Here is a 137240-nt window from a genome sequence, read left to right as displayed (position 1 = left end):
CATATATTTCTGAAACTAAAGATAATTGAAATTATAAAAGAGGTTCTTGTACCTATAAAGTTTTGAGCAGTAATACATTTTTCTGGATTGAGTTATATTACAAGTATATCAAAATATTATTTATCAAAACTATTACATCTATTACAATACCAATAATTTTAAACACAAGAAAAATTTTTGTTTGAAAATCATTTCTTTTTTTTTTAACATTTTTTATTGATTTATAATCACTTTACAATGTTGTGTCAAATTCCAGTGTTCAGCACAATTTTTCAGTCATTCATGGACATATACACACTCATTGTCACATTTTTTCCTCTGTGAGTTATCATAACATTTTGTGTATATTTCCCTGTGCTATACAGTGTAATCTTGTTTATCTATTCTACAATTTTGAAATCCCAGTCTATCCCTTCCCACCCTCCACCCCCCTGGCAACTACGGAATTAATTATGTACTCCACCCATCTGGTTCCCTCAATCAGATTGTGTGTCTTTGGATGAATATTACGTATTGTTAGATTGAGACAAGTTTCAACTATCCTCCAGCTGTTTTCTATTCTATTCCATTTCTGTTCTAGAATATTCCTATTCTATTTCCTAGTCTATAGATGTAAGCACCAAGAAATCTTGTTCACATAAAGAGAGAGATATAAATGTGAGAAGTTCTATTATAGCATTATCATTTAGTAAGTTAATCATCATTAAAAAAGAATTTTAATTATCTATCAGCTGATAAATCAAATATGACCTTAATTCTGTTGAAAGCAAAGCACCGGAAACTAAGTCAATTGCAAAAGGATTTGGAACTAAGTCATTAGAATCGTTCTCTTTCTCTGTTTCTAGAAAGAATATAAAAAGGCTTGCCAACACTTAAAAATGGTTACTAATTGTCACTGTCTTACTTAAAGACACCTGAGGTACTCAAGAAATTTGGGGAAATTAACATATAATTAATTTAAATACAATTCTGTCGATATAAACCTCATAAAATGCCTTTTATCATTATTATCAAAACTATGACTTGTACATTTAGCTGATTAAATTTCTAGAAAGTGTCTACCAATTACCTAATTCACAAAGCCAGGCCCCATTGTCAAGATAAGAGTCCAATTAGATTTATGACTGATAAGAAAACCATGATTTCATTTTTAATTCTGAGAAACTCACAAATTTACATTCCTGTGACAATTACCCCACTTCTGAACTCTAAGGTAAAGACGTTTGCTGGGTGTTTGTTACCTGGATTTACTATTTCTTTCCATGCTCTCTACTTTTTGCTTATGAAACTCTAAGGGGAAATACAAACATTGACAAGAGTTGAGGAAGGAAGAGGTGGAGTTTTAAAATAAAAATCATCATTATTTCTGCCACCCACCACTCCAGTATGAATGAGTATAGAAAATTCCAATGGGTCCAAAAGTATCCATTTTTAATGTCATACTTTTTTATACCAGAGATATGTTTAAGACAGATGTATGAGGCCTGCAATGGGCTTATGATTCTTTGAAAAGAATTTGTGCAAATATCAATATTTTGAATTATCTTTTTGTAAAAGACAAATAAGGTTTTCACTCCAAGATATATCTAAAATACATAAGTATTTGTGCATTAAAGTAAGTCCACAAGTCATGCCTTGATTGCATTATCAATATTGTGATAGTGATTTTATATAATTATTACCTACGAAGATCATAAGATTATTGCTCATGCACAATTCTGGGGATTCCAAAATGATACTGAAATAGGTTGAGGCCAAAGCTTAATCTTATTGACAGATTTTAGCTTAATGTCAAAGTCAAAGACCAATGTTACAGTATTCCAGCTTTCAATAGTAGGGAGTCACTTAACTCATATGAGTGAAAATAGAGTAACGGAATTCCATTCATCAGTTTGATAGGCACCCACGGAATATGTGTTGAGTGAAAGAATAAATAAAATAAGTTGGTACCATTTCTTGGCTAGAATAATGTTCATATATGCAGGAAAAACACCTGGACAGGAAGCCATCTGAAATACAGTATGGGACTATTTTAACTGACCTCAAAGCAGAACAACATGGTATTTAGGAGAGCAGACTCAATTGCCAGAATGCCTGGGAAGGAATCCCAGGTTCCTCACTCACTGTGCCATCTCGGGCAAATTACATAAGCTCTCAGTGCTCCAGCTCATCTGTAAAGTTGGCTTAATAGTGGCTCCTCTGGGATTAATGACCTTAGTGAATTTATGTAAAGCACTTAGAAAGTACCTGCCATGGTGTAAGAGTTATAGGTGTTAGTTATTGTTAATAAGGTTGCCTTTCCAGTTTTTTATCTTAGAAACTTGTGTGTGTGTGTGTGTGCAGGGGACATTTGTTGTGCATAACTTATGTAAGATTCATGGTTTTGAGCGCCAAGTGTAATTGACTCAGCCAAGAAATTCCCACACAAGGCTACAAGTGCACACACCGAATCATTCACTAAAGCAAAAATGACTGCTAATAAGATTTCAGATGAGCTGAAATGTTGAATAACAAGGCATCTGTTGTATGGTGCCTTGGTCGAATATGACCCATCTATCAAAAGTGATAAATATGAAGAATTGATCACAACATCAGAAGTTTTAATTATTTACTGCTAAGTGAAAAAGAACAAAAGCTAACTTTTGACTCTAATAATAGCATTAAATCTTGACACAGGCAAGAAAGAGAATAAGAAAATGTGAAAACAGTTGACTTTGTAATTGCTGATAATTCTAAGACAATGTTAATTGTATAAGAAATAGATCCTTAAAATTCTCAAAATAGACCTGTTTAAAAAGAGAGCTCTCTGAAAGACATCATTACCTTTGGACACGGTTCTAAACTGTTATTTCCAAAGAAAAGGATGTTTACAGAGCATTGAGCAACTGGGAGTGGGTGAGAATGAAGGTGTCCTTGCCATTTGGTGTACATTGGGGGAGGGACAGTTCAAATTTCCAGCAAGTTGTAGGATGAAATTGAAACTCACATTAGCAAAAATAGGACATTTCATAGCAATATTTCTACTGAAGAAAAGAAGCAGGAATCCTGGTTGATAGACCTCTATGATAATTTACTGATGAGCCCTGTACATTTTTCCAAGTGTTTTTATGACTACTTGGCCTGCCTGGTAGAGAGCAGGCTGAAAAATGCTGGGGCTCATTGGACGCATTTCCATCCGTCAAGGATTTCCCTGCACCGATTCTGAGAGGCAGGGCAAATGATAAAAAGGATATAAAGAATGTGCTATTTTTTGTCTTACTAGAAAGACTCATGGTTAGTGTCAGCATGCTGATTCAGGGATCAGGCCAGTGGGTTTGTCAGTGAGCTGATTCCTCCGGCCGGCTCTATTCACGACTGCAGTAGGAGTTTCTTCAATACACACTATTAAAAACATGAATGAAAGTCCAAGCTGCTGGCACTTGCTATCCTCATGTGATAGAACATATCCTTGGGGCAGGAAAAAAAAAACACACTAAATTGAGATTCTAGCTTTCCACCTCAGATAGCAAACTTTACTTCTTTACGCTTCTATTTCCCCATTGATAAAATGGTAATAATGACACACTTTGCAGGGGGTTTGATTAAGCTTAGAATTAATGTAAGTATCATGCCCCTAGCTGAGTGCTTTACATATAGCTGTTCTCAATAAATTGTAACAGCTCCCATTACTGTTGATAAGAGACTTAACCTCTCTTGAGTTTCCTCATCACAAAAAATAGGGCTAATACCTCAAAGGAATGTTGTGGGGGCTAAATGAAGTAATAGATGTTTTGAGCAAGTGTGAAGTACCGAGTAAATGTTAGTTCTCCTCTCCCCTGAATTTATCAGCAGGAGGAATGAGGAAAACGGTTTGTAATTCTGGATACAGGGCTGTTATTGCTAATTCAATTAAGAAATTTAAAAAATGAAATGTGAGGAAGCTTTATGATTGAGACAGTTGGCATTGTTTGAGTTCACTCTATAGACTTAAAACAAATAAACAAAAAACTGCCTGAGGGGCAAAACAATGTTCCATCCAGCCCAGTCTTCTTCCTCTGAGTCATCAGTGGAAGTTTTGTCCAGGAGAACGACTCTGTCTATGTCTGCACACCCTCCCCTGCCTGGGACCCCCAGTCTCCACACCCTCAACCCGCCGCCTCCCCTACCCTGTCTGTTCCAGTCCTACTGAACTCCTCGCTCTCCTCCCGCAAAGGGTGTGGGGGAGGGGCCTCACCTGGAAGGTCCTGCTCCACTCCCTCCACACACCAGGTTTCCATGTGGCTCCTAAGCAATGTATAGGAATTCCAGATTTTTCACAGATTCTTGTGGGGATTTATTGGACTCAAGATTCTGAGACAACAGAGTGTTGCCAAGATTTAAGCATTTAAAATAAAATTCAGAAGAGCCTCTTAAGCATTTTATCTCACATTGTTCCCTTAGTAAACAATCCAACATTTATTATTATTATTATTATTATTATTATTATTATTATTATTATTATTAGTCATCCTCATCAGATCAGAAGCAGAAAAAAGAAAGTCTATTTGTCAAAAAATATACAGCAACAGAAGTAGTTTCTTTTTCTTAATTAATCTGCTGGCAAACCAGTTGACAAATCTATTACAAGAGACAGAGGAGAGCAAGCCTCGAGAGGCTGTTGGAAACAAGCTGGTTATTATTTACAATTAAATCTGGGGTTTATATTTAAGGTTTTTATGTAAATTGTAATCTCTCTCTCCTGTTTTGCAGTAATACCTCTTCAGGATTTAATCGACACTGAGAGATTGCATGCATTAAGTACTATGTATTTTACACTTCATTTGTTCTCTTAGAAGAACTGGAGTATACATTATCGGGAAAAAAAAAACCCACTACAGTGGTAACTAAGGTGAGCTACTGAGGGATGGTGGTGATTTTGGATGGAAAGTCTTTAAAATTAATCATAAAATTTTTAGCATTGGAACTGGAAAGGAGAGGTTATAGATGAGATAACAGAGCGACTATTAAGTAAGTAAATTAGAACTTTTTTGAGGCTGAGAGGAAAGTTCAGGAACCAAAACAATTGTACCTTTAGAATAATGCTTCCTAATGCAAAACATAGATCATTTTATAAAAAAGGTAAAATAAATAAAAATACTTGGTTAGAATGGTGTAATAAACCATTCTAAAGCAAAACTGAAAAATAAAGAGAAACAACTGAATAAATTTAAGCTAAAGAAAAAAGTCAAATATGAAAAATGACATAAAGTAGTGAAAAGTAGAAAGAAGTTAAATAAACTGAAAAGATACAACACAACAGGAAAAAGGGGGATAAGCAGATAAAACGGATATAGTGATACAGAACATAGGCAAATGACAATTTAAAATAAAGTAGGTGCTTTCAGATGTCATCAGACTGGAAATGTTACTGGTGTTTCTCCATAAAATATCTTGAATGAAACATACAAGTTTGAAAATAACAGCTAAATAAAAGACAAAGCAAGTCAGTATCTCCTTCCACTGAATGCATGGCTGGTGGTGACAGGTTTCCAAACAGATACAGCATCTCCACCCATACGAAGAAAGGCTGAAATACACTTCATTCTTGCCTCTTCCTGCTCCATGCTTTCTAACGTCATCTTTGCTTTTAAATGGAAAGGTCATCTTTTGGATATAAAAGAGAAGAGACTTAGAAAAAGTTAGCAAACTGGGAAAAGGTGATTTGTTCAGGTCTCCAAACCGGTGGAGGGATTTGCTGGAGCCAAATGAAAATAGAATGGGATATTAAGATGCAAGTCCCAAAGTGAAGATACACTCTTCAAATTGCTAATTTTGTTGGAACATTGATAAGAATTATAATAGAGTACAATTTAAGAAAGGCAATTTTAGCAAGACTTCCTGAAACAAAATTGAGCTAGGGACTGTACTTACCCTGATCTTTATCTTTACCAATTTTTTAAAAGTTATCCATACATGTATTTTGATTCTGAAGTGATAGGAAAGACACAAACTACTTTAAGGAAATGTTGACATTTTCTTAAAATTATAGACCCATTAAAACCACGTTGATTGACTTAACCCTATGTTATAGGGGTGCCTGGATCTCTTTCAGTGTCAATCGCCCCTCCCCACTCCCATCAAATGCTAGGCATTGTTTACTTTGAGTTATAAAAGGAACCATGAATAACATCCACTTCCTAATTCTATGAAGTTTAGAGGTTTGTTTTAGGAGCTGAAAACATCTTTCAAATTTTTGAGGAAATTTTTCCTCTGCTCAGGTGTCCAATGTCTTTATAGATTTACTTGTGAGTATAATCTTGAGAGAAAGAAACTAAAATTTGTTAGTTTAAATAAAGAAAATGGTTTATTGTCTTAAATTTTGTGTTCCAACAGGGTTAAACATTTTACACAAATGCAGTGAAACTCCAGTGGTTCAATTACAGAAATCAAGGACTATTATTGGTGATTTATTTATGGAAGGGACCTTCTGCAACCTGAAATTATGTGAGGTAAAAATCCACTCCACATTTCTTAAGTGCTATGGCTTCCTGTAAAGTAGCAGACAAATACACTCATCACACTGGCCTTGTGTCTAATCTCGGAGTTAAATTTCATTGCTTTTTCTTCGATCTTGGCAAATCTGGACAGAAATGATGACAACATTCAAACTAGGTCAAACGAGGCCCTGGAATAACATGAATTACCAATGTAGGTTAGTTCTACGCATGAGGAATGCGAAGTGTGAAGCTGGAACACATAAAATCAAAAAACTGTATCTAGTTAATTTGTGGATCTTAAAACATTTTAAATGACTAACTTTGCAACAACTCAGCCATCAATAGCATCCTGTAAAATTTTTTAGCCTGGATTGATGTTGTATCTTTTGTAATTTCTCAGTGGGACGGAGAGAGATGAGGGTATGGACATCAAAATGCAGATGGTGGTCACATACGAAGCTACAGCGTCTAAATATGCTTTGTGATTTAGTATAAAGCAATAGTTAATATCACACTAGTCTTTGTTTTAAAAAGGAACATGACATTGGGTAAGTTATGAATATTTGAAGCATTCTATCTTAGGTACTAAGGGTCCATTTTTTTTGAAAACTGAATAGCCTCAATTGTGCAAGGCACGTTACTGACATTTTGTGCTACGTTTAAAACCATTTCCTAGCATCTTAGGCTCTTTACTGGAAAACAGATGGGATGAGGAAAGAGAAACTCATTGTATTTAAGTTCTTATGAGCTGTTTGAAGTAGCAGCATCCTTTTCAACATCTGCCTTCTTCAGCTAAGTCTTAGCAAGAATCCCAGAACCCTTCCAATTTTATCCTTAGCCCTAGTTCTTGAAATACTTCCTATCAGGAAAGAAAGCATATTGGCTAATGTTAGTTGCTAAGGATAATCTTCAGATTGTTTTCATCATGGTATAATCCCCCAATCTACAGAAAACAGCTCTTCGGCACCATATCCAAGGCTCTCTCGTAACTCTTTTATTCACCTGAACCTATTTTCCTCCCTTCTGTTTTTTTTTTTTTTTCCCCACTAAAAATAAGTCTGTCGAATTCTCATCTTAAGGCATGGTTTTTGAAATTAATTCTATCTCTGTGCTTTTTCGTGTGCCATTTGTCTCATTAGAAACATCTTTCTTTCGACTGTAGGAATCTCGAAGAACTCCTTCCAAACCAAGGAGAGAAGAGATTTCTCAATTTAATTCCATGCCACTCTGATCATTCCAACACCAGGCAATTCTCTGCTCACCAGGCTTCTCTTAACCTGTTCTTGAGACACTTTATTGCTGTTTTACCTGTAATTCAACTATCAGCTTAGAGATTTGCCTAACTGTCACGTAGTTATTCCAAAACTTGATTATTATTAGAATCATGTAAGGAATTCTTTAAAAATACAATTTCCCAGGCTCCCCACCCCAGATTTGGTGAAACTAAATCTTTAGCCTTTAGGCTACATACTCTATATCTTCAAATCCCTTGGTTGAGTATGATTGACATAGAGAATGCCAGGCATGTTTACTGTATAAAAGATAAGGGTATGTCTGTGGAAAAAAATTAGAAATATTTCCTGAATTTGCATCTTCTTCCTATGCAGGATCCTTGCTAATCTTCTTTGTACTGTTCCAATTTTAGTATCTGTGCTGCCCAAGTGAGCACTTCAATTTGTGTTTTTGTTTTGTATTTTAGGCAAACTCTCTAATGTATTTTAATGCAACCAATTTGCCAAGCATGTATTGTGTACCATCAATTTAGATGTCCCATCAACTAATGATATTGGTTGAGTGTAATGAAATTTAGGTACACTAGCCTTTCTGCCCAGGCTTGTAGATGGGTATACCTGTCTGCACAAAGATTACGGTTCCCCGGGACCTGATTGCTACCAGTCTTCTCTCTTCCAGGTTGAGAGTTGCCACTTTAGCAGAGAATGTAGTGAAAGCCTGTGGGTCAAGTCTGGCCCAAGGGATCTAAGGAGCCAATAAATATAAGAATGATGTTTTGGCTAGAAATCCCTACCACTGCCTGTGTGTCGGCATCGTAAAAGTTTCAATTCGTAAGTTGTCAGCTCTATTTTTTGAATAACCAGTCTGGTTTCTGTCTCTGGTTTTTTTACTTTCTTATCTCATCATTTAAATTAATTCTTCTTACTAAAATTTTCCTTCTCTGCATGGGGCTCTTCCCTTTTATCTGTATTACTCCCTTCAACAAATTTCTGTCCTAAAATCAAATGGTTTGGTTTGTCCCTTTGTCACCATTTATGACTATACTTACATCACCCCGAACTGAGGACTATGTGATTCTTTTAAAAAATAAAAGAACTCTACCTACACAGTGAAATAGTCTGATCTCCGTCCCTAGAAATTCAGTTGTATGGGTACCTTTTTGTGCACCTTCATTATTCTTCTCGCTACAAAACAGAATGATGCATTTGAGGAAATGCAGAATAGATGCATTTAAAGAAATCCTGTCCAGTAACATTCTCTTCAAATATTTCGGTCTGGACCTCGTCAGGGTTGAAGGAGACAGTCAAAACAGCAGATTCTGTAAGATTGAAAAGCTAAGTGTAAGCTTTACCTAAAGAGCTTTCTTGCACAACAGAAGGGACCAGTAGAACATACTGCCTGCAAAATTTAAGCAAGAGCGTTAAAATTGAAAGTGTGAAAGCAATGTTCAGCTACGTAGCCATTATTTTGTTCAACTGAAGGATTTTGGAGTGTAAGAAAGGTGCATTATTTTTTAATATTAGGAATACATTAACAGGCTAAATCTGAGGACTTGAAATTCACGAAGTAGAAGCATGGTGGCCTATGAATTGAATTTTGTAGACTCAACAAAGGAATCCCGATAATGGAGAAGCAACAAATTAAAGTCATTAGTTCTATAAAGGTAAACAATGTCAATGTCTTCATACCATATTTTTGCCTCCAAATCAATACTGCAAACTTCATGTTACTACGATGAGTCCAGCTTCCTTCCTCAACAGCCCACTGAGGCCTCTTTCTGAACGTAAACACAACAGTGTTAAAGCCCTTAATTACATTCCAGGTTATTTACTAGGCAGAAATGATGGTGCCACTCAAATTTGGAATGTATTGTACAGATTAATATATTTTGGATTATATTGTGAAATGGTAATCTTATCCCACATCAAATTACTGCAATGAAAATATAATGAAGCTCAACTTTTTAATACCGAGCTCTATTCGGCTTCCACATGTAGTAATAAAACCCTATGCGGTTGTTTACACTTTGGGGAAATGAGCAAGAGACAGATGAATGAGAGAAGTACCTAGAAGTATTCTCATCCACATCATGATCAAAATAGAAGTCAGCAGACTTTGCTCACTAAACCCAGGTGGATCCAGGTACAGACACTCTCACTGGCCGGGAAGGCCTGCTTTGGAGCTATTCAGACCCGCTCGGCAGCCTTTGTCTTTCTTGAAGTGCAACACTTGTAACCTGGTTGGATATTTACTTTTGATCATCTCCCAGTCCTTGTCTATTACATGTCATTAGATGTGACACTTGAAGGTCACCATCTCATTGATGACAAGATGTACAGCAGCATTTCCTAGACTTAAAATATGACACCTGTGGTGAATTTTTCAAGCACGAATTAAATCTCATTCCTGTAAATTCGATTTTTGCAAGTGAATTTGTATCTCACTACCCGGTTGTTTCTTAGTTGAAAGCTAAATCTGTGTTGAAAACTTAGTACCCTTTTCTGGTTGATAACGTTTTCATATAGTTATCACAATGGAAGCAATTTATAAATAATGATAGAAAGTGATCCAAGAATGCTTAGGTGGAAAAAACTGAATCATCATTTTTTTTGATTGGTAACTATTGATGTTGTATTTTCTGTACAGTGTATTTTTGCATATCACATACATTCTGACAATATTCTAAATTAAGAGAAAGTAACCCCAGGCCTCAAAATTTTAATATAATGAAGATAAGAAAGGTAAAGAGGATAACTAACAACATTTATTACGGTTGGAATTACCCTTTATTTCTGCAAATAGTTTACAAATGTAGGAAGGCCAGTTTCTTTTTTTTGGTATATCCCAGTGTTTTATTTATTTATTTACTTTTTTTTATTGAAGTATAGTCAGTTTACAATGTCTCAGTTCCTGGTGTACAGCATAATAGTTCAGTCATACATATACATACATATATTCATTTTCTTACTCCTTTTCACCATAGGTTACTACAAGATATTGAATACAGTTCCCTGTGCTGTACAGTAGAAACTTGTTGTTTATTTATTTTATATATAGCGGTTAATATCTGCAAATCTCGAACTCCTAATTTATCCCTTCCCACCCCTGCAAGGCCACTTATTCACTAGTTTATTCAGCCAAAGATGCCGTCTTGAAGATATTCTTAGGTGATTCCCTTGAAGTGGAGATAGACAGTCACTTACGTAAACATAAGGCAAGCTGGAACCCACTGCCCCTTGGAAAGAATGCAACAGAATATTTATTAGTCTTTTTTTCTTACTTCGTGTTCTCCCTTCATTACTTTTCTGAGGTTACAAATATTGGAAAATGATTACCACAGTAAGTGCAGTTAAACTCTATGATACGATATAGATACAAAAAAAAAAAAAAGAAAGAAAAACAGGTTTTTTAATTTGTGATGCAAACTCTCAGTATTTACTCTTAACTTTCAAACGTACCACACGGCAGTGTTAACAGAGTCGTCGTGTTGTACGTTACATCTCAGGTGCTTATTTCCCTTATGACTGGAAGTTTTTACCTTTTGACTGCTTTCATCCAATGTCCCTTCCCCAGTGGTAACTGCAAATCGGGTCCCTTTTCCTAAGACTTTGGCTTTTTTTTTTTTTTTTGATTCCAGAGATACGTGAGATCACACGATATTTGTCTTTCTCTGTCTGACTTTTTTCACTTAGTTGAATGTCCTCAAGGTCCATCCATGTTGTCACAGATGGCAGGATTTCCTTCTTTTTTGGCTGAATACGATTCCATTGTATGTATATTTATACCGCAATGAAGTAAGCACTCTGGATCCCCAGACTTTTAAAGCGGACACCCATTTCGTGGGGTGCTTTCTTTCTGTCCAAGAATCAGGCACTTTTCTTTTCTTTTCTTTTCTTTTTTTTTGATGCAGAAAGATGCATCTTTCCAACCAACAAAGCCTGCTGGCTTTGCACAGCTGCACATTCCAGACAATCAGCAAGGACTAAAGCCAGTCATCTGGTATTCAGGGTCTGGTGAACTTAATGAAGTGTTAGTTTATATTTTCTTTTTGTATTTTCACCCACCCCTTTCTAAAAAGACAGGCTGGTGCTGCGTGCTTCTGAACAAAATTGTCTCCGGTCGCTTGACTAAGACTATGTCTTCATGCCTTTAATCTCTACATCACAGATGGGAGACAGTTTCAGTCTGGTGAACATTTAGGTTATCCCTTCTCAAAAGCAACAACAAAGATCTATGTCTCTCCATGTCTGTCCATCACTGATTCCTTGGAATTTCTTTCCCCTTTGTCTTAACACTCACTCCAAGGTGTGACCCTAAAATAGTGACTTAATATTTGGAGAAATTTCAAACAGTCATGTGTTTACACTTAGAATATTTTTATTAATTAAAATGCAGTGCATAAATCATATTCGCCGTGCGTGTACAGGCATGTACCTCCTTCACACACCCTCAAAATTTGGTAAAAGTCATCTTACTTTTTAAATGTGAAATTTAAATGGGAAATAGTATGAACAACAGAAATATATCTGTACACAAGGACACGGACATACACAAGGTTTTGGGGTAAATCCTATGAATAAGAATGTTATTTCCATAGAGAATGTGGACCAGGTGTTTCCGAGTCTGTCCATTACATGAGGAAATCTCCTTCTAAGGTGGGAAAAGATTTCACCGTTTCCCAGTAAGGAAGGATTTCATTAGTAAAGTTAAGGATGTGGAGAAAGTTGAGAAAATGATGGCTTGGATTTTCCATCAGGCAAAACATGTGAAACGCTTCTAGCATATGGAAAATCCCCTTTCTTCTATTCACATACACTCCAGTGTACATCTCCTCATGTGATAAAGTAGAGATAATATTTCATCATGAACTGTAACAGTCTAATTTGGAATGAGGCCTCCTTACAGTTCCTACTAAGAAGAGGTCCAAAATAAAACCTAAATCAATATTCTTAATTTCAAAATCATTGCTCCAGTCAAAAATGCATTTTGGGGAGCCTTTTATGGAAAATATGTTCAAAATATCAGCATTATCCTTTATGAAATCAAGAAAATGTGTCCAGTAATTATCAAGATAAAATGTAAAGAAGCTGTAAGTCCAAGTCTGTATGTATACTGAATATATTGTAGTAACATTAACAGATAGTTTGTGCTTTTATCTCGTTATTCATACATTTACTATGCAAAGACACTTCATATCCAGATAACTTTGTCTATAATGAAAAATAATTGAAGATTATATAGGCAATATTTATTCTTAAAAAGTTAGTAGGTAATACATATCGGGGAAAAGTAAAAACAAAAAGGAGAAAAAGTAAATTGTTTCCAGTCTTAGTGAAGGTACATTCCAAGTTCCAAAGTCAAGTTCGGAGTATGTCTTCTCTTCTGTCTTATGTCTTTCTTACCTTTCAAGCTTCACTTTCTTCAAGATATAGTTCCTTGGGTAGTATTTATAATTTTTAATATTAGAAAAATTGGAAACTTCTGGAAGGAATTCTAATTATTTTGCAACTTCGATTATAATCACTTTGATGACAGTGGTATTACCTTGCATGACAGTCAATGTTATGGAACTGTTTCTTCTTAGATAAAGGCTAAAGGGCATAGGGAGAATGCGCCAGGCATTTACCACAAATTGTGTGACAAATGAAAACTTGCCCTTCCCTCCCAGAACCTGTTCGGGAGAATTCTGAACAACCTCAGCAGGCAGATACCTCATGCAGCTGAGGCTAAGCTATGCTCCTCTGTCTTCTCCCTTCAGACCCGGGGTGGGGCTGTGTCGGAGGGGAGCAAGCTCACCGTGTCCTTTTCGGAATTACCGGCACTGAAAATAATAAGGTTTCTGTAAACTTGTTTTGATTTTGGTGTCGAAGTTGTCATGGCAATTTATAAAAATTTCTGGAATCTTGTGGCCAGCAGATGCAGACCGAGTCTCACAGGCGGAGAGCAGTTGGGATATTATAATAAATATCACCCCCCCAAAGCTCTAGTCATGCAGAGCTTTACTGTGAGCGATGGGAGATTTGTGCAGGCCAGGCACCTGTACTGGCCGCTCTCCGAATGACTTCCCTGGGATTAGTAATCTAGAAGAACATTAAAAAGGAGGTGTCGAAGGTTCTATAAGAAGATAAGATTGGAAAACACAGGGAAGGAATTGGGCTGGTGCAAGCACTTTATCCATGACGACTCAATAAATGCACACTTATTTAGGGCCCCATTGTAACTTAGGCTGTATTGTCAGTATACAGTGGGCAGGGAAACCACAGAATAAATAAGCCTAACTATCGTCTATTAAAACTCTATTTTTTAAAAAAGTTAATTTTTGTTGCGTCTATCGCAGCTTAGGGCCGTGTCTGAGGACGGATGACGCAAGACTTAAGAAACAAAGAGACAAAGTAAAGAGCAAAGATGGGACCAGGACACTCAAGATCTCGTGGATCCACAGTCCCGAAAGCCTGGTCGACATCATATTTATTACGAGTATACAGCCCAGGAAAAACTGCGATCAAAGAGACGAGGCTTTACATATTCCATGCAGTAAGCACCAAGTTCTGCTTGCTGATGAACTGATTAATTCCAGGCCTCTCCCTTCCAGGAACAATCAGCCTCCTCGGGGTGTGCAGAATTTCTAAGTCAATCCTGTTATCACCTCCGGAACATCGGGAGATAGCAAATATTTCCCCTGGGCTTAACCGCATGCTTTCCTGCCAGAACAAAGTTCTGTTAATGGATGATCTGGCTTTCCAGGACCATCTGTTGTTTCTCCCTAAGGAAATACCTTAGGGTGCCCTTAGGGTCAGTCTCAGGATTGCTCACCACAAATTTTCTTTAGCATAAAACGCGTTATGGGTCATCTACTGCTTGAAACATTAGAACAAAGCAAGCATGTGTGTTTTAAGAAAGTAAGTGTGAACGTAATATTTTAAGCTCATGGAAATTTAGGTGCGGCTTGTTTTTCCCGTGGCTTGTTTTCCAGCAAATTTTTAAAACAATTTATTTTATTTTTTTTTGAGGGGAGGTAGTTAGTATTGTTTGTTTGTTTGTCTGTCTGTTTAACTTATTTAACTGCAGGTGCTGGGGATTGAACCCAGGACCTTGTGCATGCTAAGCATGCTCTCTACCACTGGGCCATCCCCTCCCCCTAAAACACTTTATTTTTAATTTTTTGAATACTGAGAGAGTCTAGAACACTGTTTCCTTTCTTTTTTTTTTTTAACATTTTTTATTGATTTATAATCATTTTACAATGTTGTGTCAAATTCCAGTGTAGAGCACAATTTTTCAGTTATACATGAACATGTATATATATTCATTGTCACATTCCTTTCTCTGTGAGCTCCCATAAGATCTTGTATATATTTCCCTGTGCTGTACAGTATAATCTTGTTTATCTATTCTACAATTCTGAAATCCCAGTCTATCTCTTCCCAACCCCCGCCCCCTTGGCAACCACAATTTTGTATTCTATGTCTGTGAGTCTATTTCTGTTTTGTATTTATGCTTTGTTTGTTTTTGTTTTTGTTTTTGTTCTTTTTTAGATTCCATGTATGAGCGATCTCATATGGTATTTTTCTTTCTCCTTCTGGCTTACTTCACTTAGAATGACATTCTCCAGGAGCATCCATGTTGCTGCAATCCTTTTTTTTTTTTTTTTTTTTAACTCCATAACTGGAGGATTTATCTCTAGCTTTTACGTGTCTGGAGCAGCAGTCTCAGCAGAGTCAGCAGCCTGTATTGAAGTTGGTGGAGACTTTCTAAGTATACTCTCCCTGTCCCCCAGTTTTGATGATATTTTATTGAGAAGGGTCTGCGTATTTTGTGTTAGGTAGATTTTTTTTTTTTTAATTTCATTGGGCTCACATTGAAGTCCTCTTCAACGCAATCCTCCCACCCTCGGCCACCCTGCCTTTCTTTCTCTCTTTCTCTGCATGCTGGAGGATTCCATATTCTGTACCCCATAATGTCTGAAAACTTGAATTCAGAATTGACAGTAATAAAGCAAATTATTAGAGTTGCTATCAAACAAAGTCCTGAGTTTTCTGGGATGAAAATTGTGAATGATGCACTGAAAAAAGAAAAGAAAAATCACAGACTCAGATGCAAAATCACAGCATTTAATGGAATAATAAACCAAGTCTGATTAGAGGTCATAGCAGATTGCAGACGGTTCAGGAAGTGAGGTGGTCCATGGTTTTCTTCCAGGTTTGATAAAGGAGAATGAGTTTGTTCAAAGTAAATAGTTTCCTACCTGAGATTTAAAAACATAGTTTAAACAGTAAATAAATGTGTTTGTATATGTAAATAAATATATAGATGTAGATAAATACAAACATGCACGAATACATTCACATCCACATGAACATTTACATGATGTATATAAAATATGTATGTACATATTTAATAGCCTATTAATTTATAAAACGAAAATGAGAGTTTTTTTAAAAGAAGCATTCCTAAGAGGCACATATATAGCTGAAAATTCTTTAAAGCTCCTTAAAAGACATTAATAAACATCTTAATGGCTGTCCTATCAGAGCACTTATCTAATGCACATAGTTTTACAGACTTTGTGGAGTGCCAGAGGCCTGTCTTTGCTTGTCTATTGTTTTATCTTCATTTTCTTACCAGATACGTTTTAACCATCTAGGATGTATGTAATTCCCTTACCTTCTCTCGCGCTTTGTTTTGTCTCACTGGGAAACTGAAACACTGTTGATGTTGTAAGAAGCAAGGGCATATTCATCTGGAAAATAAGAGGAAAGTTCATCCTTATTAAATCTCCACTTTTCCACAGCCAGATTATGTCAGATAATATAAATACACTAGATCTAATCTTTCCAATAATTTTGCAAGACAGTCAATCACTTCTATTTTCTAATTCCAGGAACATCCTATTAAAGTTTTAGGCGCTTGATGAAGTACATTCAGTTAGTAAATGACAGAATCAGAATTCAAAGGCTTCTTGATAAACTGTGCATGAGATTCAACAAGAAACTAATAGCACTGACTTTCCAGGGGAAATTTTTATAATCTTAACCACATTGTAGTCATTGTTTTGGAACCTAATCTATCAAGATTTTCCTATAATGTTTCAGAATATTGCTCACTCCCCTTCTCAAATTAAAGTCCATAGAGGTAGCATGAAATGATGTCTTGGCATCAACAACAAGAAGACCTGGAAGCTTAGCGGGTTGCATTTCAAATTAAAGGGAGCTCTTTTGCATTATATCTAAAGGATTCTAGATATTCTGTGCAAATTGTTTGGTCTGTACGTGTAGTTTTTGGTGTATTCATGGCAGAGGATGAGCTATGCGTCCTTCTACTCTGCCATCTTGGCACTCCCCTCCAAAAGAATTCTAGCTGTTGAAAAACACTGGTAAGTACAAAAATGGCCCAGTCAGCAGTTAGTTATATCATGGAGTGAAAAAAAATCAATGCATAAAGTAAAACCAGATTTTTTTTAGGCTTTTATACAGATATCTGAGGGCACGGCTGTTGTTTGCCTACCTTTTTCATAATAATCGTAGACCATGACTGGGGCTGACTGAATGTTGGATACACGGTTGATTTGCTCAACAGAGAAGGTGAAACTCATTGCTGTTCCAAAAACCTATAAAGACACAAATTATAAGTACATCAGAGCAGATCTTCCAAAAAGAAAACCACGGAGCAAATTATTTCCAGATGTTCATGATCTACCCAATTAAATAAATTCAGGGTACCATGATCTTATGCAATGTCAAAATGATGAGTTAGGTAACATTAAATTGTATAAAATTTAAAATTTTGCTGATTATATTGGTGTGCAAGAAATTTAGTTGAAAGCAGTAGAATACTGTGGGCATTTATGTGAATGTTAATGATGTACACATGAAAAAATGACCCTAAAACTCACGCCAGCTTCCATTGGGAGTTCAAATCAGACTCTAACAGAATTATACACCTACTCTTTAACCAGACTATGGTAGATGCCGTGAGGAATGAAAAACATGGAAATAATGTTTCTAAACTTCAGGGTGACATAGTCAGGTAGCCAAGGCATATGTGAAATAGCATAAGAATTAACACAGAGAAGATGATGAGTGGGACAGAAGAACACTGATCAACTTTAATGTCCCATTTTTTTTTGACAAACCTTATCATGTATTGCTATGAGACACAGAAGCATCCAATTACCCTCAGAAGAAAAAGAAAGCCATGGAGGAAAAAATTACTGTCAACTTACATTTTCCAAGTAGAAAAGAATGTGGTCATTCTTGACTTCACTTTTCATTACTTGGCCATTATTTTCAAGCTTTAAAGAAATTGGCAGAAAGGGAAAGATGTTAAAGAGTACCATTCCAGAACTGAATGTTTCATGCCTTTTATTTAACCAGTTGTTAGGAATTTATTTTATGGAATGTTCCCTTGTGCCAGGAGGTTTTCATAAGAACAAGTGGGAACTAAATTTAAAAAAATAGGTTATGAACTATGGGAAATAATTGCTCCAAGTTAAGAATCCATCCTTGGGGGGTGAGTATAGTTCAATGGTAGAGTGTGTGCTTAGCATGTATGAGGTCCTGGGTTCAACCCCCAGTACTTCCACTAAATTAAAAAAAAAACCTTTAAAAACATTATGCTGTACATCAGACATTGACACAACATTGTAAACTGACTAAACTGCAATAAAAAAAAAAAAGAAAAGAACCCATCCTTCCAGTGTTTCAGCAAAAATGTGAATGTGAACTTGGAATAAGTTTGTTTAAATGAAGAATTCCATGGCTTGGTTTTGCCAACCAATTGTTTCATCCACACATCACTGCTCTTTCTGCGCTGCAGGACTGGGCTCCTTCTCTTTACCTCCTCAATGGACGACATGACTGGAGTAAACCCTGATAGCATTTTTACATCAACAAGGACCATGTTGGAGTTATTGCGAATTCCAGTATACCTGAAATTTAAAAACAAAACACTAGCTTAGACATTTCAGAAGAGTGACTTAATCTTACGGCAAGGGTTGTGAGTACATAGATACTAATTGGTTACAAGTCTGGAGGAGACACAAAAGCTGGAGAGGAAACTCTGAAGACAGTCATTCTAACACACCTGGGATCAGGTACAACTAGGCTGATCGTGGATGAGATGATTCAGAGCAACATAAGTTGGGTAAAGAATGAATGATCTGGACCTAGAATCTCTCCAAATCCTGCTTTTAAGCTTACCTGAGGTGTCAGAGTCAGAACTTATAAACAAAACTTCTAAACTTATGTTACATGTACTTATTATGTTGGCCTTAGCTTTGTACAACACTTAAGAGATCTTTGTTTAGAAAGCAGGATGTTGGCAGAATCATACAGTAGACATGTCCCCAAGACATCTTCTGGGTTACACCCCGAACTCTGGATAAGATGGTTGGGGCATGAAGTTAAGAACTCCACGGTGCATTCAGTTCTTACCTTAGTGCTAGTGTTCAATGGGTTTGCATTTGGAAATCCCCAGGAAAATCCCCCAAACTAGTTTTATTCAGTGTTTTTCCACAGACGAACCGAGGTTAAAACTTTTTGGCATTTAAAAGTTATATTTTAACTCAAGAGAATTACTTAGGTTTTCTACTCTGAAAAACAAAAATCTAAAACTTTGCTCTGTACAGTTCTAATTAAATAAGTGTTTATATGTTTTCTCTTATTGGATCCACCTGTGTTTGTTTTTAGAAGGAAAAACCATACCTTCATTGTCCAAAACTGTCAGTACTTTCATACAAAAAGGTGGGAGCTATTGCTGGAGTATCAGTGTGGCAGAAGTTTTCAAATGATACTTGCATACAGTATGAATTATATTTGATTAATTCCACCTTTGATTTCATTTAAGATGTGCTAAACTGTGTGTGCACTGAGAGCAACAAAGTGATTATGCTGTAGACATTTCACCATCAACATGTGAACTCATGATTATCATCTTATGTATATATTTAAAAAATTTTTGAATTTTACAGCAGAGTGATTCAGTAATACATGTACATACATGTATCTATTTTCTTTTCCAATTCTTTTCCATTATATGTTATTATAAGAAATTGAATATAGTTCTCTGTGCTATACAGTAGGTTATCTATTTTATGTAGAGTAATATGCATCTGCTAATTTAATTAAAAAAATTTTATACAATTTTTAAGTTACTTTGCATTTACAGTTATTACAAAATATGGGCCATATTCCCCATGTGGTATAACACATCCTTGAGCCTCTCTCACACCCTATAGTTTGTACCTCCCACTGCCCCACCACCATATTGCCCTGCCTCTCACCTCCCCATTGGTAACCACTAGTTTGTTCTCTATGTCTGTGAGTCTGCTTCTCTTTTGTTATATTCACTAGTTTGTTGCTTTTAAATTTCTCATGTAAGTGATATCATATGGTATTTCTCTTTCTCTGTCTGGCTTATTTCACTTAGTATAATGTCCTCCAAGTTCATCCATGTTGCTACAAATGGCAAAATTTTATTCTTTTTTATGGCTGAGTGGTATTCCGTTGTGTGTGTGTGTGTATGTGTGTGTATATACCACATCTTCTTTATCCATTCATCTGCTGATGGCCGTTTAGGTTGCTTCCATATCTGCTCAATTGTAAATAATGCTGCTATGAACATTGTTGTGCATGTATCTTTTTGAATGAATGTTTTTGATATTTTGTTACTTTGCTACTGTTTCAAATAATTCTTTTTTGATATATTACTTTCTCTCTAACCTGAGAGTTGGTATCAAAATGGGACACTTACTTGAGAGTTACCGTCAGATCAAAATTACTCTGGAATACATCGGAAGAGTTCTTCTTTACCATTTCCAAGGAAAGGGAAAATCCTGATTCCTTCTTAGGCAGTAGCACATTATACCTCAGGGTAGCCTAGAAAGGATGGCAAAGAGTAAGGAAATCCATCCATTTACCCTGTAGTAAAAGCTGAACAACTTGTTTCTCTTATTTCCATTATTAATGACTTTATTTTACATCTTTACCATAGGGAATAAGGCTAACTGCAATCATTCAGTTTTCAGAAGATACAAGAATCTTTAACAATGTAATTTAATAAAAATATCAGAATACTTTCTATCACATTCCTTGAGAAAGTTCTCAGTCACCCTTAAGAGTAGTTCTTTACAAAATAACTTGTGTCTTCAGCTATTGAGTAGAAGATACCAACGAGAGAAAGAGGAACCATGGAAATATGCAAACTGGTAAGACAGTACTTCATATATAACTGAACAGACAGTCTGACCCTTTTTTTTTAAAAAAAAACTGGCAAACATCCATCTCCTTCACTGGAAGAGGTCTATTACCTGGATAAAGGTACAGCCTTGTCCTTCCACATCTACTGTGTGTTGTCCGTGTGCTTCTGTTAGTTCTGAACGTTGGACCAGTAAGCGGTTGTCACCGTTAACCTGGAAAATCTTACTGGATTCGTCACTGCTAAAGGTGATGGTGTTTTGCCCATTAGAAAAGGTTAACTTCATGTAGCGGGTTATGGCAAGAAGACAGACGGCAGTGTCCTGCACAGAACAGCACAGACATCAATCAAAGCTCTGTTATGGTGCAATGTTAGTCATCATTTGGCCATGAACTTCAAATCAGTCCACAGAAGTACTCCTATGACGGGTCAACAGAAAACCAAGAAGGAGCATCCTAAACAATAGGAAACAGATTTGCTTGTGCTGGGTGTTGCCATTTGGTTTTCTGCCACAAACCATAATTAGATTTTAGTTTTTAAAAAAAACTTATAATTTCTGTTGTTGAAAATAGTGCCAAATCTTTTCTAAAAATTAAGGTGTTATATTATTCAGGAATGATAAAGAATATATTATTCATATTATTATGCCTCAGATAATGCTTATGCCCAACTGTCTTCAAAGACAGGAAATCAGAATCCAGAAAGGATGTTGGGAGATCCAACTGACATATGGTTTTACTCAGAAACTAAGACTGAAAAAGGGAAAGCCAGAAAGGAAGTGAAGATTTTCCTCGTGGGCATAAAACTGCATTTCTTTGTATTAAATTTTTTTTCCTGTTAAGGAAAGACATAAATCATTGTGTTCAGTACTCATTTATTTGGTTATTCATTCATTTCATTTGCTTGTCTCAATGTGTAGACCACAGAAATAGAGAGAAATATTTTTTCTTAGTTGATATGTAGTTTGACCACAGGGTCTTCAATTACTTAACTATTCATCAGATCTCTGGTACTTACAACAACATTCTTTTCTAGACTTACATTCTATTTTTAACTGTGTAAATGGAGATATAAATGAGGCATCGATTCCCTGAAAAGGGGCCTTATCTTACTCATTGGTTTATAAAGAATTCCTGGTAGAGTTCCTGATGTCCAAGAACTGCCCAGTAAATAATTGTTGACAAAATAAAATAAGATTTGTAATAGCAAATATTCTTCATCTCAGAAGGCACTGTCCACGACTACCTTTGCTATCTAGATTATGGCAGAGTGGCACCTTTTGCACTGAGCATACTGTGTTAATACCGGGTCCATCCCAGTCACCTGGGGGTACGAGAAGCCTCCTTGAGGATTCATCTGTTGGGCGAGCCACTGCACGATCTTACTGGCGTAGGTCAGGTCAGGCGTTTTCTTGGAAATGACAGCCAACAGCACATAGCAAGTCTTCTCAGTCTCAGCAGAAGGTGCCCAGGGAATGAAGAACGGAGATACTTCTGTCTTGGGTCTCTTTGCTCTTTCCCAGTATATCATGTTATCTGAGAAAAAGGGAGAATTTTCACACAGTCCCTATAAAGAGAGCTGATTACACAGAAGAACGATGCCAATCTCATGCTTGGCCTCTGTGATGGGCTGAATTGTGCCCCTCAAAATTCACGTATTTAAACCCTAATCCTCAGAACCTCAGAATGTGACTGCATTTGGAGACGCCTTTAAAGAGGAGATTAAGTTAACAGGAGGCCATGTGACGGGCTCTGAGCCAATATGACTGATAGGTGTCCCCATCAGAAGAGGAAATTTGGTCACTTGAAAGGGACACCGGGAACGCATGCATGTGGAAAAGAACCCCTATGAAGACGGAGGGAGAAGACGGACATCTGCAAAGCAAGGAGACGGGCCTCGGAAGAAAGCATACCTGCTGACACCTAGATCTTGGAATTCTAGCCTCCAGAACCATGAAAGAAGAACTTTCTGTTATTTAAGCCACCCAGATCCCTAGTATTTTTTTACGGGAGCCCAAGACAACAAACACTGCTTCAAATAGCAACTTCCTAAGGTCAAAAGTAGAAAATGAAAATGAATATATGTATGTATATGCATGACTGGGACACTGTGCTGTACACCAGAAACTGACACATTGTAACTGACTGTACTTCAATTAAAAAAAAAACAGTGGGTGTGATTAAGTTTCACAAGCAACTTTTATTATCTCTGGTCACTACGCTGGATTTTCTTTGCTCCACTCATTTCACAAGGAGCTCGCAGAAAAGAGAGAGAGGGACATAGAAAAGATGTAGTGTTCTTTCAAAATAAAGGGCCACGCGGAGATTCCATCAGGGAAATAGAAACATACTAGGGGAGACAGGGTGCATATGGGATGGCTCAGTACGTTTCATCACTTTATTCTCAAGGTCATGTGAGCAAACGTGAATAATACGTACTTATTTTTGTAGCAGATTGATCCAGGGTCTGGAGTAAGGATTCTACCGGCTTCTCTCTTCCAGCTAATGCAAAAGCATAAGCTAGAACCGCATGGATATAGCCATTTGTGACCCCATTTTCCAAGGCCTCCTCGAGGCAAAAAAGCCCATTTCGTAGAGCAGGAAACTAGTTGTGAAGAAGAATAATGTATTTTAAAATACTATTTGAACACTTTATGAGCTTGCTGAATATTTAAATGAATATTCCTTATAATGTATATAATATACCCTTGAAATATATTTTACATACAAATCCGTTCATTTACATACCTATACATTATACTTTATAAACATCATCAAAATGAATTTTAATGGATTATTAGTATTTGAGAAATAACATTTAAGTCATATGAAAATGGAGGTCTCTACATCTGATCAGACATATTTGAGTTAATAGCAGAAATGTTTTCTATGTGGCAAAACATACCAATTTAGTTTTAGACGTAAGAGATTTTACTCTAATGCCTAAAAGAGAGGCTTATGTTTCTAAAGATGGTTTTTGAGACATAACAATGACCCTGAAAATTCCTAGTATCTTATTTCAAGCACAGATTTTGCGATCAGATCATTGGACCTCTGGATTGGGAGGCCACCCAGGTGAACCACACTTCAGCTGAACACCTTTACATACTGAATTGGTTAGACAGACAGAATACTAGGTTATGGTTATACTTGGAATGAGAGTTCTTCATCTGAAAATAGTGGCTGAACTTCAGAAGGCAGGTGACTATGAAATGGGATGAAATTGTGTATGTGTGCATGTGTGTACCTTCCCTAGGGAAAACTCAATCGTGTTCATCAAAGGTTTCCATGACTCAAAAACCTTTGAGGAGCACCGCTTTAAAGAATGGTAATGAACTCAATGTTCTCTTGATGTTTCACCCAGTCCAAAGAATTTCAAGTCACTCTGCATCCATGGTCTAATGACTGAAACTGAAAGACAATGGAAATCCATACGGTGGAACTGAGCCCAGCTTCAAGGAATGCACCCACGACATATGCGGTGAGGAAGACATCCTCTTTGTCTCCAACCTAAACACAAAGGAGCAGTGAGTCACACAGGACAGCAGGGTACAAAAGAACAGCCTCTCTTCTGCAATGAAACTAGACACGAAAGAAGCCTTGGAACAAATACCATTCTTCATAAAACCACCTGAACACGAGTAATTTTAAATTAAATGTTCAGTAACAATGCTATCCGAGCAAGAATCCATCAAGATCCAAAGTAATAATGAGAAAAAAAACATATAATTAATGTCAAGGATACTTAATGACGTACATAATCATACTTATGTGGCCTGGTATTCAGCATGGACCCCAAGCAATTCACAGGACTCTATTTTATACTATTTGGTATTAATTTGGAAAAGCAAGCAAAGAATTTCTGCTGGGATGGAGCAGAAGGTTGCTGTGAAGCCTCCTGAACATCCCTGGAAAAGTGTCCTAGGTGGTAGCAGTAGTGAAGTTTCCTGGATTCTTACCATGTAACATTCGAAAAACACTTACAAGTTGCGTTGTTTGCAGACTGACTGTGGGTAGAAATCCCTGGGAGGACTCACACGTGAAATAAACTGGTATTCACACAAGAACTTTTTCTAGTTGAAAAAATCAGGAATAAGACATAGGGAAATGAATTTTAATGGGTCCCCTCTGAAATGGATGCAAAAAGCATTCAGATGGCATCTGGGATCCACTGATCTAGTGTAAACCTCTCATTTTATCCTTTTAAGCAAAAGGCGATCGCTCTCTTTTTCAGAGAAGGAACATTTCTGAGGAGGTCAGCTTTCATGGTGCACGTAAGCGCAGATGGTGGACAGGAAAATAAGATGGGGGGACCCAAAGCCCACTTGGATAATAGCAAGTTGTATCCCCATGCCTCTGCAGTGTAAGGTTTTATTTTTCCCTACTTCTCACTCCCTCCCAATTCAAACCCACACACACAAAATTCTGGAAAAAGGATCGAGTAAGATCAGACAGGCAGGCAGTGATCAGTAGTGAATCCAATAAAGAGCAAGATGTGGAGAAGATGTTTTAGAAGCGAACATGAAGTATTCTCATCTCTTTCCATAAGAACAAGAGCTCTTCTCCATCCAGGTCCTGCCGTGGTGACGAAGAGGTGTGGAGTAAAGACATTTTCCCACATTGTGTAATAGCAAAGCCATTGGAAAACAATTTACATCAAAATTAAATACTCTCCAGGGTTGTTCTTGGTTCATATTTTGAAATGGATTAGCTTTACATCCCACATTCCGAGAAGGGGAGTGGTAAGTATGAAGGACGACACAGAGGAAAGAGCCAGGATACGTCAGGGGTATCAGGGCATGCCAGATACCATGATGGAGGAATACAAAGGTTGGGGGAATAAAGGACACAGGAAATGGGATGGAGGTAGACAGCTGTCTGCAGAGCAAGGAAATCAGAAGCAAGAGAGGATGGCAAGTGATTTACCCAAACATGGACAGGAAGAGGGAAGAGTGGATGCTGTCAAGGACCTGCTTTGTTTCATTTGCCTTTTGACCTGGGGCAAGCGAGACCTTGAGGAGGTATTGGATGAATGCTTTACTGAAATTATAGAAATGACCAGCCACCCTCCCTGAGCTTTCTTGCCGCCTTAAATAGGAATAAATATCCTACTCAAGCCCCTCCCCTGACATATTGTTTGGCTCCAAATTTATGAATGTTTTCTCTGTAGGTTCTTTGTCTCTGCCCTTCTCCCATTTCCAGCTTATCTACTGCAGGAGACTGGTTCTCTGAAAAGACTAAACACAGTGAGGCGAACAGTAGATTCCAGGAGAGCTGTACCTCGGCTGAGGGTAACATGCACGCAGCAAGAATGATGCCGCTGTCCTGCGCGTCCCAAGCCTATGACAACAGCAGACTCCGAAAGGGTGACATTCACCAGAAAGATACTCAGGTTCCCAGTTGTGCAGGCCAGAGGCAGGGAAAGCAGGCGGTGCAAAGGAGCAAGGACAGCAGACCTGTGTTCATCTCTCACCTCCCAGGCGTTGTGGAAAAGCCTGCCATCGCTCTGAAAGCAGCCGTCTATTTTCTGTTTGCTTGAAAGCCAGATCAGGGTCTCTTTTTGAACTTGTTCATCAATGAAAATGTATTTCTCCATCCCCTTTAATGTCTTAAAGGTCAGGGCACTGAGCCTGTAATGCAAATCCCCCATTGGAGGGAAGTTGGATAAGAAAGAAATGATGTCAGCAACCCAGCAGGTCCAGCACCCTGGCTGCCTCTGGGTGATGGACGTGGATGCAGCTACTGATACTGGCGGTAACCAATCTTTATCAATAGTGGGCTCTTTCCTTCGGTTCAGTAAAATGTGATGAACAGCAATATGTGAAAATAAGAGCATGTGATTTCCAGCATGTTTACATACAGATTTCTTGCTCTAGAGTCCATTGGATGATCCATGCATAAATAAAGAGTCGGTGTAATTAGATGCTTTGAGGCCTTCTGGGTTTACTCTCCTGCATCTACATGAGACTGAGAGGTGTGTTTTAAGATGTACCATTTTCCAGTAGCTGTGAGAGTGTGGGTGGGGTCAGTTATTAAATGACCAGACTCTACAGCGAACAGCTGTGAGACTGTAGGTACATTGTTGCGTCAAAATGGGAATAATCAAATATTTTAGTTTTCTCTGGCTCACTTCTATAAATTCACTTTGAAACCCACGTCCCTTTCAAATCCCCACCAACCTCAAGGCCCCTCACACTTCACAAGGCCTCCGCAGATCACTCCTGTATTATTATTATCCTGTATTAAAATAAAATTTCCGTCTCTCACCATAGGCTTCCTTCCTGATTCCTCCGCCAAAACACATTATAAGAACCATCAGGGTTTTTGAAAGACAGTTGCCTTTGATAACCTAAAATACAACGTTGCAGGAAATTATTTTTTAATCTAAGAAAATGAGAAGAGAAAGAGTGGTGTCGTGCAAGCCCTGTGTGTTGGTGTTAGACAAACAGAATTTACTAAGACAATCATTTCAGTTTTAATTTCTGAAACTCAGGTTCTCCATCCATTGGGAGAAAAAATAACTTCTACCTCATAGGGTGTGAGTGACAAATAAGGTATTACATGTGACTGTGTCTAGCGCAATAATCGTCTACTATTACTAACTGGTTAATCTTTTCCTTAAGGTTATTTTACCCTATCTTTCTGAAAAAAAAAAGATATTATACTACTGAACTTTTCCTGATACATCTCATTTACAAGGTTTATGCACTCTTTTTCTAAATACAGATCCAGTCACTTCATTGCAATGCAAGACAACTGAGCAAACAAATACAGAGTTGATAAATGAACCATTTATAGCTAATATTAGTAACAACAACAACAAATAAGGTAGGTCAGCAAAATATGAGGCAGTTAAAAAAAAAACTGAGCTCATAATTTGAAACATGAAAGGTCTAAATTGTGAAGCTAAATAACCACGCAGATACTGAATGCCAAAAACACCCAAACCCCCCAAACCCCACAACATAGCCAGGACTCAGAATACCTCAGTTCACATAGGTTTTCACCATGAAATAATAATAGCAGCTTTATGACATCTTGATATTAGTAACAATTTATTTCAGCTATTATGGGCAGAAATTACTTAAATCTTCTCACCATTAGATAAGAAAGAGACAGCTTTGGATTTAACTTCCTCTGTCAATTGTTCAGTAGATTGCAGATAGTCAAGGATGTAGGTGTCAGATGCCAGCATGGCAATGTTCTGCTCTCCGCCTCCAGAGGGCATTTGGAGAAGATTCTCCAGGTTCTGCACTGCAAGTCCTAGAATATCCCCTAAAAATACAAAAAGCAGCAAGTTACTACTGCTTACACGTGGCATCTCAGCACTGATAATGGTAGATAAAAAGAGGCACAGAGGAAGGAAGAAACATTGAAAACTGAGCCTAAAAAGTAGACACAAGGAAAGTTTTCATGACGTAATTCTAAAGAGGAGATAGGAAGGAAGAGTGAAGTTCAAGGTTTGTGGTATGAAAAACATTTCTAAAATCTTCTATTCCCCAAGGGAGGGAGTGTTAAGAAAGTGTGTTTGTTTGCTCGCTTGCCTGCTTGCTTGTTTTTTGAGAAAATGACCCTATAGACTATAAACTGTAATCCATTCCATCTCACAAAGTGTTAATAACAAAGAAGCCTGACATTTGCAAAACAGGCTTCTGCTCTTACTGAGGAAATTCGCAGCATCTTTAACAGCAAAGTGTATTCTGATTCTCCAAAGGGAAATTTAATATTTCAGATGAACGGGCTATAGCAGAACCTTTGTTTTCTAAATGCCAGCTGTCGTTCAGTAGAACAAGTGTTTCCTAGGGACACGGATTTGACAACGGTTCTGCAGCACCAAGCTGAAGAAATCATCCTCACCAATAATTCCCTCCCACTGATAGCATAAGAAAATCTTCTTATACTTTTGTTTGAAGGATTTTTTGTTTGTTTGTGACCACCTCCATCACAATACTCAAATCATTGTGAAATGAAAAATTAAACCAACTTACCCACAACGGTGAAAAAGGCCCTGGCTGATCCTTCCACGACATTGTTTGGCAAATCCAAATCTACTTGCCTAGAGGCTTTGGTGCCTAAAAAGAAAATATCAATAATGTTATGGCTTCCTTTTGTAAACTACAGCAGCAGATTTGTGGGACAAACATACTAGGAAATATATTCCAATATTTATTTTTATTTTACAAGGGGTAAACTTGAGATTTTGGTTGAGTTTGGAATAACAATACATTCAGAAAATGGTATATAAATCTGTGTATTACAGAATGACCTCTCCTCTTCATTAGTTTAGTGCCTAAACTATGTATGAAAAAAATGTAAAAAACTACTGATTCTGACATACAAAAGATAAAGCTTGGAGAATCCTATTAGGCATTAAAATTGAAGCATCATCTGACAGGATAAAGAAGATGTGGTACATATATACAATGGAATACTACTCAGCCCTGAGAAAGAATAAACTAACACCATTTGCAGCAACATGGTTGAATCTAAAGATTATCATTCTAAGTGAAATAAGCCCGAAAGAGAAAAATACCATATGAAATCACTTATATGTGGAATCTAAAAAAAGAGACAAAACAGAAACAGACTTACAGACATAGAAAACAAACTTATGGTTTCCATGTCGGGGAGAAGAGGGTGGGGAGGGATAAATTGGAAGTTTGAGATTTGCAGATACTAACTACTGCATATAAAATAGATAAACAATAAATTTATACTATATGGCACAGGGAGCTAAATTCAGTATCTTGTAGTAATGTGAAAATCTATGTAGAATATGAAAATGAATGTATGTATGTATATGTATGACTGAACTATTATGCTGTACACCAGAAATTGACACAGCATTGTAAACTGACTATACTTCAATACAAAAAAAATCAAAGCATCATCAACTAGATAAAGCAATACTTGTGATGGCCCATAAAACAGGCTATTTCAAGGGCAGTAATTAACCCATGGTTGTTTCACCAAAAGAGTACAGAAGCACAGGTTATATTACATGCTATTTGAGCATAATCTTGACTTTCTATTGTTCAAAATTGTGCCACATTCACATGATAAGAGGAGTCAAAAATATATAAGATGGGAGAAACAGGCTGAGGCAGATCAAAGTCATGGGTGAACTAAACAAAAAAATCTTGTAAATATCCTTTTTTTTGGCTGAAATTATACAATGAAGATAGGGTCTGAAGTCAAATAATTTCTCTACTAAATATCTGGAATGAAATCACTGAGGTCCTCAGTATGGCAAGTGGACTAAAGTGGAAGGAAAGGAAATAAACTAACCTGTGCATAAATTTTCTTTAGGACTAACTGGACCACTTAAAACATCCTCTTACCTTCAGTGCAGATAAGGAAACTTTGAGTCACTTCCTTTTCAACCCCTTCAGGCTGTCAAAGAGTAAACAAAAAGAATAGGCTAATGAGTCTGGGTCATCTTTCCCTGAAGGAAAAGCATTCAAACATCAGCTCACAAGGGCATGGCTGGCACATGGTTGTCCTTGGGAAAAGACCCATTCATTGTCCCCTTCTGTTGGTCTCTGGAAGTCACTGCATGTTACCAACACCCATGGTAAGCCCCGTGTTCCCACAGTGCTTTGCAGGACAGAGATAACTTTAGTGTCTTAGCGGGACACCCTCAACTTCTCCGATCCTGTCCAGCTTCTCCAGTGGACAAACAAAAGCATCGTGCGGAGCAGAAACATGCCAAGAGGTAAGGTGCAAATGCACCACTGACAAGGACTGACTCTTTTCACGGAGGATGAGAACGACACAGGCGTGTGGGACAAACAGATTTGTCTCTTGGATGTGATAGTCAGTTAAAGAGAGGCAAGAGGATTAGGTGTACAGGAAGCATCATGAGTCAGGAGCATAAAAAAAAATCATAGGCCTGTTTCAAGTGCTAAGTTTTTTCTATCCTGGGTCAGGTATTAATTAAAGAAAGGATGAATTTTATTTCTCCTTCATTTATTTAAAATGACATGTCTTGTGTCAATAGTAAGTATGGTCCATTCAGTAAGTCTCTTCAAGAAGGATGTCCTTTCATATTTAACCTAATAGATAATCTCTATTTTGTCCCCGGAAGAGCTTGATAGTTCTGCAGACACATACCTCTACCAACAAACTTCTGACCACAGTGTCTTTCCAGTTCAGAATCTGCTGCTCAGTTGTATCTTTTGGGCAAGCACTACTCTGTCTGGACTCAGCTACTACAGTGATATTCACTGTACCTGAAAAACATTGCCAAAGAGAAGTTAAATTGGCCATCAGTCCCTTCTGTAAAGAGACATGATTAGAGCCTGTGAATCACCTCTTGAATCAGATGAACTGAATTCTACCCTATTTTTGCCTGGATCAAAATAACTCACTCTTTCTCCTGCCTGGAGATAATATGTATGTTGTGTTTTACCTGTTTCAAGATTCCTTATATTAAATGAGTGATTCATTTACCTGATTAGAACTCAAGAAATTATAAGAGAAAAAAAAATAGCCTTCAAAGCCAGCTGAGCCAATCCCTTGATATTGTTTGTTTTTAAAGGCTACATATGACCAGTGTAGGGACATAACATCAGATAACTGGGCCACCTCAGTTTTTCCAAGACGAAACAAATAAGAATGGTAACATATGACATAGTAGAAAGGACACCAGATTAAAATCATGTGTGAGCAAGGAATCCATTGTTTTAAGTTCCCTGTAATATCATAGGCCATGCCATTAAAACTGATCTCCTATTTTCTTATAAAAATTAGAGAAGTGAAAAACATAGTTCTTTTGGTTTAATGTTACCTGTATGCCTATATACAACCAGTATTCCGTTCTTGTGTTTTGTGTCCTGGTGTGCTTTGTTTTGTTTCATTTGTTTAGAAAGCTTTGATACTCCACTCTTAGAACTGTGTTCTCCACTTAATACCATATAACCATACAAATTAGTGCAGTATTCTATCTCAGTTGCCAGGGTAAGATTTTTGAAGACCTTGTGTGGTTAGAAAAAATTGAGAAACTTAAAATCTAGTAGGAAAACTCATCTTAGGCAGACCAATGTCACAGGAGGATTAAAAAAGATCTCATAAATTACTCCTTATTGCTAAAATAATATAATGAATATGACATGAAATAAAAGTTTTTAATGATATTTGCTTTTGAAATTATTGGGAATGATTATCACGTGTCTAACACATCCAGCATTGTTACTAGACTCTTAATTTTCCCTTCCCTTATATTTTTAACAAGATACTCTCAGGTGCATTTTTCTGTATTGCAGGTAACATATGCACTGAGACAGAACCCTTCTCACTGATCTCCATCCAAGTGTTGAGGGTTTTTGGTGTCTCATAATATATCTAGAAAATTTGCAAATCCTGGCAATTATTGTGATTGAGGCGTGAATTTTGTATAGATGACATGGGCTCATAGCAAAGGAGCTGATGAGAAGTGAAGGAATTGGGCAGCATTAATGAAAATATGCCTTTCATTTGTGATATGATATATGGACTTGAAAGGTCATGAAAATTAGCATTTATATATTTTTTTGGTTTTTGTTTTTGTTTTTGTTTCTGGGGGGAGGTAATTAGATTTATTTATTTATTATTATTATTATTATTATAGTTGTTGATTTCAAAATTTATAGATACTGAGGCATATGTAGGATAGATAAACAAGATTATACTGTATAGCACAGGGAAATATATACAAGATCTTGTGGTAGCTCACAAAGAAAAAAATATGTGACAATGAATATATGTATGTTCATGTATAACTGAAAAATTGTGCTCTACGCTGGAATGTGACACAACGTTGTAAAATGACTATAACTCAATTAAAAAATGTAAAAACAAACAAAGAATATATTTATTATTATTTTTAATGGAGATACTAGGGATCGAACCCAGGACCTCGTGCATGCTAAGCAAGCACTCTACCTCTGAGCTATACCCTCCCCTCAAATTAGCATCTATATTGTATTTCAATCACATGCTTTTATACAGATGAATGGTGGGTTTGCTCCACACTAGCATGAGCAACGAGAAATTAGATGATACAGATAGGCTTTTTAACGGAGAGTCTAAAAAAATGAGAAATTTTTAAAATGGAGAAATTAAAAATGTGAGGGATAAAATGATTTTTGTATAGAGGATTTAAGGAAGATAAACAGAGGCAGGAAAAGTAGGCTGGTTTTCCAAGAGAGGCTGGCACAGACCCACAGCGGCTTGCTTACCCAGCTCCGCAGGTGTGAGAGTCCAGATGTATGTCTTCTTCTCCCCAGCTTGGATAATCTCACTGCCGTTGTCTTTAGGGGTGCTGAGATCTGCCTCAAAATCCTGAGACATTTCCAGTTGAACAAAAATCTAAAATAACAGTCATGGCATTAAGGGTGGTAACTACAGACTCCTCCTCCCATCTTGAGAAAGTTTCTGCTCTATCTATTTTGCTTCAGGTTATCAAAAATAGAAGATACCAAATGACTCTTCTCACTGGATGATAAATACGGTAGAACACACAGCGTGGAGCGACATTTCTTAAAGCAGTATTTAAGTCACTGCTGTGAATTAAAGCCACTGTTTTTGTTTGAGGAAACGGAAACCAGGCTTATCACTTGACAGCACCATTTTGCATTTGAGAATAGAAAGAGTATGGCAATATTTGAGGAATCTTTTGAGCTTGTAGATTTTTGACTCCAGATCAAACGGAATAACTTACCTCAACACATGTATTCAGGTAGTTGAAGACACTGACGAGTAAGTCAGATTGTTCGTTTCGAACAACTGAGAAGGGTAAGGTCATTTCAACAAAGAAAGGCTGAGAGACTTCCAGAGTAACCGCTGAGGCAATGCCAAACCCAGCCTCACCATTCACACAGAAGCCGCTGGCCTCCCACTGGGTAATGGTATCAGGGATGACGAATGAAAGATTTGCTGAGCCTGAGGAACTACAGAGAGAGATTATTGGAAAAATGCATTTTTTGGTCTAATCCAGGAACCTACATTTAGTCCAGAGCAAACAAAAAAAGTATGAACCGAAGGTTAAAAAATGAGCGATAGTGTTTGCACAGGGCATCAGAGAAATATCTTGAGAGCTGGATTTCTGTAAAATTGAATCTTAAAAAGGTCACATTTCTTGACACAACGTTGTAAAATGATTATAACTCAATAAAAAATGTTAAAAAAATAAAAATAAAAATCATCCAAAAAAGTTACATTTCTTTTTTTTCTATCAAAGTATAGTTGATTTACAATGTTGTGTTAATTTCTGGTGTACAGCATAGTGATTCAGTCATACCTATTATTTTTCATTATAGGCTATTACAAGCTATTGAATATAGTTCCCTGTGCTATACAGTAGGACCTTGTTGTTTATCTATTTTGTTTTATTTCATTTTTTGGGGGGGAGAGGTAATTAGGTTTATTCATTTATTTATTTATTCTGATGGAGGCACTGGGAATTGAACCCAGCACTACCACTGAGCTATACCCTCTCCCTTCAAAGGTCACATTTCTTTAAACACCACATTATTTTTGAAAAATTGAGGCAGCTTACAGCTATCTGGATGAAATTAATAGACTAGAAACAATACTAGAGAAAAAATAAAATATATTGTCAGTATATACAAGTGAACGGTATTATAAACAACCAAAAAAAAAAAAAGAAATAATGACAGATAGGAAAGAAAACTATTAAATGCTTACTCAACACTGACAAGGTCCCAAATCCATGTTTCTGGGAAGTTTGTTCTTACTGTTTCTATCATAGCCTGTTCTACATAGTCAGAATTCTCCTTTATGACTTCACCAGCTAAGAGGAAAGAGCGAGAATAAAAATACGTATTTCAATGACATACACCTATAAGTTACATCTTTAACCACACCTGCTTAGTATGAAGCCACACAGATTGCTCCTGGGGCTCACTGCCCATGAATGTGCTTCTCAATCTAGGCGTCAGCATTTTGATGCTTGACTCTCTCCTGCTAGTAAAGAAACAAACACATCCCCAAAAAACCACCACCAGACATTGCTCCTCTGCAGCATAATTTGGGGAAAGTAGTGTCTGTTCACTGAATGGAGTTTCTCATCTGATATTCTGGCATCTGCCAGACAGCAATCCGGTATCTGCCAACTCCTTCACTAAAGTTTCTAATGACATTAATATTGCTAATTTCTGAACAATGCTTTTTTTTTTCTTTCCTTGGCCTCTAGGCTACATTTGGTGTTCTTAATCAGCGTCCTTTTCAAAGCAGTCACTATTGTTAATATCCGTAACACTCCATCCTTCTAGCTTCCTTCTCTTCTCTTCTGCCATTCCTGTTTCGCTATTCATGTTTGAGGATGTAGCCTCCTCGTCCTTGACTTGTTCCTAAGAGCTCGGTTTTAGGTTCTCTTTGTCTTACTGGGCACTGTCTCCACACCGATATCCTCATGCGTGGTTTTGTGACAGTATTTATGCTGACGTCTCCTAGCCTGTGTCTCCCACCCGGACCTCTCTTCTGAGCTCCAGGTGTGTGCCTGCAACACCCCTGTGCCCATGGATCTTTGGTTGCTTCACAGGCGTTTCAAGTGAAACTGTTCCAAAAGCATTATATCTTCCTCCTGTTTCCCTCCAGGATTTCCCATCTCCATGCAAAGTACCAAATCCATCCACTTTCCCAGATCAGAAACTCAAAAGTTGTCCTTGACCCGCCCCCCTCCACCCTGCATTTCCTGTCATAAACAACCAGATAAGAACAGCTCACAAATCTATCCATGTTTGTTTCCACGGCCTCTCTGTAGGAGTCCAAGCCCCACCATCTTTCAACTTAATTACTAGCTTTTGTAACATTTCATTACAGACAGTCTTAAACAGCCCAAACCCCAATCTCTTTTTCCACAGAGCAGCCAGCTAGCTCTTTTAAAAACACATATTAGATTGTCTGCTTGAAACTTGGCATTAGAATGAACTCCAAGATCTCTAAGTGCCATGCAAGGTCCATGTGATCTCTGCTTATCCCTGCTGCTTGAGCTCTCTTTAATTTTGTCCTTTAACCATGCCTTCTGCCTTTCTGAAATGCTTTTAGTGTCTTAGCTTTTCTTTCATAGCACTTCCCTTTCTGCCTGGAATGCTCTTTGAACCCTTTCTGGGGGCACATTATCGTTCAACTTTCAGGTCTTAGTATAGACGCTACTTCTTCCAAGAGGACATAGTTGATAAATTTGTCTCTTCTTCTCATATTACTTCCGTTTAATGTGCTCTTCTCGGGTCTTTGGAATGACCTATTTAATTATGCTTCCCTGTTAGACTAAAATTCCAGGAAAGCAGAGATGAAGCCACTGTGTTTACAATACAAAGCTCAGTGCCTGACCTTAGAGAATGTTTGTTGAGTGAATTAATAAATCAATAACTGAAGAAAGAAGAGACTAAAATGAATAACTTCGGGCTTCAGCACATTTTATTCAGCTATGAAGAAGTTCAGAGGTTTCTGAGACGGCTTACTAACTCTGGCTTAATCTAGTAGCAGAAAGGTAGATAGCGTCAACCTCGTGACGGGCACTTAGAGGGGACTTCACCGGCCCCCCGAATTCTCACTGTGGCTGCTCTCGTATAACACTGTCAGGCCTTTCGCTTCTCTCGAGTGGACTTTCAGGCAATCACTCCAGGACCAGTCCCACTTCAATTACTGGGCTCACCTCAATGATAGGCCAGAGAGATTTAAGGGATGTCATTCAAGTATCTTCCGATCTCAAAGACAGCTTTGATTTTGGTTCTGTTTTGATGACCTGGTTTCATTTTGCTCCCCTAAGTTTCCATATTGGAAGTTGACTTAATTATCTTGTGCATCTAAGGCCATGGCTGAGTTTTGTGTCTACAGTCCTTCCAACAGGAAATGGGCTGGTATTTGAACCAACTTCTCTGATGCCACCTATTTGGCTAAGAATCAAAATGACCTCTGCCTTGAACTCTGTGTACCACGATCCACACAGAATAAATGTACGAGGGCCACATCAGGACCTCTCACTCTCTGTGTCCTACTCACTCCTGGTGGCTGCCCTCGCACACTGCCGCACATCCCCTGCTCCTGCACATTTCTGCCACTGCGTTCTACAGACAAAAATGAACTTTCTCTCATATCTGAAGCTAGTTTTCCCTTTTAGCCAAAACCATTTTCACCTGTCTTCTTCTACTTGATTCAACTGCAGGATATCTCCTTGCAGCCAAAAATAGGACATAATTCACGTGTAAAAGTCCTGATTTTTTTATACTTTTATACCAAATACACCCAATTTCATGGCTTCTTTTAGCCACCTCCCACACACAAAATTCTAGATTACCCACATGCGATTCTGGACGGGGCACTGTACATGGGTTCATAACCTCCCAAGTTTAGATACAGAGGCCTAAGGAAGGGCTCCCCTCGCTCCGTCAGACATACTTCTGGTTTCCGGTGATGGAGATTGGTAAAGACTTTCAGACCCATATCCTTCAAAGAAACAAAGAGCAAAAGACAAGTTGGGCATTCCTTGCATGCAAAACCTGAAAAAGGCCCATTGACCATATTGTCATAAAAAAAATAGATGGTAACTATTCACATCACCTGTGCTGGCAAAGGGCTCTGGGCCCCGAGAGGTCAAGTCACCTCTACGACGTACAGAGAATCTCTAACTTGGAGACGAATGGTAATTACTATGATTTATCTCACCTTTATCATGTGCTAGGATTTTGCAAAGTGTTTTTATATCAGTCTCCATTTAATTTTAAGGAAAAATATTTATGAGATATTATCACCCTCATTAACATTAAAAAAAAAACACATACACAGACATGCACACAAACACACAGTGAGTAAATTGGAGAGCTTGGACTTGAACCAGAGTCCGTCTGGTTCTATAGCCCTCTCTTTGATACCTGTGACTTCAGTTACACGGATCCTTTTGTGGAAGCCTCAGCCTATTTAACTGATAGCCCAGGTGTAGATGGAGCACACTCTATATTTGAGCTTCTTAATTTGATGATTTCTGCATAAAATTCATTGCAGTAAATCAAAAACCGTCTCATGACTTCTAACAGGAAGGTTTGTAATTTCAGCCACCGTATAATTTATTTGCAGCCAAAGAGAGAAAAGTCAACAAAAATCACTATCTTTTTTTTTATAAGACGGTTTCTGAGTGCTCTATAAGCAGATTTCTGACACTGATATCAAAGAACAGGAAGAAAAGAACATTATAAAATATAGATCCGTGTTATGAATATTAGAATTACAATGGAGATGAAATAATTTTTAAAATCTTAAATGATCTTACCCTGACAACATTGTAGGCGTCTCCATCCCCATGGTTGCTTACAGGTGTATAATACAAGCCGTTGTAAAACATATCCTTCTGAGGAATGCAAGGGTCTAGCTTGCCATCATCCAGGTTGAGACCATGATAGAGATAACCATAGAGTTCTGTATTTGGAAGCAGATTATACACCTATGGGAAAAATTACATAGTTCCGTTATTTTAAGCACTCTTCTTATAATTGCAAAATTGGCAGTGTTTGTGCGATAAACATTTACTCTTGTTCTTTTCTTAGCAGCCATTGTACTTAATCCAACACCTTCGAGTCAACTCATTCCAGAAGAGGAAGCCTTCAGTTTTGTTTTATGTAGTCAACATCACGTTCACAGAAATTTTTCGTTTTGGTGCAGGATTTAGGATCACATGTAAAAAAAAAAGAGCTGCCCAGAGATCTGTGGATTACTCCAAGGCCTGGAGTACAGATAATTCATTGTGAATAGAATGCTAGAACTCCCAGGTCTGGAGGAAAACAGTAGCTGCCTGACTCTAAGTCTTCACAAGAATCCTTCCAAGAAGAGCTTAAAGTCAAAGAGAACAAATAATAACATCTATGACTTGTGTCTCTGACATTACTAGGATACAGAGAGTACCATGACTTTCAAACGATGTGTTAGAAGAGAAATAGACATCATAGTCCAACTGCTGCTGAAAATCTGAGGCTATGGAAAGCTGGAGAGAGGAGGCTTAGGTGACTACATGGAAAAGAGGAGACGGGCAGGGAGAAATTAGAGGACCTACGTGCTCCACCTCAAATAAAAACACCATCTGAAGGGAAAGACTTGTTAGGGGTCCCGATAAAAAAAAGGAGGTCAGAAGGCTTACAGTTTCAGCTGACAGCTGCAGTTCTGATGTCAGCAGAAGAACGCTTTTATCCACAGCCCGGAGAGCACAGAATGAGTCGGGGGCTGCTTGAAGTTGGAGATGAGTGCTGGAGCCAGGCAGCCCCTGCTCCTTGGAGAACTTCATGCTCACCTGAAGCAGAGGAAGAACAGGAATGAGGAAGGTAATTTTACAGGAAAATACTTTGAACATATTCAATCTTTTCCAGATAAACCTTCCTAGGTTTCTGTACCTGTATTTCTCTCATCCATTCTCACCCTTAATTCTCCTTCCTTACAGGGACACCTCCCTCACCACCCGCCCATCATCTCAAGCTTGGCATCGCTGCCAAAACGTATTCATTCGGTGTGGTGATTCTCTCACCCCCTAATAATTTAACCATAGCAGCGCTGATTGTGAGCTTCCCATGTGAAGGTTACAGAAGTCAGAAAACAAGGAGACAACAGGGAGTAAACGGCCCACCCCCTCTCACCCAAGACAGGGAGAAATAGAAGAAACATTACCTTGTTCTTAAAGCACTTTTCAACCTGGAATCTGACGCTGTCAGCCACAATTTCCCCATCAGGGTGGAGGGTGTAGACAAGCATGAAGGCCACGGGGGCCAGATCGGCACTGACATCGATGGGGAAGGAGAAGTTTCCCTTCCAGGCTGTGTAAATAGGAGAGGCCATCAGCAGACACAGTGCTCAAAGTCTCCCAGATCACTGGGCGCACTTAGATAAAAGACAACAGCTTATGGATGGAAGGAGCAAATTGAGATTTATTTTCAAGGTAGATAAATAATGGGAAGTATATATACAAGTGAAGAAGACCGCATAGTTTAGGTAGTAACAGTAATCGCGCTTTGGGTGTCACTTTTCTATAATGTACTTGATAATCTGGCGGTAATAGAAACAGGTTGAAATCTCTTTCATCAAAATATTTAGTAAAGTGTGTCTGTTAATCCCCAAACAGACACACACTTCTATACATAAAATAAACAACAAGGATCCACAGGGTTGTATAGCACAGGGAACTATATTCAATCTCTTATAATAACATATAATGGAAAAGAACCTGAAAAGAAAACAGACATCTGTATGTATGTGGATAACTGAATCGCTTGGCTGTACATCTGAAACTAACACTGTGAATCAACTACACTTCAACAAAAAAGTTTTAAAAATATTTAGTAGGTTATACTTGGGCAATGTTCTTGCCCTCCATCCACAAATCGTAATCTTAAGTGCCCTTCCTAACTCCTTGACTCTATCACTGTAACATTTTTTTAAAAGATAGAAAACTGAAGGAGAGTACGTATTGAAAAATGAAAATGTATTATACACACCTTTGTTTCTGATTTCCTTTTGTCCACTGAGGAAGATAGCTCCTTTGACCATTATCTGCGCAGAACAAAGGAAACATAGTATGTGATAACAGACTAAGTAATAGAATATTATATTATTATTAGACAACGAATGACCTTGTGATAAATTTATTCCATAAGATAAGGTAGCTTTCACAAGCGGATATTAAAAATGGACTCTACACAACATTTTAAAATGACTATAAGATGTTTAAAAAATTTTTTAAAAATGTTTAAAAAATAAAAATAAATTAAACTAAAAAAGAAAAAGGACTGTGACCACTTGGAGAAGAACAGAGAAAGTGACTATCATTGATTGACAACTTGTTGTGTGCTAGAAATTGGGTGGATGACACGACAGCACTGTGTGAGGGTGCAGACTGCCTGGTTTCGAACAAGCCAAGTCATTTCGCTTCTTTGCCTCTGTTCCTTTATTTGTAAAAAGGAAATATTCATAGGGCTGCTTAGTGAATTAATACAAAACACCCCATAACACTGCCTGACATATAGCACTTATCCTAGGAGGTAAGTCTTACTTCCAATGACCAATACCCAGCTGAGGAAGCTAAGGCTTAGAGAGTTAAGACAATTGGTCCGAGACCACCTAGCTCACACGATGAACAGGAGAGGGTGGAAGATTCCAATCAGGAGTCTTAATTTCCAAGTTTGTAGCTTTTCATCTTTCAGCAGCCTTACAGAGACAAAACGGGCAAACGGGGACAGACCTAAAAGGACTAATTCTTCTTACTGCTCCTCAAAACCAGTTTTCCACTTTACTCTCTGGCAGCTGCCTAATGTTTTATTCTCAGGATGGATCGTATTCACTGGATAGGAATTATAATTGAATGCGCGAAATAGCAGACCCTGAATAGTAAGTGTTTCAAGCTTAGAGGTACTGAAATTGCCTCGGATCTTTCTATGCATTTCTTTATTTGTTTCTGGGTTTGTGCTGCAACGATCCAGTAGCGGCCGGCAGCGAAGTGAGAAGGCCGGTTCACGCGGCTTAACAGGGCACGACTGATGCACGCGTTCTGAGCTGAGCAGACCGCTCCACGCGATCCATGAACCCGCCGGCGGAGACTTACCAGATAGAAGAAGTTTATACCGGAATCACCGCTGTGTGCTTCACTGTTCAGGGAGTAATACACAGTAACCACCTCCTGCTGATCGCATCTAAGCTGCTTCGTTTCAGGCACGATCGTCAGGAAGCTGTTGGTTCGGGAGTAAAAGCGCCGGACTGGGAAATAACCTTCCGAGTAAGTGGGCGTTAACCAGCTGGGAAGGTAGCAGCTCTTAGGTCGGATGTATGTGGCCTGAAGACATAAAAGAAAACAGGATTTTAGAGCTACAAAGAGCTTCCAGGCACGGGATTTAGGACCCACTGGGAGGTCTCATCTCTTCAAAGCAGGGCGGGATCAGCCTGTGACTGACGTTTCGACGTTAAGTTATGGGAAGTAAAACACGAACAGCGCCCTCCTCTTTTTGTATATATAACACATGACTAATTGAGTGACTATTTCATCAGGTCTACAACGAATTGCTGACTTTTATTTTGTCATTGAAGTCAGACAGTAGCCTTAGGCCTTGTGTTTTTCAGCTACATTTGAACACTCAGAAATTGTTTAACTGCAAAAATTCTGTTTAAGCAGAAAAAAGAGAATTCATAGCAGCTCTCTTGTCTGGGTGTGGAATGATCAAAGGAAAAAAGCCAACTCATCTTCATGAGCTATTTCTAGTGTCTCAGAGGAAAATAAGGGTCCTTAGAGAATGTCTAACAATTGAAACAAGCTCTTATCTCGTCCTCTTGAATAAGTATTCTCATGTATTATTTAATGAACAGGCAAACGTATGAGATATCCTAAATTTTAAGGCTTTGTTAAAAATCTATCTGCAATACACATTATCTTTTAAGAGATTCCTAATGTACAAAATTCCTGACATTCAAATCCTCCGTGAGATCTCATCGGCTCTATCTTACTTTCAGGCTGAACTCCGGATCGAACATCTCTGAAGTGTCGATGGAAAACTGAGCTTCTCCGTTCTCGTCTGTCGTGTAATTTCCTACAAATTTGTCATTGAGCTCCAGTTGCAATAACTTGTTCACCATCGGTACGTTATTAGGACCAGAAAATTTAAGCTGCACACACACAAAAAGAAGCATTCATTTTTAAAATTCAAAAAGTCACATTTCTACGTAAAAGGAATTTTCTGTTCACAGGTGGGATCGTTTATTAGTAATTTTCTTAAATTCCAGCGGACAGAAAGATGTTCTACTAAATAAGCATATAATATGGAAATAGCTATAATATTATCTATCATTTTCTTCCAGCCTAGGGCTTTTTCCAGTACATCAGATGCAGTAATGTTACAAATGAGTGATGAAGGTAGGAAGAAAGTGTCAGAAATTTTCAAGGGGCATTCTATGATCTAAGAAAATGAAATGAGAACATGTATATTTTTTTAAGTCAAACCCACAGTTCCAAAATATGAAATTCCTCTTCTATAGAAAGGGACCATGTTCTCAAAGCTAACACTCCCAAGCACTTGAGTGATAGAAACAGAAGACTTTTCACTGATCTGCACACCTGTAAGACACGAAGAACAGTGTTCAAGAGGATTAATCATTTGATCGAGAATTTCGAAAAAGCAAATAGCTTAGATTTCCTTTATACTTGTGCAAACATCTACATGCAGAATTATGTTCTTGTTCTGCATTGGAAGGGAGGTGTGGGAGCGGGGAGCAAGGCTCCAGAGTACTCTCTATCTGGTTATAGAATTCATCAACCTGAATAATGTAATTAACATGGAAATAATTGAATCAGAAGCAGGAGAAAGCACAACTTCCTTCCTCCTACTATTCAACTCAGCTCTGACTGGTAACTCTCTGCATGACAGAGAATGTCGCATACATCTCAATAGTACGACTTACGCTTCCTGGACTCATTCTTTAGCCTGCAGGATAACCGTTTTCAGACTTTTACCAGATTCAGAAAAATATCTGATAGCGAAGTACATTGAAATGCATTGTGAAATCAACAAAGCATGTAATAAGTGGAGGCAAACATATCTCGCTAAGTTACAGTATAAATGTGTCAGACTTACCCACTAGGAATGGCATCACAACACTGATCTAGTACATTTATATAAAGCCCTTTATAAATATTATCCCAGTCATTTTCAAGTAACAGTTATTAGTAATTGAATCTGGTTTTCCCCACCCCAAATTCAATCTTACTGTCCTCTTTTTCTTTTTCATTCTTTCAACAAATATTTACTGAGCAGTCATTATGCACCATCTTGCATATTTTTCACTAGTAATTTTTGTACTTGCAAACGTACCCAATTGTGTTAAATCAGAAATTGGCAAACTTCTGTAAAGGATCTGATGGTTGTTATTCTAAGCCTGTGACCCACACGTCTCTGGTGCAGCTACTCTGTTGTTATAGGTCTTTTGCAAGGTCAACAAATACAGCTGTGTTCCAATAACACTTTATTGACATAAACAGGGGAGGAGCTGGATTTGACCTAGATATAGACTGTAAACTCTAGCATTAAATCAATGATTAGACCCTGGCAATTGATTATCGACTGACTTACACAAAGTTAAAAAGAGATACGTCATTTTTTAGCTGGCTCTGCTCCCTCAGAGGGAAGCTCCTCTGTCTTATTGATGGAGGCACAGAGCAGATTAAACATGTAGCATTTACATAATCATTCTATTTTATTTTAAGTCTTATTGGGAAAATCTTATTCAAAAGCAACCCTCCAGTTCGCCTGTTGGCAATGTCCTCCACTTTACTATGTTGACAAATTATTGACCTGTATTTGGTGAGTATTGCTAACTCAGTAAACTTCCCCCAGTCGGCTGCATATATCCCCAGGTTGCCCATAAAACACAAGCATTACCTGTCCCACTTTCCGTAACAGTTACGGTGATCTGAAATAACATGAAAAGTCCAGAACGGTAGAGTTGGAAGACTTTGGTATTTACCATTTGAGAAATGCAACCATTTCTCAACTGAAAAATAAAGAGAAAGCATAATGAAAAAGTTAGGGATTTAGAAGTCTTTTAAAAAATAACAGCGTTTCAGCACAGTTACCAACTCCCTCCACTGCCTGGTAACTGCATATCACAAACGTGTTGAGATGACCAAGAATTACACAGCAAGGAGGAGGAGATGGGGGGCAATTTTCATCAGCAGTTAAAACAAAGTAAGGATGTTGCTGGTAGATGTTGCTGGTGTCCAGGTCCTCGCCCCCTCCCAGAAAGAATTCAGAGACAAGACACAGAGGTTAAGAAAGTAAAGTGAGGATTTATTAAGGGGTGGATAGTACATTGTCAAGGGGAGAGAGGGCAGGCTCAGGTGAGCGGCTGCCCTGAGTTTCTTTGGCAAGTTGGTTACATAGGGTGTAAAAATGAATAGGCAGAATATTCATTGGGGGAGGGAAGGGTTTGGGGTTGTGTTCCCTGATTTTTTTTTATCCCAACTCCACTTTCTTGAAGGGACGAGGGATTTTTGTCCTTACTTGGATTGGAAGTGACATGGTTTCGGTGCCTGATGGATACTTCTAATCTGCAAGGCTGATTTTATTGAAATGAGGGCATAATGAGCAAAAGGTTACATTAGGACACTGGAAACTCCTGTCTTTTCTCACTTTTCTTTGTAGCCTCCAGGTCACTCATCACCTCAAAAGGTGTGACCACTTATTAGCCCAGAGGTTCCTGTTTTTCTTTTTCTGCCCAGGGACCCCTGGTGCTTACATGATGTGTGGTTTCCTGTGTTTGGCCCGTGCCCTTCTCTTTTGCCTAATTTGTACCATTTGGTCTGTGTCCCCCTTTCCGTGCTCATATTTAGCTACCGGCCTGCTCTAACAAGGAGGTAAAACGTCTAATTTACAGACTTCAGAGATATTCTCCTGAGAACAAATCAAAGAATGAAAATGGAACTGAATGATATTTTAAGATTAAGAAATTAAAATAATCTTGAGAGGCATTAAAAACAGGTGGAATGGAAACACTCTTCAAACGGATAACATCAAAACACTTTTTAAGGCAAATCATTCAAAATGAAGAAAAATCAGTAGATCATCTTTCAGCAGTGACATCAGTGATTAGAGAAATCTAGATCCAGTTCTGTTTTAAAATAAAGTGTTTATTAATTCCACATTTAAAATGTGAGGGGCATATCAATTCATTGATCTTCAAAACTGACATATGACCTGAACACTATTACCAGCTGCCTTATATGGATGGATGGACTGTGGGATATATGATCCGCCCAAGGTTACACAGTCAGAATGTGTGGAGCTCACTCGGCTTTCTGACACCAGAGTATGTGCTCCTCTGAATTCACAATGATCATATCAGCAAGAGCAAAAAAGGGCAACTTTACTTTGTCTACTTTTAACACAATCAAATTAAAATGAAGTTATAAAAAGTAATCAGAAGGACATTAATTGCTTTGAAATGAAAAGAAAGATATTTTCTGGTCATTCCTGAGTCAAAGAGAAAATGTAAAGTAAACCAACAAGGATCTAGATGTTATAAATGTTCAGGGAAAACACTTTGCAACAAAAATTCTATGGTGTTAAGCTGTGGTTGAAGGAAAATGCAAAACACTGAATGCGCTTTTAACAAAAAGAAGCAACTAACTTTTTTTTTTGCAATGAACATTGTTTTAGACCAACAGAATAAACTAAAATTTTAGGGAAAAGAACTAATAAGATGAAAACTAAAGCAAATTATTTAGAAGCAAAAAGTAATATTAGGAAACAAAACAGAAGCAAAAGTCAGAGTAAGGCCAATAAAATAGATGAATCTTTTTATGAGCATGATTTAGGATAAAGAGGGAGAGCCAAATTGTATAAGATTAGATGCTAACACAACTGAACATTCATTTAGAAGAAAATAAAATTCTTTATTTTAGAACATAATCGAAAACTATGTTCTGTTGATTAGGTAAAATTTTGGAATCTTAGAAGCATACTTAGCTACATGTACAACACAGTGGCAAGTGAGAACTTTTTCTAATGCTGAGAACTCAAAATCATTGGGAACTTCGGTATTTTGAAAATACCACAAAGTCAATATTTAAATAACAGGCTTTAAAAATTTACTTCGAGAATAGAGACTAATTAATATTTATAATTAAATAAAGTTTTAATTTCACAGGAACAGGAAAAAGCAGAGGTAATTAAGAGTTTTCAAAAGAACAAATCGAAACTGATAACGAAAATATGAAAGTATGCTCAAACTCTAATAATGCAAATCAGAATAAATCTGTGACTTTCGAAACAGCAAAACTTCTTTAACTGACATATCGTTGGCAGTAATTTGGAAAAATACAGTATTCTCAGATATTGCTGATAGGAAATTGAATGCTTAAAAACTTTTTGAACAACAATATGCTAATACTTTAAAAAGTTAAAGCTATATGTGGTTCTATTTATCATTTATCTACTGACTCAGGAAATCTGCTCCAAGGAATCTATTTCAGATACATAAAACCTCCCATATATAAAGATAGTTTTAGCAGGTTGTTTATTATTGCATTTCTAACACTGGGGTAGAGTGAAACATTACCTGAACGAACACCCATCACCTGGGTAAAATGATCGATTACATTACATTATAACCACACGGCAGAATAACGTGCTACTGATGTGAAAGACTTCCACTCACCCTTTCTTAGTCTGTAATCCCTATCTGAACGTTTCTGTCCGTCTTAACAGAATATTGTTATTTACCTAAAGGATGTTCACCAAGTGTGGTGAACAAATAGGACAATCAGAATTAAAATATAAACTGTGTGGATACAGATTTCACTTTCAAAGTCCAATGGGCATCCTCAAAGAGATGGACAGAATTATTTACTTCAGGTTACGATGCTCTAGATGGAGAAAGCAAATGATGGCTACGAAAGTCAACTTCAAATCTGAAGTAATAAAGGTAGATACTCGGAATTGCAGGTGTTTGCAAATGAACTTTTTTCAAAAGGACAATCCTAATTTGCATGGTGAGTCCATCAGGGATTCATTTATGTAAAAGGCTGATTAATGATTTCCCCCAAAGAAAGATCAGAGAGGTCACCTAAACAGCATTTAAAATAAGGAAGCCAATCAATAAAATCTTTTAAATTCTGAAAATTCTATTAATAGATAGGCGGATAGCAATTTCCTTGGCCTAGAGAATGAGTTACACATGGCGTTGTCTCCTCATTCCTCACCTCACTAAGCTGCAACCTCCATTATTTACAGAATGAAGATAATGTTGTTCAGTCCCCTTTGTAAATGGAGTCAAAGAAAGAATAAAAATGAAAGTGAACAAGAACCCTTTTTTAGAGTAAAGATTATGATCCGTACCTGTGCAACAAATTGTTCACATATTTCATTGCTGTCTTTCTCACAATTCCCAGAGGAAGGAAATTCTCTGCACACCCGGATTTGGCCTCTGCCTTGCACGGGTTGGCCAAAGGTATACCTAGAGGGAGAAAGTGTACTCGTGGTTACAGATGAACACTACCCTGGTCATATTTGACGGTCTCTTCTTCAGAAGTCATATGTGAAATCTTTAAACTGTGACTAGTCTAGCGATCAAATTCAATTAGGAACCCTCAACTGTTGGCTCTACCGTCTCACTGAATTTAGGTTAAATTAGCCATTTGATCTCTTAGGAGGGATCAGCTGCTTAAAAAAAAATCAAACTCAAGGTAACATCAAATCTAAATTCTCAGTGAATAGGACTTACTGGTTAAGTTGAGTTTTAAAAATTTTCTATGCATATTTTATTCTTTTTTTTTTTTTTGAAGTGTGGTCGATTTACAATGTTAGTTTCAGGTGTACAGCAAAGTGATTCAGTTATACATAGACATACAGATATATATTTTCCCTTTCTTTTTCATTACGGCTCGTTACAAGAAATCGAATATAGTTCCCTGTGCTACACAGTAGGTCCTTTTTGTTTAAAAAATAATAACTTAATCTGATAGAAATATTATAAAAATTATTTGCAGAACTTGTTTTCTTTAGCAGAAAATATACATGCAGATAAATAAAACTTGGATAGATAAACAGCAAATTCGTATTGTATAGCATAGGGAACTATATTCAATATCTTGTAGTAACCTATGGTGAAAAAGAATATGAAAAGGAACATATGTATGTGCATGTATGACTGAAGCACTGTGCTGTACACCAGACATTGACACAACATTGTAAACTGACTAGACCTCAATAAAAGTATATTAAAAAAAACATGGATTACTCAGGCTTATGAAGTACTTACTTCTAGATCAATATTTTAAACAATTCTCACTTCACCACTCAATAAATATAAGAAGATTGGCATATGCTGGATATGCTTTGATCAAAAGTATAATGTCTTTGGGGTAAGGTTAAATAGATATTTCATTTTTTCCTAAAACACACAAAACCCTACAACACAAGATTTTTTAAAGGTTCAGTCAAAGGCAAATTTACAGTTGATGGTCTGAATTTTTTGGTTATTTGAAGATTCTTTCTACTAGGAGTTAGAAAAACCGACCCATGTGAAATTTGTATATAGTAAAAATGAATATCATCAAATTTATCGATCCTAATATTTTTTTCTAATTGTTAGACACTGTTATTTACATACAGCATCTCATTTATTTTTCCCAGTGACTCTGAGTTGTAGGTGCGTTATTTTGTTTTACAGATTGATAAACTGGGATCAAGGAACTCACTTCTCCACATTGTAATTGATGAAATTAAAATTCAAACTCAGATCTTCCTCACTCCACAATTTGTGCTCTTTCCATTCTACTATCTTGTTTCTTTCTCTGTTTAAAAATTCCTAATGCTGCTGAGATTCCACCAACCCAAATCACTAAAATTATCTGTCAGCTTGAAATATCGATTACATGTAAAATAGAGGCAAGGCTGAGGTCAGGCCACGAATGTGACACCTGAACATCTCATTTATTTTTTCTTATTGCCTTCTACTTATAAAACAAAACTTATCATAATATTATCCACAGGTTAACACATGGCCTTGAAATATGTATCTTAACATTTTCATAAAGGTCAAGATAAACATTTTTCTTTGGTAATTTGAAAAGCTTATGGTGGATACTGAGACAGGTTATTAAAATGCCTCTGCCCATAGGCAATTTTCTTCCTTCTTAAAAGCTTAATTCATCTCTGAAGGGGTTAGCTAAAATATTGTTGTTTTCTCTGGCTGTTCCCTGCTAAGGCCCAAGGAATACTTAAGAAACTATTCACAGACACACTATTACACAACTTGGGATGGGCAGTGCATTCACTGACGTTAACCTCCAGACACAATGATTTCATTCATCGTGTTCTCACACGCTGCCCAGAAATAACCTTGGAGCAAGCACAGCTGCCCTGCGACTGCCCGGGCCGATTGCGGGATATTATTGTTGCTGATGCTGACGTACCCTTTAATGTCAGACCTGAGCGATGTAGAACGTTAAGGAAGTTTCAGTAAGTCCCAATTCCATAGCAACATTTAGCCTAGAGGTCTTTTAGGAAGGCCATACTTGATAAATATTTTGGCTCCTCCAATAATAATGTGTTGCGGTGTTTTAGCCCACCATTCAGCAGATACATTACAGATGTTAGTTGCATTGACAGTTCTCGCTTTCTGTAGGATTTTTCTAGCGAAGCTGGTGTGGGGTCCTGGAAGTCCTCAAGCTTACATTGATTATCCCATTACTCTGAACACAGATAATCTACAATCTCTAATATGTCACATGTATGACATTCTGACACGCACGCAGTACTCTTCACTGAAACTCAGACAAATATTATGATTATCTTCCTAGAGTCCAAAGAACATTTTGAACACTAATTTAAGAAAAAAGGTTAGAAACTGGTCTCCAGGATTCTTCGTGGCATCTTCAGCACCATCCCCCAAATCTACTGGACAGCCCTTTATCAAAGTGTCTTTAATACACTGTGGAAAATACTCATGTTATCAATTTCATTAAATTTTCATGTTATCAATTAAATAGTGTTTAACAAACAAGCAAATATTAATATTTTAATCTTTTATATAAAATATAACCGAGGTCTGAGGAGAGAGAATAGCTCTGAAGTCAAATAACCGAGTCTAAGTCCTAGTTCTGCCATAAAAATCTCCATTTATGTTGATTAGTTATTTCAGTTCTCTCTCATTACCTTTCTTTATAAAATTAAGATGGTAATAGCTCCTATTTCATAGTGATGTGATGAAAATATAATAAATGTAATGCTTAGTACAGTCATTGGCATTCAATAAGTATTAGCTCTTTTTTTTACTAGCATTAGCAATTTGAGAAAAGCATCACAACTTAAAAAAAAAAGGTAAAAGGCATTCAAATAACTTCCCCAAAAGAGAATCAAAATTTCTCAAATCATATAGGAATTTTTTTTACATTAAGAGGATTCAAATTAGTTTAGAGTAAATTGATAAAATGCCTTTTTTCCACTAGGACATTTTCAAAAAAATTTTTTTTTTTTAAATGGAAACATCCAATGACAGTGAAGATTCAATGAGGGGGATATTTTTGTATTTGCCGCTGGGATCTTATATTGGCACAATATGTTTAGTGAATAACAAGGCGGTCAAAAGACTAAAGGAAATGTTACACATTTTATCACGGTAATTCCAATTCTGGAAATTTTTTTTAAGTAAATGATTTTTAATTCAAAAGCTACTTTTTATACATTTATGCACGATGACATTACTAGAACATTATTTATTACTGGGAAAACAAAATCAAGCAGGCTACGTGTTACACAATAGAAGAATAGTTAAGTAAATGTGATATAGCCACTTAGAGACATGTTTATGCAGCAAGAAAATGGAACTCATGAAAAGGGCGCACTCTATGGAGACACGTTTTCTTAATTATAGTGGGTAGAAAAGTATGATTTTAATTGTGGAAAATATTCATGAAAGACCAGAGGAAAATAAATCGCAACGTTATTGGCAGTTGATAGAATTAGTGATAGGTAATTTCTCATGTTTTTCTTTATATTTTTCAAATATTCTGCAATGGTTGATCTCATATTTCATTCTCTCTGAGCCTTGTATTGACCTGTGGAGTCAAATCTCTCAAATAAATACTTACTTAGCACATGCAGCCACTTGGAATTCATCATCTGAAATAGTTACTGTTTTTGGTGCACTGACCTTAACCTCAAACTTGGGCAACACTGGAAATAAAGAGAAATATATTTCAGCCTCCATAATTATCGGTGAGCAAAAATGATTGCGATCCTGTAGCTAAGTAAGCTTCCACGCACAACACTGTCCCGTGTCTGTGTCTGTATAGACCACGTTTCAATTGCCCCAAATTCTGTGTGGCACCTGTGAGTGATGGCGTCTCATTACTGATTAGTTCCCCTTTCCTTTCTCTTCCCTTTTCTGAGAACTTCACGTTTTGTTTGCTGTAATCCTTTAGATCCTTTCTAGAAAAGTGTCTGGATTCTAGAAAATGAGATATTTCCTCGGGAGGAAAGGAAGGGCTCAGAATCAGAACAGGGGCAAGGGGTGTGGAGCAAGAAGGAAGAGACGAGAAAACATAGATGGTCAAGAAAGGAGAATGGCTGAAGACTGAATCAAACTTAATGCATTTTTGTCTCATTCTAGCATGAAAGTTGCTTTGTTGAAAAAAACCAAAGTCCTTTGACCTCACCATTCAGAGAAGACAACAGCCACAAGTAGCAATTGGTTACCATGTCTATTGACAGTAAATTGGTGTGTCAACGTCTTTCCTGATTTTCTGTGCACAATGATAGAATAATCTCCAAACATTGGTTCTGAAATCAACTGGAATGAGAGTTCAGTAATATTGTGAAAAGAAGTCACATTGTGCCATTGAAAAATCCTGTTGTTTTGAGGATCCTAGAAAATAAAGAAATAAGAAATAAAAACAGAGGTCATGTGAGAGCATTAGCTTTGCCTTTTTGTTTGTTTGTTTTGTATTTTGGCTTTTTAATTTTTTTTTTATTTTGCAGGGGGAGATAATCAGGTTTTTACTTATTTACTTATTATTTTAATGGAGGTACTGGGGATTGAACCCAGGACCTCGTGCATGTTAAACACACACTCTACCACTGAGCTATACCCTCCCCACTGGCTTTTCCTTTTTTATTTGAGGTGCTTTATGTAGTTATTAGAAGTAAGCAAATCTCTATCATCTTATTGCACTAATATCTCAAATTGCAAAAACAATATGGCTTCCTCAGGCATTCAAATTTAATCTTAACAGTATATCTCTCTTAAGCCCAGGAAGATAAGAAAAAAATGATCTGTAACTAATGATTTTGATCTTTCTGAACCAAAGTTGTGTAAAGAATTTTAAACTCAGTTTGTGTGATCCGGAGCAACAACTCTTCAAAGGAGGTGGCGCCCTACGGACAGGTGCACAAGGTGATACTTATCTTAACAAATACTTGTGAAGATTGTCACTGGTTTGTATTTGGTCTCTAAGTTGATCATGAGTTACATACTGCATGCAAGAGCTGTTAAGTGGAATTTCCACAAGACAGGATCGATAATGCCATTGTTTCTCCTTTATTTGCTTTTAGCTTTTAACATATTCTAGCTTATGTGTGCCTGGTCCAATAATTGTACTGATATCATCTACCCGTGATTAAAGAAATCCTGATAAAAAGATTTCTACGAGGAAACAAAAACATCATTCACTTCTCATTCTTTTTTTCTTTTTGCTTTCTTCTACCGTGAAGTCTAGAAAGCTAAATTAAGTTTTTAGTCTTCTTTTCCGTACAGATTGCCCATGTGACCTAGGACCGGCCAGTTAAATGTAAGTAGAAGTCACTAGGTGGAAACTGTTTCCAAAAGAATCAGACTCAGTTGCCACTGAAAATAAAGCAACGCATTGAGGGTGGCGGAGAGGTTAAGTGGAAGAAGCCTGGGTCCGTGGTAATAGGCTGCTGCTGTACGCCCCTTGAAGCGTCTGCCCTGAGACGCAGTAGTGTGTGAGGACAGTAAACCCTTCACTCATTGAAACCAAGGCTAGTTAAGCTTTCTGTTGCTTTTAATGCAACACAACACTAGAGGAAGTAAGATGTGAAGGGAATAAAATTTGTGAATTACTAATAGTGCAGAAACATGAAAGTGATTGACCCGATACTCATCCTACTAGCAGGACGAGTGTTTGTCACCCATATAACAAAGTCAAAGCCATTCAAATAATAAGACTACGTGAACCGTGGATTTACACACATAATTATCAAGGATGTATTAGCCTCCAGAATTAGTTAATAGTAACTGTACATGTTATATGTAGAGATTAAACCACGTATGTTGGACTTAATTGATACAATTCATTTACTGACAGGCTTAAGAGGTTAAATAAGTTTGAAAGCCACACTGCGCTACACTAGAGATTTGAACTAGTAGGAGTAACTATTTCTGAAAGCAGAATCCATTTTATAATAATATCATCTTCTGGAGAACTTCTAAATTTTTACATGCTTATGGTTTCTATTTTTTTTAAACAAGACAGGGCTAAATTAAAATTGAGAAAGACCAGCAGCCAAAATCAAGCAATTTTATTTTACTAATTTTATTTTTAAAATTTTGTTGGGGGGATAGGTAATTAAGTTTATTTATTTATTTTAATGACAGGCTGGGGGATTGAACCCAGGGCCTCGCACATGCTAGCATGAACTCTACCACTAAGCTATCCTCTCCCCACCAAATCAAGCAATTTTAAACCCAAATCTCCCTTAGAAAGAGCCCAATCTTTTGTTTTCCACGAAAACCCAAGTTCCTGCATTTGCCCCACAGTCTGCACGCACAGCAGCCGCCCTCTGTTAAATTTTCATCGGATGCCTTAAGCTGAGTACGTAAGTACAGATTTTTCTTCCCTCTTATCTTGGTTATCTTAATTTCTAGCTGTGCATGATGAAAACTAGACACACATCACTATTTATCTGACTATTTTAAGTAATGGGTGTGACAAAGCAGATCTCTTACCTGAAGTGTGATCAAAGGATACTGAAAGAAGAAAAATAATGCAAGTTAATATTTTAATAGTTCATTCTTTTTTGTCAGATGTTGTATTCTAAAGATTATCTGATTTCGACGTTGACTTATTCCTCACTTTGCCAGAGCGCAAAGTTTCTAGAACCAAAGATGCCAAGAAAATGCCAAAAGTGAAAGAGACCCCAGGCCTCCTCTGGGAAGTGCAAAGCACAGCACGTTCCGCTGAGCCTTTTTTTCCCCTTATATGATGAAAAGACCTAAAGACGTATAAGTCAGTTCACTACATAGGAAAGTTTTAGGTTTACATTTGAGGATTATCTTTGAAACTATATTCTACAGTTCTGCATGTTAGAACCTATTTCCACACTTATGGAAAGCTTCCTGATGACACTGTCTATAGCAATGGATTTATTTAATTTGCTTCAATTTCATTGTGTCATTGAAATGACTGAACTCACCAAATCCTCAGTAGGTATGAAATTGGTATTCAGTGTCACGATGCGAACTTTAACTAAAAGAAAAGAGAAGAAAGGACAATATTTTTTCCTTGTTATTTCTCTCCCAAGGTATGATTGCTTGTAAATAGACATAAAAATTAATTACCTTTCCGTCACAGAATGCCGCCCCCTCCTCCTCTAGCTCTGAGTTAACCCTTTAAGACTGGAGGCTCTGGTGCACATTTGTAATTCCTCTGTTGATGACACTCTGGTGTCCCCAAAGCTGACACTAGCTGCTACCCCTTCTGGAAACTCTTACTCTAATGACCCACAGGGATATCTCAAAAATTGGTGGCAGAATTAGTCATAGAAGGACAAATGCGAAATACACGTGATAAGTTACATGCAATTTTCCTGGAAGAATATATTGAGATTTGCAAACATTAAGTCAATTTTTAGCCGAATTCCAGAAAGACTGTGTTAGCTACTTTTGTATATATAACTGTCATCATAGCACTTTAATGAGTCCAGAAAAGAAAATGCAGCAAAAACATCTCACTCGAAGAATCCTGTTTTTGTTCATTTCTTTTCAGTCAATTATACAAACACATAATATTAGTCAGAAGGAAGTGTATGGATACTCTTATCCAACCTCTAATTTTATACCTGAGAAAACTGAAGATCTCAGAGATGAGAATTTACTTGGAAAAAGCCAGTCATTAATTAACGAAGCCAAGATGAAATCTATATCCTTCTGAATCTTAGTTTGGCGTTCTTTCTTCTCCTTTCTATTTGCACCAATAAAAAAAATCAAATAAAAGTGCTCTGCTTAGGTGATCAGGCTTCTGATCACTTCTACTGGCATAAATAATAATAATAAAGATAATGATAAATATCCTTTAAGGGCTCCTTGCTGTGTGCTAGGTACGACTGCACGTTGACCAATTATTTTCTTCTCACAAGAGTTCTACAAGCGAGACACTTCTACTATCTCCATGCTATCGGTGAAAAAATTGAGTCTAAATAGAAATTTAATTTGCGTGTCCAGCTGGTAAATTGTGGAGCTGTTGAATTATGTGAGCCTGTCATGGGAATTTGTAAACAGTGAAACGGCATGCAGAATTGTAAGAGACGAAGCATTTTTACTGGAGTTGGAGGGCACGGTTTCATAACTGACCTGGACAACCAGTCAAAATTCTAGGAATTCTTGCTCCTGTGACATTAAGGTGGAATTTAAAACTATGTGTTTGGGTTTAACTTGAATCATGTGTTTGGATTGCTCGGAATGGGAAGAATGGGTCTCTCATGTCCACGATATGAAGGAAACATAAATATTGACTCACCATCCTCTCCAGCTTTATAGATGGGCTTATCTGTCTGCACAAAGGTTACTGTCTCTTCCGAAGAGATGGCTACAGCTCTCCTCTCAAAGATTTTAAGAGTGTCTCCCTTTGCCAACAATGTCACGAAAGCCAACTGCTCCGAGGACTTCTGAGAAACCTGTTTATGTTGAAGAAAAGAGAAAAGGAAAATTATTATTAGACATTAAGATGGTAGATTATGTCTTAATTTACTCTCAACCTGTGAGAGTCTTGTAAACTCATAATTTCTTAATAGAGAGACTCTGTGATCGCTTGTCACAATTCACAGTAATAAACTTATTTTTGTCTTCTTGTCTGCTGTTTTTTATGTTCCTCTGAGTCCCAGTCCTGCTTCCTTTTACTTAGTTTCCTGTCCTCATATTACTAAATAGTTCTACCATCTAAAAGGCAGGAATTACGTCTTATTACCATTCTCTGTAATAGAAGAGTGGAGTAGTTCACAGATTTTGTTGTACATGTAACTTTTCCTTCTACTTGCCTCTCAAGAATTCTCCAATGTTCCTCCCCGATTTATCCCAAATCAAGATTTGTTATTGCTCTGAAAATAATATTTAAGCAGTAATTTCATTTTTTTCCATCTGAAGTTCTGAAATTTCAAACTCAGCGCCTCACCTCAAAATTTGCACAAGTGTAGAAGTTATCTTCTTCCACAGACTGGTCAAAAATAGTGGTATTGGATCCACCATATTCCAAGACGACACTCAAGGATACAGATTCATTGAGGTTTAAAAGGTGGAGACAAGCTTGCTCTGGAGAATGACTTTGCATCACAGAGGAGACCCATAGGATATATTGCCTGTGCAAAGAAAGTAATTGGTCAACTCTCTAAACGAGTGGAGGAGAAACGCAGAACACGCAGGAAAGGCAATTTTGGCCCATCGACATATTCCTGAAACCTGTGCATTTTTCATAGTATTGCAATAACCTTGAGAAGCAGAGAGAGAGAGAGGTAGCTTAAGAAAAAAGATGTCAGACCCCTGCCTCCACTTGTTTAAAATTTACAAGGTAAACCAGCACTCAGTCTCAGGAGTTGAAATGGTGCCCTATAATCAAATTTTAGCACAGAACATATTTAAAAAGGTCACTTCGCCAGTACTTAAATGAATAGAAAGTATAATATTTCCTTACGGTTTCAAAGCCACAGAGACAGTGAAGTGGAGCAAAACGGTGCTCAGAAAAATGGTGGGCACCATCTTGCCCCAATGCCCGAATGATAAAGACTTCAAGGTAAATATGCTCTCTCTCTCTTTCTCTCTGTCTTTCTTTCCTTTTAGAAGTCAGCTGTCTCAGCTCTTTCCTGTCTTCCTCTCCTTCTACTCTGCCTCTGTCTGTGTACTGTTGCTTTTATACAGTACCCACGATGAAGGATCAGTTACATTTTGGAGCGCGTGTCAGATCACATCCATCACATTTGATCACCTCTCCCATTACTTCTTGGCGGAGGGGGTCGGTGTCACCTTATGTACAACTTCCTTCTTAAGTTCACTGGATGCTGATCCATGTTTGGAATCAGCAGCACAGGCTGGACAGGAAGAAGGAGGAAAACAAAGAAAGCGCTTGTGTGACGTGGAAGATGTCGTTAATTTAATTTAACTCCCCACTCACAGGGCTGGCTGCGGCATCTAAAGCATTAAGTACGTGGGAATTAGCACTGGGAAGGAAATACCTTTCCAAAGGTAGGGACTTGCTGTCCTCGTTCCACGTCCTCAAAGGTAAATTTTCCAGGCTTCCGAGAGAAGTAGCGTATCTGATGTTGCCCAAACCCAGATACAATGGGGTATCTCAATATGGGCTCATTTTACAGGTAATTGAAACTATTATTTTTCTATGATTTTGTAATACAGAATATTGGGGGTCACGGCGGGCTGGTGTGCGGGTGGTAAAAAAATTTACGAGAGACAAAGAAAAGTTTAAGAAACAAAGAAAAAGTTTAACAGATACGTTGTTATAGGCAACAGTGGGCCACCCGGACGAGAGGGACCTGTGTGAGCACGAGGGCCACCTGCTGAGGTCTTTTATGGGAAGGGGTTGGTGAGCAGAGGGGGCTGTGCGATCAGCTTGTGCACAAGGTTTTGATTGGTTATGGGTGAGGTAAGAGAGTTAGGGTCCGTGAAGAGACAGTGGGATTTATGACTCCAATAAGGAGGAAACATGGGCCGAGACGAGGCAGCCTGAGTGATTGTGAGGCTAGCCGCTTCCCAGGGCTGTTAATTCTGCCAGGGCAAACACACGTCAGAAAAGGGAGTACTTTGGGGTTTTTTTGATGGATTGCAGGCGGAAACCTGAGAGCCCAGGGATGGGGGTCACAGGGCCTCGGCAGACACCAGGTGGCCCCGCACAGAATACAACATTTGAAATATCGATGTATGTTCAACATTTACTACGATTTTCTTAGTGAGATTTTCTTTACAATGCCCAATACCCTTTTCTTCCTAAAAAAATGAAAGAAAAGGTGATATGTGTCAGTGTATACACACACTAGTCACTCCTTGACAAAAAAAAAAGCTTTATCATCATTTGAATTGCAAAACATTTCTACCAGGAAGAGGAACCACGCCAGGGGATCTGGCAACCTCTTGACAGAGTCTTTACTGTGTTAATTCTCCCATTTGGCTTTTTTAAAACACATCTTTCTGTTTCAAGTATTGACGGAGTTAATGCATCTGACTTGAAGAATGACATATTGGGTAATGAAAGATCTGAACAGGTTTTGACCTTTCAGAAATAGGCGTGCAACACTGCAAGATAAAATACAAAGGAAAGAACAGCAAAACCAACCATGAGCGGTGAGGAGGCGCGGTGAGCAGGTGCGATGGAAGCCCAGGGCCCAGGCACGTGGGAACGGGGTCCGCGCTTGACCACAGTTCCAGTTCCAACGCAGAACTCCGTGCGTGAAACGTCTCAGCGGAACTGAGCCATCACTCCCTTCCCCATTTCAAGCTGGGACTTGTGTTTTCAGTCTGACTTTCCTCTGACCCTGCCTGGGAGGCCGTTTCCCTTAAAATCTCTGCTAGAGGGCTAATCCTCCACTGTGGACCTGCCCTGCCGCTTTGAACCTTGAATTTCTTTCCGCTGGAACCTCAGGTTGTTGGTCCCTGTTTCTGCCTGACCCCCTTCCCTCTGCTGGCCCTCAGGCTTGCTGTTAGAGCCACTGTCTGCACTCCGTTCCTCACGCTCGTAAGTCGCTAGTTTCCAGAACAAGTTCACTAGCTTCCACTCATCAGTACTCGAGACAAACAGCACCAGGCAGACTGTTTATAAATCAAAGCAACGGATTCTTTATTCCCGAGGCTAATAAACCTGACATAGTGAAACTTCGTTAAAATATTTGTGTTTTTTTCAACTGCAAAAATTTTGTGCTGTTCATCTAAACGTTAATCAGGGCAAGTTAGTGTTAATATATATATTTTGCACTCTTCTTTTAAACCACCTTGGGAACTGGACTGTTTTTATGATATCTCGTTCCTCAAACATAATTTTATCTGATGAACCTACCCCCCAAATTTTATCTGATTAACATGGTTAATGGACCCTCATTCCAGAAAATTCAGATAGGAATCCAGCCATATCTAGAGTACTTGCTAGGCCTCAGCAGTAATTCTAGGTTCTAGAGATAGCAAGATGGATAAGACACAGCCGTCTAAAGGAGTTTACTTCCCAGAGAAAGGGACGAGAGGAAAGGGGGAGGGAGGATGGGAGAGGGCAGGGAGAGAGGGAGACGGGGGTGGGTGAGGATGAAGGAAGGGAGGACCAACCATTGAAGAGGGAGGGTATTTACTGAGTTCTTAGTGATTAACAGGCAGTGTGCTAAGCGCTGGTGTTGACAGTATCTTATTTAACCCTCAGAAAATACAATTTTAAATGTATTGTTTATTCTTATTTTACCACTAGGAAAAATACAGTATCAGAAAAAAAAACTATTATTTTTATAGGCTCACCCAGACAGTAAGTGATGGGACAGAAATTTAAACTCTTTTTCAGGGTTCCTGAGAACACCTTGAACTTCTAGTTCACCTCTCTAAGAAGTTTAAGTCAGCAAGACAAATAGGACAATTACCCAAGATCAGTAAAGCATAGGCAGTTAATTGTGTTTTAAAATAAACAAAGCTGTTCAGTTCCTGATGTTGCAACCCATCGAAAAGGAGATCACCTTCTCCTCTGAAAGGAACAGCCTGCTTGATACGTGAAATTGCCCTCCTTGTTCTCAGAAGTTTGTTTTCTGCATCGCTGGCTGGTTGTTAGAGTTGCCAAGAAATTTCTAATCGCACCTTGCCCACCTGTAGATGAGCGATTAAGAATAAAAGTAATGGGGGCAGAAACAGATGGACAGTCAGGAGCCCAGTGAATACGGATGCTGTGAGATGCGTTTATGGAGCTGTATGTTTTCAATTTTCCAAACCAAGTTCATCAGTGTCAAAGAGAGGGTTTTACCCTTCATCTAAAACCGTTTAGATCAGGTTTTAATCCTTCCATTTGCAAATGGCGTCACACCAAACGCTACCACCTGTACGGTAGGTCACACAGCTTCAGTTCCACACCTCTTTTCTTTACTACAGAAAATATAAAAGTCTTGAGATGAGGAGGGGGAATGAGGTGTAAAAATGATCGAAATCTAATGCAGTATTCTTACTTATGTAATTCATCACTGAATCCACCACCTGTCTGGAAATGTCTAATACCGTCCTTTGGAGAAACACGGACTTCACAAAACATTTAGACTACAGCTATTACCACCCCTTAAACATGGAGATTTAGTCATTGGCTCAAAAAAATATTCATTTGTATGTGTTTTAGGTCCTATGGTTAGAAACAAAGAAAAATAAGATATGATTTATTTTCTTCAAGAATATATTGATATCATTGGAGAGTCAAAGACAAAAACCCACTACAGACTGTGAAGATGTGGTCATAGAGAAGCACTCATTTTAGGAAGTTTTCTGCTCAGAGGAGGACAGGATCAAAGAGAATTCCACTAAGGGGGGGGGGTCACTTGAGAATCCTCAGGTTTTTAATTTTACGGTTATCTAAGAATCAGAAGCCTTACTCAGATCTTGTGCTCCGTACCCCGGACTGCTGAGACTCTTAACTTGAAAAGGCCGAATGATACAGCCATGAATAAAACCTGGAAGACACTAGGATATGAAACTGTGGGGCCAACACATTCATAAAAAAGAATACGAACAATTAAGTAAACAGCCCATGATTCAGCTAAAGGGAACACCCAGCTGGCTCTCTGAAATGAACCCACAAGGACATTGGGGCGCATTTTATTGGTCAGGATTCGTTATCCCGGGTCTGGGCTTTGTGGTCTATTTCAAGGACTAACACAGTTTTGTTGCTGATAGTTGTCTGTGTTGTACTTGACTCTTTGTATCCTCTCCAGAGCCCCAGGTGCCACTGCACGGCCACGATCGCATCTCACGGCTCAACAACTTACAGCAGCAACATGAAAGGCTCTAGTCCGCCTACACACAACGTTCTCTGGGAGATCTCCTGATTTACAGAACTTCAGCCATGGTGATGGTCTGGGTGTCACAGATTACTGTCCTGTGACTTGAATTCACCTGCCTTTAACCAAAAGCAAGGGGTTAAGATAGAAAAAAACATCCCTGAGAGCTCTTAGCTGGTGTTCTCTGCTGAACATCATAATTTCACAGAACACAAATATTACACAAAGTCACCCTGGGGCCGTGGTGGAGTCAGGCAAAAACAAGGCCACTCATTAATCATCTCTAAGAACAATCAGAACACTGTTGGACTACAAAAATAGCCAAATATGCCCCTCTCCCCGCTCACATCAGTGACTGCAGCTTCTTTCCCATTTACAACTTAAGTCTTAGAGCATTATTCCTGCCTCTGCACTAAAACTATTAAGAAAACTTCAGCAATACAAGTAAAAGGAATTAAAAAAATACTCCAGAGTATCTGATACCACAGGAGGAAGGAGACACAGGCAGGTGTCAGGAAGGCCCACACCTTCCGGGGCCCTATCCTGTCTCTAGACTCTTCCATCTCTAGAACATGAACCACAAGATGTGTGTGTGATATTTCAGTTTCTGGGAAGTCAAGCACAAGTTTGTTAAGAGATCTTTTATCCTCCGCTGTCACATAGCCAAAACCTGCCTGGGAAACAGGTGAATTGTGCAGAGCATCAGTCTATGCATTTCCATCAAGAAATATAGTTAAGCTGACATGAGGCACACGCGGGTGGCTTTGGCACATACAACCTCGCCTTAGGAATAGCTGACTGGTTCATTCATGCCTGTCCTGCCCGGGTATCCAGGTGCCCCCTGGAGACAATGACAGAATCACCACAAAAATAGCTATAAGTTTAGCACAGTCCCTCGGCAATATTCAATAACCCAGTGAACCAAAATGCTAGTTTCTGACAGCATCCAATCCAGAGCAAGCCCCACTTTCTTGAATTCTCCCTCAGGTCTCCCAGCACAAGGCCCTCCCTGATGCCTTCCTCCTCACCTGCTCTGCCGTGTGGGAAGGTGTTGACTTACAGCTGAGCTGGACCAGGAAAGCGGTAGCCTTATCTCTGGGGACCCTTGGTTGTCAAGCTTTGACTCTTGGCTAAAAAAGGGCAGTGGGATTCATTGTGTGCATTCAAAGTCTGTGACCCTTGGGCCAGTTGGCTGTGGGATGGTTTCCAACTGGCACAACCAGTCAGACAGCCTGACTCGACAACGTGACTAGTGGGGAGTAAGAAACCATATGGGAACTTCCTTCTTGAGCTTTCCCAGTGATGGTTCCTTGCACAGATCTTGGTAGTTTGTTTCAGAGACAGAACACAGAGCATGTGTGAGGAAGAACCTTGGTGATTGCCCCTGGAAGCCTCTAGCAACCCGAGTGTCTGCCTGTGTTCTCTTTCTCTTGCTGTACTGTATCTGCTCCCTTGACTAAATATTCCTTAGTATATAACTTTGCAGTAGCCAGCCTGCTTCTTTTTTTTTTTTTGCCTACAGCAGCTTTGTTTTTTCCTGCTCCCTTTTGCCTATAAAAGTCTTTCATTTTGAAAACACTCAATATCACTAATTATTAGAGAAATGCAAATCAAAACTACAATGAGGTATCACCTCACACCAGTCAGAATGGCCATCATTCAAAAGTCCACAAATGACAAATGCTGGAGAGGCTGTGGAGAAAAGGAAGCCCTCCCACACTGCTGGTGGGAATGCAGTTTGGTGCAGCCACTGTGGAAAACTGTATGGAGATTCCTCAAAAGACTAGGAATAGACTTACCATATGACCCATATATGCCTGCTCCTGGGCATGTATCCAGAAGGAACCCTACTTCAAAAAGACACTTGCACCCCAATGTTCATAGCAGCACTATTTACAGTAGCCAAGACATGGAAACAACCTAAATGTCCATCAACAGATGACTGGATAAAGAAGATGTGGTATATTTATACAATGGAATACTATCCAGCCATAAAAATGACAACATAACACCATTTGCAGCAACAAGGATGTTCCTGGAGAATGTCATTCTAAGTGAAGTAAGCCAAAAAGAGAAAGAAAAATACCATATGAGATCGCTCATATGTGGAATCTAAAAAAAAAAAAAAAAAAAAAAAAAAAAAAAAGAACATAAATACAAAACAGAAACAGACTCATAGACATAGACTACAAACTTGTGGTTGCAAAAAGGATAGACTGGGAGTTCAAAATTTGTAGATACTTACAGGCATATGCAGAACAGATAAACAAGATTATACTGTATAGCACAGGGAAATATATACAAGATCTGGTAGTAGCTCACAGTGAAAAAAAATGTAACAATGAATACATGTATGTTCATGTATAACTGAAAAATTGTGCTCTACACTGGAATTTGACACAACATTGTAAAATGACTAAAACTCAATACAAAATGTTTAAAAAAAAAGTCCTTGGAATGCCTTTCTCTCTGCTAGATTGGATACTGTCTGATTGGAATCAATTTTTGCTCAAATAAACTCAACATTTTTAATATTCCTCAATTTTTCTTTTAGCAGTGACAATAATAGAAGGCTAAGTGTGAAGTTTGATTAGATCCTGGACTGAGGAGGGAAAGGGTTCTAAAAGACATTTGAGGAAAATTCGGATAGAAAATATATCTTAGAATATGTATTAAATTATTTTTAAGTTTCTTAGATGTATTTATGTGTGCAACTTACTTTCAAAGCATTCAGAAAAAAGATAACAGAAAGCAAGAGAGCAAGGTAAAGAATACATGAGGAAAATGTAATAATTGTTGGATCTTGGTGAGGAAAACGCTGGCATTGAATGAACTAGAACCTTTTTGTAAATGTGAATCCTTCTCCCATAACTGGGCTTTTACGATTGCAGTTGAACATTTTAGACACAAGGTGGCGATAGACTCACATTTGCATTTGTATGAGACACTCCGGTGAAAGGAGTGGTCAGGAAGGGAAAAAAAAAAAAAAAATTCTTGACCTAACATCCTCAAAGGCTACTCTAGGAGGAGCAATGTGTGAAAATCCTGGAAGGCAAAAGCCACTGTGAAAATTCACACTACAGCTGGGTAGTTAATATTCAAGTAGGCACGCTGCAAAGTGTTAGAAATTCAAATAGGAAGAAGCAAGGACGGCCCTTTGCTTCAGGAAGAAACCTCGCTTCCAGTCCTGGCCTCACCAGTGTCTAATTCTGTGACCTTACTCAGGGCGATTATGAGTAGCTCTCGCGTGTAAAATGAGGAAACTATCTGAACAAAAACTTGGAAAGCAATTTCAGCCGGAGTTGGAATTCCATTTAGAGGTCATGCGTATTAGCGGTTTTAGCTGGGAAATTCTTAGCCATGCCAGCAAGTCACCTGAAGTAGAACGTTGAAAATTTCCAACGAAGCACAAAGGATAAATACAGAACACACTCTGATTCTGCAGCGTCCCAATGTTTATTTTGAAAGGACCTTAAGGGATTGTTTTGAGAAACCATAATTTGCTTCTTGTACCTGGGTGATCATCTTTGGGTTCTGGCCCCGTCAGTGGGTCACCTTCTAACAAATCATTCTATGCTGCTTGTATTTTATTTGAAAAATGGCCCTTCTGGAAAAAGTGCTCTTGGAACTCAGCCATCCTGCCAAGGTTCCAGGCAATCAACAGCCATATGCATGTGAGAAAGGCTTTGAAGTAACTCCAGCTCCTGTCACCATCTCACTCTGCACCAGAAACCCAAGCAAGAAGCACCTAGGTAAGAGCACTCAATAAACAGATCTGATTTTATATTTATTTATTTATGTGTTCAGAAAATACTTACTGAGCATCCACGAAGTGCCAGAACCATGCATTGGTTAGCAATATGACGAAGCTTCTTGATCTGGTGGAGTTCATATTCCCATGGAAAGATCCCCATAATGATAGCAATAGTGTTATTAAAATACTAACAACCATAATAAAATAATAGACAAATATATAAATTATCCAATGTCATATATTATGAAATAAATAAACAAGATGTTTGCAAAAGGATAGAATGGATAAATCTCTTCTGATTGATATGCAACTTTTTTCCCCCTGCTTTGTTCTGTTTTGCCTGGTTGGAAGGGAGCAAGTATAGCCAAAATCAAACCAACCAACCCCCACCCCAAATCAACCAAAAATACCAGTTGAGTCCACAAGAGGGCGTAATGGGGTTCACCACAAACAAACGGAGATGTAAACTTGTATGTAAACTTTAATTGGCTACCAAGGGGTAAACTAAAGGTTATGTCCACCAGACGAGGTCATGCTAGTTCCTTCATGATTTTATAGGTGTTTAGAACTTAAAATTATTTTTTATAATTATCTTTTTTACTTGTACTTCTGGATTTTCCTTTCCCAAGCTGCTTGGTATGAAAGTCAAAAGTTACTCTTGTTTACCCATACCTGCATCCTAAAGGAAAAGAATCTGATTGCTGGCTGCCCATACATCTGTGGATTGGAAGCAGTGGTTAAAAAAAAAGGTAGGCGAAGGCATACAGAATGTTTTATTTTTAGATTTTCCCTTCCATAAGTGTTTTTCCATGATACTTTAACCCACACTGTGCACATTCAAGAGCTCTGTGGGGCAGAAAGGTAAAACAGAAAGAAATGGACTTCAAGTTCAAGCACATAGAACAGAAAATAAACAGAAGGAATCTCTCTGGTCCAACTTCAAGGTCCATTTAACACAACATAGATTGACCATTACTCTATTACTCTTATTAGCTCATTAAATTAAATTAAATTAAATTAAATTCTCTTCCTTTCATTGTTCTGTCTTGGTACATACCCATCTCTAGCCAGGAGAGGAATGGAACCAGCTTTACAGTCATGGAAACAACAAATTATAATGCAGCAAAGGAGACACTAAATCTTACTTTAGAAAAGGGGGAAGAAATAGATGAAACATTTTGAGACGAGAGATTTGAGGAACCATCCAGAAGGAAATTAACATTTGATTCAAGCCCCCCACAATCACTAGGTTTTTTTCTATGCAGAGAGCAAAGGGGTTGTGGGGAAAGAGCGTCTTACGCTTGTGGGACAACCATGAAGTCATGCAGCGTCAGGACGTGTTTGGAGAACGGTCAGGAGTCAGCACCCGGAGCCTGAGCTGTGCAGAGGAAAGGAAGCTGGCAGGTCTTGACTAACACAGGAAGCTGACATGACTTGGAGTTGCAGTCAAGAAACACTGACACAAACACTGCAGCCAAAACTTTCCCCTTGAGGTAGAGGGGTGGGTATAGCTCAGTGGTAGAGCACATGCTTAGCATGCACAAGGTCTTGGGTTCAATCCCCAGTCATGCCATCAAAAAAAAAAAGAAAACTTTCTCTTAGAGCTAATGTTTTTTTAATCTGCCTAGAATATGGTTAGACACGCCTTCCCCATGAAATAGCATCTTGTTAGTTTGAGTTTCTGAGATGATCTCAGCAGTATCAAGGGTAAGTTTACTTATCTAAGACTGCACGCACCAGCAAATGACAGTGACAGAAACTAACGTCTTGGGCTTGGTTTCATGGTAAAAGTTTCTAACAGATGTGTGTTTTAAGGGTGCTTGATTCCAGATCTACCAAGCATGAGAGAAGGAAGACTCCGTATTTGGAAAAAATTCTGGACTAACTGGATGGACTTAGCTTTATCCTGATCTGCCTCAGAAGGTTGATTTTTAACATCATTCGAAAGAGGTAGGGATGTATGTTGTCAATGTGGGAGTTTTTTTTTTTTTTTAAGATTTCTCTTCTTTACAGATCTTTTCCCCCAAAGTTACAAAATGCTTCAAAATCTCACTTTTATCCTATATTATTTGGTGACAATACTCTTATCTAGAATGCTTTTATAAATAATTTATTTCCTAAGTAATTGGCACAAAATGAATTATACTTTGAATTTTTGATATGTTCAAAATTTTATATTAACAAGTATTATATATCAACATGCATGGGAAACAGGAATTAAAATTTTATTTTGGTCCATCCGTTAGAAACTTTTACATGAAAGTTAAACGCAAACTTCTGGAAGATTTACAATAGTTAGAATTTTGTGTTAGTTTATTTTGTACCATGAAATGCACATTAAGCCATTCTCACAGTATAGAGAGTTAAAATTACAGAGACCTGAAGTGGAAATTAAAGAAATGGAGAGGGACCTGTATTGACGGGACGCAACACATACTTTATTTCTGACAGCACTTCAGTTCTTTTTGGCAGATCCATTTAATTTCTGCATCACAGTTCTCAGAAAGAATTTGTGAGTATGAGATGTAAACACAGCTGTTTTCTTTAGCATCACCAGTGATTTGCAATCTGTGGAGCAAAAGGAAAGCTTCTCCTTAGTGTTTGTGGTTCTCACACAATTCTCCTCCTCCAGCCTGTATTTTCTATAACGCAATTATTAAACATGGAATAAGTACACAGTCATGAATATAATGATATAAACGTTTAATGTAAAGCTAATAGCAACCTCTGGAACTTGAAAACCCAGCGTCTCTGAAAAAGAATTGTTCTAACAAGACAAGTCATAATGATATATTCAAAAGAGAAGCTTTGGAAACTGAGAATTGAATCTCATTCTACTATTAACATGTCACGTGGAAAGTTATCTTAAATACGCAGGATATAACCGCCTGATATTTGGGGAGGCATTGAGATGTTGCGCGTGAAAGCACGCTCACGCGTAAACAAAGGACGTGCTCAGTAAATGTAATGAGCACACAGAGGGTGGTGCACACGCAGGGTCTCCAGAATGTGAACGTGAGCCGGAAAAAGAGGCTCACTTCACGTAGTATGTAGACGGAGGTTCCTTTTTCTTCCCATCCCAAGTGGTTGGTGGGTGTCTGTTGCAATATATATACCCTTAGTTCCAAAGAAGCAAGAGTCCTGTGGTTCGCTGTGGTGGGGGTGGGGAGGGGGAGGGGGCAGTAGAGGTCGCACAATAGGATGGCAAGTTGGGGCCGGGTGCCGGGAGGGGGTGAGTGCAAGACATCCACCTGTTGTCTCAGACAGAAAACAACCTGGTGGCAGCGGTCCATTTTCTTTCTTTCTTTCTTTCTTTTGAAAAGGCATCCTTTATTCCTCTCTTTTTTTGTCCCCCTTATTTTGCTTTGCTTTGTTTTTTAGGGGAGAGGTAATTGGGTTTACCGTCACACTCTTATTTTAATGGAGGCACTGGGGGTTGAACCCGGGACCCCCTGCATACTAAGCATGCACCCTGCCACCGAGCTGCTTCCCCCCCCCCCCCCCACGGCTTTTCTTTCTTTGTTCCATTTCTTCACGGAGCCTCTCCACCCTGAGCAGCCGGTCTGATTCTCTCCTCGTGCCCCGCACTCCAGTCCCATCAGGATCTTCTGTCAACGGAACTATTGCAGAAGGGCCCCACGTTGTATCTCTCCCGCCCTCTGGTCCTTTCTTCACTTTTCAGGATAAATGTTTAATGCTCATCTGGCCAAGACATTGACTCCCTTTCCAAAAGGTCTCTCTGACTTCCTAGGCTTCCCTGATCCGTCTCTGCCTTGCTCTCTTCCATCATTTCATTCAATCCCCCAAACCGTCCTGTGAAAGAAATTAGTACCACCCTTTATGTTTCTCTTTACCTGAAAACCAGGGCTGACAATTAAACTAAAAGCAGAGTCTCAAATAAAAGCAGAGTCTCACTGACCCATTTTCTGCTGTAACGTTGTGAGCAGCTCTTCAGCGGAAACAGCCCTCAGCAGGAAATCCCTTTGTCACCAACCTTAAACCCGCCGCCCCCACATGCTACTCCTCTCCCTGAGCACAGCCTTCAGATCTTTGGATCGCACAATACCTTGCCTAACTTGGGTTTTTCCTTTGATCTTCTGTAGATCAAAGCAGTAGAAACGGAGAATAAGTCACGAACAGATGGCCACTCTCTTCCCCAGCGTCCCCTTCAGCAACCTCATCAAGAGACAGGCGTGCACAGAAGGTGTGCACAAGCCAGCGTCTGACGAGAGACGGCGGGGAGCCGGCAAGCCTGCACGCGGTGGGGGTGGCGATGGCTCTGACCTCCTGTCTCACTGATCAACTCAGATCACTTCCCCTTTTCCCTTTAAGAACTTTCACAGCTGAGCAGAATCTTTGCCGATGGTTTTTGGGGGTCACTGAGTCCACCATCTCCCCGGACCGCCGGCGTTCTGATTAAAAGCAACTTTCTTTTCCACCAACATTTCCCTCTATTGAGTATGGATTTTTTGAGCCGCAGGCAGCCAGACCCGAGTTCGGTAACAATATAATACCTTTCAGGTTTATCTGATCACTAGTGTCTTCATCAAATCGTCATTTTTACCCTCAGAATGAAATGGAATGTTCAACAGATTTGAATCCAACCACTTTGTTTATATTTTTGCTCAGAGACACATCAGTGTTTTCCAATTTTATTATAAACCTTAATAAAATAAAACATAATGGCCCAGTAAGAAAACATACCCCCTAAAAGTAAACTTTACTATGTACAAAAAAAAAAAGTTAATATCAGAGTTGCATTCATTTGGAAATGAATTACAGAAAATCATCCCTAAAAAGCATATAAAAGTCAGGGTAGATTTTAACAAAATGTTTGCCTTTTTGTACATTTATTCTAGCCTGCAACGTTTTAAAAGACTCTTCATTTAAAAGTGTTACCTTTTAAGAAATATTTTAGAACATGAAGCAATGTCAAAATTTGCTAATTAAACCAACATTTCTTTCACTGTTTATTACTTCTCCATAATAATAAATTATTACTATATCTTGGATAAACGAACATGCTCCTTTGTTTGAAGTTTTAGCCTCTTGTTTTTCAAATGATAAAACATCCATTTTAACTGTGATTTATATGAATGTGAATGGTCATTCCCAGATTCACGAAATGTAACACAGTATCATCTGCTCTGGGAAAATGCTCATTAAAAGTTTTTATTTTTTAGAAACTTGGTTGGATGCTTGCTCACTTTTGGTTTTGGGGGAAAAAATGTCTTGCCCTTTGCTGTACAAGAGACCATGAAGTCTGTTACAATATGTCATTTAATGTAGCATCAAGCTTCCTATAATACTGATGGTTCTCTTCCCATATGAGATGGGAAACTATGAGACAACAGATAGGAAACAGCAAATAGCTCTTTTGTGGCTTACGCATTTTCCTCACAGGTCCTCAAACAACTCTTTTATACCACGTGTTAAAATAGGTCACAGCATTTATCACAATGTGGGTAGTTTCTCTTAAGTGTCTGCTTTGCACACTCTGACACTCATTACATTTTGTCGTCTGCTATTCCTTGTTCCAGTGCTGGTGGTGACCCACTAACTTATCCAGCCCCACAGTGTGACAAACACGACTTAAAACAATTCTTCGTGCCAACAGCTTGAGCTCAACATTTCTTAATTTTAAAATTGTTTACTTAAAGAACGTTTGTGTGTGCCCCTCCCAAAGGTCTATTCCATGGTTCCTAAAACTCCATTGCAGGTAAAAATATATATTGTTATAAAGAGCTGAAGGAACTTTTCAACCAACGTCAGAGTCATTCTTCTTCTTAGACTATTCTGCACCTCTTGAACATTTCTAAACTAAATTAAAACTACAAAACTCAGTCTTCAAGAACAACGTTACTATCTTGCAATGTAAAGCTGATCTGTGTTGAGTACTCAAATTAGCTTATCTAATACTCACATGTTAGAATTCAAAAAGGAGCCATTTATCCACTTCCAGTTCTTCTCTGATAGCGTAAAATTTAATCCAATCCAGAACAGAACTCCTTTGTCTATCATACTTTGTATGAGTCTCTAAATAATGAAACAGGAGAAAGAACTGAATATTGAATCTGTTTATCTGTTCATGGTTTGCATTTTTCACTCATCTTATAAAACCCAGTTCAAGTATCACCGCCCTTATGAAGCCTATCCTATCTCCTCATCGGAGTTAATTATTCCTTCTTTGTGATATTTCTTTCCCTATATTTATACTGTTGTAATTCATTAAGTTATATTTAATTATTTGCTTACAGGTCTGTGTAGTCTCTCAGACTGTGAGCTTCTTGAAGTCAAAGTTACTACTTCCATCTGCACAGACCCCTTCGGCTAAAGCACCAAGTCTTGATATGGTTACAAGAAAGTGCTAAGTCGTACTGAAGTATTTGACTTAATTATTTACCAATTCTTCTTGATCTTGGATTAGCAGCAGACTGGACTCTTTTGTGAAACAGTCGGCTAGACTGTCATTCCAGGGTTTGGAACTGTGATAAAAAAACAGGCATTTATCTCGGAGTGGACGCCAATTTGTTGGACACTTTAACAGAGGTGGTCTCGCTTGTAAAGTAAGAAAGAGAAAGAAGAAATAAATGACTGTTATATTTCTAACCTGTCAGCACACCGCTATGACTAATCACACATGCGCAAGTCATTAGAAAGGCAGGGAAGTCTTTGATCATCACTGTGAGAATTAATAAATTTACTATAATTTTGAGAGTTTTGAGACCTATTGTTCATTCTGGTACTAAGGTTTAGAAATTGGTGACCAGTAAAAACACTGAAAGACAGAATAACTTGTTCCAATCCACACAATCAGAGGCTGGTGGAATCAAAACACTATTTCTGAGTTTCCTTAAATTCATCATCAGTGCTTCTTGCAGAGACAACAATATCAAACTTATATAAAAAATATCTACTTTAAATGACATGCAAAATGAAAAGCAAATAGTAATTCAATGCACTAATTTAAATTAAAAAATCATGGAGAAAAAAATCATAATAAAAGTCCTAATTGCTAGATTATATATTTGCCTATTAATGTGATCTACTGGTTAGCATTTTCTGGAAGGAATTTTCAGCTTTCTTAAAATTTCTGTTCTGTAAGGATGTGTATAATGAATGAACACATTCTGCTACCGTCACTCAACAACAGTGTCTTTATTAACACACACTACTTAGTAAGTGTGAGAACAACACCTTAATGATTGATATGATAAATATTAAAGAATTTATTCTATGTTTTTGTTCCATCGATTCACTTTGGACCAAAGTTGGCTGTTTGTCATGTTCATTAAAATCACCAGACATTCCATCTAAATGCATATTTTACTTTTTAGCTTGTTTTTGCCTATTAGTTATTGAATATCCTAGCAGCAGTCTCTCCTAAGACAGATGCTTTGGTGCTTAAGGTGACAGGCTGTACAGTTAGACCACCTAAGGACAGTCCCCAGTGTCACCACTTAGGGCTTGTGTGACCCTGAGTGAGTTGCTGAACCTTTCCACGCCTCACTTTTGTCAAACGTAAAATCAGTGATAACACTGTATTAACGTACAGGTTGTTATGAGCCTTAACTAAGGCAGTGCGGGATACGTACAAATTTTAGTGGTTATTCTTAAGAAATTCAAGCCATGAAACATACCTGTTGTTTCATTCCTGCTCTCTTGAACAATCACACTGCTTCTTTCTATTGAGGACTTTTGTCTTAAGAACATCACTAGTAAATAAGGAGAAACCATGAAGATTAAAGCTGAAACATGTGGTGAAATGGATGTGTTGTATTTCTCACTTCAGGAAAGTGAACACGCGCAGATACTGAGTTACCTGTCATCGACTAGAAAAGTAAACTCAGAGGTGTTACTTGAACTCTTAAGTTGTCTACCCTTCTGCCTGAACTTTCCATCGTCAAAAGGAGCATAATTGTGGCTCTCCCATGGGAGAGACTGCCTAAGACAATCTGGAATTTTACAGGCACTTAAGAAACTGTAAATAATTGGAAATTGGTGTTTTCTTTGTTATTGTCACATCTTACCATCATTGTGATTTTTTTAAAGCTCTTGAAGTACATGCGAAATACAAATCCTCCATAAAGACCATCGAAACAGGAAGAGAAATGTAAAAAGTTCGAGTTTGCAAAGTAGGTTCGGGCGGAGCACTCTTAGAAGCATTGTTTTGTAACTGGTTTTATCTCGCTGGTCTTCCACTAGGTTGGGGGTGGCCAAATTACGTGAACATACTTTCATATTTATAGTAGAAGTGGAATAATATGTAGGGCAAGGAATGCATGATCTTGCATCACTTACCTGAAACACTCAGCCCGATCACAGTCAGGATGAGAAGAAGCATCCCCACACAAGAAAGTTGCAGAGCCAGTTTATGCCAAGATGAACCCTGGCAAGCATCTGTGACATTACGAAAATATACTTGATTAACTCCATTGAGTTCATCTGGTGCAAAAAGCAAAGGTGGCTCGGATCGCATGAGAACAGTTAGATTCAGGCTGAGGACAGGGGCAGGAGAGAATATTTATCAGCCATCTTCTAGAGGAGGGTCCCGCAGGATGGAATCTCAGATCCAACTGAGAGTCTGCCCATCAATGAAATAAAAATATTTACTCCTGTCTTGTGTACAAAGGATGGGTCTAAGAGTCAAGTGAGATCGATGGGAAGATGTTTTGAAAATTGTCAACTGCTCTACAAAAATGAAGCAGATGCCCTGTTGTAAGAAGTCAGTCCAGGAATTTTGTCTAAAAAAGATGGCCTTCATTCCTCCAAGATATTTTTTATTTTTTGAGGCTCTATTTTGTGCCAGGCAACATTTTCAGTACTGGTGATATAAGACAATTCTACTCTTGGACATGAAGCTCTCTGCTTTACTGTTGCGTAAAACAATCATCTCCAACTTGGACCAAATGTATGGAATCCAAGGAAGAGTTATTTTATGAGTTTGCATATTATTTTCAGTATTTCAGTGAGGACAACATAACATGAACTTGTGTCTACAATACTGCATGGTCTAAAAACTGGCAAATATCTTTATTTTCCCTGTAATCATATCAATAACAATGTGCTGTGTATTTCATGTTCATCAAAAGTCGTGATGATATTAATTAAAGTAGGATCGCAAATTAATCATTACTTTATCTATGTATTTTTGCTTCCAGACCTCTTTTTTAAACTTTTTTTATTTTTTAACATTTTTTATTGAGTTATAGTCATTTTACAATGTTGTGTCAAATTCCAGTGTAGAGCACAATTTTTCAATTATACATGAACATACATATATATTCATTGTCGCATTTTTTTTTTTGCTGTGAGCTACCACAAGATCTTGTATATATTTCTCTGTGCTATACGGTATAATCTTGTTTATCTAGTTTACATTTTGAAATCCCAACCTGTGCCTTCCTACCCCCCAGCCCCCTTGGCAACCACAAGTTTGTATTCTATGCCTATGAGCCAGACCTCTTTAAAAACATGGAATTCACAGGGAAACATAATCAAAGAGAGGCTTATTAACACAAAAAATTCTTGGGAAACACTGAGCTACAGCTTCCAAAATTAAATCAGCTCTGACAATTCACACTTCAGTAATTCTACCTGAAATTGTGCTTAGACAACCTGTATAAGTGACTTAATTATAAGATCCCTTTTATTCTCACTTGGTTTATAGTATGTTAGCTATATATAAATTATTTTCTAAATTGTGTTATTAGAGACAAGAGCCTTGGCAAGTAAAGATTTTCTAACTTATCTGCAGATATCTATTTATTTATATTATCTATTCCTTTTTACATTTTTCTAATATTCCTCAATTAAAAGAACACTTGCTTTGGGGGAGGGTATAGCTCAGTGGTAGCCTGCACACTCAGCATGCACGAGGCCCTGGGCTCAATTCCCAGGGCCTCCAAAGAAGTAAGTAAGTAAGTAAATAAATAAATAAACAAACAAACCTAGTTACCCCCCCCTAAAAGAACACTTGCTTTGAGTCACCTGTTAAAAATTTTAGTGTCAGAAATGTTAAAATGCTGTCTTAAATGTTCCAGAGTCCTACAGGCCCATTTCTACTTTAACTTTTTATACTCTCCCTGGTGATTAAGTTGTGTGACCCAGTTTTCAGACGGCTTGTAATGGTCTCTTCCCTGAGGACACTGACTTTCAGGGAAGAGTTAGTTCTTTCTAAAATGTCCCTGGAGAGACGGAATTTAGGAGAGCTAAGGGAGATCAAAGACTAAGGGAGGAAACAGATAATAGATTAGATCCAAGGGAGTGACAAGTGGATTATTGCCTGAAGGGGAGAGATAAATAAGGGTAGGCACCTAGAGGAGACTCCAAGGCTTACGTCGGAAATCGGGAGAACAGGACTCGAGAATACTGACCTAGAACCTCTAACGGGAGCCAGTGTGACGCGCAGCGGCTAAACGCAGTGAGCCCACGGCTAGTCCTGGGCCGTCTCCCCTTACACTTGCATGTATTATGTTACCTTGCTGTCTCCTTTCTTCCTCATCCTTTCCGCCCTTGAAACTTTGTGAAGTGGAGAAGGCTCCATACAGTCACGACGTTAACGTTTATCACTGAGGAACAGCAGGGGTTAAGAACGGAGGCTCTCAGATGGAGCGGGTTTGTGTTTGAGCACGATGCTTTGGGCAATGTAACCTTCATAAACTACCAATTTCCTCAGCTGTGAATAGATTCTATGCCATACAATTTTGGAAAGGATTACGTGAAATAGTTCTTCTAGACATGGTGTCTGGTACATAGTAACTGTTCAGCTAAAATGGAAAGAACTGAGTGGAGGGTCCTGTGCTTGGGAGCTCTGCTTTCCTGTGCTAAGACTGTCTGCTGCTCTGTGCGAGATTAGAGTTAATGGAGTTACAATACCAAATTGAAAAAGACAAGTAAACTTTAGTTATCTGGAAATGCTCATTTAGGGCTATTTTTGTTTCGATATAAACAGTATGCTAAGTCATCTTGCCCCATTGCTCTGAAGATTTCCGTGGCTTTCTGTCAAGCAGAACTGAGTTATATGCCTATAAATCAGTCTACAAATCCCTGTTTAACCTGTTTCAGTTGCTTCTCTAACTTCATCTCCTACTGGTTTCCATAAGACGTGCTCTGCCTTTTCACATTAACCTTCATGCTCCCCCTGCAATATGCCAGGCAAGTTCTCATCTCAGGGAGCTGGCATTTGCTAGTCCAACTTGTAAAGATCTCTTCTTCCAGAAAGCATACCTTTGTCCCTTAATTCTTTCAGATCTTGACTCAACTGTCATCTTGTCAGGCAGACCTTCTATGATTATTCTATTCGATATGGTACCCTTGCCAGAAGTAACTCTCAATTCCATTAAAAAACAAAAAGTTCTCCATTGCATTGAATATCATCTAATCTTTTTATATATACTACTTAGTTACTAGCTTTCGCGTAGTCTTCCTGGGCATATAACATAAACTCAGTAAAGGAAAAGATTTTTTTTCCCTCTACTTTGTTCACTGCTGTATCCTCAGGGTTGGCATGTGCCTGGAACGGAACTGGAGCGCATTTTCAGATGAACAAGCAAACTCTAGAGGCATTTTGTTGACTTTATCTACTTTTCTAAGAGACCAAACCCTTGGCCATAAAGTAGGTCACAACTCACATCTCTGCCTGGCTTTCCTGATCGCCCTTGATACGGTCAGCATTCTGCACGGCTTCCACAGCCTGAACAGGTTAGCAGGTTTGCAGTAAGTGCAATACCAGATCAGTGTGCGGAGGAAGCGCGTCACCTGCCATTTCAGTAAACAAAGGGTGTTGCAGCCATAAAGCCATCAACCACTGCAACTGCATACAATGGGGCACTCGGAGGGGAATTCAGGATGGAGAAGAACAGGACACTGGCCCTGGATAGTTATATGTGTATCAAAGGAATGATTTCAGTAAACCCAGACTCTTGCGTCTTCCCATACATAGACCAGCCCTCAAACCATTAACTTGAGATGTCTGTTTTTGTGATTAGCTGTGATCTTTTGATTTTGACTACAGGTGGTTTTTTTTTTTTTCCCCAGCCAAAACTCCTATGTATCCTGTTACTCCCTGATCTCTTGGGAACAGTTTCTCAGAGGTATCTGAGAGGTTGCCTGCCTCGGCTATTGTCAGTAAGGCCATCAGATAACATCATTCTCAACTTTTCAGTGATGCATATTTTTTCAGTCGACTTCTGTTTTATTAATCACACATTTTGCTCTGAATTTTTATTCTGCCATTTCTTTCAGATTTACTTTTGGGATGATGTTTTCTGGAATAACGATTATCATAAGAATAGACACATTTTTCTGGACCCATTGATTTGGGATCACAGATCATGGCTTTTGAGGAAAATCTGGCTGTTTTTCTCTGTGTTCATTCTCCGACGTCTCCTTTCAACCTCATCTTTGCTTCTCCCCACTGAGCTAGATCTGAATAAAGAAAAGAAAGTCTTTCTCTTTCCTATCAAAAAACAACTGAGGCTTCATCAAACCCTCAGTGCAGTTACCAAAATTCTCCAATTTCCTTTACCCTCCAGAGGAAGGGTATCTGAAAATACCTGATAAGTCTAAGACTCTGCAACTCTCAATTTAGAACGTCGATAATTTAATACTTTCAAATTATATCAAAGCATCCTAAAAAGATACAATCCACTTGCTAAGGACAATACAGAATGAATATCAGTTTGGATAAAAATGTTCTATTACTGATGTTAGCAAATTTGGTTAGACTTCAGAAGGTAACACTATGTCATGATAATTTTATACATTTTTTTCCTGCCTACATTCTGGTTTCTTTTAATCCTTTCCCAGGCCATGGACTCCATCATCTGTTACCTCACATTAGAAATCCCCATTCATTTTACTCAGAATGCTAACTTCTCTGACACACAGAAAAGCGCCAACTTCAACAGGTATCAAACCGGTTTATCGGTGAAATTTTCCTGTGTCTTGTGGCTTATCTCCTTCTAAACAGTGACACTTTTCAATTTAAAAATGATCAGATTGTGATTATATTCAAGTCTTTGATCTTGAATATAATTTTCTTCCAGAACATTTTTTTTCCCTTCTGTCTGGAGAGTGGAGAATGTTAACCATTAAGCATACACGTTGTATTCTGAAAGAAATGCTACGAATGCAAATACAGTGGAACTTCATCACCGTATTTCACAGAGGGATTTGAAGTAAGGTAGGTTACTATTACAGCAAGGTAGTAACGCGTCTCTAAAAACATTCCTTTGCTCGTGCATGTAAAATATTTCCTCGAGATTTTTTAAACAAGGCTCACTAATAGTGCTGTCCACTTCTCACACTGATACATGATAAAAGAGAAATCTAGGCGGTCTGTGCTTTTTTCCTACAGGGGTGATCACCTGCAGACAAACCACGCAATACCTACTTAATATTAACATCGGACTGCTGATCATTTTCAAAGCCCCGATTTAAAGCCATAAATTTAAGAGGAAAATCTAACCCTGGAAGATATACAAATGCCAAAAGGAAAACTAAAAACACTTACTCTGAGGAAGAGATGGGGGTGATGAATGTTCAAGACCAGTATCCCTGGTTAAGTTTAAATCAGCATATGTCACTTGTCCATCCATCGCAAATAGAAGAATGTGGCACTAAACTTGTGTGAAAGGAAAAACTCCAAGTTCTATGAGGCAAGAGCAGCAAAAGGAAGTGCCCAGTCTTGAAAAGTTTTTGTCTCTCATATGTTACCACCTACCCACTCACACTTCTAGCTGTGGGTTTTACTTTTAAATTACTGGGTGTCCATTATACTTAGACAGGAAGTGCCTACTCTTCTTAATTAATTGGTCTGTTGTTTGAGAAAATTTTGGGAAGGTTTGTTGGTGGTCTCTGTCACCATCCTTCTTGAGTACCTCTCTGAGTGCCAGGACCAGCGTGAGGTAAATGAGGTACTCATCCAGGGTGTACATTTAAGAAGTCTTCCAAAACTCAGGGATCAAGATGAATAATATTTAATGCAACCCTGTAAAAAATAAACACTAATACAAAAACCTGCAGGATGCCTTTCAAAAGCTCTAAAATCTTCCTGCAATATTTGTGCTCCAAAAAAGTTGCAAGATATGGAAAATAGACTTGTAAATGTGGACAAGGCTGCTAAACAGAGAAAGCAAAGAATTGAAGATAAATAGACTACTCTTAGCTTAAAATAATGCCTTTCGTGCACTGGACTTTAATTTCAAGTTATGAAGCATGACCGTGACTATTAGGGATTGGTTAAAGAAAAATTAACATGAATTCTCCTGAAATTCTTCCAAAAACCTGGAGGATGGAATGCTTCCAAGCTCTATGAGATCAGCATTATCCTGATATCAAAGGCAGACAAAGACACTGCAAGAAAACTATAGACCAACTGTCCTGATGAATCTTGATACAAAAATTTTCAACAAAATACTAATAAACTGAACTCACCAGAACATTGAAAAGATTTTACATCATGACCAAATGGATTTATTCCTGGAATAGATGGATTGTTTAACAGGAAAATCCACCAATGTAATACATCGCATTAATAGAATGAAAGACAAAAGCCACATGATTATCTCAGCTGATGGAGAAAAAAACACTTGACAAAACTGAACACCCTTTCATGATAGGAACACTCAAAACAAACTAGGAATGGAAGGAAACTATCTTTAATATAATAAAAAACATTTATGAAAAGCCCACAGCTAATAGCATAATCAATGGTGAAAGACTGAAAGCTTTTCCTCTGAGGCCAAGAACAAGACAAGGATACCTGCTCTCACTACTTCTATTCAGCATGGCATCGGAAGTCCTAGCCAAATCCTGTAGAAAGAAAAAGAGATAAAGTCATTTAAGTTGGGAAAAAAATGCAAAATTACCTCTGTTCAGAGATGACATAATCTTGTATGTAGAAAACACTAAAGACTCCACACACATACACAAAACTAGACTAACCAAGGAATTTGGCTAAGTTTCAAAATACAAAGTCAATACACAGAAGTCAGCTGCATTTTTAGACACTAACAATAAGCTGGAAAGGAAATGAAGAAATTAATTCATTTGCATAGCATCAAAAAGGATAAAATACTTAGGAATAAACCCAATTAAGAAAGTGAAAGGCTTGTACACTGAAAACTGCAAAAATTTGCTGAAAGAAATTAAGGAAAATATAAATAAATGAAGAAGCATCCCATTTTCATTGATTGGGAGACTTAATATTGTTAAGATATGCATACTAGCACTGCCATATGGCCCAACAATTCCACTCAAAAAAAAAAAAAGAAAAATACTCATTCAAAAAGATAGATGCACGCCAATGTTTATAGCAGCATTAGTTACAAATGCCAAGATATGGAAGCAACCTAAGTGTGTATCAATAGATAAATGAATAAAGAAGATGTGATATACATACAAACATATATGTATATAATATAGAGATAGATAGATATACACCCAATGGAACACTACTCAGCCATAAAAAAGAATGACATTTTGCCATTTGCAGCAACATGAATGGACTTGGAAGGTATTATGCTAAATGAAATAAATCAGACAGAGAAAGACAAACACTGTATGATATCACTTGTATGTGGAATCTAAAAAGTAAAACAAACTAGTGAATATAACAAAAAAAGAAACAGACTCACAGATATAGAGAACAGCTAGTGGTTACCAATGGGGTGAGGGAAGGGGGGAAGGACAAGATAGAGATAGGGGATTAAGAGGTACAAACTACTGTGTATAAAATAAATAAGCTACAGAGATACATTGTACAGCACAGGGAACATGGCCAATATTTTATAACAATTATAAACGGAGTATAACCTTTAAAAATTGTGAATCACTATGTTGTATACCTGAAACTTATATAATATTTACATTAACTATCCTCAATTTAAAAAAAGAAATGTGCTAGGAGTGAGGGTACAGCTCAGTGGTAGAGCATATGCTTAGCATGCACGAGGTCCTGGGTTCAATCACCAGTATCTCCATTAAGAACAAATAAAAACCTCACTACCCCCACATCCCTCCCACACAAAAAACCTTAAGAAAAGAGGAAAGAAAGAGATGTGCATACTAGCCAAAGTGATCTGCAGATTCATCGCAACTCCTATTAAAATCCCAATGGCATTTTTTTTTTCAGAAATAGAGAAAAATTCTCTAGGGAACCTCAACTAGACAAAACAATTTTGAAAAGAAAAGAAAGTTGGAGGACTCAACTTTCTGATTTCAAAACATACTGCAAAGTGCAGTAATCAAAACAGTGTAGTGCTGGCATAAAAACAGACAAATAGACCAATGAAATCGAATAGAGAGCCCAGAAATAAACCTCCATGTACATGGCTATGTGATCTTTAGTGGCAGCGCCAAGACTCCTTAGTGTGTAATTGACAGTCTCTTCAACAAAGGATGTTGGGAAAACTAGATATCTACATGCCAAATAATAAAGTTGGACACTTATCTTACACTATAGACAAAAATTAAGTCAAAATGGCTTACAGACCTAAATGTAAGACCTGTAAGTATAAAACTCTTGGAAGAAAACATATAGGAAGAGCTTCATGATGATGGATTTGGCAATGATTTCTTTGATACAATACCGGAAACACAGGCAACACAAGCAAAAATGGACAAATGGAACAGCACAAGCTTAAAAAATTTTGTGCATAAGAGAACACAATCAACAGAGTGAAAAGGCAAGCTACAAAATGGGAGAAAATATTTGCAAATCATATATCTGATAAGGGGCTAGTATCCAGAATATATAAAGAACTTCCTCCCCTTGAAACATGATTGTTTTCTAATGCCAGAGACTAACCATAACAGAGAACAAACTTGACTCTATATTGGATCTATTCCTTTAGCTCTAATCCTTGTGCTGAGTCATGCTGTCTCTGCACCTTTGTAAAATAATAAAGTCTGAAAGATACATAATAGCCTTTTTTCAAGGCTCTACCTCCCAGGCTTGACCTTTACTTTTCATTTACATAGAGATTAAAAGGTGCAAAACAGAAAATAACATTTGTCTGTTGGAGTTTACAGGAACGTCATAACCAGACCTTCACTGACAGTTGCAAGAACAAAGAATTGTCATGTTGCCTCTGGGGTCTGGCCAGCACAAAGAAGTCTGCAACAAACAGTCACACCGCCTCCGCTTTTTGCATAAAAGAAATCTAAATTCCAATTCAGGTAAGATGGTTCTTGAGACACTAGTCTGCCATCTTCTCAGTCTGCTGGCTTTCCAGATAAAGTTATTATTTCTTTCCCCAACATCTCGTCTCTTATTTGTTGGCTTGTTGTGCAGTGAGCAGGACAGCCTTGGACTTGGTAACATCTTACATGGATATACACTAAGGAATCGATGAATGTGTGATGGATTTATCGTGCTTATCCCACGCTTCATCTTTGTGCTGGGGAGCAGATCACACTGCAAAAATGAAAGGCTTCTACACCCAGCTGAGCCAACTGATTAATACAAGACCGAATACAAACCCTTCCAAACAGTAAATGTACTTTCTCTAGCTTATTCCACACTGGATTATACCAATATTCAGAACATTTTCAACAATATGATAAAAAGAGATACTGCACAGAGGTTTTTGTGTGTGTGTTTAACGTTCAGAAATTTCCCCTGCAAACAAAATTAGGTCAGTTTCCTTTATGCACCGGAAATACTTTCCACAAATAGCTCTCTAGAAACATTCAATTATTTGCACGATGTGTCAGCTAGTGGTGGGCAGTCCTATCCAGCATTTGCCTGAAGTTCAGTCACTAAAATGCATATCGATATTGTTAAAACTGGCTTTTATAGCCTAAGACTTGGGTCTATTTTTTACAGTAGACCAATTCTCCTACTGTTTTTGTATTATTAAATATAGAGGATTTAGGTGGAAGATAAGGCAGCTGCTAGAAATCAAATTCTCAAAGTCCTTTTGCAAAGTGACATGATTACTCCAATACAGTCATTCAGTCTGTGTTCATAAAACATCTGCTATGTTACACTCCATATTGGGAGGGTCATGTAAGTAAAATTTAAATATGAAATACATATACACAATGCAAACTTAGCAACAAAAAAAAAATGTAAAGTACAAGCTAGGTCTTCAGAAAAGTCATAAAAGAGTGGGGGAAATTTCCAGGTAATGTGTGGGTGGCTGCAGTGTTGTGAATAATGGTGAAGATAAGATAATTTATCTAAAGCAAAAAACCCCCCAAACAACAAAAAGTCTTACACTAAGAGGCCAAGAGACTTGAGTTTTGAATGCCATGCAAAGTAGAAAATTACATAAAATAATTCTCTGTGTCCTTAGTCAATAAACATGTAGTAAATACTTAGTAATTTTAGTAAATACATAAAAAACATGCATCCAAGTTATCTGTACTAACCCCAGATTAGATGCTACCTCTGGGTGAGAAGAAAGAAGGAAAGGGCTTTAGTTGTAATTGTAAATTTTATTTGTTCTTTTTTAAGCTTGATATGAAGAAAATACGGAGAAAAGTGTTAATATATGTTACATGCATGAGCCACATCATTTCGAATCCCTTTGTTTTGTTTTCATTGTAAGTCTCAAATACGCTCTTGGCCATAATTTTATGTTCAATAGCATTTTGCTTACATGCATTTCATAATCAGCAATTTTTATTTTATACAAATATCAACTTCAACTAATGTGACTTTATCCCATTTTTTGTGTATATATATATATTTATTGAAGTATAGTTAGTTTACAATGTTGTGTCAATTTCTGGTGTACAGCACAATGCTTCAGTCATACATGCACATGCATACATTCGTTTTCATATTCTTTTTCACCATAAATTACTACAAGATATGCAATATAGTTACAGTTTCCTGTGCTGTACAGTATGAAATTGTTGTTTATCTATTTTATATATAGTAGTTAGTATCTGCAAATCTCAAACTCCCAATTTATCCCTTCCCACCCCCTCCCCCCTGGTAACCATAAGGCCGTTTTCTATGTCTGTGAGTTATTTCTGTTTTGCAAATAACAAAAAATTTGTTTGTCTTAAAAAAAATTTTTTTTTTTAGATTCCACATATGAGTGATATCATATGGTATTTTTCTTTCTCTTTCTGGCTTACTTCACTTAGAATGTTGATCTCCAGGGCCATCCATGTTGCTGCAAATGGCATTATTTTATTATTTTTTATGGCTGAGTAGTATTCTGTTGTATAAATATACCACAACTTCTTTATCCAGTCATCTGTCAATGGACATTTAGGTTGTTTCCATGTTTTGACTATTGTAAATATTTCTGCTATGAACATTGGAGTGCATTTATTTATTTATTTTTTTTGAATTAAGTTTCCTTCTGGATATATGCCCAGGACTGTGATTGCTGGATCATATGGTAAGTCTATTCCTAGTCTTTTGAGGAATCTCCATACTGTTTTCCACAGTGGCTGCACCAAACTGCATTCCCACCAGCAGTGTAGGAGGGTTCCCTTTTCTCCACAGCCTCTCCAGCATTCATCATTTGTGGACTTTCAAATGATGGCCGTTCTGACTGGTGTGAAGTGATACCTCATTGCAGTGTTGATTTGCATTTCTCTGATAATTAGTGCTATTGAACATTTTTTCATGTGCCTATTGGCCATTTGTATGTCTTCGTTGGAGAATTGCTTGTTTAAGTCTTCTACTCATTTTTTGATTGAGTTTCTTTTTTCTTATCAAGTTGTATGATCTGCTTATATATTCTGGAAGATTAAGCCCTTGTCAGTCTGATCTTTGCAAATGTTTTCTCCCATTCCAGGTTGTCTGTTTTGCTTATGGTTTCCTTTGTTATGCAAAACCTTTTAAGTTTAATTAGGTCCAATTTGTTAATTTTTGCTTTTATTTTTATTGCTTGGGTAGATTGCCCTAGGAGAACATTGCTAAGATTTATGTCAAATGGTATTTTACCTATGCTTTCTTCTAAGAGGTTTATAGTGTCTTGTCTTATGTTTAAGTCTTTAAGCCATTTTGAGTTTATTTTTGTGTATGGTGTTAGGAGGCATTCTAACTTCACTGCTTTACATGCCGCTGTACAGTTATCCCAGCATCACTTGCCGAAGAGACTGTCTTTACTCCAATGTATGTTCTTCCCTCCTTTGTCAAAGATTAATTGACCAAAAGTTTGTGGGTTTATTTCTGGGCTCTCTGTTCTGTTCCATTGGTCCATATGTCTGTTTTTGTACCAATACCATGCTGTTTTGATGACTGTAGCTTTGTAGTATTGTCTGAAGTCTGGGAGGGTTATCCCTCCAGCTTCATTCTTTTTCTTCAGTATTGCTTAGACAATTCGGGGTCTTTTCTGATTCCATATAAATTTTAGGATTATTTCCTTTTAATTTTCATGCCATATATATATATATATCTTGCTCCCCAATCAATCCTTGTATAAAGACGCAGCGCACCTTTACTCCCTGCCAGAGCTTATCGCCAATCATAGCTCTCAACAACTTTTGTAACCTTTTAGTTTTCTTTGCCTTTATAAATTTGCCCAATTCTGTGGATCCTGGGAACACAATTCAAGCGCTTCCTAATCTGGGCCTCCTGAGAGCTGCAACCCGAATAAACCACAGAGCAACACCGTTTTTTTTTTTATTATTATTTTTGCCTGAACCAGAGTCTCTGTTCTCAGAAGTCTGGGGTAACACGGGCTTAACTGCAAAGAGACACAGCCTTGTCCCCATCTCAGGGAGGCCAATGCGACCTCCAGGCTACAGAGCCTCCTGCAGACTTTGCCCGGCTCTGCTAGGAAGGGACCAAGTTTAGGAGGCAGCCTGAGCAGAGGATGCCCTCCCTGACCCACTGTTAGTCCTCCAGCCCCGAGTCAGGTGCTCCCAGCCAGGGTAGGTGTGAGTGTCCTTGGATGAGTTTGGAAAGGAGCCAATCAACCCTGTCCCAGAGGCATTCAGTCACAGGCACTCAGGCGCCTTCCTCCTGTGTGAAAATCCCCTGAAAAGAAACACAGGAAATAAAACTGGGCGACGCCTCTGGCAGGGTGGGACCCTGGTCCGAAAGTCACTTCCTTCATTTGTTTTCTGCATCCAGCTGCCTCCTGCAGGACTCTGAACAAGGGTGAGGCCTGGAAGTGGGAAGCCCTGGAGCACAGGATGTAGGATTTGTCCCGGCTTCCTGGAGGCCGCCAAAACATTCTACACTCCACCACACCTGCTCCAGTGCTTAGTTACAGTGAAGGAGGAAATGCTACCAGGAGAACTGGGAAGAGGAAGAAGAAAATGACCTCTCTGATTGCCCGAAGGCGTGGCATTGCGCTGGCTTTCCCAACATGGTAAGCATCTCGCCTAGAGAAGCAATTTGGAAAAATTTGGATGGTTTCTCCTCAAGATGCCTGGGTGTCCAACGCCTTCTACATGGGAGATTGCAGAACTTCAGGGGGCCAGTGGGAGATTCCTTAGGACCACCCCTGACCTGGGATTAAGGGTTTAGGAAAGGCACAGTAGAGAGTGTGTTGGACTGGAGAAAAAAATTCACAACCTGAAAGTTGAGTATTATGTTTTATTCAGTGGATTTTCTGAGGACCTCAAGCCCAGGACACAGCCTCTCAGAGAGCTCTGGGGGACAGCTCCTGAGAGGTAGGGGATGAGCCAGGATATGCAGGAGTTTTTGCAACCAGGGAGTGAGAACAGCAAAAGACTGCTGTGAATGAAAGAAAACCAGGTATCTCAAGTTAATGAATTTAGCGCTTTTCTATGGATGGGATGATGCAGAAGTCTGCGCTCCTTGAAATCCTTGCTTTGATGTGCACCTTAGCTCTCTAGGGCCGGTGTGCATTCTTCCCATCTTAAGTGTCCTTTGCGGAGGGCACCGTGGGGGAGGCAGCAGTGGCTGAGGGCTTGATGCTTGCAACTCCCTTTGTTTACTGACGCAGCAGGCAGTATTTTTCATTCACAAGATTGATTGGCAACTGGTCTGTGTCCCCCTTGTTTCCAAGAACACAGTTGCCTCAAACTTCTTGGAGAGGCTTGTTTTTAAACTTAGTCTGATAGATATCCTCAAGCTCGCTGTGGCAGAATAAGCTGTCTTCCAGCTGTCATGCAGGTTAGGTGTGCCACTGCTGTGTGCCACTGTTTTTATAACACATTGCTGTTATTACCTGCAATTTCAGAAACAGGGACCTGGGGGAGGGTATAGTGCAAGTGGTAGGGCGCATGCTTAGCATGCATGAGGTCCTGAGTTCAATCCTTGACTTCACACAGGAAAGAATTCAAGAGTGAGGCATACTGAGTAGGAATACATTTATTCAGAGAGATGCACACTGCGTGGACATACTGAGTGTAGGCCATCTCAGGAGGCCAGAGAGGCCATGAGGTGGGGGTTGGAGGCAGGGGGTAAAGTAAAAGTAGATACGCACTCGATAGACAGGATGCAGGCAATCTCGAAAGGTGAGGGAGTGAGAGGCCAGAGGCAGAGGGTGGCTAGTTTCATGAGCTCTGTAGCTCCATGTGCTAACAAGTGGGAGGATTACTTCAACTGCTTTGGGGAAGGGGCCGGGATTCCCAGGAATTGGTCCACTGCCCGCATCTTGATCTTTTATGGGCAGCCTTGGAACTGTCATGGCGACCATGGAAGTACCATTTAGCACGCTAACATCACAGACTTACACTGGGGTCAAGGTCGACTGGGAGTCAAATCTCCCACCATCCTGGGTCTCAAGGTCTACTGGGATTTGAATTCTCCACCATCTTGGTGTTAATTCTAGTGTTATTCTTTTAATGGCTGTGCCTTGCCCCTTCCTTCCTGTCTCTAAACCAGACCCTCAGCGGCCTCACAACAGCATCTTTGTAGGCTGGCGTGAGATTGCTCCATTATAATTTCAATTTGCCGTCATTCAGAACTATGTTCCAGTTTTCGTGATACTGTATAATCATGACCTTTTAAAATGTCAATCTGTTGCTTCAACCCAGAAACAGACACCCGCTTTGGCTGGGACATTCAGGAAAATTCACCCAGACCTTCCCCAAGGTGTCCCAGGTGCCTGCTCTACCCACTTCATGAGAACTTGCAGGAAGTTATTTCTCAGCACCCACCACAAGGGTAAACACTCTGCAAATATTTAGTAATTGGGTATGAAATGATTAGGAATACAAAAACATGTAAAACTGTGGCTGCCACTCAAAGTACATATGTTACATAGCTGCTGCTAAAAGTAAGCCCCCAGTTTCATTGACAGCACAGTACATTTACTTCTCACTCATGTAGCTGTGGACGATAGGAGTTCCTGGTCACGATGAAGCTTTCTTCCACGTGGAAATTCAGAGACCGAAATCTCACTTATCTTGAGGCTGTGCTACCCCTAAGGTCTCCTTGTCATTGGCACCTAAATGAGAAAGGGGAGAGAAAGCTTTTGTGAACATATGTCCATTTCTGGAAGATCACTGCCCAGTGACACTGTGACAAACCTCACCTTGATTCACACTCCGTGAGATTTATTTCTGTGCCCACACCTAGCTGAAAGGGTGGGTGGAAATGTATATTTATAATATACAAGAAAATCCTCAAAACTTAACAGCAGAAACACAAAGAATCTAATTAGAAAATGGAGAAAAGGCATAAAGACACATTTCACTGTGGACAATACATAGATTAACAAATAAGCACGTGAAAAGACTCTCAACATCATTAGCTGCTGGGAAAGCGCTAATTAAAACCACAACGAGATATCACTACATGACTCTCAGTATAGCTAAAATAAAATAGAAGGACATGACAACCACTCAAAACGTATGGGACACAGCAAAGGCAGTGCTAAGAGGGAAGTTTATAGCGATACAGGCGTTCCTCAAAAAAGAAGAACAATCTCAAATAAACAAGTTAACCCACCACCTGAATGAATTAGAAAAAGAAGAACAAAAATCCCCAAAAAGCAGCAGAAGGAAGGAAATAATAAAGATCAGAGAGGAATTAAATACAATAGAGATTAACAAGACCATAGAAAAAAATCAACCAAACCAAAAGCTGGTTTTTTGGAAAAGTAAATAAAATCGACAAACCTCTGGCCAAACTCACAAAGAAGAAAAAAGAGAGAGCACAAATTAGCAAAATAGGAAAGGAAAATGGAGAAATTACAACAAACAAAATAGAAATACAGAATATCATACAAGAATAATATGAAAAACTATATGGAACCAAACTGGATAACCTAGAAGAGATGGACAAGTTTCTGGAAACATACTGTCCACCAAAACTGAATCAAGAAGAAACTGAACACTTGAACAATCTGATCACTAGAAAAGAAATAGAAATAGCAATTAAAAACCTCCCTATAAAAAAAAGTCCAGGACCGGATGGCTTCACTGGGGAATTCTACCAAGCATACAAAGAAGAACTCATATCAGTCCTTCTCAAACTCTTCCAGATGATTGAAAAGGAGGGAATACTACCAAACTTATTCTATGAAGCCACCATCACCCTGATACCAAAACCAGACAAAGACACTACAAAAAAAGAGAATTATAGGCCAATATCACTGATGAACATAGATGCCAAAATCCTCACCAAAATCTTAGCAAATAGACTCCAACAACACATAAAAAAGATTATACATCATGACCAAGTGGGGTTCATCCCAGGGACACAAGGCTGGTTCAACATATGCAAATCAATCAATGTAATACATCACATCAACAAGAGAAAGGACAAAAACCACATGATCATCTCAATCGATGCAGAAAAAGCATTTGATAAAATTCAACACCCATTTATGATAAAAACTCTCGCCAAAGTGGGTATAGAGGGAACATATCTCAACATCATAAAAGCTATATATTACAAACCTACAGCCAGCACAGTTCTCAATGGTGAAAAACTCAAAAGCTTCTCACTAAAATCTGGGACAAGACAAGGATGCCCACTATCACCACTCCTATTCAACACAGTCCTGGAAGTCCTAGCCGCAGCAATCAGGCAAGAGAAAGAAATAAAAGGGATCCAAATTGGAAAAGAAGAGGTAAAAGTGTCATTATATGCTGACGACATGTTACTATATATAGAAAACCCTAAAAGGTCCACACAAAAGCTACTAGAGCTGATTGAAGAATTCAGCAAGGTAGCAGGTTACAAAATTAATGTTCAAAAATCAGTTGCACTTCTTTACACTAACGATAAATCAACAGAAAAAGAAAGTAAAGAAACAATCCCCTTTAAAATAGCACCCAAAGTAATAAAATATCTGGGAATAAATCTAACCAAGGAGGCGAAAGAATTATACACAGAAAACTATAAACTATCGATGAAGGAAATTAAAGAAGACTTTAAAAAATGGAAAGATATTCCATGCTCTTGGACTGGAAGAGTCAATATTGTTAAAATGGTCACACTGCCCAAGACAATCTACAGATTTAATGCAATTCCTATCCAATTACCAAGGACATAGTTCACAGAACTAGAACAAATCATAATTACATTTATATGGAACCATCAAAGACCTAGAATTGCTAAAGCATTACTGAAGAGAAAGAAAGAGGCTGGAGGAATAACTCTCCCAGACTTCAGACAATACTAGAGAGCTACAGTCATCAAGACAGCATGGTATTGGTACCAAAACAGACATATGGACCAATGGAACAGAATAGAGAGCCCAGAAATGAACCCACAAACTTTTGGTCAACTAATCTTTGACAAACAGGCAAGAATATACAATGGAATAAAGACAGTCTCTTCAGCAAATGGTGTTGGGAGAACCGGACAGCAGCATGTAAAACAATGAAGCTAGAACACACCCTTACACCATATACAAAAATCAACTCAAAATGCACTAAAGACTTAAACATAAGACAAGATACAATAAACCTCCTAGAGGAAAACATAGGCAAAACATTATCTGACATACATTTCAAAAATGTTCTCCTAGAAGAAATAAAAGCAAGAATAAACAAATGGGACCTAATGAAACTTACAAGCTTCTGCAGAGCAAAGGAAACCAGAAATAAAACAAGAAGAAAACCTACTGAATGGGAGAAAATGTTTGTAAGTGAAACCGACAAAGGCTTGATCTCCAAAATATATAAGCAGCTCATACGACTCAATAAGAAAAAAATAAACAACCCAATCCAAAAATGGGCAGAAGACCTAAACAAGCAATTCTCCAAGGAAGACATACAAATGATCAAAAAGCACATGAAAAAATGTTCAATATCACTAATTATCAGAGAAATGCAAATCAAAACTGCAATGAGGTATCACCTCACACCAGTCAGAATGGCCGTCATTCAAAAATCCACAAATGACAAATGCTGGAGAGGCTGTGGAGAAAGGGGAACCCTCCTACACTGCTGGTGGGAATGCAGTTTGGTGCAGCCACTATGGAAAACAGTGTGGAGATTCCTCAAAAGACTAGGAATAGACTTACCTTATGACCCAGGAATCCCACTCCTGGGCTTGTATCCAGAAGGAAATCTACTTCAGGATGACACCTGCACCCCAATGTTCATAGCAGCACTATTTAAAATAGCCAAAACATGGAAACAGCCTAAATGTCCATCAACAGGTGACTGGATAAAGAAGATGTGGTGTATTTATACAATGGAATACTACTCAGCCATAAAAACCAACAACATAACGCCATTTGCAGCAACATGGATGCTCCTAGAGAATGTCATTCTAAGTGAAGTAAGCCAGAAAGAGAAAGAAAAATACCACATGAGATCGCTCATATGTGGAATCTTAAAAACAAAAACAAAAACAAACAAACAAACAAAAACAAAGCATAAATACAGGACAGAAATAGACTGATGGACAGAGAATACAGACTTGTAGTTACCAGTGGGGTAGAGGGTGGGAAGGGATAGAGTGAGATTTCAAAATTGTAGAATAGATAAACAAGATTACACTGTATAACACAGGGAAATATACAGAAAATGTTATGATAAATCACAGAGAAAAAAATGTGACAATGAGTGTGTATATGTCCATGAATGACTGAGAAATTGTGCTGAACACTGGAATTTGACACAACATTGTAAAATGATTATAAATCAATAAAAAATGTTAAAAAAAATAGAAGGACATGAAATGATGGTGAAGATGAGGGGAGCTAAATTGACTCCTACATTGCTGATGGGAATTCGTGAATGGTACAGCCACTCTGGAAAGCAGTTTGGCAGGGTTTTTGGTTTGTTTTTTGGTTTTTAAGTAAGTGTGCAATTACTATACAACCCAGCAAGCAGAATTCTTGTTACGAAGGCCAAGCTCATAGGCTTGCACATGATATGCCAATAAATTGAGAGATGGAGTCTTGGGGCAAGGAATAATGACATTATTCAGAAAACCAGCAGACTAAGAAGATGGTGGACTAGTGTCCCAAAAAGCCATCTTGCCTGAGTTAGAGTTCAGGCTTCTTCTTTTATACTAAAAAGGAAGGGGAGTGACTGGTTGTTTCAGACTTCTTGGTGCTGTCCTGACAGTGATGGTGACATGATAATCCTTTGTTCTTGCAGCCATTTGTGTAGGTCTGGTCATGATGTTTCTAGAAACCTCCTGCAGGACAAATGTTATTTTCTGTTCTGCAACTTTTTATCTCTATGTGAATGCAAAGTGTTTTGACTTTACAGGTCAAGGCTGGGAGGCACAGCCTTGAGCAAGGGCTATTATGCATATTTCAGGATATAGGTAACATCTTTTGATGAGACAAAGGTGCAAGGACAGCTTGGCTAAGCATGAGCAAAAAGCACAGAGGTTGCAGCTAAAGGACTAGATCCAATGCGGAGTCAGTTTTGTTCTTCTTTGTTACATTCTGATTATTTATCCCAGAGAAATGAAAACACATTTCACACAAATGCCTAGACACAAATGTTTCTAGCCATTTTATGCACAACAGTCCAACAGTGGGAAAAACCGCAGATGTCCTTCAATAGAGGAAAAGGTAAGCAAACTGGGGGCTGTCCACACCATGGACTACTACTCAACAAAAAACAAACAAACAAACAAAAAAACCCCAGTGAAATCTCAATACCCACAACAATTTGGATGAATTGCCAGAGAATTAAGCCGAGTAGAAAAAAAGCTCATCACAATTTCCTATTCTCTCATCTCTCAGAGATGCTTTCTGCTGGCCGTTATTAGCATGATCAGCATTCCAATTGTAAGCACAACAAGAAAAAATGGGCTTGAGAAGTTTAAACTTTAGAATTTAGAAAAGGAAATCAGCACATGGGAAATGTTTTACAAACGAAGTATGTGGTCATTATTTTATAGCTAGTTCCTTCCACCTGTAGTTCATTTTACAAGCCACTGCCATCTAGGTCTCCCCAAAACACCATTCTCATCACTGATGCCTCATTGCCTAACTACTTTCCATGGGTCCCCCGTTGCTATAGCCACGGCCATTTCCTGTCTCTAATCTACCTTTCCAACACCAAACACCACTGTAATAATTGTTTTAAAGTAGGGCTTGGTCCTGCACCCAGAGCACCAGCACTGCGTGGCAGGGGCAGCTGCCCCCGCCTCCTTCACCCCGCCCCCAGGACAGGCCCCATGCTTATCAATTTGTAAACTCCCCTTATTGATGCTTTGTATAGCAGTGGGTCTCAGTATAGGCTCCCTTTTGGACTCATTTGGTTTGGGGAGAACCTCTTAGAGAAGATGCGTGTTCAGATACCATCCTGAGATCCTCATATAGTTGAGCTCTTGTGGTGCATTAGAATCATTTTTTAAAAACTCCCTTAGTGTTTTGAATTTGTAAGCACGATATAGAATCCTGATTCTACGTTATTCACTAGAGCTGAGATAACAAGTTCAACTTTGTCTAAATCAGCCTTTCCTCTAAGGTTCAGTGCAAGTGTCCTCAACCCCCATGGGGTCTTTTCCCAAGAAAAATACCCCTGACTCCCATCTTGGGCCACAGGCTGTACAGTTGGTGAATTAGTTACAGACCAAGTTGATGTCACACTGTTCTTGTTGACCTTTGTAAATCCTCTTCTGCTTTATTTATTCTCATTTTAGTCTAATTTCCATCCCCCCAACAGGCACCTATTCTTGTGTGCACTTTTTAAAATAAAAGATAGTTTCACACAAATTTAGTACACAATGTTATCTTAGCATAGTGAAGAGTCAGTATCGCAGGATGATACTTGGTTACCACGCAGTGATCACCACCGCCCCAAACACGAAACAGGAGCCAGTAGCACTCAGAGCCTCCTGCGCTCCTGCCAGCCAGTGTTCCCTTCTTGCTGTCAAAAGCGTCTTCTTTCTTAAGCTCACACAGTACTTTCTGCTTGTTTCTGAGCTTTGCGTAAATTGAACAGTTCAAGATGTATTCTATGGTGTCTGTCTTCTTAGATCAAACATTATGTTCTTGAGATTTACTCTGCTATACACCAGAAACTGACACAACATTGTAAATCACATAGACTTCACATACATGCATACATACATACATACACACATGCATGCATTTCCCTGGGCCCTATGAACAGAGACTCTGATTCCATTAATCTGCAGAGGATCAAAGAATGTGTATTTATCAGCAAGCATCCTAAGTGACTTTGGACCATGACCGTGGACCACACTTGCAGAAAATGCTGCTACCTAGTAACACAGAAGGGCCACAAACTTAATGTTTTACCTGCCAATGGAAACATTCTGTCCAATAGTTTGAAAAATTCCAAAGGCAAAAGACGTATTTGAAAATCAAAGTGGAATTATAATTATTTTATAATTATATATTTTTTCTTTTTTTCTTGTATATATATATATTTCTTTATTGAAGTATGGTCAATTTACAATGTTAAGTGTGAATTTCTGGTGTACAGCACAATGCTTCAGTCATACGTGAACATACATACATTTGTTTTCACCTTCTTTTTCATCAAAAGTTACTACAAGATGTCGAATATCGTTCCCTGCGCTACAAAGTATGAAGCTGTTGTTCAGCTGTTCTATTTATATCAGTTAGTATCTGCAAACAGCTACCTGCCAATCTATCTCCACCCACCTCTCACCTCCCCTCCCAGTAACCACAAGTTTGTCCTTTGTGTCTGAGAGTCTGTTTCTGTTTTGCAATTAAGTTTGCTTTTTTCCTCCAGATTCAAAATATGAGTGATATCATATGGTGTTTTTCTCCCCCTTTCTGGCTTATTTCACTTAGAATGACAATCTCCAGGTTCATCCGTGTTGCTGCAAATGGCAATATTTCATTATTTTTATGGCTGATGAGCATTCCATTGTATAAATAAACCACAGTGTCTTTGTCCAATCATGTATATAATGACACTGTTCTAAACGCCTGTAACAGACTTAGAAGAGCACCAATAAATGGCAGTGGAGGGGGCGGGAAGGAGACCCTGTGTCATTACACTGTATAACCTGGAGCCACCTCCTTAGAAGTTTGGAAGTTCACTGCAATGTCGTCCATATAAAGTGGGGGAAACGCCAAGCCACGGCATACGTTAAAAGCAAAATAAGATCCAGCGTCTAAATAGTTGCTCAAGAGTCCATGTAGTCTCATGGTGTCATGTCTGATTATGTGAACAGGCGCTCAGCTGTAGTTGCTAATTTGCCGTTATTCTTTTAGAGCTAGAGTGAGTTAAATTCTTTTAGAGTTGGGAGAACTGATTTTTAACTTAAGAAGTAACATGAAATAATACTTTGGTCTATGAGTCAGTGGGATGTTTTTAAAAATAAACTATCTGAAGTAAGAAAAAATGTTAGCTACAATATAGATTCGCTACAGTAACAAGAAAAAGAATTTCTTATTTCAAATGCCCCTGACTGCTCCTCATCCGCAGGATGTTATTGTATTCCTATGTGATTAGGGTGGGATTTCCTGTTAATGGTGTGTCATCAAGGTTCACGGCTTAGTCAAAAATTCAGTGTGGTGCTTTGATCGTCATTGCTGCCTTTGCAACCAGGGAGTGTTTGTGTTGAAGCAGAAACATGTGTGCTGGGGAACCGGGTTCGGAACCGGTACCGACAGACTCTACCTTCAGTGAAGCCGAGAATGAGGAGAGACTTGGTTCGGAACCGGTACCGACAGCCTCTACCTTCAGAGAAATCCAGAATGAGGAGAGACTTGGTTCGGAACCGGTACCGACAGCCTCTACCTTCAGAGAAGCCCGGAATGAGGAGAGACTTGGTTCGGAACCGGTACCGACAGCCTCTACCTTCAGAGAAGCCCGGAATGAGGAGAGACTTGGTTCGGAACCGGTACCGACAGACTCTACCTTCAGAGAAACCCAGAATGAGGAGAGACTTGGTTCGGAACCGGTACCGACAGACTCTACCTTCAGAGAAACCCAGAATGAGGAGAGACTTGGTTCGGAACTGGTACCGACAGCCTCTACCTTCAGAGAAGCCTGGAATGAGGAGAGACTTGGTTCGGAACCGGTACCGACAGCCTCTACCTTCAGAGAAGCCTGGAATGAGGAGAGACTTGGTTCGGAACCGGTACCGACAGCCTCTACCTTCAGAGAAGCCTGGGATGAGGAGAGACTTGGTAATGTAAAACTGATAAACTTTGCCAAAACAAGACAGGAGTCAGGGAGACAGGCGCTTTTCTCCCAGGGACGCATGGTGGAAACTGCATTTCAGGGGGGTTAGTGCTTCACACTTCATCTCTGTGGAGGGTGAGGTGTTTGGAGGGACTCGAGATGGGTGGGAGTTGGGTGGGGGGAGAGGTGTGTAATTGTTCCATCAGTTATTTTATTACTGTGTGTGTTACTTAAACATTTTCGGGGCAGGAGAAAGCCACGAATGGTTAAAAGGGCTTAAGAGAAAAATGGTCTCTGGGTTTGCACTGGCAGCTTTCACCCGGCAAGCCACATTATGATGTGAATTAACAGTTATTTATATCCCAGAATGATGGGAATTCACACACTAATATTTTTGTAGTACGTATATGATTAACACTTGCCCCTAAAAACTGGGACTTTGGGTGTATAGAGCTTTTGAAATTTAATTTACAACTAGATGTGGGGGTTTGGGGGTGGGAGCTGGAGCCTAAAACTACCGACCAGTGAACCTTCTAGCATTTTTAGTTCATAGCAAATTTGATGAGAAAGGGATGTCTATAGTCTGACTTTTTTTTTTAACTCAGTACAATGCATTTGAAAGTCATCCATATGGCGCTGTGCCTCAGTAGTGTGGACCTAGATAAGGGGAAAAGTTATGCATGTAAGGGCTACTGCAGGAGTCTGGAAAGGGCTCTCTTTTTTCTTGCTTTGAATATGGATTTTATTAGGAGGTGCGTCTGCTTTTATACACGTAACTAAAAGGCTGTAAATGTAAATACCTCATAAAGGCTCTGAGAAAGGCTCTCACTCTGTAAATAGGGCAAGAAGGAGGACGACACTTGTGAAGGCAGAAAGCGTGAGCTGCGGGGAGCAGGTGGCACTGCCGTGTGTGACACCTGTGCTCAGATTCCGTTAACTGACAGATCTGCTTAGGGGAGCCACGCTGCATCGCAGCATCATACTGGTTTTATTAGTCCTTGTTTACATTTTCAAGGAGGCTGGCAGCTGGCTGTCTGTGGAGGGAGGGATGGTGGGACTAAAACTGAGCAAGCCAAAGCAAAATAAGAAACGAGCAATTGGGAACATAGGGTCACGTTTTCCCTTTTTCTTGGTACCGAGTGGTAGCTTACCCTTTGACTAGCTGGAGGATACTTGGCTTGTTTGCCAGGTTTTGGTGATACTGAATGAACTTGATGTAAATGCTCAGGTAGAGGCTTTTGTGCAGAAGGAAGTTTTCATTTCTCTTGCATGCGTGCCTGGGGAAGGGATGGCTAGGCCTACGGTAAGTCTGTGTTTAGCACGCCTCACTGCCAAGCTGCTTTCCAAAGTGGCTGTACTGTTGCAGTTCCAACAACAATGCGTGAGGATTCAGTTTGTATCATTTCTGCGCCGTCACTTAGTCCTGTTACTATGCTTTGTTGTGTTTGCCACTCTAATGCGCTCACAGGGCAGCGCATTGTATTTTGATTTGTGTCTCCCTGATGGCTGGTGGTGGTGGTTTCTTGATTCAAGGAAGCCAGCAGGGCATTCGCAGCAGCTGGCGATGGCCTCGAGGGCCAGCAGTGTCCTGGGTGAAAGGAGGCCTGGGTTCCCAGGAGCCTGGCGTCCTGGGAGTCACCCGGGGCACTGGAGCTGGCAGTCACTGGGGTGAGGGGGAGCCCGCAGGGAGCCCCTCAGGGCCGCAGGGGTCAGCCTGGGGCTGGGGCCGGGGCAGGTGGGTCTGGGGTCGGTATTGAACTCACGTTACTCTCCATTCCCCGGGGAAAGGGACTTTCTTTGCGCTGGGCTGCCCAGGCTTCGGAGAAGTGTGTTTTGGAGGCCTGGGTTCCCAGGAGGCCACCAGGAGCCGGGTGTCCCAGGAGCCACCGGAGCTGCTGAACTTGGCAGCTGCAGGGGGGGGACAGAGGCCGGGCCCCTAGGAGCCCACAGCAAGAGCTGCTGTGGCAGCGGCCTGAGGCGGCTTTCTCTGCGGGGACTTGCTGGAGGGGGGGCCCGGGGTGAGGCCCGGGGGTGGGTGGGCCTGGAATCCTTGGCTCTTGGGATGGTATTTTCATGGGCAGATAATTTTCAAATTGATATTTCTACGGGGAGCTGAGTAGATGTCACTTCTAGAAACACTTTTTTTTCTCCCCCTTTCAACCTGTATTCCTTCTATTTTTTTTTCCCCTTGCCTTATTGTCCCTGAAAGAGCCTCTAGTAAAATGTTAAGTTGGATCCATGAGCACAGACATCCTTGCCTGGCTCCTGATCTTTGGAGGGAAATACGCCCTCTTTCACCCTTAAGTACCATGCTAGCTGTACTTTTCCTGAAGATGACGTTTCTCAGGTTAAGGAAAGTCCTTCAATTGCTAATTTGCCAGGGTTTGTTGTCTTGGATAACTATTACATTGTTCACTTTTTTTTGTATTTTGTTGCGATGGTCATATCCTTTCTCTTCTTTCATTCTTTTAATATGATGAATTATATTAACTCATTTTCTAAAGCTCCCCTCAGTACTTCTAAACAGATCTGTTATTTATGGAGGTGAATCTGGATTTTTTGTATCCTCCTCCCCCTCCCCCCTCCTCTCCCTCCCCCTCCTTCCACTCCCCCTCCTCCCCCTTCTACTCCCTATTCCTCTTCTTCTTCTTTCTTCTTTCTTTTCTTTCTTCTTCCTCTGCTTCTGGGATTGAACCCAGGACCTTGTTCATGCGAGCATGCACTCTACCACTGAGCTATAACCTCCCCCTGTATGTTTGATTTTCATCCTCATTTCTACTCTTTTTGTTTCTTGCTCTCTCATTAGCTCTTCTTCCAATAATTGAAAAATTCTCTAAGGGAAAAAGGCAGTTTTTCTTATCTCTGGCTCCCTTAGGGCCATGACAATCATTTATCAATCCGGACCATTCGTGACAGGGGTTGGCGACAGGGGAGCTGAGGTACAGCTGAATTTGCGGGGTGATCCTGTGACAAATTTCAGTTTTTCTTCCTGATGCCTTCATAAGATTGAGACTGTAACCTTTGTATTCATAGGGAACAAGCGCCAAAGAAAATGCCCAGGAGTTTTTTCTCCCGTAACCCCTGCCAAAGTTGTTTGTTACGTGACCACACTTATAGCCCTACTTGCAACCGTGGTTGTACTTTCCGTTCTTTTGGCAGGTAAGTTACTTGTTCTCCAAACTTTACAATGCTCTTTGCACACTTATATTGCCAACAAATAGTTATCGAGTTCCACTATGTGTCAGGCACTGTGTAAAGTGCTTGAAGTATATCAGTGAACAAAACATGCAAAAAAAAAAAAACCCTAAAACCAAAAAAAACCCTGCTCCCAGGGAACTTCTAGCAGAAAGTCACAGACACTATGATAAATCAAATGGAAGTGGAAGAGATTGAGATACCCGTGTAGTGGCCAGGGTGAGCCTCCTTGAGAAGATGACCTTTCAGCAAACTTTTGAAGGAGATGAAGGAGCCATGTGGCTTTCTGGGGGAAGGCATCCAGGTGGAGGGAACAAGTAGAAAAAAAAAAGAGAAACCCCTTTGGGGTGTATGAGGAACAGAAAAGAGGCCTCTGTAGCTAAAGCAAGGTGAGAATGCGAAAGAGTAGCAGGCCGGGGGTAGGGAAGCCATAGCCTTAAGAGTCAGTTCAAGGCTTTGACTTTTATTTGGAGTGTGGTGGGGACGATCAGCAAGAGGAAGTCATGAGAGAGGAACGCCATGATGGCACTTTCATTGTAGAAGAATCATTTTGACTGCTGTATTGAGAATAGATTGTTGGAAGAAAAGGGCAGAATCAGGAATTAAGATAATCTTGTAGAAATTCAGGCCAGAGATGAGGGTGGCTTGGGCCTGAGGGGAACAGTGGAAGTGGGACGGGGTGGTACGATTCTGGATATTTTGAAATTTGAGTCAACAGTATTTTCTATCAGATTGGATAAGGAAAGGAAAGGTAAGCTTATAAACCAAAAATGTGTTTTCTTCCCATAGCCTACACTCTGAAATCTTGCTGGTTTCAGAGCGTCTAACAAGGGCCAAAATATTTTTATACCTATTCAACAGAAATACATAGAAAACAGAACACTACAGGAAACCCTACATTGTATTTTTGGCCCTGGAATCAATCTTTGAATTGTGTGAAGTCTTGTCCACCAGGAGGCTTATACCCCCTTAGAAACGTACCATATATAGAAATGTACAGAGTACAATCTAGGGAAGGGAAGGAGTTGGCCTTTCTTTTGTCGAGAGGCAGAAGGGGTAATATCAAGGAGGAGGTGGGAAAGGGGAGTCTGTATGATGCCCGGAGAGAGTACTACAGAAGTCAAATGCTATAGAAACTGACTTCCTTAAAGCCATCGGTGTCCGTGTTCCCCCAGGAAAGTCAGGTGCACAGGTACGCGGCCTGAAGTCCGGGGGACCCGGGTAAGACTGTTACTGATGACTTAGGAAAGCAACCATCGAGCGTGCATACTTAAGGACTGAGCTCAGGGGTGAAAGATCACCATATAAAGATATAGATTCACTCATATACTAGTATCTGGAGCACATTCTGTTCCAAGGCAAATCCTTAATGTAATAAAATGATTTAGGAAAAAGCAACTACCACTAGCTTGCACTTGGCAGGTGATCACGGGCTCTCAATGCTGTATTCTCCCGGAAACCAGAAAAGGGACACTGATCTCAGAAGGCCTGCTGTTTTGGCAGGGAGTGAAATGCAGCCTCATTTCTCCGTACTGTGCTGCAGTCGGTGTTTTATAAACAGTTGCCGCTGGCAGCGTTCCAAGAGGCGTTAGAAACGTTTGTCAGTAGCAGTCCCGCACGCCGCCAAAAGCGGAGCAGCGCCCGGAGGATGCATTACAGAGCCAGGCACTTGGGGCTCCACTTCCGGAAGCAGAATGAGATGATGGATGATGAAGGAAATGATGTAAGGAACGCTGTCAAAATAGGTATAAAGGAAAACTATTTATTGGGAGAAATCCATGCATTTCTACCAATCTGTTTACCTGTAGAAAGTAGCCCTTGTTCAGGCTTTATGAAAAACAAAATGGTTTCAGCAATTCCATAAAAGTCCAAGAGTCCAGTTGGTAATTGGGCGTGTTTTTCTTCAAGTTCCTCAGTTTGGAATTTGGTTGTATACATACACACGCACATACACATGTGTATATATGTCTGTATACACATGTGTGAAAAAATAAGACTGACCTCAGGATGGTTAAGTGGAAAAATAGGTAAAAGGGATGAGAAAGTGTATTCATTGTCACTCGCTGTGTGTGTCCAAATTTTAGGAAAGAACACAGAGTACATTCCGTATGTTACCTGCCCAGAAGGATGGATCGGATTTGGGAGTAAGTGCTTTTATTTTTCTGAAGACTCAAGGAATTGGACATTCAGCCAGATGTTCTGTGCCTCGTTAGATGCTGGTCTTGCTCAGTTTGAAACCAAGGAGGAACTGGTAAGAAATATTTTCGGATCACGGTCTTTGTTGAATCCTTAGCCCCCCCGTGAAGGACCGGCTGCGTCAGGTTGCAGCTGGAAGAGGAGGAAGGAGCCCGGTCTGGGCAGACGTGGTGGCGGGGGCTGCATGATGGCGCCTAACATTTGTTGGGGGTGTATTTTCTGCCTGAAACTCTGTGAGACAAGTTAGATACATTCTTGCATGTCATCCTCACAGTTAACCTGTGAGACCAGACTTTCTTCCCATTGTACCAAGCAACATGGTAATCGTGTAATTTATCACCCAGATTGGGACATTTCGGGGAGTGACCTAATTAATATTAATATTACGTTGGGACCGCAGGCGTAAACTGGGACTTTCGGAATCAAGATGGGTTGGATGGTCGCTTTCAAGTAATTGAGGCTCACAGACATTTCAGTGACGTAAGCTGAGAATTGAGGACTGGGCTGTCTCTGGAGTCTAAGGTTCTCAGTTATTACGAGGCTCCCACCCAAAGGGAGAAGGAGGCCAGAGGAGAGACTCAAGAGAAGTGTGAAGGAGACATGTTTTTACTTTCTGTGTCTTATAACAGAAGTTCCTCAGGAGATACAAAGGCTTTCATGACCATTGGATCGGCCTTAGCAGAGAATCACCACATCACTTTTGGCAGTGGACAGACTCCAGTGCATATAACGCCCCGTACGTTTCTAGGTTTCTTTTCCTTCCATGGTGTTGACATGTGGTTTTGCATGTGAATTGTGTTCCTGAGAAAAGAAATTTAATATCATGGGAAGCTATTGCACAATGGGGTAAGAAATATAAATCCTTTACCTACTCTTCCATTTATTAGCTATGCCTTTGAAAAAACTTGCCTTATTGTGACTTCAGCTGAAATCTTTCATGCGAAGGTAACATTTGACATGATTCCGCCACTTTCGCCCTCTGACTTCAACTGCGCTGAGATTTTTATTAAGAATGTGGAGGGAGCCGCCGGTGCACGACGGCGGTCCTGCAATCCCAGGAAGCCGCTGAGCACTCGCCACCCGCAGGCTCTGGAGTCCACTCTCCCAGCTGCTGCGTCTCCCCGTTAGAGGAGGTGGTCAGGGAGCCAGCGGGAATCCCTCCTGAGGTTTCCTCACCGGAGGGAACTCGGTAACCGCTCCTTGGATTGAGAACATCTCAGTGGGAGTGATGTGCATGTAACCGTTGCATTGGAGCAGATAAAACGGAGGGGCTCCTTTGCTTCCTTCTATCAAAGCTCAGGCCTCTTAGGGATTGACTACTAAGTAAACACTGTTATTTCCCCACATGCACGAAGCAGGTGAGGAGACCCTGTGGATGAGCCTCACTGGAGGCCCCCGAAGGCCACAGCTCACTTGGCTACAACAGCAAGCTCTTGTTAAACACCTGCCTGGTACCAGCTGGGTGTGATATCGGTGCTGCTAATTTCACGATATTGCAGAGAATATAAAAGGAATGGAATACAGAAATGGTGTATATTTAAGAAGTGATGTGAATGACAGATTTTCACTTTTCCCTCGTTCACATTAAAGATACCTGGAGTAGGTATTTTTACCTACGATAATACGACATAGAGGGGGAATAAATGTAGGTGTCCAACCTGTGATTTTTCATTGTTGTTGTTAATATTTTTGTGTTTGGTTTTAGGTTTGCCATCACAGGAGATGGGGAATGTGCCTACCTGAATGACAACGGAATTAGCAGCGCCAGGAACTACACAGAAAGGAACTGGATTTGTAGCAAGGTGCATATTAAGTAGTCAGATAATGGGGGACACTGGGCAGATTTGTCGGGGAGAGGGAGGATGGTCTGGAAGATGGTATCATCCCTGCTCCTACTTAAAGGGACTTTGCTTCTTGTAAATGAGTGCCCGCAAGAAACTGGTTAAAACTCAGCAGCCACAACCGACCACGCTTTAGCAGAAAGGACTTAATCAGACAGGACCCAGTGTTCATTCTATTAAAATTATTACCGTTTAGTGGCCCCTGTTCATGGGTAAGGACATGCACAAATGACCCAAACCTGATTAAGCATTCTGGGGGAAAGCGCTGTCAATCAATCAAGAGACCACCTCTAAGCAAGGGCACAGGTCAAAGGGGAGACCACAGCCACTACTTTTCCTCCCTTGGATCAGCCCCCCTCCTGTTCTCAGACATGTAATGTAGTTTTCCTTTTATTTTTAACGCATGTTGTAAAATTACTACACAGCGCGCCATCTCCCGATTGTAAACTTGTCTTTTGGTCTGACAAGAACCGGGGTTTTTTACCTTTTGAGCTAACATGAATAATAACGTCTACACCTGCCCGATTACTTCAGGGCTCATGTGAAGGATTTCCCACACCATCTATGAGCAGTGTATTGTAAATTGTTATCTACTATTGCCAGTCCATTGCTTGGTCTATCAAAGATGTGACCATGATGTGTTCGTAATATTTTTGACAGTAAAGAGGCAATTTGGACAAGCATGATTCTAAATTAAGTAGGTATTAAAAATATGAGTTGATACTTGTATTCTGAACCCAATCAATGTGAGTGAATTCCTCTCTTTCTAAACAGACAGCCCTTTCTTTGCACACATTTGGCCATAAAAATGACCATCGTAGGTGAAGCCATGCAAAGTGACTTTAGTAACCAATGAGAAAAGTTACAATTGTTAACACATTCAAAATTTTCTTACTGTCAGTTACAAATATATACGGAAAATCAAATGTGACAAAACTACTATTTATTTTGGACTCTATTGTAAAACATTAGAAACACTGAAAAGTGCTTTTTACACTTTAATTCTTAATGTTTACATTTTAAATTAGTGTGCTAAATAAATGTATTGTCAATGAATGAATACCCATCTTTATTTTACCCTTTATTGGATTTAACGTCCTGCTTTTATTCCAATTAAATCAGAAATAGATAATTATGTCAAGTCTTTAAGCATTCAGTACCAATCTCAGAACAGTTTATATACGACTGAGCTTTAGAAATAAAATGTTTTAAGTTTTTATATCTTAGCTACACTGTACAGCAGGGTTTTTCAGAGGCTGGAGCCAGTTCACAGGCTCCTGCTGGTTCCACAGTTGTATTGGGGTTTGTCTGCCTGTCACCCAATGCAGGGGTGAGTGACACCCTTCCTGAGTGCTTTGGGGTGTGGTGTTGGGCACCACAGCTCCAATAGAGGCTCTTCTGTTCATGTCAGATGCCAAAGTTTAGAAGTTGAAATAGTGGGGGTATGACGGATGCCTTATGCCACCATAGCATCACCCTGTAAGTGTTAGAGTTGGAATCAATGTTCTTAATTTTATATTTGTTGGTCAATCGAAAGTCTATTCAATGAATTTCTACCTTTGCCAGAGGAAGAACTGAGCCACATTTATGTTTCTTATATTTGTATCTCTTTTGAAGGTAATAACAATCCCAATTGTGGTTTAGCCTCAGGTCTAGACTTCTTCACATGGAGTGTAAGATTGGTTATGTGCTACTTAGTTTAAACTTCAATACTGAATACAGTCCTGAACTCTAGTGGAGAATCTATACTTGAAGGAATTTCTTCTTTTTTTTCTGAGATTCTTATTTTCAACTATCCATTCGTTGCCTGGGTTTCTTTGTTAATTCGTTTACTTTCAGAAAGAGTCTTTGTGGGTTGTATTCAGTAAGTTCCTCATGTTAAGTTTCGATTTTATATTTGCATGAGAACGGGATGGGTGTAAGAGCTTGGCTCACCCCCTGTTTCCTCAGACAGTGTAGACATTCTCTTATATTCAGCCATTGGTGTGGCTGTGGTAAAGTTTAAGGTGAGCACCGTAAGCAGCAAACATTTTCTTTATGCTGAAAAATAAGAAACATCGTCAGGATGTGCTTTACTTCTTTTTTTCTTTTCTTTTCTGTAACCGCCATATTAGTTGTCCTCTTATTTGAGTAAAGTTTTTTCCTATTAATGCTTAACTTTTTTCTAGTGTGTTCTAGTCTTCAAAACACTCCTTTTATGCACGTTAGATCCCCTTACTCCATCTTTCCTAACAATTCCCTTTTCAAATGCTTTAACTTGTTTGGCAGAGTCAATTTTACAAGATATTTCTACAGTTTTCCTTTCTTGAAGAGTATCCGAGGGCATTCCTTTCTTTCTGGTAAGGATGTGAAAAACACCCTCCTTTCCTGTGCTGAGTGATGCCAGCTCATTTTCCATCAATTATGTCTTACAATTTTAATTACATGTGTTCTAAGTGTTCTCTTTACAGTCTAAGTTGTCCACGACTTCTTAAAGTATGAAGAATATTTATATGAAATTATCTTATTTCTTCTGAAATGTTTATTCAAATGCAAATTCTGCATCTCCTTTGGGGTCCCTTTCACGCGAATTACGGTGAAGATGACAGTAAAACAGTGTGTGGGGAGCATCTAGGTATAGGTCCCCGGCACGTTATTTCTGGAAATTGATTTAGTGTGAGGGTAGTTTTCCAAGCCAGTCATTTGTTCAAAGATAGTTTTGAAAGGGATGGGCGGGTATAGTAACATGGATGAGCCAGGAATTTTCACTTTTACACCTGGTATAATATGAAACTGTCAAAGAATTTCAGGGAATAAGTAAATTATATATACACACATTAGGAGCAATGCAAGTGGGGTTTGGGAGGGAGTACAAGAGGAGGACTTGTGTAACTAAACACAATCCCATCTTTCCAACAATTCATAAGAAGTATCATTTGCCAGTCTCTAAACTCTCATGCAGAACAGTTCAATGTCAGCTGAACACTTTAATAGCAGCTGATTTTCAGAAAACACTTTTCTGGTGGTATTCAGTCTCCACCTTCAGAACCTAGTGAAATTTTAAACATATATTGTATCATTTATGAGAAAAGCAATAGTAATAACAGTATTCTAATGTGGAAATTTTAGCAGTCTAACTCAGTATCATTTGCATTTCATCCTCTTCTAACTGCACCCCACATTTTCTGTCTATTTTTTGACGCATGTTGGATGGCTGTATTGGCTTTACGATGGTTTAATGAATTACCTCCAGATGTAGAAGCCTAAAATAAGAATCATTTATTATATTGTGGTGTCTGAGGCTCAGGAATCGGGCTGCAACACTGCTGGGTTACTCTGACCTGAGGTTTCTCAGTCAAGGTGCTGTCCAGGGCTGCAGTCATTTTGAGGCTCAAATGAGGGAAAATCTGTTTCCAGCCTCACTCACACGGCTGTGAGTTGGCCTCAGGTTCTAGATGGTTACTCCAGATGGATTCACACGCGGACCTCTCCATAGAGTTCCAAGAAATAAAGAGTTAGAGAGTTTACACAAGACAGAATTCAGTTTTTTGTAACCTAATCTCAAAAGTCACCTATATTCATTCTTGAAAAACTGAAGTGCAGTTGATTTACAGCATTAGTTTCATATGTATAGCAAAGCGATTCAGTTACACATACACATACATATATAGTTATATATTTTCAGAATCTTTTCCATTATATGTTATTACAAGAAATCGATTACAGTTCCCTGCGCTATACGGAAGGTCCTTGTTGTTTCTTTATCTGTATGTGGAGACGTGTATGTGTTGATTCCAAACTCCTGACTCACCCCTCCCCCGCTCTAGCCCCTGGGGTGACCTCAGGGCATATATTCATGTTGCTGTATTATTGTCATTAGAAGTTAGTTGCTAGGTCCAGTCCAGACTCCAGCAGAGGTGACGACACACAGACGTAAAAGCATAAGGGTGGAGGGTCACTGGGGGTCCTTAGAGGGTGTCCCTGACTTGCGATGATGCACATCTTTCCTCCAAGAAAAGCACATTCACCCTCTCAAGGTTCAAAAGCATCTAATCACGCAAAATCATCGGCTCAACGTGCAGAATCTTATCAAATAAATGAGGTTCGTATGTGGCTGTTTCCTTGGATTTTGTTGTCTGAATATAGGTGCTACAGGTACATGGATCTGAGAAATTAAGAGACAAGTCATTTCTTCCCCACACGCCCAGGGTGCAACGGTGGGCAGTGGATAAGCCTTACAGACATTCTTGTCAAAAAGGGACAAAGCAGTAGGGGCAGAGAGGTGACTGGTATATGACAGGGTTAATATTTACTTATTTTCTTGCCTTGGAAAACATATATTATCTTTTCAAACTTGTTTCTAAATCAGTACAATCTGGAGATAGTGGTGCTTTGTGAAGACTGAGGCAATCCGTGTAATGGGTTTGTTAGTGGGTAGCGAGACCCCTAAATTAGGAGAGCGAACCAAGTGTGCGTCCTTGCCTGCTGGCTGGAAAGAATTCACAGCCGAGGCAGAGGGACAGAGTGAAAACTGTTCTTATTTCTCGAAGGTGGGAAAGAAAGGAAAGTGCTCGACAGGGAGAAGGACAGAAAGCTCTCAAGTTGGGAAAGGAAGTGCTCCAACGAGGAGCCACGATGGCCGGGCCACGTGGGCTTTTATGAGAGGCTTCCACCTTCATGCCCTCCTTCCAGGTGTGATGGAGCCATGGTCCTTGTTTGAGATTTGCAGTCCTCGCGTGGGCTTTTCCCGTTGCTGTCACGGCAAATCGTCCGCTGTCATGGCGTTGGCGCGTGTGTCCCTTAGCAGCTAACACACTACAGTGAGCGTGTAACGAGGCTGAGGACCTGCTGGAAGTCACATCCTCCGCCACCTTGGCCTCTGTTGGTTCTAACTCCTGGTTTTTCCTCACTGCAGCTGCCTCCCGAGGCTGAGATAAGCATAACTGGTTCCTATTTGAGGGAGGGGCAGGGGTGTGATCCTGGGGCAACAGCCTTGGTACCGAAAAGTAAAGCTGCTTTTAACCAGAGTGCTTACAGTTTGGTGGACTCAGCGTCCCCCTCCAAAAATACATCTCCAGAGTTTCTGTTCGGCCATGAAAGCTTTGAAGGCATGGGAAGGAATGATCCCAGTTAATCACTGAGACAGGCGGTGAGAGGCATTGCCATCCCCCAGTGCCTGCAGGCTTGTCCTCAACCCCAGGAGCCTGCACTTCTCTGGCTCAGGGAGGCCTGGGAGAGGCCGGCTGTTCTATGAACAAGAGGTGGGGGATGGGGGTGGGGGTGGGGGTGCTACAGGGTACTGTTCCCTTTCAGATTTAAGAGGGCTTCTGGCTGGTGGAGGCCTCACTGCAAGCTAGACCCCCCCGTACATGGTGCCTACAGTCTCCGTGTTATAGTCACTAGAAAAAGCCATAATGAATAATGTGTACAAAGAATACGTGTCAGTGAACTCAGGTTCGGCTGCTCCCCACTCAAAAGTCTATGATTTCATAGGCAAGTGTCCGAAGAAAGGAAAGGTGCTTTTGTCAGAAGAGGCGGCAACCTGGGGAGATGGAGAGCTCAGTGTCTCCCAAAGAGCATCTCTAAAGATTCGGCTCAGCCCTGAAGGTTATAAAGGGAAAAGGGGAAGTGAGCTCAGTTAATCACTGAGATGGGGAGTCACAGGGGTCCCCACACCCTCTGCCTGCAGCTTGTCACCTTCTTGTGATCTTTCGTTCGGATGCTATGTTGTTCACACGGTTTGTTTGCAAGATGACTGAAGGGGGAGCTAGGGAAGAGTGCTGGTTGTTAATTACTTATTCTCCATTTCTAGACTCTTCTGATCTACGGAAAAAACAGAACAAGTTAGGCAAGAGGGAAGACAAAAGAAGCCTCCCGCAGACGGCGCTTTCCTGCAAACAGCTCTTTCCTGCCCACGCTGCTGACAGATAGGGCATCTTTAGGCGTTCCAAAAGTCACTGGAAAATGTTAGCGTTTGTTCTAAGTAATTTCTGAAGTCGGAAGAAAAATCGTTATTGTGTATGTCAGAGTTTTGATTGAAAAGGATTCTTATTTTTAGTTTTGCACAGGAAACACTGCACTTTATCACTGATCTGCTCAGCCAGCACCTGCACTTCGGTCTGTGTGATATGGAAGCTGGCAGCTCAGTGGATTTATTATCCTGGCCACTGAAACTCCTACCTTCTCCTCTGACCCGCTCCCTGGGGACATTCTCACTGTCAAAAGGGAAGCTGAGGAATATTGAGAATTTTAAGAGTTTCTATGAGCAAAAGTTGATTTGATTTGGGCAGCAGCCAACCTAGAAGACAGAAAGGGGCTGGGAGGGGCTGTGCAAAATGAAAAACTTCTAGGCAGAAAGGGAGTAGCATCAAGGAAGTCGCACTGGGGAAAAGCGATGTGTTGATTTAGGCAAAGTTACTTTCCTGCAGGGGATGGCAGGGGTCTGTCGGGCAGATGATCTAACTAGTGCTTTCCAGGCAACTGAATTCCTGGTTAACTGGTTTAAAATTCCATTTCTGGGGGCGCCAAAAGTATAATTAAATGAAGTCTCATTTTGGTGAAGTTGTCACAGGTGACTTGGCACAAGCGACCTCACGTGGGGCCTGCTGTCCTGTGTTTCACACCGTGAGCACCGCTCCGTGAGCCCCTGTTCCCTCCCCTGCTGCCGAAGTGCATTGCCCTATACTTGTGGCCTGGAGTCACCAGGGGGGAGGGACCCAGAGCAGAGAAGCATCTCTTTCCAAAACGGATGTCACTTCCTGTGTCCCCTTCAGTCACTTTCTAAGCCACTCAGTGCTCTTTCCCCTTCCCCAATGCCAGGCTCAGAAGGTGTGGCATTTTAGGCAGACTCTTCCCTGGGGCTCTGAGCAAGTCTGAGAAGAGATTCTTGAATGTGCCCCAGGTGAGTGGTCTCCCTCCCTTCCTGTGCCGGAGTTTGCACAGTTAGGGCTGGGGGTGGGGGCTTCAGAAAACAACAGTTGCTCACTTCTGGGGGTAGGTCCCCCCTTTATGCTGTGTGACACCCCAGCCTTCCCGAAGCAAACTGCCCGTGATCACCCTCACCACCTCCTGCTTGGGGAGGAGACGCCACTAAGGACGTCATGCACCTGCCCCCTTTGCTGACCCAGCAGTGAGCATTCCGACCGAACAGATGCCAGGGGCAAAAGCTGCCACCTGTCCTGTCACCGGCAGCACAGGCCTCGCCTGGGAGGTTGTTAGAAATACAGAACCGCAGGTCCTCCCGCAGACCCAGTGAATTCAAGTGTGGATTTTGACAAGATCTCCAAGTGGTTCCCAGGCAGGCATGTTAAAGCGTTTAAACCACTGCTGCAAATAACACAGCCCGAGTCAGTTACTATGACGTTTTAATTCCAAAGTCCCCCTGGAGAGGTGGTGTGTGTCGGTGTGGGAGCCCGCCAGCACCGTGGGAGGTGACCGCTGGGGCTGCTCCTCAGGGGTTTGCGTTCGATGTTTGTCCGCACATTTGAGGGCTTTTGCACGTAGAGAAATGGTACAGTGATTGCCAGGGTGAAACGTTAGCTGCTCAAAAAGACCCAAGTTGTTTTTGGTTTTGTTTCTAATCTGAGTTAATTTACCAATAGTTCCTACTATGGGGCACTGTAAGCTTTTTTCTTTTTTTTTTTTTCTGTCCTTAAAATTTAGGTATGGGGAAGTCAAAAAGTTAAAGTCATCAGTAAATGTTTCATTCTACATTATTTTATTGTATACACCACTACCCGCATCATCCAGGTACTGGATTTTTGAATTTATGGATGAGTAAAGGGCAAGATCGACCATTTGTTTCCTATCTCCAGAACGTAGGCTCCTATGGCACCCTCTCACATCACTTGTTGCTCTTATAATGCTATAATAACAAGTCATATAGAGAAAGAAGAAGTAAAATAAAATTTTCCCCAAAGCTGGCCACAGTCCTGGGAAAGGCAGCTCTGCTCCTGTTTAAGTAGTTTGTCTAAATTCGAGTTGATGAAAGCAATAATTATTCGGTTTCTTTCCTAAGAGTCTTTTAACAGCTTGCAACACTAAACGTGATCCACATTGCAAGCTTACCAAATATTCTTTTAGGCCTTCTGCTAGAAACCTGAAGGGTGACGGAATATCGGAGTACCTCTGAACAAGACTGATGTATGTTTGTGATGAACTGCACAGCCCTAATGTTTCCCACAGCTTATAGATACTGCAGACAGGTTTTCATGTGACTCTACGCTCCTTACCTCCTTTGTCTTAGTGCACTTAATTTGGAAAACTTGCAATTGTAAATTCTTTCTCTCAGCCAGTTTGGTCTGTCAGTCTCAGCCCCTTGGCAGTTTTACAACCTAGAAATATCTTTCCCAAAGGCCTGGGAGCCATGTCTTTGGAATATAATCATCAAGAAAAACCGTTTCCTTTTCGCCTCAGTCTCTGTGGGGAAGTAGGAGTCTGATCTCCATAAGTTCCCATCGTTACTGATTCACTTTGTTAAACCATGTCATCGTTTAAGATATATATGTATACATGCGTATTTATCTGTTATATATCTTACATGTATATATGACTGTTTTACAATGTCTTTGTTTTCCCCTGTACAGTTGTGTTGCTTTATCAGCTGCTATAATCCAGATGGTCAGAATATTATTGTGACCTTTCACTAGTTACCTTCAAGAACAGGTTGTCATAAAGGTTGCTCATAAACATAATCTGTGCATGCTACTCCTGACCTTCTCCTTTACATTCTCTGTCATCAGGCACAGCTATGTGGCTCCTCCATTTGCTACTGTTTGCTTTGTTTACCCCACAGGTGATTCTGATGTACAAAGCTGGGAATCACTTCTTTGTAAGCAGGGTCCGTGTTGTAAAATAAACATCTTTAAAATTATATTTACTCTTCAACTAGGATTGATGGATGGATGAACAGTCTATTCCAAAAGTTGTGGTCAGAGCCAACCAAAAGCACAGCTTTCAACCTCCATCAGTTTTTTTTTTTTTATGAGTTACTGCTTTTATTTCTTTAGTGCCGTCTCGAGTGCTTTCTAAGTTACCTCTTTCAACCTTGTGTTTGAGGGATTCTGACAGCTAATCATCTTTGAAGAGAATCCTTACCTCATGTCACACATACAAAGCATCACTAGGGGGCGCTGTGAGTTTAGTGCTCTGTATGTGTACCATCTGTAACTTTCAGTTCTAGGTTAAGGATGAGTGTAGTTTCTGATATCACTGAGGGAAAAGCAATTAACAGACTGAATAAAAGTCATCTGCTTTTATAAATTAATAGACTTCATTTTAAGTTTGTGGGAAAACTGAGCAATAATACAGAGAGTTTCCATATACCTCACTTCCTCCCACTCATCTCTTATTTTTACCTTGCGTTAGTGTTCCATAGGTTACAGCTCATGAACAAATTCTGCCACATTATTATTAACTGAAGTCCACAGTCTACATTAGGGTTTGCTCTTTGTGTTCTATATGCAGTGAATTTTGAGACATGTATATGACATGTACCCATCATTCCAGTGTCAGTCAGAATAGTTTCGCTGCCGTAAAAATCACCTGGGCTCCACCTTTTCATGCTTTCCAATCACCCCCAAACAGAATCCAGCCCCTCAAACAGATCTTTTCATTGTCTCCATAGCTTTGCCTATTCCCGAATGTTAAATAGTTGGAATTTCATAGTGCATGTGAAATTTTCAGATTGCCTTTTTCACTTAGCAACATGCTTTAAAGGTTCTTCCTTCTTTTCTTGACTTGACAGCTTTTTGTTTCAAGTCCCTGAACACCACGCCGTTGTTTGGAGACTCCACAGCTCTGTTTATACATTTATCTATTGATAGGCATCTGGGTTGTTTCTAAAGTTGGGCAGTCATGAGTTTAGCTGCTATAAATACACTTGCACAGGCTTTGCATAAAGATCAGTTTTCAACTCATTTGTATAAATGCAAAGTAAGATTGTTGGATCATATGATGAGTATATTAATTTCTTCAGACACAGCCAAAGTGTTTTGTAAGGAGTCATCTGCTTTTTATTCTTGACAAGAGCTGGAACTTTTAAATCATTTCAGAGGTTAAAATAGTCCAACAAAAAAAAAATCATTGATTAAAGACCATGTGATGGAGGCCAGTAATGACACATTTAAACTCTTTTAAAAATCAAAGTGGAGTAACTATTGTTCAGGCCACCATAACAGAGCCCGGTGGATGTGAATTCAGACACCTTGCATCACTAAGAACTTGAATTTTCTGAACAGAATCAAACTCAAGGACACCACCAGTCATTTTCAAAACAGTATCTGCAAGCAGCTGCCCGCTGCAATTCACAGTTTCAAAGCCACCCCCCAAGAACCCATTACTACGTAACCAACTTGATCCCCAATCGTCCTTGATAAACACGCAGTGCACCCTTACTCCCTGCCAGAGCTTATCGCCAATCATAGCTCTCAACAACTTTTGTAACCTTTTAGTTTTCTTTGCCTTAATAAATTTGCCCAATTCTGTGGATCCTGGGAACACAATTCAAGCGCTTCCTAATCTGGGTCTCCTGAGAGCTGCAACCCTAATAAAGAACAGAGCAACACTTTTTTTTGACTGGTTTCTCCGCAAGATGCCAGGTCCTCCAACACCTTCTACATGGGAGTTTGCAGAACTTCAGGGGGCCAGTGGGAGATTCATTAGGACCACCCTTGATCTGGGATTAAGGTACAGTAAAGAGTGTGTTGGACTGGGGAACAAAATGCACAACGTAAAAGTTGAGAATTATGTTTGATTCGGTGGATTTTCTGAGGATTTCAAGCTGAGGACACAGCCTCTCAGACAGCTGTGAGGGACAGCTCCTGCGAGGTAGAGGAGCCAGGATATACAGGAGTTTTTGCAACCGGGCAATCAGAACATCAAAAGATTGTTCTTAATTAAAGAAAACCAGGGTGGGGAGAAGCGAGATGGCAGAGTAGAAGGACTCTTGTAGCTCACCGTCTCCCACAAATACACCAAAACTCACATCTATCGACCCACTCAGGCAACCAGAGCACCTGCCATACTCTGACAGAACATCACCCTGTTTGAAAGACAAAGATGCCAAAAATCTGGTAGGTAAAAAGGAAAAAAGAAAGAAGAAACAGCGAAGCAGCGCGCGATGGGTCCCGCGGGCAGGGAGCGGCAAAGGAGGACTGGCGCTCGCTCGCTGGGTCTCCCCTCTCCAACGGAGAGGCCTGGGGGCCGGAGGGGGAGCCTCTGAGACTCAAATCTGCCCCGAGCAGCCCTTGACTGACAGAAGTGAGTTAAATGGGCACAAAGGGTCCCCGCTCCACGCAGCCCGAGACGCGAGCGGCGGCTGGGCCCCGGACAGGCGGCCAGAGCCGGGCGGAGGGCGGGGGCGGCTGCACTGAGGCGGCCCCGGGGGGCGGCAGGCGGCTGCGCGCCGTGGCTGGGAGGGGATACGGAGCAGAACAGCCTCGGTCCCCCATAAATTCTGAAACAGCAGAGCAAGACTGCTGGTGTGCCCTGGGGGAGGGGCGCCGTAGCCTCCGGCTCTTCAGCCCTGCGCCGCCATCACTGGCGCTTCTCGCGAGAAGAGAGGCGGGGCGCAGCCACAGCCGCTGTCCCCTCCTGTGAGAGCGCCCGGGCGGGGGCGGGGGTGCGGCCGGGCCCTGAACCCGCACCCGGGGCCTCCCGGCGGCCTCCTAGGCTGGACTGAGACTTGTTTGCAGCCCGAGGCAGATAGGACCTTTCTGCCCCAGCACCTCAGAGAACTCGCGCCGCCAAGACAAACAAGGAGCTGAGACTTGGCACCGAGCAGGGGCGGGCCGTTCCGCGGTCTTCCCGGAGCCCGCCTTCGGCGCGCCGATCTGAGGCGAGGCATGCAGCGGAGGAGAGCAGCGGAGCCACCGGCGCTGGGAAAGGGCGGGTGGCAACCTGCTTTCCTGGCAGGAACGCAGCCCATGACCACGGTGCTGGGGGGGTCGCGATCCGCATGCCTTCCTGCCCTGAGCGCAGCATCTGACTGTGGCATTAGAGCGGGAGAGACTCGCCCGCCCACCGGATAAGAGCTCAGCACCTGACCCAGTGTTGGGAGGGGGCGCGCTCTGCTAGCCCACAGTCACTGGGAGCCGCACAGAAGAGAGCTCCAACAGAGGGCCTCTGGAAACAGCAAGCTGAGTTCGTGAAACAGGGCGAAGATGCAAATTCCTCTTACTAAAACCATTAAGAGCACAGCGTCTCCAGGAGAACTAGATAACTGATACTCCTTAAGCCACAGTGCCAGAGAGATATGAGCAACATGAAGAAGCAGAGGAACCACTCCCAATTAAAAGATCAAGAGAAATTCCCTGAAAGCACAATCAAGGAAATAGACATTGATGGCCTACTAGATCAAGACTACAAAAAAGGAGTGATCAAAGTACTGAAGGAACTAAAAGAAATAGTGTTTTGAGACATAAAATATGTCAAAAATGAAATAGAAACTATAAAGAAGAACCAATAGAATTAGCAAACTCATTTGCTGAGATGAGAGCTGACCTTAAAGGCTGTACAAAGCAGGCTAGAAAATACAGAGGAACAAAGAAGTGACCTAGAAGACAGGACAACAGAAAGCACCCAATCAGAGCAGCTGAGAGAAAAACAAATAAAAAAACAATGAAAACAATATAAGGGACCTATGGGATAACATAAAGTGTGCCAATCTATCCATAATAGGGATTCCAGGAGAAGAAGGAACAAAGGGATTGAAAAGGTATTTGAAGAAATCATGACTGATAACTTCCCAAACCTAAAGGAATCAGATATCCAAGTACAGGAGGCTCAGAGGGTCCCAAAGTGGAAGAACCCAAACAGACCCACACCAAGATGTATCATAACAAGTTGGCCAGAATCAAGGATAAAGAAATGATCCTAAAGGCAGCAAGAGAAAAACAAAGAGTGAGTTACAAGGGAACCCCTATAAGGCTCTCAGTTGATTTATCTACACAAACACTGCAGGCCAGAAGGCAGTGGCAAGATATATTCAAAGTCTGAATGAAAAAAAGATGCAGCCTAGGATACTGTATCCAGAAAGGCTATCCTTTAGGATAGAAGGAGAAATAAAGAGTTTCACAGACAAAAAAAAAGCTGCAGGAGTTTACCAACACTAAACCCATGCTAAAAGAAATATTGAAAGGGCTATTCTAAATAGAAAAAGCAGCAGGATGCTACAGAAATGAGAAACTCATAACTGCAAAGGAGAGGACGACCATGAATTACAAAAAGAATAAACACAAAATTGTAAAAGAAGACATCTAAATCATTAAGAGTGGAAGAGTGAAAAAAGGAAAGCCACTGTGGAAAACAGTATGGAGATTCCTCATAAGACTAGGAATAGACTTACCATATGACCCAGGAATCCCACTCCTGGGCATAAATCCAGAAGGAACCCTACTTCAAAATGACACCTGCACCCCAATGTTGCACTGTTTACAATAGCCAAGACATGGAAACAGGTTAAATGTCCATCAACAGATGATTGAGTAAAGATGTGGTATATTTATATGATGGAATACTATTCAGCCATAAAAACCAACAACATAATGCCATTAGCAGCAACATGGATGTTCCTGGAGAATGTCATTCTAAGTGAAGTAAGGCAGAAAGAGAAAGAAAAATACTATATGACATTGCTCATATGAGGAATCTCAAAACAAAACAAAACAAAAAAACATAAATACAAAACAGAAACAGACTCATAGGCGTAGAATAGAAACTTGTGGCTGCCAAGAGGGCAGGGGGTGGGAAGGGACAGACTGGGATTTTAAACTGCAGAATAGATAAGAAAGATTATACTGTACAGCACAGGGAAATATAAACAAGATCTTGTGGTAGGTCATAGTGGAAAAAAAAAGTCACAATGAATATATATATGTTTATATATAACTGAAAAATTGTGCTCTACACTAGAATTTGACACAGCATTGTAAATTGACTATTACTCGATAAAAAAAAGTAAAAAAAAAAAAAAGAAAACCAGTTATCTCAAATTAATGAATTAAGCGCTTTTCTATGGATGGGAAGATGCAAAAGTCTGCACTCCTTGAAATCCTTGCTTTGATGTGCACCTTAGCTCTCTAGGGCCGGTGTGCATTCTTCCCATCTTAAGTGTCCTTTGTGGAGGGCACCGTGGGGGAGGCAGCAGTGGCTGAGGGCTTGATGCTTGCAACACCCTTTGTTTACTGACGCAGCAGGCAGTATTTTTCATTCACAAGATTCATTGGCAACTGGCCTGTGTCCCCCTGGTTTCCAAGAACACAGTTGCCTCAAATTCCTTGGAAAGGCTTGTTTTTAAACTGGGTCTAGATATCCTCAAGCTCGCTGTGGCAGAATAAGCTGTCTTCCAGCTGTCATGCAGGTTAGGTGTGCCACTGTTTTTATAACACATTGCTGTTATTACCTGCAATTTCAGAGACAGGGACCTGGGGGAGGGTATAGCGCAAGTGGTAGGGCGCATGCTTAGCATGCATGAGGTCCTGAGTTCAATCCTTGACTTCACACAGGAAAGAATTCAAGAGTGAGGCATACTGAGTAGGAATACATTTATTCAGAGAGATGCACACTGCGTGGACATACTGAGTGTAGGCCATCTCAGGAGGCCAGAGAGGCCATGAGGTGGGGGTGGGGGCAGGGGGTAAAGTACAAGTAGAGACACACTCGATAGACAGGGTGCAGGCAATCTCGAAAGGTGAGGGAGTGAGAGGCCAGAGGCAGAGAGTGGCTAGTTTCATGAGCTCTGTAGCTTCGTGTGCTAACAAGTGGGAGGATTACTTCAACTGCTTTGGGGAAGGGGCCGGGATTCCCAGGAATTGGTCCACTGCCAGCTTCTTGATCTTTTATGGGCAGCCTTGGAACTGTCATGGCGACCATGGAAGTACCATTTAGCACGCTAACATCACAGACGTACAGTGGGGTCAAGGTCGACTGGGAGTCAAATCTCCCACCATCCTGGGTCTCAAGGTCTATTGGGAGATGAATTCTCCACCATCTTGGTGTTAATTCTTGTGTCATTCCTTTAATGGCTGTGCGTTGCCCCTTCCTTCCTGTCTCTAAACCAGACCCTCAGTGGCCTCACAACAGCATCTTTGTAGGCTGGCGTGAGATTGCTCCATTATAATTTCAATTTGCCCTCATTCACTACTATGTTACAGTTTTTGTGATACTGTATAATCATGACCTTTTAAAACGTCAATGTCTTGCTTCAACTCAGAAACAGACACCCGCTTTGGCACGGCCATTCAGGAAAATCCACCCAGATCTTCCCCAAGATGTCCCAGGTGCCTGCTCTACCCTCTTCATGAGAACTTGCAGGATTTATTTCTCGGCACCCACCACAAGGGTAAACACTCTGCAAATATTTAGTGATTGGATATGAAATGATTAGGAATACAAAAACATGTAAAACTGTGGCTACCACTCAAAGTACATATGTTACATAGCTGCTGCTAAAAGTAAGCCCCCAGTTTCATTGACAGCACAGTACATTTACTTCTCACTCATGTAGCTGTGGACGATAGGAATTCCTGTTTAGGATGCAGCTTTTTTCCATGTGGAAATTCAGAGACACAGATCTCTCTTATCTTGAGGCTGTGCTACCCCTAATGTCTCCTTGTCATTGGCACCTAAATGAGAAAGGGGAGAGAAAGCTTTTGTGAACATATGTCCATTTCTAGAAGATCACTGCCCAGTGACACTGTGACAAACCTCACCTTGATTCACACTCCGTGAGATTTATTTCTGTGCCCACACCTAGCTGAAAGGGTGGGTGGAAATGTACATTTATAATATATAAGAAAATCCTCAAAACTTAACAGCAGAAACACAAAGAACCTAATTGGAAAATGGAGGAAATACATAAAGACACATTTCACTGAGGACAATACACAGATTAACAGATAAGCACGTGAAAAGACGCTCAACATCTTTAGCCACTGGGAAAGCACTAATTAAAAACACAACGAGATATCACTACATGACTCTCAGTATAGCTAAAATAAAATAGAAGGATATGAAATGCTGGTGAAGATGTGGAGAGCCTGATTCACTCCTACATTGCTGATGGGAATTCTTGAATGGTACAGACACTCTGGACAGCACTTTGGCAGGCTTTTTGGTTTATTTGTTTTTTTTTTTTTTAAGTAAGTGTGCAATTACTATACAACCCAGCAAGCAGAATTCTTGTTACCAAGGCCAAGCTCATACTGCTTGCAAATGATATGCCAACAAATTGAGAGATGGAGCCTTGGGGCAAGGAATAACAACTTCAGTCAGAAAACCAGCAGACTAAGAAGATGGTGGACTAGTGTCCCAAAGAGCCATCTTGCCTGAGTTAGAGTTCAGGCTTCTTCTTTTATACTAAAGAGGAAGGGGAGTGACTGGTTGTTGCAGACTTCTTGGTGCTGGCCTGACAGTGACGGCGACATGATAATCCTTTGTTCTTGCAGCCGTCCGTGTAGGTCTGGTCATGATGTTTCTAGAAACGTCCATCAAGACAAATGTTATTGTCCGTTCCGCAACTTTTTACCTCTATGTGAATGCAAAGTGTTATGGCTTTACAGGTCAATCCTGGGAGGCACAGCCTTGAGCAAGGGCTATCATGCATATTTCAGGATATAGGTAACATCCTTTGATGATACAAAGGCGCAGGGCCAGCTTGGCTAAGCACGAGCAAGAAAGCACAGAGGTTGCAGCTAAAGGACTAGATCCAATGCGGAGTCAGTTTTGTTCTTCTTTGTTACATTCTGAGTATTTCTCCCAGAGAAATGAAAACACATTTCACACAAATGCCTATACACAAATGTTTCTAGCCATTTTATGCACAACAGTCCAACAGTGGGAAAAACCACAGATGTCCTTCAATAGAGGAAAAGGTAAGCAAACCGGGGGCTGTCCACACCATGGACTACTACTCAATAATTAAAAAAACCAGAAAACAAAGACCCCCAGTGAAATCTCAATACCCACAACAATTTGGATGAATTGCCAGAGAATTAAGCCGAGTAGAAAAAAAGCTCATCACAATTTTCTATTCTCTCATCTCTCAGAGATGCTTTCTGCTGGCCGTTATTAGAATGATCAGCATTCCAAGTGTAAGCACAACAAGAAAGAATGGACTTGAGAAGTTTAAACCTTAGAATTTAGAAAAGGAAATGAGCACATGGGAAATGTTTTACAAATGAAGTATGTGTTCAATAATTTATAGCTAGTTTCTCCCACCTGTAGTTCATTTTACAAGCCACTGCCATCTAGGTCTCCCCAAAGCACCATTCTCATTACTGATGCCTCATTGCACAACTACCTACCATGGGTCCCCCGTTGCTATAGCCACGGCCATTTCCTGTCTCTAATCTACCTTTTCAACACCAAATACCACTGTTAGAATTGTTCTAAAGTAGGGCTTGGTCCTGCACCCAGAGCGCCAGCACTGCGTGGCAGGGGCAGCTGCCCCCGCCTCCTTTACCCCGCCCCCAGGACAGGCCTCATGCTTATCAATTTGTAAACTCCCCTTATTGATGCTTCCTATAGCAGTGGGTCTCAGTATAGGCTCCCTTTTGGACTCATTTGGTTTGGGGAGAACGTCTTAGAGAAGATGAGTGCTCAGATACCATCCTGAGATCCTCATATAGTTGAGCTCTTGTGGTGCATTAGAATCATTTTTTAAAAACTCCCTTAGTGTTTTGAATTTGTAAGCACGATATAGAATCCTGATTCTACCTTATTCACTAGAGCTGAGATAACAAGTTCAACTTTGTCTAAATCAGCCTTTCCTCTAAGGTTCAGTGCAAGTGTCCTCAACCCCCACGGGGACTTTTCCCAAGAAAAATACCTCCTGACTCCCGTCTTGGGCCACAGGCTGTACAGTTGGTGAGTTAGTTACAGACCAAGTTGATGTCACACTGTTCTTGTTGACCTTTGTAAATCCTCTTCTGCTTTATTTATTCTCATTTTAGTCTAATTTCCATCCCCCCAACAGGCACCTATTCTTGTGTGCACCTTTTTAAATAAAAGATATTTTCACACAAATAAATTTAGTATACATTGTTATCTTAGCATAGTGAACAGTCACGTATCGCGAGATGATTCTTTGTTACCACGCAGTGATCACCACCACCCCAACCATGAAAGTGGAGCCAGCAGCACTCGGAGCCTCCTGCGCTCCTGCCAGTCACTGCTCCCTTCTTGCTGCCAAAGGCATCTCCTTTCTTAAGCTCACACAGTACTTTCTGCTTGTTTCTGAGCTTTGTGTAAATTGAACAGTTCAAGATGTATTCTATGGTGTCTGTGTTCTTACATCAAACATTATGTTCTTGAGGTTTACTCTGCTATACACCAGAAACTGACACAACATTGTAAATCACATAGACTTCACATACATACATACATACATACATACATACATACATACATACATACGTGCATGCATGCATGCATTTCCTGGGGCTTATCAACAGAGACTCTGATTCCATTAATCTGCAGAGGATCAAAGAATGTGTATTTATCAGCAAGCATCCTAAGTGACTTTGGACCATGACCATGGACCACACTTGCAGAAAATGCTGCTACCTAGTAACACAGAAGGGCCACAAACTTAATGTTTTACCTGCCATTGGAAACATTCTGTCCAATAGTTTGAAAAATTCCAAAGGCAAAAATGTATTTGAAAATCAAAGTGGAATAATAATTATTTTATAAGTATATGTTTTTTTGTTTTTTTGTATATATATATTTTTTATTGAAGTATGGTCACTTTGCAATGTTAAGTGTGAATTTCTGGTGTACAGCACAATGCTTCAGTCATACGTGAACATACATACATTTGTTTTCACCTTCTTTTTCATCAAAAGTTACTACAAGATGTCGAATATCGTTCCCTGCGCTACAAAGTATGAAGCTGTTGTTCAGCTGTTCTATGTATATCAGTTAGTATCTGCAAACAGCTACCTCCCAATCTATCTCCACCCACCTCTCACCTCCCCTCCCAGTAACCACAAGTTTGGCCTCTGTATCTGAGAGTCTGTTTCTGTTTTGCAATTAAGTTTGCTTTTTTCCTCCAGATTCCAAATATGAGTGATATCATATGGTGTTTTTCTCCCCCTTTCTGGCTTATTTCACGTAGAATGACAATCTCCAGGTCCTTCCATGTTGCTGCACATGGCAGTATTTCATTATCTTTTATGGCTGATGAGCATTCCATTGTATAAATAAACCACAGTGTCTTTGTCCAGTCATGCATATAATGACACTGTTCTAAACGCCTGTAACAGCCTTAGAAGAGCACCAATAAATGGCTGTGGGCAGGGTGGGGAAGGAGACCCTGTGTCATTACACTGTGGAACCTGGAGCCACTTCCTGAGAAGTTTGGAAGTTCACTGCAATGTTGTCCATATAAAGTGGGGGAAACGCCAAGCCACGGCATACGTGAAAAGGAAAGTAAGATCCAGCGTCTAAATAGTTGCTAAAGAGTCCATGGAGTGTCATGATGTCATGTCTGATTATGTGAACAGGCGCTCAGCTGTAGTTGCTAATTTGCCGTTAAATTCTTTTAGAGCTAGAGTGAGTTAAATTCTTTTAGAGTTAGTTGGTAGAAGTGATTTTTATCTTAAGAAGTAACATGAAATAATACTTTTGTCTATGAGTCACTGGGAAGTTTTTAAAAATAAACTATTTGAAGTAGGAAAATATGTTTGTTACAATATAGACTCTCTACAGTGAGAAGAAAAAGAATTTCATGTTTCCAAATGCTCCTCACTGCTCTGCTTCCTGTCAGGCATTATTTCATTTCTATGTGGTTAGGGATGGATTTCCTGTTAACTTTCTTTTATTAAGGCTAATGGCTTAGCCAGCAAATTCACAGTGGACTGCCATCATGGTCGTAGCTGCCTTTGCAACCGGGGTGTGTTCATGTTCAAGCAGAAACATGAGTGCTGGGGAAGCGTGTTTGGGAACATTATCGACAGCCTCTATGTACAGAGAAGGCTGGGATGAGGAGAGACTTGGTAATGCAAAACTGATAAACTTTGACAAAACAAAACAGGAGTCAGGGAGACAGGCGCTCTTCTCCCAGGGACGCATGATGGAAACTGCATTTCAGGGGTGTTAGTACTTCACAGTTCGTCTCTGTGGAGGGTGAGATGTTTGGAGGGACTCGAGGTGGGTGGGAGTTGGGTGGGGGGAGAGGTGTGTAATTTTTCCATCAGTTATTTTACTGCTGTGTGTGTTACTTAAACATTTTGGGGGCAGGAGAAAGCCACGAAAAGTTACAAGAGGTTAAGAGAAAAATGTTCTCTGGGTTTCCATTGGCAGCTTTCAGCTGGCAAGCCACAATATGATGTCAAAGAACAGATTATTTATATCCTAGAATGATGGCAAATTCAGACACTAATAATTTTGTAATACGTATATGATTAAAACTTGCCCCTAAAAACTGGGATTTTGGGTGTATAGACCTTTTGAAATTTAATTTAAAAATAGATGTGGGGGTTGGGGGTTTGAGCTGGAGCCTAAACCTACTCATCGGTGAAACCTTAGCATTTTTAGTTTATAGCAAATTTGATGAGAAAGGGAGAGAAAATGCACGTATGTTTGAACTTCAGTCCAGCATGGGGAAAGGACACTTTTTACTGAACCTCTGTGTTCTGCTAAAAACATGTGTTTCTTTTTTTCTCCTTTCCTTCTCCCCTCTCCCTGAACTTTTTTTTTTTTTATTTCAGACAACAGGATATTGGACTTTCTGAAAAACATGATTCATTCTTAATGAAAAAGAAAGTTCTTACAGAAAGTTAGTGTTTTACTAGGTCAGCCAAGTGCTTACGTGGCTGGAACTATTCGGCCAGTGCAAATGTGAAACATTTCTTTATGTCGAAACTGTTCCTATAAGTTAATTAAGTTTTTATGTAGATCATGAAACTAAAAGTTAGAATTAGACCAGTAATATGACTTATTTCTTTTTTCTTCTGTGAGATAATTCCTAACACCATTTATTTTTTCCAACTAGAAATTTGAAGGTTATGGTGTTCAGAGTGTAATGTAAGAGGCATATGAATTTGGAGGAAGACAGAAAAAGGACACACCATAGGAAAGGGTCAGGGAGGGAGAAATTTTCCTCTCATCTGCCCTTCTTCTGGCTGGTCTAAGAATGAAGTTGCCCTGAGACAGATTAACAGGAGAAAATCAAACGAAGATTTAATAACATGTATACATGGGAAAGGCCAGGAAAACTAACTCACCAAAATGGCCAAAAACTTCACCTTAAGAACCATCTCCAATTAAGACAAAAGATGTTGAAGGTAGTGGTTTGGGATATCAAACTGGGGGAAGGGCATTGACACAGCAATGGAAAAGCAAATGTTTGGTGAATAAATATTTGTTGGCCAGGCAGAGACACAGGGACACTGGGTGGACTCTGACCTCTAGGTACTGCCAAGTTTCCCCACCACACTCTGCCCCTCATCTTTGCAGATGTCTCTGGTGACAGCTCTTTCCTGGGGACAGACCATCTATCTAAATTCTTTTAGGCAGTTAGGGGGAATGTCCAAGCTCCTTTCTGAATTACACACCTCTCCTCATCTTGAAATAATCCACCTGCCGAAGAGATATTTTGGGAAGGCAAATTTTCTCCCCTTACAAACAAGTAGAAGAGAAGTAAGGAACTGAGAAAGAGCAGTGGAGCGTGAAACAAAGAAGGGTATTAGCAGCTAGATGTAAGGAAGAACAGGAGGAGAAAAAGGGGAACTTCTAGAAAATTAATAAGTGGGACCAAGGGACTTACGGGAGAGGTCTAAGATTTTACACCTTACTCTTCTGAGAAAATTATGAGAGTCATCACATACTGAGGTTTTAAGATAGTTTTCCGTAAATGAAGAACCAGAAAGAATGAAGGTGGAGATTTTTACATGGAGCCAAAATCCAAATGTCATGGTGTACTGTCTGAAAAAAATCCAATTCTTCATTTTTTTTTCTCTGCCTAGAGTTTAAACTGAGGCTCCCTCTGATTCTGAAAACTGCATGTGAAGTAAATAAGATGTAGTGGTTAAAAGAAAGTCAGCAGAAACTTTTTAAATGTATAATATACCTTCACAAAAATTGACTCTGTTGGTGTGCATTTCCGTGAGTTTTGGCAAAAACATACAAGCATGTAGCCACTATCACAATCAAGATACAAAGTGGTTCCACCACTTCCGACTCCCACGCCTCTTTGTGAACATTTTTTCCCTCAGTCTCCACCCTTTGGCAACCACTGACTGATCAGTTTTCTGTTTTTATTCTTTTGCTTTAGAAGATTGTCTTTAGTCTGACTTTTTTTTTAACTCAGTACAATGCATTTGAAAGTTATCCATATGGTGCTGTGCCTCAGTAGTGTGGACCTAGATAAAGAGAAAAGTTATTCATGTAAGGGCTATTGCAGGAGTCTTAAAAAGGCTCTTTTTTTTCATGCTTTGAATATTGATTATATTAGGAGGTGCGTCTGCTTTTATACATGTAAGTAAAGTAGGCTATAAAAATAAATACCTCAAAAATGCTCTGAGAAAGGCTCTCACTCTATAAATAGTGCAAGAAGGGGGACGACACCTGTGAAGGAAGAAAGCGAAGCCGTGGGGAGCAGGTGGCACTGCCGTGCGTAACACCTGTGTTCACATTCCGTTAACTGACAGATCTGCTTAGGGGAGCCGCGCTGCCTCGCTGCATCGTACTGGGTTTTTTAGTGCTTGTTTACATTTTCAGGCAGGCTGGCGGCTGGCTGTCTGTGGAAGGAGGGAGAGGGGGACTAAAATTGAGCAAGCCAAAGCAAAGTAAGAAACGAGCAATTGGGAACATAGGGTCACGTTTTCCCTTTTTCTTGGTACCGAGTGGTAGCTTACCCTTTGACTAGCTGGAGGATACTTGGCTTGTTTGCCAGGTTTTGGTGATACTGAATGAAGTTGATGTAAATGCTCAGGTAGAGGCTTTTGTGCAGAAGGAAGTTTTCATTTCTCTTGCATGCGTGCCTGGGGAAGGGATGGCTAGGCCTACGGTAAGTCTGTGTTTACCACGCCTCACTGCCAAGCTGCTTTCCAAAGTGACTGTACTGTTGCATTTGCAACAACAATGCGTGAGAATTCAGTTTGTATCATTTCTGCGCCGTCACTTAGTCTTGTTACTTTGCTTTGTTGTGTTTGCCACTCTAATGCGCTCACAGGGCAGCGCATTGTATTTTGATTTGTGTCTCCCTGATGGCTGGTGGTGGTGGTTTCTTGATTCAAGGAAGCCAGCAGGGCAGTGGCAGCAGCTGGCGAGGGCCTCGAGGGCCAGCAGTGTCCTGGGTGAAAGGAGGCCTGGGTTCCCAGGAGCCTGGCGTCCCGGGAGTCACCCGGGGCACTGGAGCTGGCAGTCACTGGGGTGAGGGGGAGCCCGCAGGGAGCCCCTCAGGGCCGCAGGGGTCAGCCTGGGGCTGGGGCCGGGGCAGGTGGGTCTGGGGTCGGTAGTGAACTCACGTTACTCTCCATTCCCCGGGGAAAGGGACTTTCTTTGCGCTGGGCTGCCCAGGCTTCGGAGAAGGGTGTTTTGGAGGCCTGGGTTCCCAGGAGGCCTCCAGGAGCCGGGTGTCCCAGGAGCCACCGGAGCTGCTGGAGTTGGCAGCTGCAGGGGGGGACAGAGGCCGGGCCCCTAGGAGCCCACAGCAAGAGCTGCTGTGGCAGCGGCCTGAGGCGGCTTTCTCTGCTGGGACTCGCTGGAGGGGGTGGGGCCGGGGTGAGACCCGGGGGTGTGTGGGCCTGGAATCCTTGGCTCTTGGGAGGGTATTTTCATGGGCAGATAATTTTCAAATTGATATTTCTACGGAGAGATGAGTAGATGTCACTTCTAGAAACACTTTTTTTTCTCCCCCTTTCAACCTGTATTCCTTCTATTTTTTTTTCCCCTTGCCTTATTGTCCCTGAAAGAACCTCTAGTAAAATGTTAATTTGGATCCATGAGCACAGACATCCTTGCCTGGCTCCTGATCTTTGGAGGGAAATACACCCTCTTTCACCCTTAAGTACCATGCTAGCTGTGCTTTTCCTGAAGATGACGTTTCTCAGGTTAAGGAAAGTGTTTCACTTGCTAATTTGCCAAGGTTTGTTGTCTTGGATGACTATTACATTTTTCACTTTTTTTTGTATTTTGTTGCGATGGTCATATCCTTTCTCTTCTTTCATTCTTTTAATATGATGAATTATATTAACTCATTTTCTAAAGCTCCCCTCAGTACTTCTAAACAGATCTGTTATTTATGGAGGTGAATCTGGATTGTTTGTATCCTCCTCCCCCTCCCCCCCTCCCTCCCCCTCCTTCCACTCCCCCTCCTGCCCCTTCTACTCCCTATTCCTTTTCTTCTTCTTTCTTCTTTCTTTTTCTTTCTTCTTCCTCTGCTTCTGGGATTGAACCCAGGACCTTGTTCATGCGAGCATGCACTCTACCACTGAGCTATAACCTCCCCCTGTATGTTTGATTTTCATCCTCATTTCTACTCTTTTTGTTTCTTGCTCTCTCATTAGCTCTTCTTCCAATAATTGAAAAATTCTCTAAGGGAAAAAGTCAGTTTTTCTTATCTCTGGCTCTCTTAGGGCCATGACAATCATTTATCAATCCGGACCATTCGTGACAGGGGTTGGCGACAGGGGAGCTGAGGTACCGCTGAATTTGCGGGGTGATCCTGTGACAAATTTAAGTTTTTCTTCCTGATGCCTTCATAAGATTGAGACTGTGACCTTTGTATTCATAGGTAACAAGCTCCAAAGAAAATGCCCAGGAGTTCTTTCTCCCGTAACCCCTGCCAAAGTTTTTTGTTGCATGACCACACTTACAGCCCTACTTGCAACCGTGGTTGTACTTTCCGTTCTTTTGGCAGGTAAGTTACTTGTTCTCCAAACTTTACAATGCTCTTTGCACACTTATATTGCCAACAAATAGTTATCGAGTTCCACTGTGTCAGGCACTGTGTAAAGTGCTTGAAGTATATCAGTGAACAAAACATGCAAAAAAAAAACAAAACCCTAAAACCAAAAAAAACCCCTGCTCCCAGGGAACTTCTAGCAGAAAGTCACAGACACTATGATAAATCAAATGGAAGTGGAAGAGATTGAGATACCCGTGTAGTGGCCAGTGTGAGCCTCCTTGAGAAGATGACCTTTCAGCAAACTTTTGAAGAGACGAAGGAGCCATGTGGCGTTCTGGGGGAAGGCATCCAGGTGGAGCGAACAAGTAGAAAAAAAAAAGAGAAACCCCCTTGGGGTGTATGAGGAACAGAAAAGAGGCCTCTGTAGCTAAAGCAAGGTGAGAATGCGAAAAAGTAGCAGGCCGGGGGTAGGGAAGCCATAGCCTTAAGAGCCAGTTCAAGGCTTTGACTTTTATTTGGAGTGTGGTGGGGAGGATCGGCAAGAGGCAGTCATGAGAGAGGAACGCCATGATGGCACTTTCATTGTAGAAGAATCATTTTGACTGCTGTATTGGAAGAAAAGGGCAGAATCAGGAATTAAGATAATCTTGTAGAAATTCAGGCCAGAGATGAGGGTGGCTTGGGCCTGAGGGGAACAGTGGAAGTGGGACGGGGTGGTACAATTCTGGATATTTTGAAATTTAAGTCAACAGTATTTTCTATCAGATTGGATAAGGAAGGGAAAGGTAAGCTTATGAACCAAAAATGTGTTTTCTTCCCATAGCCTACACTCTGAAATCTTGCTGCTTTCAGAGCATGTAACAAGGGCCAAAATATTTTTATACCTATTCAACAGAAATACATAGAAAACAGAACACTACAGGAAACCCTACATTGAATTTTTGTCCCTGGAATCAATCTTTGAATTGTGTGATGTCTTGTCCACCAGGAGGCTTATACCCCCTTAAAAACGTACCATATATAGAAATGTACAGAGTACAATCTAGGGAAGGGAAGGAGTCGGCCTTTCTTTTGTCGAGAGGCAGAAGGGGTAATATCAAGGAGGAGGTGGGAAAGGGGAGTCTGTATGATGCCCGGAGAGAGTACTACAGAAGTCAAATGCTATAGAAACTGAGTTCCTTAAAGCCATCGGTGTCCGTGTTCCCCCAGGAAAGTCAGGTGCACAGGTACGCGGCCTGAAGTCCGGTGGACCTGGGTAAGACTGTCACTGATGACTTAGGAAAGCAACCATCGAGCGTGCATACTTCAGGACTGAGCTCAGGGGTGAAAGATCACTATATACAGATATAGATTTACTCACATACTAGTATCTGGAGCACATTCTGTTCCAAGGCAAATCCTGAATATAATTAAATGATTTAGGAAAAAGCAACTACCACTAGCTTGCACTTGGCAGGTGATCACGGGCTCTCAATGCTGTATTCTCCCGGAAACCAGAAAACGGACACTGATCTCAGAAGGCCTGCTGTTTTGGCAGGGAGTGAAATGCAGCCTCGTTTCTCCGTACTGGGTTGCAGTCAGTGTTTTATAAACGGTTGATGCTGGCAGCGTTCCAAGAGGCGTTAGAAACGTTTGTCAGTAGCAGTCCCACATGCCGCCAAGAGCGGGGCAGCCTCTGGAGGATGCATTACAGAGCCAGGCACTTGGGGCTCCACTTCCGGAAGCAGAATGAGATGATGGATGATGAAGGAAATGATGTGAGGAACGCTGTCAAAATAGGAAAAAGGAAAACTATTTATTGGGAGATGTCCATGCACTTCTAACAATCTGTCTACCTGTTGAAAGTAGCCCCTGTTCAGATTTTATGAAAAACAAGATGGTTTTAGTGAAGGCCATAAAAGTCCAAGAGTCCAGTTGGTATGTGGGCGTGGTTTTCTTCCTGTTCCTCACTTTGGAATTTGGTTGTATACATTCACACGCACATACACATGTGTATATATGTCTGTATACACATGTGTGAAAAAATAAGACTGACCTCAGGATGGTTAAGTGGAAAAATAGGTAAAAGGGATGAGAAAGTGTATTCATTGTCACTCGCTGTGTGTGTCCAAATTTTAGGAAGAAACACAGAGTACATTCCGTGTGTTACCTGCCCAGAAGGATGGATCGAGTTTGGGAGTAAGTGCTTTTATTTTTCTGAAGACTCAAGGAATTGGACATTCAGCCAGATGTTCTGTGCCTTGTTAGATGCTGGTCTTGCTCAGTTTGAAACCAAGGAGGAGCTGGTAAGAAATATTTTCGGATCACGGTCTTTGTTGAATCTTTAGCCCCCCGAGAAGGACCGGCTGCGTCAGGTTGCAGCTGGAAGAGGAGGAAGGAGCCCGGTCTGGGCAGACGTGGTGGCAGGGGCTGCATGATGGCGCCTAACATTTGTTGGGGGTGTATTCTCTGCCTGAAACTCTGTGAGACAAGTTAGATACATTCTTGCATGTCATCCTCACAGTTAACCTGTGAGACCAGACATTCTTCCCATTGAATCAAGCAACATGGTAATCGTGTAATTTATCACCCAAATTGGGACATTTGGGGGACTTACAATATTAATATTAATATTATGTTGGAACTGCAGGTGTAAACTGGGACTTTCTGAGTCAAATTGGGATGGATGGTCGCTTTAAAGTAATTGAGGCTCGAGACTTTTGGGTGACGTAAGCTGAGAATTGAGGACCGGGCTGTCTCCGAAGGCGAAGCTTCTCAGTTATTACGAGGCTCCCAGCCAAAGGGAGAAAGAGGCCAGAGGGAAGAGGGACTCAAGAGAAGTGTGAGACATGTTTTTACTTTCTGTGTTTTATAACACAATTTCCTGAGAAGATACAAAGGCCTTCATGACCATTGGATCGGCCTTAGCAGAGAATCACCACATCACTTTTGGCAGTGGACAGACTCCAGTGCCTATAACGCCCCGTACGTTTCTAGGTTTCTTTTCTTTCCATGGTGTTGACATGTGGTTTTGCATGTGAATTGTGTTCCTGAGAAAAGAAATTTAATATCATGGGAAGCTATTGCACAATGGGGTAAGAAATATAAATCCTTTACCTACTCTTCCATTTATTAGCTATGCCTTTGAAAAAACTTGCCTTATTGTGACTTCAGCTGAAATCTTTCATGCGAGGGTAACATTTGACATGATTCCGCCACTTTCGCCCTCTGACTTCAACTGCGCTGAGATTTTTATTAAGATTATAGAGGGAACTGCTGGTGCAGAATGAGGGTCCTGCAATCTCAGGAAGCCGCTGAACACTTGCCACCCACAGGCTCTGGAGTCCACTCTCCCAGCTGCTGCGTCTCCCCTTTTGAGGAGGTGGTCAGGGAGCCAGTGGGAATCCCTCCTGAGGTTTCCTCACCGGAGGGAACTCGGTAACCGCTCCTTGGATTGAGAACATCTCAGTGGGAGTAATGTGCATGTAACCGTTGCATTGGAGCAGATAAAACGGAGGGGCTCCTTTGCTTCCTTCTATCAAAGCTCAGCCCTCTTAGGGATTGACTACTAAGTAAACACTGTTATTTCCCAACATGCACGAAGCAGGTGAGGAGACCCTGTGGATGAGCCTCACTGGAGGCCCCCGAAGGCCACAGCTCACTTGGCTACAACAGCAAGCACTCGTTAAACACCTGCCCGGTACCAGCTGGGTGTGTTATTGGTGGTGCTAATCTCGCGATATTCAAGCAGGGATTTTGAGAATACAAAAGGAACGAAATACAGAAATGGTGTATATTTAAGAAGTGATGTGAATGACAGATTTTCACTTTTCTCTCGTTCACATTAAAAATACCTGGAGTAGGTAATTTTACCTACGATAATAGAACATAGAGGGGCAATAAATGTAGGTGACCCACTTGTGATTTTTTGTTGTCATTGTTGTTAATATTTTTGTGTTTGGTTTTAGGTTTGCCATCACAGGAGTTGGGGAGTATGCCTACCTGAATGACAATGGAATTAGCACCTCCAGGACCTACACAGAAAGGAACTGGATTTGTAGCAAGGTGAATATTAAGTAGTAGGTAAGAGGGGACACTGGGCAGATTTGTCAGGGAGAGAGAGGATGGTCTGGAAAATGGTATCATCCCTGCTCCTGTGTAAAGGGACTGTGCTTCTTGTAAAGAATTCTCAGTATTGATTCCATCTTGGGGGACAGTATTTTTCCAGAAACTTGTCCATCTCCTCTAGGTTATCCAGTTTGGTTCCATATAGTTTTTCATAATATTCTCATATGATATTCTGTACTTCTATATTATTTGTTGTAATTTCTCCATTTTCCTTTCTTATTTTGCTAATTTGTGCTCTCTCTTTTTTCTTCTTTGTGAGTTTGGCCAGAGGTTTGTCGATTTTATTTACTTTTTCAAAAAACCAGATTTTGGTTTCATTGATTTTTTTCTATGGTCTTGTCAATCTCTATTGTATTTATTTCCTCTCTGATCTTTATTCTTTCCTACCTCCTGCTGCTTTTTGGGGCTTTTTGTTCTTCTTGTTCTAATTCATTCAGGTGGTGGGTTAAATTTTTTATTTGAGATTGTTCTTCTTTTTTGAGGAAGGCCTGTATCACTATAAATTTCCCTCTTAGCACTGCTTTTACTGTGTCTCATAGATTTTGAGTAGTTGTGCTTTCATTGTCATTTGTCTCGAGGTATTTTTTAATTTCAGCTTTGATTTCCTCATTGACCCTTTGTTTTTTCAGTAACATATTGTTTAATCTCCATGCTTTCCTTTTTTTCTCCTTTGTTTCTCTGTTGTTGATTTCCAGTTTCATGGTAAATGGATCAAAGACTTAAACATAAGACAAAATACAATAAACCTCCTAGAGGAAAACATAGGCAAAACATTATCTGACATACATTTCAAAAATTTTCTCCTAGTAGAAATAAAAGCAAGAATAAACAGATGGGGCCTAATGAAACTTACAAGCTTCTGCACAGCAAAGGAAACCATAAGTAAAAAAGAAGACAACCTTTGGAATCGGAGAAAATTTTTGCAAATGAAACCGACAAAGGCTTGATCTCCAGAATATATAAGCAGCTCTTACGACTCAATAAGAAAAAAATAAACAACCCAAACCAAAAATGGGCAGAAGACCTAAACAAGCAATTCTCTAAGGAAGACATACAGATGATCAAATGGCACACGAAAAAATGCTCAATATCACTAATTATCAGAGAAATGCAAAATAAAACTACAATGAGGTATCACCTCACACCAGTCAGAATGGCCGTCATGCAAAAATCCACAAATGACAAATGCTGGAGAGGCTGTGGAGAAAGGGGAACCCTCCTACACTGCTGGTGGGAATGCAGTTTGGTGCAGCCACTATGGAAAACAGTGTGGAGATTCCTCAAAAGACTAGGAAGAGACTTACCATATGACCCAGGAATCCCGCTCCTGGGCTTGTATCCAGAAGGAACTCTACTTCAGGATGACGCCTGCACCCCACTGTTCATAGCAGCACTATTTACAATAGCCAAAACATGGAAACAGCCTAAATGTCCATCAACAGGTGACTGGATAAAGAAGATGTGGTATATTTATACAATGGAATACTACTCAGCTATAAAAACTGACAACATAATGCCATTTGCAGCAACATGGATGCTCCTGGAGAATGTCATTCTAAGTGAAGTAAGCCAGAAAGAGAAAGAAAAATACCATATGAGATCGCTCAGATGTGGAATCTAAAAAACAAAAACAAAAACAAACAAACAAACAAAAACAAAGCGTAAATAACAGGACAGAAATAGACTCACAGACAGAGAATACAGACTTGTGGTTGCCAGGAGGGTGGAGGGCGGGAAGGGATAGACTGGGATTTCAAAATTGTAGAATAGATAAACAAGATTACACTGTATAGCACAAGGAAATATACACAATATGTTATGATAACTCACAGAGAAATAAATGTGACAATGAATGTGTATATATCCATGAATGACTGAAAAATTGTGCTGAACACTGGAGTTTGACACAACATTGTATAATGATTATAAATCAATAAAAAATGTTAAATAAAAAAACAACAAATGAGCTAAGAGATGAAAATCTCTTCCCACTGTATCTGCCTCATAGTAAATATTTAAATAGTTGTTGTTCTTCCATTATTGCTCAATGGAAATAAAAGTAAAAATGGCCCCAATACTTCTGCCACTCCTGTGGGAATGTCTAAGTGATGTTACGTTGTTATTTTCCTCTGCCCCCAGCAGGAAGTCTGTCCGCTGTATAAATCAGTTTCTAATGCTTCAGTGGAAATCATTACTGGTTGAATTAATTATTCAAAATTCATGTGGGAAACATTTCTTCATAGGAACAAGCGTCCAAAATTACAGGGATTGCAACAGAAAGAGAAATCTGCATAATTTGGGACTTACCCATTTTTCCACTTTAAATTTGTTCTGACTCTTTCTTTACATTGTAATCAAAATGTTTGTCCTAATGCAAAATATGAATGGGTCACTCCTTTGAAAAATCTTTTAATGATTTCTCCTTTACTTTCAGTATACAACCCAAATGCCTCATGGTAATCAAAGTCATAAAATATAATTATGTCAATGTTTTCTATCTTCTTCTCTTAGTCATTTTCTTTAAAATCTCTGCCCCCACCTCCAAATTGCCATTAAAAAATGAAGAAAAGCGATCATATATTGAGCAATTTTTCTGCTAGTGCACAGAACCCCAACTTGTGGGACTGTTCCAGAGGGTGCAACTTGTCAAAACAGGGCTTGTACAGAATGTCCATGGTGTTCACAACCATTGGGAATAATCTTGCTGTTCCAGAAACGTGTATAAGCAATCAGGGCATAGCTATTCGGGAGTAATTGGAATTATATAAAGCCACGTTGGCTGCTGCAGTGTCATAAAGAGCTGAAGTTCAGCAGAGAGTGAAGACTGAGGTGTAGATCATCTTTGGTTGTGCCCAGTGAGCAGCGAGCTGCAGCCATAGGCAGGTCCTTTGGTTGGCTCATCTCGACTCTTAATTTAACCATCACTATCCATGGAGGTACTTTCTGATCTTTGCATCAGTTTGTGTTTCCCCATTCCTGTGTTCTCACAGCGTTTATTTCCGCCATCTAAACCTCATTACATTGTGTTGCTCTTTCTTAATCAGTTTTCTCATTTCCCAACTTTTTAATGATGCTTCTCTAATGACTGAATTTAATTTTTCTTCATATACTCTTTGGGAATTTCAAAAATGTCTTCAGTGAGTATAATTTTATAATCAGGATGAAATAACACATTTAAAAATTGTAACTTTATGCATGGTTTCTACTTATCTTCTCTTTGCTTTCATGAAAACAGGAGCCACCCATCAATACATAAATGTACACACGCTTGCTGACTGAGAATTACTCACAGTCCACCACCAGGCAGCCTTTCTTGGGATATGTGGTTCAGACCACCTCTCATGGAACAGGATGCTCATCACACCGTAAGTTGTGGTCATGATGAGGCAGGAAGCCCCATGAAAAGACTGGCAGTACCCCCAGGCAGGGCCACTACTCTCCTGCCAGCACCATCCGGTTCCCTGACCGGGAAGCTCTATCTCACTTTTTGCCTCTGAAACGGCTTACTTACCCCTAAAATTCTATTGGTTCCCTGAGCTCACTTCTGATTGATTGTTTCCTTCACTCCTGATTGGTTATTACTCTCACTTCTGATTGGTCCATTTGTAGTACTTCATTTGCATGGAGCTCACTCCTGATTGGGTATTTCTCTCACTCCTGATTGGTCTATTTCTACAAAGCTTATTCCTAGTTGGTCAACTTGTTATACTTTATTTGCATATGATAAAGGCCTGTGCAAACCTACAGACGGGGTCCAGAGCTTGGAGTGTTAACTCCTCTGGGCCCGCTGGCATAATAAAGCTGAGTTCTCGAACTCTCTGAGTGTTGCTTAGTCTCTCGCTCAGATCCAGGTTGCTGTCACAACTGAGCTATAACACCGAGCTGTAACACATTTTTCCGCAACAATGAGAGCTGGGACAAACTGGGTGCCCACCCGAGGAGAGCAGCTGGAGGCACACAGTGGGTGCAGAAGTAGGGTCCACGTGTGGGGAGAGACTACAGTGCTTTTCCTTCACCATGTTGTCTGTGCTTTGTGTACTCCCTAGCAGATGGTGGGGATGCTATTATTTTGTATTAAATAAAATAAATATATTTTTGAGTGGCATATTTTTCTGTTGTGTATTTTTTAAAACACCCTATTTACTCTTAATAGTTTGTGGCCAGTTTACTTAAAAACACGTAGTCCTGCTATGTTATGGAGTGTACTTAATACTCTTCTGAG

General features: G+C 39.9%; 4 protein-coding genes, 1 long non-coding RNA gene and 2 other non-coding genes across 7 annotated transcripts; 3 read left to right on the top strand and 4 right to left on the bottom strand.

Moving 5' to 3' along the window:
* Positions 1-8017: 8017 nt before the first annotated feature.
* LOC116276975 (U6 spliceosomal RNA) lies at positions 8018-8124 on the bottom strand. Its single transcript, XR_004186477.1, has one exon. It is a non-coding gene; the product is annotated as a U6 spliceosomal RNA (small nuclear RNA).
* Positions 8125-15783: 7659 nt separating this feature from the next.
* LOC102529558 (ovostatin homolog 2-like) lies at positions 15784-57388 on the bottom strand. Its single transcript, XM_072954260.1, is given in 36 exon segments — positions 15784-15933; positions 16353-16428; positions 17193-17295; positions 17911-17979; positions 18525-18615; positions 20439-20563; positions 20995-21204; positions 22206-22417; positions 23321-23486; positions 24317-24391; positions 26355-26511; positions 27149-27230; positions 27980-28156; positions 28870-28953; positions 30223-30274; positions 30995-31113; positions 33100-33229; positions 33582-33810; positions 34568-34656; positions 35389-35392; positions 37182-37330; positions 38151-38321; positions 39012-39161; positions 39533-39700; positions 39703-39733; positions 41446-41687; positions 42353-42511; positions 42850-42959; positions 44281-44392; positions 47737-47854; positions 51492-51576; positions 52099-52267; positions 54835-54887; positions 56127-56313; positions 56808-56991; positions 57324-57388. Coding segments are annotated over 35 exon segments (4380 nt in total). The 3' UTR covers positions 15784-15933; positions 16353-16375.
* TRNAV-AAC (transfer RNA valine (anticodon AAC)) lies at positions 52423-52495 on the bottom strand. The gene has a single exon. It is a non-coding gene; the product is annotated as a tRNA-Val (tRNA).
* A 9607-nt stretch (positions 57389-66995) lies between the features above and the next one.
* Positions 66996-70508, top strand: LOC140691278 (uncharacterized). Its single transcript, XR_012066863.1, has 3 exons — positions 66996-67105; positions 67214-67348; positions 69502-70508. It is a non-coding gene; the product is annotated as an uncharacterized lncRNA (long non-coding RNA).
* Positions 67624-79055, bottom strand: KLRB1 (killer cell lectin like receptor B1). The gene is made up of 6 exons (XM_031670689.2): positions 78915-79055; positions 73700-73798; positions 73039-73113; positions 71802-71956; positions 71322-71434; positions 67624-67966 (listed from the first exon to the last, which is right to left on the bottom strand). Exons 1-6 carry the CDS (start codon positions 78997-78999, stop codon positions 67837-67839), a joined length of 657 nt encoding a protein of 218 aa, XP_031526549.1. The 5' UTR covers positions 79000-79055; the 3' UTR covers positions 67624-67836.
* Positions 79056-96229: 17174 nt separating this feature from the next.
* LOC107035288 (uncharacterized) lies at positions 96230-135082 on the top strand. Its single transcript, XM_072954392.1, has 5 exons — positions 96230-96552; positions 128798-128923; positions 131030-131196; positions 132859-132955; positions 133714-135082. The coding sequence occupies exons 1-4, from the start codon at positions 96294-96296 to the stop codon at positions 132898-132900; spliced, it is 594 nt and encodes a 197-aa protein (XP_072810493.1). The 5' UTR covers positions 96230-96293; the 3' UTR covers positions 132901-132955; positions 133714-135082.
* LOC140691238 (C-type lectin domain family 2 member F-like) lies at positions 96598-114611 on the top strand. Its single transcript, XM_072954250.1, has 8 exons — positions 96598-96612; positions 96657-96852; positions 99881-100006; positions 102127-102293; positions 102868-102974; positions 103944-104040; positions 106348-106418; positions 109871-114611. Coding segments are annotated over exons 1-8 (780 nt in total). The 3' UTR covers positions 109872-114611.
* Positions 135083-137240: the final 2158 nt, after the last annotated feature.

This window comes from Vicugna pacos, chromosome 34 (assembly GCF_048564905.1).
Source record: "Vicugna pacos chromosome 34, VicPac4, whole genome shotgun sequence".
Classification (NCBI taxonomy): domain Eukaryota; kingdom Metazoa; phylum Chordata; class Mammalia; order Artiodactyla; family Camelidae; genus Vicugna; species Vicugna pacos.
The sequence above is the reverse complement of the archived record's forward strand: the minus strand, read 5'-3'. Positions and strand labels throughout refer to the sequence as shown.

What these genes read in the sequence shown, in the direction of transcription:
- KLRB1 (XM_031670689.2), bottom strand. Translation starts at nt 78,999, where the DNA reads ATGGATGGACAAGTGACATATGCTGATTTAAACTTAACCAGGGATACT. An exon ending in GATCGGGCTGAGTGTTTCAG is followed by an intron (nt 73,114 to 73,699) that starts GTAAGTGATGCA and finishes CTTATTTACTAG; the next exon opens with TGATGTTCTTAAGACAAAAG. An exon ending in GAGCAGGAATGAAACAACAG is followed by an intron (nt 71,957 to 73,038) that starts GTATGTTTCATG and finishes TTACTTTACAAG; the next exon opens with CGAGACCACCTCTGTTAAAG.
- LOC107035288 (XM_072954392.1), top strand. Translation starts at nt 96,294, where the DNA reads ATGTGTGCTGGGGAACCGGGTTCGGAACCGGTACCGACAGACTCTACC. An exon ending in ACTTTCCGTTCTTTTGGCAG is followed by an intron (nt 128,924 to 131,029) that starts GTAAGTTACTTG and finishes TCCAAATTTTAG; the next exon opens with GAAGAAACACAGAGTACATT. An exon ending in TTGAAACCAAGGAGGAGCTG is followed by an intron (nt 131,197 to 132,858) that starts GTAAGAAATATT and finishes GTTTGGTTTTAG; the next exon opens with GTTTGCCATCACAGGAGTTG.
- LOC140691238 (XM_072954250.1), top strand. An exon ending in CTGGGATGAGGAGAGACTTG is followed by an intron (nt 96,853 to 99,880) that starts GTAATGTAAAAC and finishes TTGTATTCATAG; the next exon opens with GGAACAAGCGCCAAAGAAAA. An exon ending in ACTTTCCGTTCTTTTGGCAG is followed by an intron (nt 100,007 to 102,126) that starts GTAAGTTACTTG and finishes TCCAAATTTTAG; the next exon opens with GAAAGAACACAGAGTACATT.